Below are 143,142 nucleotides of genomic sequence, written 5' to 3'. Positions count from 1 at the left end.
GGAAAACGTTGCACCAAGACGAATTAGTTAACAAATAAAACAGCTTTTTCCGTGCTCCGTTCAGTAATGAAGCACTTAGGAAGCGCCGTAAGCACGAAAGAAGTGTAAGGAGAAGCACGAGCCGTGGGCGAGTGCTTCTCACACTTCTTGACTGCTTACGGCGCTTCCTAAACGCTTTATTACTGAACGGAGCACGTAAAAAGCTGTTTTATTCGTTTTATCATATAGTTACTAATTTTATTTGGGTATTGAATTTATTTACGCAAAAAGAAAGACGGTTACAGGATCTAGCAGCACTTCGCGCGCGCGGCTGGCGTCAGCACTGTGCTCCGTTCACTAATAAAGCACAGTTTTCGACCAATCAGCGCGAGCGTACTATCCCAACTATATAATAAATATATTAATATAATAAATGCGCCATAACTTGTACAACTGTTGCTACCCGCTTTTCAAATTAATCGATGTTTTGTGTTTGGTGGGGTGTTACGTTGTGGAAGTTGAACGAGCAAATTGATGGATTTCACCCAACTGTTAAAATGCGTCTGTTACAATTGTTGGTCAAACACCGTGAACTGCTGTCAATTTGTCAGAGAAATGGCTATAAAAAACAGCTCATTCAGCTAGATTATTTCTTTTTCTTGTGCTCATTCAGTTGCTGGGTGTTTGAGAAATGAATGATTAGTGACGTTTACAGTGCTGTACGCGGCTGCATATCATACATCAAATCCTTCCTACACCCTCTCCTTCTGTCCGTCCCACATTCAGATGTCAAAAATCACTTACGTCTTCCTGCCTGGATGTCGTGGAACCCTGGAACGCCCTTGATGGAGGGATCGGCTTTAGTGGCCTAAGCGACATCTTTTACAACCGGTCAGATTGCCCGTCTACCTTGTCATCGCTCACTAACACTGTGAAAGGCGCTTATCAGTTGGTAAAATAAAGCAGTCGATCACCCATACCGCATTGCGTTGCAAAGTTTACGCCCGTCTAGATCTATGCTAACCTGCGTAGCGGGCTAAATGGAATGTGGGTTGCAGGTCAGTCTACCCTGATGTAGTGTGGCTTGATAATAATGTCTGGCAACAGGCTGTGCGACAGAAAGGCGGGTCACTGACCTTGCTTGGAAAATCGCCTACGGGGTCATCTATACTGCGGCACGTCCAACTTTGGTTGGAATCACGTGGATTCGACCTGTTTCTGCGGTCCAACTCTTCTTTGGTTGTTCCCTGTCCCAGAGTACGCTAGGTTGTATGGTGATCCACCATTTCACGTGCATACCAAATTAATCTCACCCTTTCTCTCTCTTCAAGTGTCACATACCACAAAAGGTGTCAATATTACTTCATACACAAATCAAAAATATTTATCACTCCAATTGCAGACCATTTCTGTTTTGCTCCATTCTTTGTGTCGCACACTCGACACATATTCACGTCATTCTTACTTCATATAGAACATATCAAAATGATTAATCACTCCAAGTGTACGTAGACCAATACTGTTTCACCCCGTTTCATGCTTTATGTCCCACACGACAAGCATGCAGACGTCATTCTTAATTAATTAAAAAACCAAATCAATTAATCACTTCGATTGTAGACCAATAGACCAGTTTTGAATTCCAAATTACCGCTGTGTTTCTTGATCACAGACTCATTTGCACAGGGTTAGCCTCGTATCAGTGTTTAAATATTCACAAATACCAACGGTAAAGTAAAGAATGCACAACTTCAACAATACAAACACTTTGAAACTCGACGGACCTTGACTGGGACACGTGCACATTCTGCACAAACTCGAGGCTAACCCTGTGCAAATGAGTCTGTAATCAAGAAACACAGCGGTAATTTGGAATTCGAAACAGGTCTATTCTTCCTCACCCCCTTTCTTGTGTTCTACACTCGACACAAATTCAGACGTCATTCTTACTTCAAAAAGAAGAAAAAAATTGCCTCTCAAAACGCACGCAGACCAATTCTTTTTAACCCCATCTTTGTTTCCCAGACGCTACACATATTCAGACGTCATTCTTACTTCACAGAAAAAAATAAAATAATTTGCCACTCAAATTGCAGACGAATTCTTTTTCACTCCATTCTTTGGGTCCCAGACGCGACACTTGCGGACATGAATGACAGACATTTAAAAATTTTCAGCAATCGGTGTCTGTCCATGCTGTATATCGAAAAAACACATTTTAGCTTGTCCGACGTAGCAACGGATTCCTTACGTCACATACGCCACACTGATTCAGACGTCATTTTCTCACGTCACACACATAATCAAAATGCGGATTCGCCCATTCACCTTTTCGGCGCTAGCTTGGATTGTGTTACGGTCACCAAAAAGTTCGGACATTGTTCTCGGATTCCCATACAAATTCACTGACTTTAAACAGAAAATTTAGGTACAGACTTCTTTAGTTAGCTCTCTTAAGAGCAGTAAGAAAAGTTTCAATCAAGATAGAAAAATGATCTTTACTTGTATTTAGAGAACTAACTAAACAAACCAAGTAAATAGCTCATTTAAAGTCAGTACATTTGTACGGAAATTCGAGAACAATGTCCGAACTTATTGGTGACAGTAACACAATCTAAAATAATTTATACTCCGTGACGGCTAGCGCCGAAAAGGTGAATTCTTTCTCTTCCCCTTCTTTGTATTCCACACTCCGTACATGCATACTTCATTCTTACATATCACATACATAAAATCAAATTTATTCGTCACTCCAGTTGCAGACTATTTTTTCCCCACCCCATTACATTTTACGTGTCCCACACAACACACATATTCAGACGTCATCCTTACTTCATAGAAAAAATTAATTAAAATCGCCATATTTCCTCAATATTTATTTGCCTATATTGGTATAGTCTATATATTTGATTCTATTTGATTTTATTTACATCAGTGATCGATCAATCATTTCGTTTGATGGACTATTACTATAAAACTAACCATCAACCTTTGATATTTATATATTTACTGGATAAAATATACCGTCATATACACTACATTATTTGTTTATAAGCTAATGATTGAGTATAATACTTCTTAAGATTCCTACCACCTTTTGAATAGAGGCTTTGCACCATCACGTGATGGCAGCCATGACAGGGGGCAGGAACAATTAATAGCGCAGCGCGCTCATTCTAAAAATAGCTTAAAGATTCGGACAAACATTGCATTCTGTTTAACCGCTACGAGGATTATACGAACCGATTTTATTTTTTACACTTAAAGTTACAATAATAACCCATGTAAACTAAGATCAACTGCGATCGGCTGTGAAAATTATCTGCTGAAAGTAAACTTGTAAGTTTGTTTGTCCGAATTTCGCCTTTGTCTTCGTTTTTATGACGTCACGGCTGCGCTGCGCTATTCTGGTCTAATCTGCTTTACATGAGAAAGGATTCAGTTTCCCAGGAGAAAAATGCTCTATTATTATCCCCTCCCCTGTCATGGCTGCCATAACGTGATGGTGCAAAGCCTCTATACCCTTATTTGTAAAGGGAGAGGTTGTTCTATGTTGTTGCTGTTTTAAACGAAAGGCAAATATCTGAAAAGTCGTTCTCCTGTATGAGGATACTCAAAATCTATCTATTCCGAAGGGGGGAGAGGTAGTGTATGGTTTAGCTCCCCCCTTGGAATTACCTTTTTTAGCTTATCCAATAGGTTTTTAGGGGGTGTAGTAAGTGGAGGGGGTGCTTGAACCCCCACCCCCACCCCACTCCCCTCACAAATCAACGATCATTTCTAAGATTAAACAGCAAAGGTTTAAATAATTAGATTGAAATGTCCGCTCGATCCTATGCTGGTCTTTCTTCTTTTCTATTTGTGAGGCTTGCCATATTTTTTCCTAACCTATTATTTTTTCTTCTGAATTCAAATTCCTTTGTATTTTACCTTTATGGTTTGTCTCTAAGACCAAATAGATAAATGTTATCTATTGATATATTATATCTTTATAATATATATTCTAACTTTATAAAGTTGATTTCATTGAATCGAGTAATTGGAAGAGTCAGCCAATTGATAATTGACAAATGTCTATAGGTGTCACTCACGCGGTAGCCATGTTTATTCTCATGAGAATTAATTCCTTTGTTTAACCCGCATACACATAATAATTCTCAAGCACTTGAATGCAAACCTACCGCCTGTAATAATCTATTGTTTCCAACTATATAGTCAAGATGTCTGCCACGTGAGCGAGACCTGTAGTTGTTTTTAATATTGATCATCAGATTTCTCTCCCCTGTTAAACATAATTAATCAATCAATCCCAAGATCAATTGTCTTCTATTAATCTAAATTTCTCCTACATGTACTTATCTTTAAAAACTTGCAACTACAATGATAGAGTAAGGTATCTGTAAAGCGCCCAAATATACACATTCATGAGATTTCACGTCACCACCATCATCTACCTATAACGTCCTTTTCTAGTTACTGCACGTGTACATCATCTAGTGTGCAGTACGTCTCAGTGGTGTACGGTATCCTTTTCTAGTTACTGCACGTGTACATCATCTAGTGTGCAGTACGTCTCAGTTGTGGACAGTGTCCTTTTCTAGTTACTGCACGTGTTCATCATCTAGTGTGCAGTACGTCTCAGTTGTGTACAGTGTCCTTTTCTAGTTACTGCACGTGTTCATCATCTAGTGTGCAGTACGTCTCAGTTGTGTACGGTATCCTTTTTTAGTTACTGCACGTGTACATCATCTAGTGTGCAGTACGTCTCAGTTGTGTACAGTGTCCTTTTCTAGTTACTGCACGTGTACATCATCTAGTGTGCAGTACGTCTCAGTTGTGTACAGTGTCCTTTTCTAGTTACTACACGTGTTCATCATCTAGTGTGCAGTACGTCTCAGTTGTGTACAGTGTCCTTTTCTGGTCATTGCACGTGTCCATCATCTAGTGTGCAGTACGTCTCAGTTATCCTTATCAAAACAAATCAGCTGGAATACTTCATTCCATCTTCATTTCATGCGGAAGTGTCCACTTAATGATTGGCTTTTTCAAGCCCTATTAAGGCTATCCACAGCCCTTCACCCCCTGCATATATTCAGAAGGTTGGTCGTAGTTTTCTTGTCCTTTATGACACTTTATCGACATCTTTTTTTGCACTTTGGTAGAAACATAGCTGTTTAGGACATTTTGATCCTTTCTTGCACTATTTGGCGTCTTAACGCAACCTTTTTGCATCTCGTAGTGGGTTTTTTTTATTATTGCATCTGGCCTTGTAAGCAATTTTTGTACCACTTTTTACAAGTTCATGTCATGGATGAGTCGTAGCTGGCTTGGATCCTATGATCTTTTTTCTCACCATTATCCCAACAGTATTCAATGTTGCATCTTGCGTGAGGGTCATACTTAACAGCACGATTCGTAAACATGCCCTTGATCACAGCTCCCGCCCGGTTCTCCTTGTGTACGAGAAGAAGTTTCATAGGTATTTCTAACGTCTCCATAGTTATTCCCATTGATTTCTTTTCTTTCAAGAAAGTCCCTTTCTTCTTCTTTATTTTCTACATAAACCTTCCCATTTCCTCCGTTGACCTTAGACACGAGTGCCAACGGCTGCGACTGTGATTTATTGAACGTAGCCCTGCTGAAATGCGACCTCGGGTCATCTATGGAAGTATCACAGCCCAAATACTTGCCAACATTAACAGTCCCACAAGTTAGAATCCGAGCAAACTCCCGCCTGTAGTTCAAATTAAAAACAGCGTATATGATGGGGTTGAAGGAACTGTTGGCCGTGGTTAGCCAGAGAGCAAAACACATGGCGTAAAATGTAGGCTCATCTGAGTTTTTTAAGTCAATAGCAATGATCATGACGTGAAATGGTAGCCAACAAAGTGCAAATATTACGATCACCATAATGAGCATGCGCACGACGCTGACACGAGCACGGTGGGCACCTGTTGGTAAGAAAATCAAGAATAGGATAATATGAGACATTATCATATGACCCGTACGGCCCTGCTCGCGCGCTCTAATAAAACCATTGGAAAAAGTCACGTGATGGGGGCCGGACGGGTTGACGTAAGCGGGCCGGAAAAACCCGCCCGGCCCTGCTCGAATCCGCGCGCTTTCTTTTTTTTAATTATTTTTATTTTTGTGAGGGTCATATGATAAAATGCTTATTGACTGAGTTAGGTCGGGCCGTACAGGGAAAATATTTGGCTCTCGGTCATTTGTACGACATGACCTCGAGCCAAATATTTTCCCATACGGCCCTCCCACTCAGTCAATAAGTACATAATAATAACATTTCTATTTTTTTATACATGATTGGTAGCAGTGGTATTAGTAGTGGTGGTGTGGTGGTGGTGTGTGGTGGGTGGTGTGGTGGTGTGGTGGTGTGGTGGTGTGGTGGTGTGGTGGTGTGGTGGTGTGGTGGTGTGGTGGTGTGGTGTGGTGGTGTGGTGGTGGTGTTAATGATGGTAGTATTGTTAGTAATTGTATATATGGTTATATTTACTTCATTTCTGTTATTCGGATTACATGCTCGTATAACTTTTCAATCTCCTTTGTCGGAAAATCACGAAAGGCAAAAAAAAAAAACAACAACAACAAACAAACAAACAAAACAAAACAAAAAAAAAAAACCCAACATTTTACGGATCCTTATGTCCTTCATTAATTTATAACTAATTGATACATATCAGCCTTGTTATGACAAAAATAGCAGCACTATCTTCTAAATAAAACTTCACGATTTTTAAAACTATCTGTTAGCCTTTAAAAATCAAAATGGCACTTAAATAGATAACGACAAGAACGCCTATCAATCTTATAAACATGTCACAGAAGGTTACAAAATATATTGATCCTATGACTGACATTAATGATCACTGTTAAGTAGCCTGATACGCCAGAGACGCAATAATATGATGGTTAGGGCGGTCCTTGTCGAAGCCAAGGTGAATTATTACATCTTTATGGCTATCTAAAAATGATAAGATATATAGCTAAGACATCGACGACATTCCTTATCAAAGTGGCCATAAACAAATAATTATAATGAAAGTATTGGACGGAAGGAAGATTCGTGAAACGTGGCATTTATATGACCATGAGAATAGAATGATAAGTGTATATTAAATGACTTCAAGACCAACGCGATGAATTTGGTTAAAAGTATACATAGGTTGAATCGGTACATGTCGGTTATTTAACCGCTACAAATATGATATCGCGACTGTCTGAGGTCTGTAGTTAAGAATGAAATATTTAACAATGTATTTCGTCCTTTTTATTGACAAATATATAGAAATATATGATATTTTTCTCGCAAGGTGCTTAGTGGACCAACAGACCAACAGACTGACTTAATTAATGAAAAATATATAATTACTAAAGTCCACATTTGCTACAGAATTATTTGAAAAATACATAAATATATAGAGCGTTTCGAAATAAGAAAGAAGCAAAAGCGACAAATCACATGACGAAAAAATATATAAACAAAAAAACAAAAAACTACAAATAAATAAACAATCAAACCAACAATATATAAGCCGGAAACGAAACCAATAAATATGAATAAATAAAATAGAAAAAATAAAATAAAATAAAATAAAATAAAATAAAATAAAATAAAATAAAATAAAATAAAATAAAATAAAATAGTGAGCGTAATTTACGGATGTACTACACAGGATCCGGACTTCGAAATAACTTCTAGTGCTGGTATAAAGTTATGGTTTTTCATATTGCATTAACTTTGAGGTTTTTATTTAACGTATCATATCTATAATATAGAGCAGTTTTCGTATAACTGCGAACTCACGGCACGAACACGGTCGTGACACATATTGCTCGAGAATTTACTCTCCATCCAATCAAATATCCGGAACACGGCGTAAACACGGCACAGACAAGGTCACGTTAAGGTCACGGAACTGTCAAGCCAATCATATTGCATGAGAAAAAAATCAGCCAATTAAAATTCTAGAAAGCATGGCACGGCACGTTTACGGTACTGAGCTTTTCACAGTCATGAGAAAAGTGCTCTAACGAACGGAAGTTTTCTTTTTATAATTTCTTAAGTTCACATGTAGAGTAGGTCAAATGAGGTGAAAATTACGAGCTCGCGTACCATCGACCAATCAGAAAGCGCGCATGCGCAACGCGATATGAAGGAGGCAGCTTGTGCTTCTAGAAGTGCCTTTTAAACTGGCCATGACGTTCTGAACAAAGGGAGCACGGCAGAAATAAATTAGTTGATTGGTCTGACGGCTGCGCGAGGGGAAAACTAGTACTAATTTCCCCCCTCCATCACGCTGTCTTCGGTGACTGACTCTCTGTGAGCGCACGCGATTGAAAACACCAATAAGAAATATCCAAGTTTCGCCGAATATCTTTTACGTGGTTTTTTAAATATCTATGGCACATTGTGGTCTACAGCTACTGTCCCAAAAACACCATATTGGACATTTTGATTTTAACTTTGCTTCCAATAGACTATTGATATTGATTGATTGATTGATTATGGACTATGATGCACCATGTTCACGATCTCAAAACCCCACATACGCTATACTCTATAATATTTAATCTAAAAAGTGCATAGATATATAACTGATACTGTCGATCGATTATTGATATCCATCTCTGTGGCGTCGTCTGAAAGGACCTTGTGTAGATAAGTTTTGATTAAACGAAGCAAAAAAGGTTTCAAAACCCTTTATCATTATAACACATTTTTGATAAACGGTATTTGATGGACACCGTTGTACCGCTGCACTAATAGCTGTTGTAATCAGTCAGAAACACTTGAGCCCATATGCTTAGTTCATTTGCAATAAAGGCCAACGCAGATTAATTATTATATATATAATACATATGCATATACTAATATGTTAAGGTGTTAAATGCGAATTTTTGAAAATCAGCATTTTCTGGTATCTCTTAGGGTCTCGGAAAAGGAGAGAAGCGCGCATCGATATGGCTTATCCTAGGCGCTTTTTATATAAAATTTAATATTATTTGTTGTGGTATCTTTTAGGGGTTAAAAATCATTCAGCCACGCCCTTTTTAAAGACTTCCGGTATCTTTAAGGGGTCTTTCCGACGAGCATCCCCGGTACTGGTCCCCCCCCTCCCCCCACGGTTTTTTCTCCTCTCCTTAGCTTGGTAAGTTTAAGGCAGCTCGCAGGTGCAAGCGTGCTGGAAAACATGATGGCATGAAAATAGCATGTACGGGGCAGCAAGATGTCAATAGCCTGGGGAATTACCTAGGGGGTATTCATCTTAATTATCACGTTGTTAAAAGACTGATTTCAGGATTCACCACGTGTAGTGGAGCATAACTTGATAATGTCTTACCAGGTATTTTTCAAAGGGAAAAATTCACAGTACAGTTTCCGTTGTATATACTGATCTATTTTCCTTTCCTTTCCTTTCCTTTCCTTTCCTTTCCTTTCCTTTCCTTTCCTTTCCTTTCCTTTCCTTTCCTTTCCTATTCTTTCCTTTCCTTAGTTCCTTTCCTTCGCATTTCTTTTGTTTCGTTTCTTTTCCTCTATTCCCTTTCCAATTTCTTTCTTTGATAAAATCGGGTTTAATCAGGATAATCTGTTAATATAGCTGTTATTCATAACAACCACACATATTGACAGCCATTTGCCGCACTTCCAGTCGTCTTCAATTACCTTAATTGAGCACGAGCTTCAAATTTTACCACGTACAACCTGTATATATCGTCGCGCACACATGCATACACACACGTTCTGGCCACTACACACGAGCCTCTGTGACATTTATTTGTAATGCTTTGATCACGCATATCTACGTCCAATGAATGTCATTTGCATTTATTATCAAACCAAAGCTAGCTAGATGGTCCTTCAAGTAGTTCACCACAAGTAGATCAAGATACCTTATCTACGTACGATCAAACAGGTCCACAGAACGTGAGAAAGGATCGGAAATTCAAAGTCATTTTCAATTAGGATACGTATCTTGTTATTGAAAAAATACTTGGGTGTTGTACTTGGTCAACTCCTAGCAATGCCATCGAAAGTAATTAAAGATTGTAAACAAAACTGTAGACAACATGGGGAGCCAACAAGACGCTTCCACAATCGAGTTTCCTTGCCTGGTATCTCACATACATCAGGAATAGAACACGTAAAACTACAAGCAATCAAAGCAAAATAACGAAATGCTTTGTCCTTGAACCTATTCTAGATAGTCTGAATAATTGTCATTTTAAGGAGAATGTACTTGGTATCCTATACGTTATAGAAATAAACTCACATAGGTGGCTGATATAGTCGTGTAGAAACTTCTCACTCAACCACTTCCTCGCAACCTTCTTCCCTATTCCTATTTTTTGTTTTCATTATCTACTTTTCTCTCTTTCTTTCTTTCTTGCTCCATTACTTTCCTTCCATCTTTCTTCCCATTCAGTCATACATATTTCTAAAGGTTTTAAAAAAACTTTTCACAGTTTCCAATTTTATTTGTTTTCCATTGTTGCTTCTCTGCTTCGTTCTGTTCTTCTCTATTTTTTCCATTCCTTTTTCTTTTCTTCCTTTTTTCACTATTCCTTTCAACCCTCAGTCGTACATCTCTCTCTCTCTCTCTCTCTCTATTCTCTCACTGCCTTCTTCTACATTTTGTCCCTTTCGATCAATCAATTAATCAATATTACTCATTGCACATGGGCATTTCTCTTTGATCATTTTGGTATATTTTTCTATTCATTTATTTGCTTTACCATTAAGCTCCTATCATATTCATCTTTACTACTTCCTTACTTTCCGGTCATATTCTTTTCCCCTCCGGAAAAATAAAACCAATAACAAATATGTTATAATAATCAGTTCTAAAATCTCTTTCTATTACGATTCTTAGCAGGCCCTAGACACGACCAGATAAAATTAGAAAAATTCATCGTTCAAATACATAGTGATTGTATATCTCTCACTTATTCTAAGCTGAAACGACTTGCATTAATATTTTCTTGATGACCTCGATATTTCCTAGTCAGGTAGCAAAGAGTAAAATGACATCACAATACACTGAATACGATACAATTTTATTTGCTCACATTTCAAAATTTGTACCAAAATAGTCGAAGAAACGTATAAGTACAATTAGTAAGAAGAGGAAGAAAAAAATAAGTTTGAAAATAACATAATAATAATGAATAGTAGCCTAGGATCTAAATCGACCGTGGGGTTTTCGAGTTAGGCGAAAAGAAGTTGTAAGAAAATGTCGTGAAATTTTTTTTTTGACAACTGAAAATAATATGGAATAAGATTTTTTTTATGTTGACAAAGAATGCAGTCTGCGACATTGGAAGTACGACTAGCTAGAGGGCGTCGTTGTAGAGTCGGCTGCATGACAAAGGCCATCAAATGTCAAACTAGTTTCTTATTGGTCGATTAATCTATATTCATTGATATCTGACCTCTGTAGATCCAACGCGAAATTCAATCACAAAGGTTATCAGTTGGTAGTAAAAGATCAAAGCCGAAAGAAAAAAATATCTTAGAAGAAAATGTTAAATTTGTGGAGTGATACTTGCAGTTATTTTCAATATAAAAATATGCAATGTAATTTGTGGAGGAAATCTAGGAAAAATAACGACAGCTAATGATGCGGGAAAGTGTGCTAACGAACCAAAACTGCTTCAGTTTATTTTCTACTTTAATTTCCTAGGAAAAGGAGAATAAAAAACTAATGGAAGATCTCAAAAAGAAAATGAATTACTCGGCAAACAAAATTGACAAAAATTAAACTTAATCAACCACTTAAAGTCGTTCTTAATTCCTTTTAGTTACTTAAAAATTTTCCGACTGCATTTTCGTGTTTTTCTCTCTTTGTGGGAGTATGACTCTCCTTTACGCTATATATACAACGAATTCATGTATAAGTTAATCAAGATTGTAAAATCAAATTATCAAAAATAAATTAGGAAGGAAATAAATTTTCTCTGTTATAATTGAAATTACTAACGAGTTCTCTATCTGTCTCTCTGAAAAATAATTTGACTCAAAACCAAGTTAAAAATTTTTACACCAAAAGCAATGCGTTTTGAAAATTCTTATTATCGTTAAGTCGCTCTGGGATAAAACTTTTTAAGCCTTTATACATGCAGTTTTATCTACTCAGTCAAAGGTTTTCTCGAGTTCTTCCTCCACAAAAACCAACTTCCAAATTCCAAAATTTGATCAATAATTGAGGGTTAAATAGGAAACAGGTCTCCTCCGTGTTATCTGTTATACGCTCTTTAAAAAAGGGGTTTCAGTAATACCTTCTCAACAGGGAATTTTAAAAGTTCTCCATTGTAAAAGCAAACAAATTTTAGAGGAATATCGAAGAAAAGCTGTGTATGGAGCAGGTCAGAAACAATGGAAGAAGATGTTAAATAACAAGAATTAAATAGCACACTTAAGCTTAAAAAAAGATTGGATCTCACTAGCTATATGTAATACACTTTCGTATAGAGAATTACACGAGTCCTACAGTTTTTCTAAATTTTGCGTTGAACATATTTTCATCTTTTGCATCTTGTGACAGAAATTTCCATTTGTATTGCAGGTATTATTTAAGGTGGCTGCCTACTTTTGAGCGTTCGATTTGAGCCCGAGATGTGCGCGCGCTCAAAAACCGCTGAAAAATCTACAAGATTTTATTGATGAACCATACACGTTTTGTGCTTCATCAGGGCAAAACCCTCAAATTTTACCCAAGACTCTCTATTTCTTAATAAATTATTTGATTAAAATCCTAAAAATCTAGGTTACATCAACATTTTAGAAAAAGTTAAATATTCTAACAAATGAAAAAATAGATTTTGTAAGGAATTTTGTTCGACTTTATGAGATTTTTAAGAGCACCAAAACTATAAAATATGACAAATCAATGTATCTCTTTGTCTTTTTGTCAAAAATATCCACGTATAATTATAGAATGATTGACTAGCCTTCATTCGTGCAATTATAGAGTCTGCAAATAACTATTATCTTATGAATCTTAATTTTTTTCTAATCACTTCCGCTGGCGCAATTTTTGCTCGAAAAGCTCGCGCGTAGGCTTCCATTAAATGCTGATTATCTCGAAAACAAACTCGGGACACCCTATTTTTCTTTCTAGAATTGGAATCAGCATTAAATTTCAATTTGGAAAATCCAAGTTTTAAAAAAAGTTTAATATTTTTTCCAAAAGTAGGCAGTCACCTTAATCAGTATACGTACCGTACTACGCACGCGCAATACGCGACGAAAGACCAGTTTTGAACCCGTCATTTGACATCTGGTCAATTACAAATATCCCTAATGAGGCTATTTACTTCGAATTGAAAGAAAATCAAGTTCTCGAAAATGTTTCCTGTATTCATTCAAAGACTAGATAAATGGTTTGAGAATGCAGCAGACTGTAAATACTCGAGGTCAATGTCCTTTTCTTCTCCATCTTTTCTTCTCAGTCTTCTTTTTCTTTTCTTATCTTTTCTTCTCTACTCTACCCTACTCTTCTCTTCTCTTCTCTTCTCTTCTCTTCTCTTCTCTTCTCTTCTCTTCTTCTCTTCTCTTCTCTTCTCTTCTCTTCTCTTCTCTTCTTCCTTGATTCATTTTCTCTATCTATTGCCATTTATCATTAAAAAAAGAAGAAGAAGAAAAAAAACTATATAGAAGTATATATAACAACACACATATTTTTAAAATATAAATTGGTTTGTTTTTGGTATCTAAAATACATCTTTTCAAACAATCCGAGATCTGAAATGGGGATTTTTCAGTTTTCATGTTTCCTGACTAAAATGCGAAAAATCACATTTCTAACTCGACGAAGGTCATCTTCCGATTTAAAAGGAAACTACGTCAGTGTTGTGCTGTATTGAAACCGTTTGTCCCCGTTTGGAGCGTCGTACTTGGTCTCAGATTTCAGTTCTTCGACGACCGACAATAGTTTTTTGTATTAGGTGCGGCAGATTATAATAATAATAATAATAATGAATCATGTGGATAAAGATTTAATACCGATCGATGTGTTTGTGACACGTTCTTGCGACTTCATTGATTTTAAAGTACAGTTTATGACCAATGATAGCGATATTTATCAGTTCCTAATTGCCTTATTCTATAGTTTGTACTCGAAGCTTCGAGTTCTCTTTGTAATTTTTGAAATAGAAGTCATAAATAAAGCTCCGTTTAGTGATACGAGGAGAAAATACGAAGTTTCTATCAATGGACACAATAAAAAATGGCGTAGTAACGTACCAAATTTTCTAAATAAATAAATAAAAAGAAAAAATTATAATAATGTATATATATAAAGGGAAAAAAGTTAATAGTTTTTTTTTTGCCGGCCTAGCAGGAGAACAGAATTAGGTTTGGCAAATAAATAGATTTTTTACAATTGTCTTATCATCAAGTATCACTAATTCTGCTCCTTACAAATTTCAGCGGATTCAGTATCTCGGCTATAAGGAGGTAATTATCTTTTTTTCCCTTTCATTTGCTCTTACTTTATCGTATGAAACAAAAAACTACTTAAATCCTTCAAAAATAAATGAAACCAAAAATCCACTATTCTTTAGACAACACAATTTTAAAGAAAATTTCTGAACTTGTCAAAATCAATCCTTTTCGAGTGACAGTCCTTTTTCTTTTAGACTGTTGAATAAAGTTTCATAGTCTTATTTTTCTGGCGCGTTTGTTTAATTTGGTTCATTCTCCAAGGACTTAAAAGCCTTCGAAACAAACAGAATGTAGAAGGACACAAAAATGAACATGAATAAGCGATCAATGAAACGGAAACTACAAGACAGAAGGCAAAGTGCCTCTCGTTCAAATGACAACATAAAAAGCCCAAGTTATGGAAGTCAGTGATGTCGCTCTTAAAAACGACCGTTTGAAAGTTTCGAAGCAGCCATACTCTATTAACAAGCCTATCATATAACCACACTATATAGTTTTAAATAGACTTTCTGGTTGTAGAATTAAGTTTTGGTTTGTAAAGGAATTGCGTGAGTAGCGCGTGACTGTATCCTTCATGTCATATTCTCGAGAACTCTTTAAGTTGTTGTCTTTCTGTTTCCTTTGCTGTAGACTGCGAGTGGTTTTTATCATCGTTTTTTAACATATTTGTTCCGAAACCTTTGAAACTCTTAAATACGAAGACAAACAAAGCTGAAAGAAGAAAATACTATGCTAGAATAAAACGTGATCCGGAAAAAGAATAAAAGACAGACATAAGAGAAAGGAAAAAAGACTGTAATTTAACGTCAAATTAGTCAAAAGTCACTAATGATATACCAATACATTTATTTGCCCATTGAAAACTCGAATGGTTTTGAAATGAAAAGATTATATGTGTAGGACACATTCATTGTTTTTTTTTTACTAAGGACACAGCTGCTGCAACACACACTGAGAGATTAGTCCCTTCCACCGGTAATTGATATTTCTTTAGCAATTAGGAACTACATATTTCGAAGGGGGTAGACGTAAGGCTGATTGTCGCGCTTTCGCTCGTTTCCACGACTGAGCTGAGCAATCTTTGTGATTTCTGTTTTATGCTCACTTTCAAAAGTACCTATTCAATCAGAAATCCAAGGGCCATCATTCACGTCTTAAGTTCTATTGAGAGTGATAGTAGTAAAACATGACCCTTAGTACATAAGTGAATCGACTTTTTAAAGCAAGAGTCGAGTGTACTTTTCTTTCGTTGTGAGTGGCGGGCTCTTCAGTATAGCTTTGCATAGAATTATTTTGAGGGTTTGTAAGCGGTCTTACTTGCTATCATTTCTGGCAGCGATTCCAATCTTAATCCCCTTTAATTCTTTGTTATTTCAAGACCTTGTTTGCAGCTTTTAGAAGATCGGTGTTTATGGTGATTGAATTTCTTTCACGCTTTTAATAATTCAATGTGCAAAAGCTTTAAATTTTAGAGGATTATATCCACAGATTGAAGTTTGATTCACACGCGGCCGCCCGAAATAGAGGATGGCGTCCCATTTTCCCCGCAAGCACGCGTTTCCGAGTTTCTAATGAAACCTGTGCAATGATTAACCTAAAGGTGTGAAATTATAGGACGACAATTGCATAAAAAAGTCGGTTATTGAAATTTGCCAACGATAATGAATATGCATATAAACATGTTAGAAAAATAAAAAATAAACTATCGATAGCCGCTGAGAAAAGAAAAAATTGCGACAAAATCCAAAATGGCGGCTTTGAATTTAAACTATTTTTAACCAATATATTGATATTGGTTTGATGCCACCCAACATCAATGATGGGAAGCTAAGTCCTTCAAAAGCCAAATCCAAGCTAAATGCAGTCAGTACTTAGTAAGGAAACATTAGGTTTATGTGGCGAACATAAGAGCAAAATGCATTTCAATCCGGGGATATATAGTGCACTTTTTGAATCTTCAGTATTTGGTTTTCACAAGAAAAGCATTAGATGGTTATTATGAATTTCCGTTCAAAATGTAGCATAACTCACTTAGTGCATGTCCATTTGATAGCATAGCATGCTTTACGTTCTGCATTAAACATATGGTCAGTCATTTGTCCATCCACCTACCCACCCACCCACCCACCCATTCATCCATCCATCCATCCATCCATCCATCCATCCATCCATCCATCCATCCATCCATCCATCCATCCATCCATCCATCCATCCATCCATCCATCCATCCATCCATCCACTCACTTGCTCATTTCTGTTGTCGATTATTATGATTATAACTACCCAAGGCATGTCCAAGACAAGATCGTGTTTTGCAAACAAACTGGAGTGGCTAAAAAACATCATCAAAGTCTAATGAAAACATCTAATTTCCTTCAAAATGGAAAGCACTTAAATGTTTAAATTTTGTCAGTCATATTTGCTGAGAGATTTTTCCAAATCTGCTTTCCCGTGACGGAGAGATTATGTGTCTTCAAAGCTTCGTGAATAGTAACTTTTACTGATATGCACAACTATATACGTGCTAAACCTTTCCATCCAGATTAAACAGCTTAGCCGATTATCCCGACTTCAGATATTTTTCTACCCCGATAATTAATGCAAAGATTCTGGCAAAAATGTCTTGAGCTCACATCACTGGATTTATTTCTGTACTGGGGATATGTGGAGTTTTCCCCAATTTTGATGCTTTTATGTATTGCATGACCTGAAAGATCGAGCGTCAAGCTCCTTCAAAGTGATTCATAACTCCTCCCAATAAATATTAGATAAATTATTAACGTGTAATATCGTCAATATTAAAGTAATATAAATAATGTTTTTGTAAGGTGTGCATAATCGTTTGAAACAAATATACTGGGAAAAACAAAATGTTTGAATAAATAAGAAATATTGTAATGAAAATTTACACCAATGAACAAATATCAAAAATATCACGTCAATATTGGTAGTTTACCCAAACCACAGCTTTTCCCGCCAAAGGGTCTAACGTGATGTGATTGCAGTGAGTTTTGCATGCAAGGACCGTGAAAAGTCGTTTAACACTGCAGGAATAGTTTTAAGTTTAGTTTCTTGAAAACGTATATCGATACGATGCAATTCAACCACAAGTATAAATTATAAAACTGCATGATTTGCTACACTTCGAAGAATAGTGTGAACAGAACGTGTGTATTTTTATTTTTATATTGATATATATGAATAAATAATGCTTTATATATATTTCAAAAAAATGAATAAAGTTAAGATGAAAAAGCGAACTCAAAACAAGTAAAAAACGACGTGTTAAAACACGAAGAAGATACACAGGAAACTCGATATGAATAATAAAAAGGAAAAAAAAAAGGGTGAATGTAAACCGGCTCAATTTGTCGTTTGTTTTTCTAATATTGGCAACTAAGTATTACTCTGTTGATTTTTATTCAAGAGAAAATGTCAACTATCGAGGCAGCATTGTGTCAGGTTGACGAATGAGCCCTTGAAGCTCTTGCCAAAACGTGCAGAAATATCTCCAAACAAACACGGTGATTTATTGAATATTTTGAACGGTAAATTTGAATGAATGCAGTTTCAATAACATCTAAAATAAATGTTGAACTGTTTGGTAACCTAACAAAGGCTTTATTTGGTTATCTAACTTAATTTTTGTTTGTTTTTGTCCGGTTTTACAAAAAGTGGTTTATAAGTTTATTTCTAACTAAGACCAGATAGATTTAAATATGAATTTAGTTGAGCCTCTCGAGAATCTTAATTAAATTATCCTTTAAAAAATTCAGTACAAAGTCTCTAATATCACAGAGAGCCATAAAAACCAAGTTGTTCATCCGATTTGCCATGAAAGAACGTTTTTTGCCCGGCTTTCATTTTCATGAATAATAAATATTCTAGTCAACTTAGCAAATAAACTCATTAAGTGACTCTATTTGGTGAACTGTCAGAGAGAACCTCTTCTAATTTTGAAGCCATAAGATGAATGAAGACGAGCGCTAAAACCAAGCTGTATTATTTTGAAGTACGATTATACTATTATTGACCCAACAAATTTCCGCCGCAGTTAAAACACATTTGCTTAACGTATTTTCTTGTATCTTAAGGCACCATCCTCTAATTCTAATGGCCTTGTTTGACTTGGATTTTCGACATCATTCACTATTAAGAGGACTGTGAAAAAGCTTCAGTTTCGTGGGCTGAAATCGGACACACGATTCCTCAAGTCAATCCGCTAGCTAGTTTATTTCCGTTCATTCTTCAACTGTTAATCCTTAAGCGGAAAATGACTCTTCTTAGCAATAATTTTTTAAAAGCAAATATGTCGAATCAATGAGGAAACTTTAGAATTTAACCAAAAAACATGGAGTCGCTGATATAGCTTAAGTAGGTCGCTTTATGGCCTCATCAATTGTTCTATTTTCTTTGTGTTTTTTAACTATAATTCTACGCAGAACTTCCAATATCAAATCGAAACAGATTGTAAAAATCCATATTTTTTATGGAAATTACAGATTAGTTGAATATGAATTTTCATTCAGCAGTGTATATATAGAATAACAAAAACAGAAACCAATCAATTGTGTCGCTCAATGGGTTCTCATGTCTCATACACATGAAAATAAGAAACGAAAATAAAGCCAAAAAGCCGTACAATGTCGTCTGCCAGACAGACATAACTGAAAAAATAAACTACCAGGATATTCATAAGGTCAGTCGTTGGGTGATGAAGTTTTCAGCCAATTAAAAAATACGATTAAATTTCGCGCTTCAAATCGTCGATCACCTTCGCTTCGCCCTTTGATAAATTCTAAATTTATTTTCTTGAATTCTTAAAAATATATTTTCTAAAAGATATTTTTTATAAGCATTTTTTTCTCCTAAATTTGCGCATGAAGTGAAGAGATCTTCCGTGCCATAAAAAAGCCCTTTAAAGCATCAATTTGGTATTGAGCAAGCAAGTACAAATTACACATCATATATAGCTAGTGTATAGAAAAAATATTGAATAGAACGATAGCTGTTTAGCTAAGATTAAAGTAGCCACGAACTGTCTCATTTTCAAGGACATCTAAATTTGTCAATCTCTTGCGATGGCTTCATCAAAATAGGTCCGCAATATTTCAAAACCGCTTATGACTAGAAAACAACACAGTGCAGTCGAACATCTAAAATCTCGTTTCAAGCACAAAAGAAGAAAATGAAACTATGAATAATAAAAAAAATCGATAACCAAACAATAATTTGAAAATTAATTCATTACTTACTTTTTTGCAGTGGCTTTTTCTCCATGAGGTTAAGGTAGATCATTAAGTATAGGCCGCTCATAGTTCCTAGGGGTAGGACATACATGGTAACGAAGAGTAACACTGAATATACTTGCTGCCAATTCACAGTGCCGGACGGCCAGTCCTCGAGACACCCCTGGCTATTAACTTTAGAGAAGACTAACAAAGGAGTTGCTAAAGCTATTGCTGATATCCATATAGCTATGATGATGTAGAAAGCATGTCTTGTACGCATTCGTGGTTTGAGTGGATGTACTATAGCTCGATGGCGATCTACAGCGATGGCTATAAGAGAACCCACAGAGGCAGCCAATGTGATCGCAAGTAAAGATGTCACGATCTTGCATATAGCCCCACCAAACGGCCATGTTTCTAGTCCGGTTTTTAAGATGTTCATCGGCACGTTGATTAGAACGACGTTCAGGTCGGCAAATGCAAGATTTGCAATAAAGAGGTTAGTAACGGTCTTCATCCTCGGATTCCTGTACGCCAGTACAACCAATATATTGCCTAAAGCTCCGCAAACTATTACTAAAATGTTAAAAAATGCCCAAGGGATAAACTCAAAATGAAATGGATTCTGTGGTACTAAAGAACCTGTAGAATTATTGCCTGGGATTCCAGTCATGACTGGCTTGTGTACAAGAGTAAAATGTCAAGCACTGACCGTTCTTGCACTGAGAAATTCTACCCTTATCCAGTAGCTGAACAGCCGGCTCCTTGGGTCTTGACAAACCGTTTTGAGTTCAGTTTTATAATCTAGTGACTTCCGCGCTAAGATCTTGTCACCAAATACAAACAGTGATTATATCACCCAGTCACTCCGCACTTCTTTTTGCCAAACCTTAACCGAGCAACAAAATCTTGTGTTTATGGCTCCCTTACGGTTTAAGTAATCGACTTCCCAACGACGCAAAAATACGCGAGTTCTGACAAGAAAAAGACTGTGTGTTTCCGGGGCACGATACTATATATTCCAGGTGTATTATTTCTGCTGGTAAATCATTGGATAAGTAAATCAGAAAGTTCCAGATAAACAGTAGTATTAACGCCGTTATTTCTCCTCCAAAAAAATCTCAATTTTCCTCTTGTAAAAATAAGCCTTGGAGACCCAGAAGATTTTCTCTTCAAGTGTTCGCCCTCTTTTATTCTTCGGTTGCTTGGTTTGTAGATTTTGTTAACTGTGTTTTTCGTGTGTCGAGTAGCGTCCGTATTGTGCCAACATGGATGGGATGTTCAGTCCTTCTGTGAAAAAACAACCAAATCTAAATACTTTATGATTATGACCCAGTTGACGTTGACGTGAACAAAAACACCTTATTTTCTTTGGCCATAAATAGAAAAAAAGCCTTCTGACTCATTAATATTCATGTGACTTTAAATTTCGTGTCTTACCAAAACGGAAGTGCTCAAGGTTTGAATATGCGCGTTTGTGAAATAATAACTTAGCTTGTTTCATTGTGATAGCGAAGCCGTGTCAATTAAAGATATTTGACTGACATATTCTTTTTTACAGGGCTTGCTAGATTTGATTTTACACCTTTCCTACTCTACGGCCTTGGTCGAATGAGTAGCGAATTGATTTGGGCTTCAAAACAAGCTAAGGCAATTTAATATTGTGTGTTTGATCAAGGTACTAATAGATATGGTTGTTTTAGGAACACCTTCCGTTGTCCTCCAGAATTTAGTATTTCGCTTCTCGTACATAGAATATGTGCTAGCTCTTCTGCGAATTCTCGAAATTTCCCTTTCTTTGCAAGTATATAGAAGCGACCTTGATTCATAAAATGCCCAGTTGTTTGAACAGATATGTGTCACCAAAACGACGCCGAAGTAAAAAGAAAATGACTGGAATTCTTGATTTTCAAATGCAATAAATGAACCAAAAGCTTTTTTGAGAACCATGCACTCCTAATTTTCTTAAAGAAGACTTGTGTTTTAGCTAAAAAGATCAGGAGCAACTGAAAATATTTATTTGCTTTTATGACTCTCTCAACTGACAACAATCTCTGAGATTTTTCTTTCAGTTCAGTTAATCCTTTTCCATTCTCCACGACTTTCACATGAAATGTCAACCACGATAAGTGATAGAGTGTACTTACGTTATCCCGTGACAGATTCCTACTATCCCAAAAAATATTTCTCGACGTTTCTCAGAAGTATTTTATTGGTTATTTTTCGTGTTCGTAAATAAAAGACGTTATTTTAATCGATGGTTTGAACAGGTGAAACGTTGAAAGCAGGTTCTAGTTTTAGAGGTAAAGCAACAACCTCACTGTAATTGCGGAGGATGCTGCTTAATGTATGACTTGCCAAAGGCAAGAGAAAAAAAAATTCAAATTAGATTTGATGCAATTCTCAGTAACACGAATAAGGATTTATTTGTTTCGACAGGATTTTACTTGCTAAAAAAAATTATCTGAAATCCGGCCGGCATTGTGATATATATTTTCGCGGAGCAGGGATTATACTGCTAGACTATGTAATTCATTATGAAGTATCCCAGCTTGATGCTAAATGAACACAGCAATTTGGACAACGAATTTGAAGCATAAATCCCAATGCGACTTTCAACCTGAAGGGACTGGAAAATTTCAATGTGCCCTTAAGGATATAATCTGAACTGTTATACCAACATAACCAATGTTACTGCCTTTAAATCAGTAACATTTCGAAGCTGTGCTCGTGCAAGATAAAGATGATAATAATAAAGTGCATCAAATCCATCTCTTTTGTGAATGAAAAAAAAAAGCCATTCATATGAAATCGAAACATCCCCTTTTAACAACAACAGCAACGACAAAAAGAAAAACAATTTCTATTGACCAATGATTGGTGTATGGATGGTATCTCTAGCTATAGCTGTCCTTAAATACTTCAAGACGAGTTCACTGGAATAATGCCCAACTAATAGACAACCAAGCTCAGTTTTACAATCAACCCTTCACTTATGACTTGAATATGGAAGTGTGAATTAAGTATCTAGTAAGAATAATAGAGGACATTTGATTAATCTAAAACCGAGCCAAGCGCCTAGTTGTAATACGATGGACCGTTAAACGAATCCTGTTTGAATCATAATTGCCACAAGTCGGACACGACTTTTTCTGTTCTCTCAATCACTCCAACAGTAGAAAAAGCTTATCAAGCCTTAAGTAAATACAATAAAACCACGGGCAAACAGTGATGGGGGAAAATTCAATGAAAATTATCAAAGCAAGGGTTACCTAGGAAACAAAACTAGCGAAGCTGTTTCTAGTGTAAACACAGTTGACAGTGCTGCTGTTATGAAACACATTATTGGAATCTTGGCAAACGTAATTTCATTTCTTCCCTCCTGAATCTTTCTTGATACTTTCATTCTAATATAGCAATTGGCTTGGCTTACGAGTGAAAGCAAAGGAGATTGCATTTGTTAATTCAAATAAATAAAAAAATTATTTAAAAAAAACACAAAAAAAACACACACACAAAAAAAACGCCAAATGTTGGATGGCCAAGTTAATATTCTTTGTTTTCCAAAATTTCTTTAAATTGTCTTCAACCGCTCTTCTAGGACTAACGAAAGAGTCTGAGCAAAAGAACCGACGTTTATTTATTCACTTCCAATTAGAGAAAAAATTATTTGAAAGTACGGAGCTACCGGATAGACAGCACGTATTTCCACTATCTCCCTCAGCTGCTATAGGTCAGTAAGAAACATCCAGTTGTAGTACTGACTAGGGGTTCATGGCTATTAACACAGTCATTTTGTAATTCTCTACAATGCACGGAAATCGCCTTTTTTCAATTTGCTTTTAACTCTTGGGTTTGCATTTAAAAGCAGCTGACAAGCGGTGTTCTTCGTAGACCACTTTGAATTAGCATTCATAGAGCAAAGCTACCCCCTTGATTGTACGCCATGGAATAGCCGAGGCAAAAAAGATAGATTCCTGTAGACTAGTGGGGAAATTATTCGTACTAACATTGAATGCATTTTATTATACAAATATTAAACAAATATCAAACAAATTTTTTTAATCATTATTCATCAAATCAAATAGGGCAATATATGGGCAATAGGGCAATATAGAGAGAGAACTAAGAAATCTAGTAAAGGTGGAAAGAAGGGAGGTAAATAGAGGGTTGGGGGGGGGGGGGGGGGGAAGGGGTGTATGGATGTATTTGTTGGATGTATTAGGGAATAGAAATCGAGAGACAAGAAAAAAAAAAGAAAGAAAAAAGAAAAAATTTAAAGAAAAAAAGAAAGAAAGAAAAAAAAAGGGAGAAAGAAAGGGAGAAAGAAAGGGAGAAAGAAAGGGAGAAAGAAAGGGAGAAAGAAAGAAAGAAATATAAAAAAAGAATCTACTTTTGTACTGCTGTTTCAAATGAGAATGACAGCACTCACTATCAAAACACAGCCAAATACAAGCCATCTTGCTACCAAGCACAAACTTACATGTTCATATTTTCTAAACTAAGAAAGATAGAAAGAAAGAAAGAAAGAAAGAAAGAAAGAAAGAAGAAGAAGAAGAGCGAACAAAGCTGAGAAATATATTATGAATGAATGCAATTTAAATAGAGAAATAAGGCTAAATATATCCTCAGGCAAGATTTAACTAAGGTAAAAATGAAAATACTGAAATTAGGGAAACTAATTATTGATCATATTGATTTGCAATTCCCTCCCTAATAATATCATTTTAGGGTTTTATCACTTTATCACTGGCTGAAACCAGAACAAACCAAAACATCAGTTGAACTTACAATGTGTAAACGGCTTTTCCACTAAAAATGTGTCACGAGAAAAAGTGTTACGAGAAAACATAAAAATTAAAGATATAATAAAAAAAGGTGGATTACGAACACTTTAATTCATAACTTCGGCTGGCGGTTGGAAATGTAGGGTGGAAAGTGGTAGTGCACTCGCCTCTCGCCTCTCTCTAATATCTGCGAGTTAGCCGTTAAGTTAGTTGTTAACTTAGCTCAGGCCAGAGGTTCAGGATTCAAGGCATCGATATAAGTTTGAAGATTTTTATGAAGGTTTGTATTATCTCTAAGTTCTGAACCTAAGTGATCAAAAACCAAGCTGAATTATTGAACAGTTGAGTGAAAGCTCTTTTCAAAAAATGAAAAGGAAAAAACCCCTGGGTTTTCTAATTAGAAAGCTATTTCGTATAGTATAGGATCAACGTATAAAGTAAGCTGTATAAGAGTATCTCTATAGTATTCATAGGTATGAACTAGTCTTTTGTGTGTTAAGAGGATTAGTTTCTCTCGTTCATTGTGTCATAATTAATAGTCTTATCTTTTTCCTTCTTACACAACAGTCTTTCAACTTCTCTCTTCAATTTCATTATCCTAATTTCATTCTCTTTCGTCTTTTGATTTCTATTTTATTTGAAGAAGCCCTTAAAACCTAGGTTCTAGTCTGTGTCTGTGTGCGTGTGTCTGTTTGCATATCTGTAATTTTCTTTCTTTCTTTCTTTCTTTCTTTCTTTCTTTCTTTCTTTCTCTCTTTCTCTCTCTCTCTCTCTTTTTCTTTCTTTCTTTCATTCTCTCTCTCTCTCTCTCTCTCTCTTTCTTTCTTTCTTTCTTTCTTTCTTTCTTTCTTTCTCTCTCAATCGTTTTTTTGAAGGCAAATGAAGGATTCGAAATAAATAGCATTGAGCTAATTTCTGATTCTACCAATTGTTCAAAGCTGGAGGGCAAAACCCCCATACGAAAACCAATATATATTTTCTAAGGTGGGATATTTTTTTATTTCTAAGAGGCTTGTATGCACCTCTCGTTGTCTGAGAGATTCCGGTCAATTTCATTATTATTAATCATCTTTAATTTCCAATTTCAGTCTGGAATCCTGACTATAAAAATGAAATCATGCCAAACAAGTCGGTACTAATTAATACAAATGACTATTCACTTCGGTTTTTGAGTTAAAATAAACAAAAATCTTTTTTCCTCAGTCGAATTAAATTAGTACTTGAATGATACCAAACAAGCGAGCTCTAGTTGCCTAATTATTTCTGATCCCACTAACTTGAAGCCGTAATGAAACTGTATGAAAAATATAATCAATTTTGTCGCAATCGAAAGCTCTTAAGAGAATAAACACATATGGAAAGAATAGACGCATCATAGGAAGTCAGCAAGTACGTGTATTTCAGCTGCTCTCTTTCTCTTGTAGAACAAGTAGAGAAATTAATGAAATAACAAATGTTTTGGGATTGTACGTCGTTATACTCTTTGTTACCTTTAATTCTGGGCTCAGTTGTGAGAGAGGAAGAGTAAAGAATGTCTCAGGAAGGTGACTCAGTTAGACTTGAATAAAACAAGTACAATTGGTTAATTGTAAGCTGTTAATAGTGGTTGTAAGATGTTTGTGGGATGGTCTTGTGGGCAAAACAAACTTATTTTCGCACACCGGCTCACTCTAATGAAATAGTCAAGTGGGCTTGTATGTAACTGGAAAACAAAAGGAAAGTTCAATAGAATCAAAACGAAACTAAGATAATAAGACTACAAACAAGTTGAAAAGGAAACTAATGAAACGGAATGAGAAGATAATTCAGAGCTAAAGAACTCATTTTTTGATTATACGTGCCCAGAAAACAATGCAATGCGCAACATTACTTCTTCATAAAGATAGAAAAAAACAAAGATAATAAATTTCTGATTATATATACTCGATTATGACTTCTCAAGGTTATTCAAAAACTATTAAACGATTGAAATAGCAGGTACCTGATAGCTTGTGTATATATGTGCCAGCAATGGTGTAAGGAGAGCCGTCTGAAGACTTTGTGGGAAACGACTTCTCTAATGTCTCTCTAATAACACATTGTAGATCTAGTAGGCGTGCCTTGCATGGCAAGCATGAAAAATCACTGGGACTGACTATAGCTGTCAATTAAAGGTGTTAATGTATTTAGTCTTGGAGTGAATCTAATTTTTATTAGTCGAGGCAGAAGCCACTAAAACGCTGACTCAATATATATATTTATATCTTGTGAAAATCTTCTTTTAACTTAAATAGAGACTTAAGTTTCCTGGTTTTGTCTTAAATCATTAAATGACGTTAAACGCATGTAGACTAGATTTAATCTCAACTCTTTTGACAATGATTATCAAAGATGGTAGACAGTCTTAGCAAGGGCTTGAAGAATCGCTCAAAGAACTCGTCTTTCCAAACTAAAGTAAAGAAAACTTTATGCTTAGAAATACAGCTAAAAAATTAAAGAAATGTTTGTGAGAATAAGTTACAGTTGCTATGGCTTTTTTCAAATACATGATAATTTTTTTTACTCTTAAGATTTTAAGTTGAAATCGTGGTTTTGAATTCATTAATCTATCCAAAGCCATTGCACCTTAAAGGTGAGATCGCTTTTCACATGATGGTCAAAACAATTCTGTGAAATTATGATCAATTTGGCCATAATTGCTTCAGAGCCGTCAACGTGCTGGATCATGGTCTTACTGTTATTTGTTTTTCTCCTATATTTTGTCACGTTTTTATTGAAGCTTAGGAGATAATTACATGTGTTCCCCGACTACTAGACTGAAAAAGGTATTCAGAGAGATGCTATTATTAATTTTTTTGTCTTGTCTTGTCTTGTCTTTGTCCCTTCCTTTCCTTTCCTTTCCTTTCCTTTCCTTCCTTTCCTTCCTGTCTTTTTTTCGTGTTACTGAACTAATTAACAGCACATCTCGTTTTTCCTCACTACCATTCATCACAATAGCGTCTTTCAGGCTGTTTCTTGCGCCAAAAATATGATTGTTGTTGAGGCACTGTTATTTCTCTTGAATAATATTTGAAGTTTCTCATAATGTTTAATTAAGAAACGAGTACAGTAATCCCTATAATGTATAGCCAAATCCGATTAGGTCTGTAACCAGCAGACAGTATATTATTATATTCACATCGGTTTTTGATTTATTCATTAACTCATTTTCGTGGTTTAGATTCCAAGGAAGAGATCCCCAGCTTTGTCAAAATGTTAAGAAAAGCGGATCGGGATTATGGTACTAATCGAAAGAAATTAGATCAAATCAGATTGAATCAAATCAATAGGAATTAAGTTTGGCCTCCATACTTGAATCAGTAGATATATTGGCCGGATAAAGATAAGAGAGAATAGAAAAGGGCTGGGTCACAAATGAATAAAGTGGTAGAATTCGAAGGCAAATATAAATAAAAAGTTTGAGTTCGACTTTTTTCAAGTCCAATATCCTAAAACTCGCGTGTCCTGATTGGATGCTCAAATGGACGATATTTACTATCTCTGACCTTGTTCCAGTATCTTGGGATAACGGATTGTTAAACAAACACAACATTGCAATACATGATAAAAAGCCAGTGGGGAAAAAATATATTAATGAAAAATACAATGAAAATAAAAGGCGAAAAACCTTTGTCGTCAGCCTTGGAAAAGAAAGAAAGAAGGAAAGAAAGAAAGATAGAAAGATAGAAAGAAATATAAAAAAGAATCTACTTTTGTACTGCTGTTTCAAATGAGAATGACAGCACTCACTATCAAAACACAGCCAAATACAAGCCATCTTGCTACCAAACACTGACTGTACATGTTCATATTTTCTAAACTACCAATATACAGTAAGTAGTCAGTACTAATCCTCAACTGAATCCATCCAGCTCTACTAAAAATGATACAAAAAGTATTATCAACCCACTCTTTTCTAATCTTAAAAGATTTGGCTTTAACGATATGGGAATGGCAAGTAGTTCGTAATGGGAAAATATTTTTTTTCCGGTTGAAAATGTGGGATAAACTTTAATCTTATGTGAATAAAATGCCATCCTAATACATAATCAGATATTTCGGACACGTTCAAATGTGTACTATAAAAATATTTTGAAATTCCTTTATTGATGTGTTGAAATTGGACGCACTTGGAGTGGGGAAGGTGTGGGAGAATGTATCGTACATGCCAAGGCACGTCGATAAAAGGAACAAGTTTAAAGGCTTTAATATTCCAAGTTTGGGTTTGGATTTTAATCACTAATCTTAAACATAGCCAAAACGGTGTCGCCGTATTTTCGATAAGGTAAGCAACTCGTTATAAATACTTGTATAGTGTTGATTAAAACTAGACATGTATTTTATGATAGCGGTTTGAAATAGTCGACTTGTAGAATATATATTCTGCATGCGCACATAGATAAATGTCACAACAGAAAGAAATAACCAAACATAACTGTTATTTTGTTTGATCATGTAACAAAGTAAACCAAGGCAATAGTCAAGTTGGCTGCCTACTGTTAGGCATGACCAGGAGGAGTAAAAAAATTGGTCAAATTGGCATTGCAGTGCATTTTGGGACTGTTTATGGGGATGAAACAGACGTTATCTCAGAAGTGTGTCCCCTAATATATATATATACATATATAGATATATACAAATTGTAACTAAATGTAATTCAAAAGCTTTTTCAAGGCGAAATTTTCCTTATAGCCATTCGGAATTCCGAGTTTAATATAAGGGGCATTGCAATGCTATGTTATATATACATATACTTGATTGCAAAGGTTGTAGTATACATTTATAAATATATCTAATGATATATATAGCTTACAATATAACTTACTTGGTCCTAGGGACCGGTCATTTATTAGAGGGGGTAGGGCTGGTGCAAATGGGGAGGGGGACATACCTTTTTGTTCAACCAAAAATGAGGGGCTGCATGAAATTATGCAAACATTTTTGGGGGTCATGCGTTTTTAGTCAACTATTTCAGGTTTGACATAGTGTATAAAGCTATTTAGTTTACATTTTCATAGCAAATTTAAAGCATAGAATCTCGGAAGTGAATCCGAGATAGAATACTTTGGAAAACACAGGTATTCGGACCCAAGCAAGGGGAGAGGGGGAAGGGTTTTCGGTGGGTAAAATGTTAAGGAGTGCGTAAGAGTGTTTATAGAGCATGAGGGTATGGATGGGAATGAGTTCTTATGAGTATTGTAGATTGGAAGAGATATAGAAACATATGATTGTAAGGATTAATTTGAAGGTAACGCAGGGAATAGGGGAAATATGCTACATATGGCCATGGTACGAGTGGAGGGGGAAGTGTTGATATGATGTATCGAAAAACAATTTGCTTGTAAGTTTGTATGATGAGCTCGTGTGTAGGTAGAACCGAAAGTGTATGGATGTTAGACTTAGAGCCCTATCTTGGACCTATCGTCAGGGGTGAAGATGCGAGACAGTGAAGGAAATCAACGTGTTTCAAGACTCTTATGCCCAGGTTGGGTCTGAGTTGGGGGTGGGTCATGTTATTTTGTGTTCTCATTCTTGGGGCCACGTTACTTTATGCATTTAAAAGAACAGGGCCACAAGAAAATATGCCATGGAAAATGAAAATGCACCAGCCCACCCCCCTCTAACAAATGACCAGTCCCATATTTATTTGCTATTGTATCATAGACATTAAGTATTGCACAAAGTCAAGTTAAAAAAGTATTTTCCACAAAATGTAGTGGCTAAGCAATTGTATTTAAGCATGTTTTACGTTCTGCATCTCATTTGATATCTTGCATCTCATTTGGTATCTGTTGTATGTAGTATACATTTATACAAATACCTAATTTATTCAGTATATTTAATGATATGCAAAACGGAAAAATCGCTTTATTTATTGTTTGTTTCATTCAATGACAGTCAAAATATTTTTTTCTTTTCCATAAGATCGTACAGATTATAAATCAGTTGGTTTTAAGCGTTTGATATGGTTATTTTGTATTATGCATATCATTAGATATAGTGAATAAATTAGATATTTGTATAAATGTATACTACAACCTTTCTGCAATCGAGTGTATATATATATGTGTGTGTGTGTGTGTGTATATATACAAATATAACAGCTCAAAAATGCATTGCAATGCCCCTTAACCTCGGAATGGCAAGCAGGGAAAACTCGCTTTGAAAAAGTTTTTGAATTACAATTTGTTAAAATCAAATTTGACATATCAAACTTTCCACATAGAAAAGTTGTCGTTCCGCTCGAGCCGTTTCTTTTAGCATATGAGGATTGTACAAGTCAGCCATCTTGGTTTTGGCCGAAAAAGGACTGGGAATGTGTAGGGGAGGGGAGCGTGGTTTGTCATCACAGGAAGCCCGCGAACGACAACAATTGTTTGATATGATTTCAGAAAGATAAAAAAGGTGTCGTGAGTTCATTTTTGAGATATTCACGATTAAAAGCAAACGTATATACGTCTTAAAGTGCAAATGAACCCTTTGACAATACATTCAGTACTGATTCTACATGAAGTAAATAGTTGATTGGTAAAATATTTCTTGATTTGAGTGATGCGTCTCTAAGTTATGAAGGTTTATACTTCCAATATGTTGATGATGATGACGTCAGGTAAGGTATTTGAGTGTTTTTGTTGTAACTAGTAATACTAAATGCTGGCCATTTTGAAAATATAAAAGTTTTACATAGCTTTCATGCAAACCATGAGTAACATAATGATGCTTTTTAAATACTGTATCTATGAACCAGTTCGATTTTGTATAGTTAATTAAACCTTAATAGACGTCACACTTATTAGCATATTGGAAGTATAAACCTTCATAACTTAGAGACGCATCACTCAAATCAAGAAATATTTTACCATTCAACTATTTACTTCATGTAGAATCAGTACTGAAAGTATTGTTGAAGGGTTCATTTGCACTTTAAAGAAAAAGTAGCGAAAACAAACTTTTTACATTGTTCCTTTAAATGTGTTTCGCCAATTCTCGAAAATAAAGTTTAAAATAGATGTTTTGAAAAAAAAACAACAACAACAAACAAATAAACAAACAAACAAAAACAAAAAACAAAGAACAACGATAAACAAAATGAATAATTATAACCTTAATATTTCTCAAAAACTCTATCTTTATTATTTTGTTTTGTAACAATACCTCTAACGAGCCATTAACTTTACCTCTTTGCGTGTGCGACTAGCTCTTCGGAAAGCTATTACGGTCATGCTTAAATTTCAACCAACATAACCCTCTTAGTACGACCACATTATTATTCATGCCACCAACAAGATAAACCCTTTTAGTACGACCACATTATTATTCATGCCACCAACAAGATAAAACCTTTTAGTACGACCACATTATTATTCATGCGACCAACAAGATAAACCCTTTTAGCACGACCACATTACTATTCATGCGACCAACAAGATAAACCCTTTTAGCACGACCACATTATTATTTATGCGACCAACAAGATAAACCCTTTTAGTACGACCACATTACTATTCATGCCACCAACAAGATAAACCCTTTTAGTACGACCACATTATTATTTATGCGACCAATAAGATAAACCCTTTTAGTACGACCACATTACTATTCATGCGACCAACAAGATAAACCCTTTTAGTACGACCACATTATCATTTGTGTGGACAACAAGATAAACCCTTTTAGTACGACCACATTATTATTTATGCGGCCAACAAGATAAACCCTCTCAGTACGACCACATTATTATTTATGTGGCCAACAAGATAAACCCTTTTAGTGCGACCACATTATTATTCATGCCACCAATAAGATAAACCCTTTTAGTACGACCACATTATTATTCATGCCACCAATAAGATAAACCCTTTTAGTACGACCACATTATTATTTATGCGGCCAACAAGATAAACCCTCTCAGTACAACCACATTGTTATTTATGCGGCCAACAAGATAAGCCCTCTCATTACGACCACGTTATCATTCATGCGACCGAACACTTTTTCTATTTGTTATTAGGAGCAAGCCTCTTTAGTTCTAATTTGAATGATTTTCTTTATTCTAATTATTTATTCTAGTTATTTTGTCTTAAGTTCCTTTTTATCATTATTGTTTTTCCCCTCAAGACAAAACAGCTTTTGTCAATTCGGCAAAACTGGTGAATTTGGATATCAAACGATAGAATCATAATCTTAGGAGAAGATGTTATGGCTGGCTATAGGTGATTCCATATTTCACATCAGTTGCCATAAACATTCCCAATAAATCTATTCTACAGGTTCTAGGATCTACTTACCAACTGCAGTTATCCTGAAGCGTCTCGACCTTGATCAGTTCCTTGTAGTGAGACTTGAAATACGGACACAGAAGGCTCGCCTTTTAAAATTAATTAAAAATCAAGACAGAATCAATAACGTAGTCAGAGAGATGAAGATTAACACTACTTACTCAAAAGCTAAATTCTTTTAATTCACTAAGGCTATTCATTGGCTTAGAAACATAATACTTCACAACCAACCGTTTCCTTAATAATTTTTCCAATAACTAAATTTATTGCAGGATGTCGAGCAAAATTTCTCTTAAACGTATTAAATTCTCTGTATGAATTAAGTTGGAATCCACGATAAGAATGTCAATTTTCATTCATCCTTATTAGGCAGCTTTAATTCATGTTCCATTTGCTATATCTAGAAACTAAGACATGCGCAGCAAACTTGGATGTATGTTACGTTTGCCAGCACCAAGCCAAGGCTGACAACATTAACACCAAGAATGACATAGTTTAGTATTTCTCAGAGATATAGGTGCACTTTCTTTCAATCATAAATTGAATTTTTTTATCAGTTTACCCTCAGTGTTTTTCTTCTTTTCTGAAATCACTAATGATGCGTTCGGATATGAATTTTAGGTAGTATGGGCGATAACAAAAGCACTACTTCCATGCTTGCTTCATTATAACCTCCAAAATCGCTCATAATCATCTGCTATTAGATTGCTTGCGGCAGGATATAAAGCCTTCATTTTGATCTCCAACAGAGTCCAATTGTTTTACCAAGGCTATTTTTGATCAAGCCGGACCTTCTGTTAGCCCTTCATTTGAAGTTTGCGATTTCCATCTGCTTTTAAAAAGGCTTCCGATGAGTCAATTAACTTTTATCAAAATTTACATCAACTTACACTCATTTCTCAGGAGTTTTGATTTCTGACTGGTTTCGAGATTCTTCCTGTGTAACGTTGGTTCGAGAAAAAAACCTGCAAAAATAATAATAACCGTCTTAATATGCATCCTACGTACAACAATACCATTCAAATATTTATGAGTTTTTAATTCTAAATATTAAAATCTTAATTGCAAATTAGGTTCAAAAAGCCCTTCTGTCTGTCCGTCTGTCCGTCTGTCCGTCTGTCCGTCTGTCCGTCTGTCCGTCTGTCCGTCTGTCCGTCTGTCCGTCTGTCCGTCTGTCCGTCTGTCCGTCTGTCCGTCTGTCCGTCTGTCCGTCTGTCCGTCTGTCCGTCTGTCCGTCTGTCCGTCTCTGTCCGTCTGTCCGTCTGTCCGTCTGTCCGTCTGTCCGTCTGTCCGTCTGTCCGTCTGTCCGTCTGTCCGTCTGAGTACGCGTGCGTTTGTGTGTGCACTGCGCGTTTTTCTCTTTTCTCTTAGAACTAAATTGGGTAACTTAAAAAAGAATCAACAGAGATATCCAAAAAATAATACGGTCAACGATGTGAGAAAAGGACGTTTATGTTGGAATAACAAAATCTCCCGGTCTGACAATAGACCATAGGAAAAAAGTCTCGTATTTACCTATTTTTTTCCTAAGTTTCAAAATGAATACCCATGCACTTACATGTAGTCGTATTATAATGACTGAAACTAATACAGATAATAATTTAAAAAAAAAAAAGAAAAAGATAATAATAATAATAATAATGATAATAATGTGCCCCTAAAACAAGTAGAAAAACTCTCAAAGTACAAAGATCTAGAAATAGAAATTAAAAAAATGTGGGGTATGGAAACAAAAACCATACCTATTCTCATTGGGACACTGGGGTTAATTCACAAATGACTAGAACAATATGTCAACCATTTAAAAGGGGACATCTCTATCACAGAAATACAGAAGATTTCTCTCCTTGGAACTGCACACATCATTAGAAAAACTCTCATGATTACTTGATTCTTGATTTCTATTTTCCCTTTAAATTGATTTATTTTATTTTTTATCTTAATTACACCTCGTATTGTAAACATATTCTTATTTTCCCAAGGCCCATGGATTGGACTCGGTAAACTAAGGATTTCGTAAGCAAAATTGAAGCAAATTGTAAATAAAGATAATAATAATAATTATATTATTATTATGACTGAGACTATAAATATAGATGTTTAGTTCAAAGAGGAACCATACAGTTCAAGAGAAAAGGTTGTAGCGTGTGGCCGAGCAAAACACATATTTAAACAACGTACTAATCCAATTTATTGAATACCTGGCTGATTAATCTTTATCATGAGAGACCTACGAAAAAACCCATTGAAGCTCAGCATAGTGGGCTGATAAGCCTTCGTAATTATTTTCTACTTCATGTCGTTTTGTCATTTTCTAATCAAGTTGTCGCTAAAACTGACCATATTTCCATTTATGAGAGTCTATCTGACATTGAAGGCACTTGAAAATCTGACATTAAAGGCACTTGAAATTGGTCAAATATGTAGCACTTGAAAGCCTATTAGTTACGCTTTATCGTCTTTGAGGTTTTCTAGATTCTATGCCTCTAATATAAATGTTAATCTAAGCAATTAATAATTAAGAGGGCTTGCTAATCATGGATGAAAAATATCCTCTGTTGAACACCTGAGTATTAATATTGATTATTTGCTTACCGTTTACACAATCTCGTACCCAGCGCCCACGTTCCTCTTGGTCAGTACCGAGAAACGAGAGGCTCTGGTTGTAACCGATTTTTTGAGCAATTCTATTGGTCCGGGGGAAAACAATAGAAAAGAGTCGTTCCGGAAATAAAATGGCTAACAGACTCCAAAATATCAGGAAATAAGTGGATTTTTCAAGCACTAAATTGGCTTGGATCGAACTCAAAATTTGCTAGAATGTGGTACGATAATCAATCTTTCGCATACCCGAAGCAGATGAGGAGACTGGAATTTAAGCAAATTTTCACGAGGATTAGTGCGAGTCGAGTTGGCGGCCGATCGCTCTTACATTTGTCGGGATGATTTGAACTCAAAAAACGTTAAAAACTCACAAAATAGCACAAGCAATTAGTATTTAGTATTTACTAAATAAACTATAAGAAGGCAAAGAATAAATAATTTAACTACTATTTTCAAGCTAAAAAGGTCAAAAATTGATTACCGTTTGTTTGAAACAATTTGAATCCCTGAAGATCAAAGGTAACCAAACATCAGGTTACCTGTGATTAAGGCATGCGCAGTTGAAACTTCCGGATCGAAATTCACGGACCGGAAGCCAACTGAAAATCGGTTACAACCAGAGCCTCTCGTTTCTCGGTGCTGACCATGAGGAACGTGGGCTCTAGGTACGAGATTGACCTTTTACACTCAAGAATATACATCAAGAGAGAATTCTTTTCGTATTCAAGCAGCGAGTGCCAAAAACTATTTTCTTGCAGAAAGGCTGTTGTACAAGGCTAAAATCAGTCTTGTTATTCAGAAAGTTTAACTTGTTTGTAAGTGGAGATGACCGATGAAAGTGGAATCAAAGTGTTAACCCAAAGTAAACATTTTATTCGAAAATGAGGTTTAGGCCTTCATTTGCTTATTTCCAATATATTTTCTATGAAAAAGCCTGACAAAGCAACATTCTAACACAAATGCAACAAAACATCTTCGTACAATTGAAAATACCGCTTCAAACAGGCATTTTATCATGTACATCAATTTCTAACTGTTTAAAAAAGGTTTTGAGTGTTAACCCAAAACGAAAACTGGGATCAATACTCGTGCGAAAGTCTAGTTTTTGGCGCTTTTTGCCATTATTGCTCATTATTGAAAAAAAATTCCTCTTAATGCCTATGATCTTAGGTTTTATTGGCCAATGGGATCGTAGTCATATCTCCTACCCTATCTCAACACTTTTTTTCTTCAAATTTTCTGTTTATTTCTTTTTATGAAGAGGAAGTTACTCAGACATATTGAACTGCAAGTGGTCTACCAGAATTATAGCTTTGCACGCGGTATGTTTAAAACAGCACAAGTTACCACCATTGTGTGCAGGCTCTTTTAAAACCGGCATAACGCAGTTGTACAGCAAAGTACAAAGACTTGCTTACAAACACTGCTAACTGATTGGTTAATCTGAATTGAGGAATTTCTTATTTGATCGCCGATGCCCAATAATGATCTGTCCCTTAAACGTGCCACACATTCATCAAGCATCATTTTGTCGTATCTCAAAAAAGTTGGGGAAGGTTTTGATGTTGCCCGTTGCATGTTGCTTAACAAGCTTGATATGTTTATTTGTAAATAATGTCAACATAGGTAATATGACGTGCAGACAATCAAAGTACAGTTTGGAAAATGTTCATAAAGTTGTGACCATTCGCTGATCGTATTCACCAACATTAGAACTATGCAGTCAATAGCCTTGTTAGGTTTAGTTTAAATTGTGAATAGAAGAAGAAGAAGAAGGAGAAGAAAAAGAAGAAAAAGAAGAGATAAATAAATAAACAAACAAACAAACAAACAAACAAACAAATGAATGAATGAATGAATGAATGAATGGATGGATGGATGGATGAATAAATGAATAAATAAATAAATGAGGAATTTCTTATTTGATTGCTGATGCCCAATAATGATTTGTCCCTTAAACGCACCACATATTCATCAAGCCACTTTTTTCGTATCTCAAAAAAAGTTGGTGAAGATTTTGATGTTGCAAGTTGCATGTTACTTACCAACCTTGATATGTTTTATATTCATTTGTAAATAATGTCAACATAGACAAAATGTTGCCTGAAAAATATAATGGTGGAGACATCTCGTCTCTTCATTGTCAAAACACATGTAAGAAACATGTCTGCTAGAGATCATAATTTAGTAACAGGTTTCGTCTCTTCTTTGATTCGATAATGACGCGCTTTGCGTCAAAAGCTCGTATTTTTCTTACATTTTAAATAGTTTTACTTAGATTTACTTAGATTACATTTTGTTTGATTTTGTTTGATTAATATCATAATTTCAAATCATTTTAGATTTAAAATCTTCATAATATATCAAAATAAACATATTTCCTTTTATGCACCTCATCATTTTGTTATGTTTAGTTTAGTTTATTTACATTATTAGCGTCTATATGCTGTTACAAATATTTAAGACTTAATGCTAATAATTATTAATACATTACAATCACACACATATAAATTTACAATACATTTACAATATTTCATAAGTTATATCAAATTTTTAGAAAAAGAAGAAAATGTAATGTGTGTATATGAGGAATACTTAAGCACATCTTAATATAACGGTGGTTCTATTCTTTACATTGACTAGATATTCATTCAAATACTGTTATTTCTTTTGCTGAAACAATCATATATATATTTTGCTACTTTTTTTTGTATTGATTTCTTTGGATTTATAATAAAAACAGTTCTTTTCTTCGTTTTTCAACCAATTTTCTATTCGTAACGTATTCGTTATGTCAAGTTTTAAAACAATTAATTACTTTGGAGTTTTGAAATATCTGCAGAATTTTCTTTTCCTTTCAATATCAATGTTGAACTACACCTTCAAAAAACTAGTTCAAGTGAACTCCCTAGATGAGCTCGAATGAGAGCTCTTGGAGCAAACTTAAAGAATTTATATATTTAAATAATAATAATAATAATTAAAAAAAAAAAAAAACTTAGTTATTATTGGGAATTGCTTTTTTAAAACATTTTCATTCTGTTTTCTACATTTATATATTATTATTCTAGTTTGTACCAGCTAGCTTGTACTTTGGTTTGTCGTCCAATAAAAAATCCAGTTAGTTGCTTCCTATGTTAATCTTAAAATAAATTTTTCCTTTGAAAATATAAGGTATCTACCGACAAGGCAATTTAATTTCAATTTCTTCACACAGTATTTGTTGTGTCTTTGATATTGTTTCGTAAAGTTGTTATCGTTTGAAGGAAATTAATATCTATCTTGGTTTGTTTGAAACTCCGTAGATTAAATTTCAAGTCATATATATTGGAATTGGAGTTGGAATTGGATATTGGAAATTGGCTTTGGTTATTTTGAATGCAAAAAGATCAAAAGAAGGAAAAATGAACTTAAAAAAAAATGAGTGGAGAGGAGAGAAGGGAAAGGGGAGAAGAGAAGAGAAGAGAAGAGAAGAGAAGAGAAGAGAAGAGAAGAGAAGAGAAGAGAAGAAAAGAAAAAAAGCAAATAGAAAGAGTCAGTATTTTCCCTGTTTGTTGTATGCAATTGTGAAATTCCAATTCCTATATACCTCCATATTCGTTGATTGAGTATACTCTGATGTACCGCGCGCGTGCCTCAAGGCCTGCGCCACCTTGAAGCCGGCTTCTGTGTGTTCTAGTATTTTCGGCTCGCATGTTTTATGGTTATATAAGCGGGACTTTCTTTTACCTGTTGAAATGTGATCTCTACCTCAGTAGGGGATTTACAATGGCGTAGAGGAAGTTATTCTACTGAGTTATGTACTATATTGTACTTTACCGCAAGAATCATTAGTGATTTTATTTTTGTCTCATTTCAATATTGAAATCCATACGTTTCACAGTTTCTTTCGCAGTTTTTAATGTTGCCGTCCTTGCCTTTTTCTGCTGCTCTGCTCTGCTTTAGACAAAACTATCTATCTATCTATCTATCTATCTATCTATCTATCTATCTATCTATCTATCTATCTATCTATCTATCTATCTATCTATCTATCTATCTATCTATCTATCTATCTATCTATCTATCTATCTATCTATCTATCTATCTATCTATCTATCTATCTATCTATCTATCTATCTATCTATCTATCTATCTAATCTATCTATCTATCTATCTATCTATCTATCTATCTATCTATCTATCTATCTATCTATCTATCTATCTATCTATCTCATCACATTCCATACTCTTGTTTCTTTTGTTCTTTTTTTGTCATTTTTCTTCTCTGGTCCTCCTGTCTTCTTATCTTCTGGTTTTTGTTGTTGTCTGTCTTCAACTATTTTTCAGTTTTCATACCTTTTTTCTTCCTGGCTTTTCCCATGCCATACAATGTCGCTTATTTTTGAACTTAAACGCCTTATTACTCACGCATGTTTTTTTGGTTAAGAAACATTCTAACTTCATTCTACTCAAACAAAGTCTTACAGTAAGTCTAACACCTGTACCGGGTTGTCAAACATGATTATTACCAACTAGTTCAAAGATCTCTCGTTATTACTTACTGAAAAGTTCCATTTTTTTGCGTGTTGGATATGTTGAAAACCATTTCAGCCAAGGATATCAAGTAATATCAATTACCTTCAGCACTTTCCAAAAGTCTAGCACGTCCAAACATGTGCTTTCTTTACTTCTTTCTGATTTCGGAATTCATCAAATCGGCATTTTACCAAAACACTATAAAAGTGCATTTGTCTAAATGGGGCTAGCTTGCGGTTTCTTAGTGAGAATTTGCTTTCATCGGGACGTAAGTCAATATGTGGAGCTTGAAATTGTAACCGGAGGGCTGAAGATATGATCTTAACTCATACAAAATAATTAACGAAATATTTTTGAGGTTTTTGCCCTATTTTAAAATATAAAATGCTGTATGAATTAAGTACCTTCAAATGGAACCGCAAATCGACGATAAATAATGACAATAGCAGCAGTAGCAGCAACAGCAACCACAACTACCTACGGATATCGAACCTTATTTCAAAAATCCTTTAAATCTTGAAAATGGTGCACACGAGACAATCCAAGTAAAGAGTAAAAACCGCAGAGCGAAATGGTCTCAGGAATCTTACTTGGTATAAATCACCTTGTGTAATTTTACTTTAAGAAAAACGAGATTTAATTTGTTTTTAGTTTTTTGATAATTTTTTTTAAGACGGTGGACACACAAACAACATTGCATGTTATTCATTGAAATATGTCCACTATTTCTTTATCCCTTTGTGTTTTGTTTAAATTGAATTTTTATAAAACTAGCTTTACATACATCTCTTTCTCATTTGTACTTTTGGTTTCAGCGATATCCCATTTAAATAATCTTTAATTTTCCTAAAGTAGAACACCTCGTATCTTATGTCTGTCTCAGTCTTAGTAAATCTACTGGGCTGCTTTTGATCAAGTCTTTTTTTCCCATAATATGTTAGCTTGTTTTATGGTATTAGCGTTAAATATTTCTTAAAATAAGAACTGGAAATCCTCAAATCGTTTAGTAAAATTAAAATATTCTTTGCGAATCGATAAATCTCTCCATCTGAAAGATGAAAACTAAAACACAAAATCAAACCAATCGTATTTACTCACCAGATTATATATCCCAGATGTTCAAAGTGCTTATCAAAGTGCTCTTCGTATCTTTATCTTGTTTTTTGAAGAAAACGTGGTACATTACATCCCGGCTTACTCGCAAATGACTCACCTAGTTCGAACAGGCGGCGATCAAAGATTATCCGATAGTGTTTATATGCACTGCCGATATCAGGAGACAGTAATTACTAAATGTTTATAAATATACCTGAAGGAGATATAATATAGTGTTATGGCGATAACAGCAGCTTTTCTTGATTAGATTAACTTTTCGTCGGTTTTTAGTAGATTTGATGGTTTTTCATATACGTAAACACATTTTTTTGGTTCTGAGCGTGTTGTCTCTTATGCTAAGCAAATATAACTTATGTTTCAATGTTTGGTGAGTTAGTAATGTAATCACGCTGAAAGCGAGACCGATATGAGGACTTTTATTAAAGCATCTGTTCAATTTCGTTAAAGCATTTCCATGATAACATGATTTTAAAGAAAATATTTTTCCAACATCAATAAGTGGAAATTGTTTTCCAAAACCGTAGGAACGGAGTAGAGTAGTGGCCCTCTGTATCTAGTGGTCACCCTGTATCTAGTGATCACCCTGTATCTAGTGATCACCCTGTATCTAGTGGTCACCCTGTATCTAGTGGTCACCCTGTATCTAGTGGTCACCCTGTATCTAGTGGTCACCCTGTATCTAGTGGTCACTCTGTATCTAGTGGTCACCCTGTATCTAGTGGTCACCCTGTATCTAGTGGTCACCCTGTATCTAGTGGTCACCCTGTATCTAGTGGTCACCCTGTATCTAGTGGTCACCCTGTATCTAGTGGTCACCCTGTATCTAGTGGTCACCCTGTATCTAGTGGTCACCCTGTATCTAGTGGTCACCCTGTATCTAGTGGTCACCCTGTATCTAGTGGTCAGCCTGTATCTGGTGGTCACCCTGTATCCTCGCTCAAGCAAGGCGATAAGGTACTTTCAAAGGATTATTCAAATTTGAACGTAGCAACCCCGACTGAATGCTTTGTGTTTGACCAGTGAATCGACGTATGGAAATTGATGAATGGTCGGACCTTTATGGCGCAGGCGCCGTCATTTAATTTGTCATAAATCAAAAAGAAAAAAAAGTGATAAACAGCCTCTTTATCAGTGCTTCTTAACAAAATGATTGAGAGTAGTAGATTTATAGCAAGTAAATACTGTAAAAAGTTCTAATGAAACAAAAGTTTAATATCACAAACAACCGCATATTTAAGCCTGTCAAATTAAATTAAGATTTTATCTTGAATTCGACGCCAGGCTTACACTGTGTTGTTTGAAGTTGGAAGTGTTTTCTAACTCCCTCAGCGATGACCAAATTAAAAATCAATCATCGGCAGAAATATACGATATGTAATATCGCCTCAAAGCTTTAAGCTTCTATTGAAGAAAGTTAGTTTTATTACACAGCATCATCAATAAAACACTACAGTTGTAGAATAAAAGTCAAACCAATAAAACCTTATCATGGTTCAAAGCCTAGAGACTTTTGTTCAAGGACTTTTGTACATAATCGCAATCGAATTATAGTTTAAATCTTTCATTTAAGAGGCTATGTCTGTAAAAATCAAACATCTAGCGGCCAAGATGAAAAAATCGATTATTTTCATATTTGGTCCAAAGATGTAGAATACCATCCCAATAAACGTACTGATGTTCATTTTGAATAATTTCACTTTTATTTTGAGAAAATCGTGAAAATCGATTTTGGCCGTCGGTGCCCTCATTTCAGCCTAAATCCGAGGTGAAAATGGTAGGTCTGAGAAAGGCGCTCGCGTTTAAAAATGAAGCAAACTAGAGAAGATCTGTTTTTGGAATATGGTAAAGAAAAGATTAATGATTATTTTAAGCTAAAAAATGAATGGGGAAACGCGTTCTAATAAGCGAACAGGAACGTTTTGTAAACTACATTTTTCGGGTTCTCAAATATTTAAATTTCACCCTTAGTTTGCAAAGCGCATTTTCATGTGCACCGGGTGTTCGGATTTATCTGAAATTCCAGCCATAATACCTTCGAATGTTCAGCAAAATCATATGTAAAATTCAGCTTGGGTTATTCAATGAGCGCTTTATACGAAACTCTCGAATTCAGAGAAATTTGCGTTGCTTGAGCTCGGCATCCGACGAAACCTTTTCGAGGCAGACATAAATATATGCTTAATATATTTTCTTGGTGTTCAGTTCTGACATTTGTTTTGATATTATTATTTGTCGATTGAATATTGAGCAATAAATTGTATTTTTTTGCTCTTTTTCGACATTAGTTTAAAATGCTGTTATTTATTAAAAATTATAATTTGAAGCAAGCATGTAAACACACGCGTCGGCACGATCTATATGACACTTATAAACAAGCCCATATAACTTCAGAGTTCTAAAAAGACTTACATTTATGTCCAGATTTAGGACATTTAGACTAAAAAACACCGGGAGATCCTACCTAAAAAATAAATTGCTTGATTATTGTTCATACCTAGTACTGAATTTCGGCTTCTTTAGTTTTTGCTCGTCGTATGATACTTAGACAGTAATGCGTAATTTACCTTTAATCCAACTGGCATTTCAGCAGAGGCCGGGTGACTTCATTTTACGTACAGTTCCTTGCTGAGGAGTAGAAAAGAGTAAGAAGTTTAGAAGTAAATATTTGAGAACCCGAAAAATGTAGTTTACAAAACGTTCCTGTTCGCTTATTAGAACGCGTTTCCCCATTCATTTCTAGCTTAAAATAATCATTAATCTTTTCTTTACCATATTCCAAAAACAGATCTTCTCTAGTTTGCTTCATTTTTAAACGCGAGCGCCTTTCTCAGACCTACCATTTTCACCTCGGATTTAGGCTGAAATGAGGGCACCGACGGCCAAAATCGATTTTCACGATTTTCTCAAAATAAAAGTGAAATTATTCAAAATGAACATCAGTACGTTTATTGGGATGGTATTCTACATCTTTGGACCAAATATGAAAATAATCGATTTTTTCATCTTGGCCGCTAGATGTTTGATTTTTACAGACATAGCCTCTTAAGGGTTTAGCTCACTTTTTGTTAATATGTATACTCACCATAGAGCTTTTCTTTGAGTTTTCTTATCTGTATCGGGTTTAGTTCCTCTCCATATACGGATTTAGTAAAATTAATACCGCTCTCAGACAAAGGAGACTCAATGACCTCTCTCTTCTGGTTGTCTTTAAGGCTTGGGTTTTTTAAGGACTAGAAAATCTGCATATCCATATATCCATATATGTCGTAAAAGAGGCGCGGTTCCCAAGAAAAAGGAAAATCTATCTATTGTAATGCGCGCAATATTTCTCAGTACAACATATCTAGAAATAAAAATGTCGTTGAGCTCAGACGAGACTTATCTAGTAAATAGAAATATCTAGTAAAGACAAAGAAGCGACCAATGTTTGTCATGCGCGCGCTGTCGCCTTCAAGGCGCCTCACGCTCTTAGCACATCTTGAGTTTCGGTACGCCAACCTTGTAGACGGCGGCTTAAACAAGTCGCGCCATGTTCGTCACAAAACCTACCAAATAACGCTCTAAACAACAGCTGAAGGAAAACTTTACGCCAGTTAATGAGCGTGTAGGAATCGAATCTGTTAGTGACCACTAGTTACTAACCCCCTCTTATGTATAGAAAATTGTGCGCAAGTAACTAAATGAACGTTCAGTTATTTGTATTGGTATAGTTATACAAGAAGGTTTTGCGTAGAGCAATTATCACAACTTAATTGTTTCCTAATTATCCATAGCAAGTTTAAGACGTTCCTTTTTAATGGCTTACGAATTAAATACAACTGGCATAAATGCACAATCAAACTATACGGGGTCTAGAAGGGGTGGATCCCAAATCACGCGACAACATTCGAAATCGCATTCAACATATTCAAAGAGTTCAAAAAATATTATTTATTTGTTGATTCCAGACCTGACTTTGTGACTGTGTGTTTTTACTAAAACTTGATACGAAAATTTAAGGGAAAAATAGTGGCAGCATTTTAGTTTATTTTATCGGGCTTTCATAAATTGCTATCTTAGCGCTGAAGCTGACTTTAGAAAATCTTACCAAAATAGAATAGTAAAGTGAAGAAAGATAAGATAAAATAGCCTCAGTTTTCTAGATCCTATGGTCAAAAATTAGCTTTTTAGAGAGGCTTCTAGCATATGTAGCTTTAATTTGCGTCCCTGTAGTTTTTTGTTTGTCTTAAATGGTTGGTCGTCTTGGTTCTTGCTCTTTGTCAGCAATGCTACAAGGGACAGGGCACGATGCCTGTCGTCCAATAACAATCCTGGAATCTTGTAGTGCATACGCATGCGTACTACTAACCGAATAGTCACGCTTGCAGGAAAATTTAAGCATCTGAGTGAACTGACGTCGATAATTTGTGTTGAACACCGCGTACAAAATAGGATCGCAGGCGCTATTGGCGTAGACAAGCCACTGGGTAAAGAGAACCAATGATAGCATAGTGCTCGTCAGCTCTGCCATGGCGTAGTCCATATATAGAAATAGCACGTGATAGGGAAGCCAACAGAGTGCAAAGAAGAAGACGACTACATTAAACATACGGATTATGTGCTTTTGGGCTTTATGGGAGACTGGTGAAGAGAAAAGGAATTTATAAACAAACTTGGTTAAAACAGATGTTATCATTCAGTTCATTCATTCATGGGAATCTAGTTCCTCCCTGTCAACACCCTTTTAGCGCTAGTTCTATGTATATGTTTTGGCAAATAAAGTTGTTATGAAATACCCTGTCTTAGCTTTGATGACTTTGATGACAAAATCTGCTCTATAAGGATTTTGTTTTACTAACAAGAAGACAACGTATTGTTTCAGAGTCACAAGAATTCCCAACGTTTCTTCCTGTCTCAATAAAAGGAACAAGAAATGTGCTCAAGAGAATTACGACTAGGCACAGCACTCGTGATGATCACGTTACGGGATTGTAGGAACTAATGACCGTGGGCAACGTCACTGTTTATTCTATGTCCACGTTCTTACAAGTAAGTACCGCTATTAACCCCTGTTTTCACGGCCATATAAAATCCGCTCTATTAGTAACCCTGAAGCCCGTATTAAGCTTAGTGCGGATGAGATGCCACGTAGTTGCATATCATGATCCTTTTACTCCAAACAATGAATTGAGTCATAATATCTTACCTTTTTGGGCAGTTGGAAGATTCCTGAATGCTCGTGCAATGAGGCCATACAGTCCACATATGATAACCAATGGAATGAAGTACAAGAACAAAAATATCATAAGAGAAAAGACCCTTACTGCTGTGGGGTTGGGCCATATCTCGGTACACTTTGATCGCATTACACCATTAACAGGAGCTTGAATAGTTGTAGAGTAATACAAAAGAGGAGATGGAAGAACACATGATGCCAACCAAATAGCACCGATCCAAAACTTTGCCCGCATTAGAGTCAGCTTGGGCAACTCATAATGAACTATAACCTTGTATCGATCGGCTGCTATCGCCATCATGGTGCCAATGGATGCCGACAAGGAAACTCCTTGCAAAAATGGAAGAAGCTTGCACAAGAAGTTCCCAAATGGCCAGTACGATAGGTGAGCATGGAGTGCTACGAGTGGTACATTAACTAAAGAAACAACTCCATCCGCGATGGCCAGGTTTGTGATAAACAGATTCGGTACCGTCTTCATCCTTGGTTGTCGAAAGGCCAGAACAACCATCAGATTTCCTACCACTCCTGAAAGGAATAACATACCATAGGCAACAATGCGCAGCCATCGGACGACTTCGGGTTCTTTGAATTCCTGAGCAATGAAAGGAAAATTGGAAGAATTTGTACAATTTGCTTCATTGACAGCAATAAAAGTAAAGTTAGCAAGAGAGCAGTTGGCAAGAAGCTCCATCGCAAGTGAGAAATATCCTCACATTGTCACGATGCCACGTTTCAGCGATCATGACTCATAATGAATGACGTCATAATAGATGATTCGCTTTTTATCGATTCGAATAGCGCGCGCGATTTCAGCAAATTCTATGCATAAAAAATTCTTTGAATAACCAAAATAAATCAAAATAATGTTAGATCAGAAAAAAAAAAAAAAGTTCTGGTTTTAAGAAAAGTTTTGTTTACAAAGTGGAACAATATTTTCCCTGCGCGCGCATAAATTCAATGTAATATATAATCATTGATGAAGTATCTGTTTTATTTTCTCTTGTTTATTCGTAAGATATCACCTCCAACACTCGATGATAAAATCCGTATCTTAGCGCGACCATGAAATATCCTAATAATGCTTTCTTATCGCCTACGAAGGGTCAGTCCTGTTATGTCATTCTGATAGTAATTATGATAACAGGCTTATCTATTCACTTTTAACCTCTTGTTTAAAATTAGATAATGTTGTGTATCCGTACCGGTGTTTGGTTCGGGAAGAGGGGTGCCATGCTTGGATCTTGCAGATTGTTTCAGTGGAAAACCTGTCAAATTCATGATTGCTCTCGTTATAATAGTGAAACGTTAAACAGAGCATTAGAACAAAGAGCAAGTTTTATTCAAAATATGAGCGTGTTCAAAACGATGTCTTTTAGCATTGAACTAATTGTAACTCTGTGTTGCTTTGAAGATTCTTTGTTTTTAGGTAAGCCGCTGCGACATCATGAAAGATAAGTCATAGAGATTGAAAACAAATCGCGAAGTTGTGGGTTTTATTCTGTTTATTCTTCTTCCTGCTAAAAAAAATAGGAATCCTCTATTAGCTTATAATTGTAAAAGTACCAATAGGCCAAATAAATAAATAAATACAAACTACAAGCTTAAAATAATTCATTTTTGCGTTGTTTTGGTTTTCAAAACCGCTATTTTTCGCTGCTAGTGGTATATCACTAGTGGTAGACCACTAGTGGCTCAGTCAATCAGAGGGCAAGGTTTGCAATATACGGACTTGACTTGGCGGGTCTAATTTTTGATTAGGTATTTTTGAATACAGTTTCGTTGGATGGTTTTTCGAAAACGAAGAGAAAAGGTACCCACAGGTAATTGCATTCTGAAATGTCTAATAAGCTATTTATTATCATACGGATTGTTTTTAAAGGGAGCTTTAAAACGAATGATTTTTTCTTTGAAATAGTTTTCAAAAATTAACCGTTTATTAATGTACAAACTAACCTAACAACCTATAATCTAGTGGACATTGTGCTCGCTCCAGGCTTTCCCCTGCTGTATTTGCAGTCTAGGACTTTCGTACTCAGTGTACGAATTGTATAATAATGTTAATTACTAGAAAACATTTGTGGAAAGGGAAGAGAGGAAAGAGAAGTAAAAGGAAGGAAAAATGGAAGGAGACAATTAAATTATGAAGTACGGGAGGAAAAAGGAATGTCACTGGAGGAGGAAAGTCAAAGATATGACAGACTGAGAGGGTGAAGATGGGAGAGTACCGGGCACATATGCTGCCCAGTTAAGATAAAACTCCCAGAAGAAAATAAAATCTGGACAAATCTGGAATCTGAAAAATATGGGTTACAGGATAAGAAAAGTGTGCTGAATAACAAAGAAAACAAGAAAATCAAGCAAAATCGCAGGACAACATCTTTGTCCGCCTTTTTGTTCCTATATAATTTCCTTATTGTTTAATTTCAAGCCGAGAGAGGCTGGGACCTAGCTATTGTTTTTCCGGACGGAATTCATATGCATTACATGATTTTAGGCATTGGAACTGGTTAACATTATAACAGGTTAATCAAGAAATATAAATCTAACTTATAAATATAAGATTTAATACAGATAATTAAAAAACCTGAAAGACCTGACAAGCTGTCTAAGACAAAAAACGACGACATCAAAAGAGAAGATATCTCGGCCTGTCCATGTCCATTTTGTTGAAGTAATTCAAGCTTTTAAACAGGTCATTTCATAAAAGTGCCGTCCTACTTCTAGTTTAAACAATACTTTTATTAAGACATCAAAATCTTCGTAATAAGATGAGCCATATCTTTACGCAAGCTATGACATATTGTCTGTTCCATGGAATAAATCCTGCTTGCACCAACTGGTTCAACAGTGAATCTGTTTATTGCGTCTGAAAAACTTCCGCTTCGTTTTATGTATATAGATTACAAATAACATAAAAAAGCTAAACGATTCTCAGGCTTCTCAGTCAAAAACAAAATATTTTTGACTAAAAACTGGTATTTGACATTTTTTTACTCTTTTTAAAAAGTTCTTACGATTCTACGACATTCTCCTTAAGAATGGAAACATCAACGACGCCATCTTTATTTTCAGCTCCTACGACCAACGTTACTCATTTTTCTTCAGGAGACTCCCAAGAAGAAAGCATGACAACTAAGATCGTTCGAATAGTTGGATACTCGGTACTTTTCATTTTTGGTGTGTTTGGCAACTCCATGGTGATCTTAGCCGTGCGTAAACCACACATGAAAAAAGTCACGAATGTTCTAATCGCGAATCTCGGACTGGCTGATCTCTTGGTCGCAGTTTTTAACATTCCAAGTGTTGTTACTTATGCCCACTTGTGGCGATGGCCTTTTGGTGAGGTGCTTTGTAAAGTATTACCATTCCTTCAGGGGCTGACGCTCTGCGCTTCGGTGGGAACTTTACTTGGGATCGCTCTCGATAGATACTGGCACATCGTTCATTTTAAACGAAGAAAGATAACATTAAAAGAAGCCTACAAATTGATAGTATTAATCTGGGTGTCTTCAATCATCATTCCAATGCCGTTACTAATATTCTGTAAAATATTAATAGTTGCTCAAAATGGCACTGAGTACATACTATGCGAGGAGGTATGGCCAAACCTTGCCTCTAGACAAGCCTACACTATGATTTTATTTCTCGTGCTATACTTGTTTCCGTTGATGGCCATCTCGATTCTCTATTTTGTTATTGCGCAATCACTAAGTCGGATGCCGTCAATCTCAAGCTCGCTAGAAGGTAAGCAGTAAAAATAGTCACATCCGTAGCTAGCTTGATATTTTAACCCTTTGTTTCATTAGGTTTGTGGTCAGAATTTATATTTAAAGGCAAAATGAATAGCTTTTTCCTTGATTGTGAAATGAGTATCACAACTATCATCTAACATGATTTCATATCCGTCTGATTCAAAGCTCAAATTAGGAAATTTTGACAATCTAAATCTATTTTGATCTTGACAGCAATACCATAGGTAATAGAGGTATTACTGCAATCTCGCTAGATGATCTTAGTTCTTGGGGAGAGCAACGACAAAGAGAAAATGGTTGAATAGATAAATCAATAAAAAGAATAGGCATTTATACTGTAGTTTATCGATACTACTATATACATTCTAATATAATATTCATTTATCATTATCAGTTTCAACGGTTTTTTTAGCCTACAAGCAAGCAATTTAATTTTCTGCTTCATTTATGAGTCAAAATTTAATAAAAACGATATACAAGTAGTTTAAGTTTTACAAAGTGGTCCGTGATTCTGGTAATAATACGCTGAAGTAAAACAAGACCTCAAAGAGCGAGGCACGAAGAGCAAACAAGACTAGAACGTCACAGGATGTCGTGTCAATCTTTTATCTCATTTTTTGATGTGGGATTTTTAATAGCTTAGGCAAAGATAAAGAATAATCAAAGTAAACATTTTGTTTGATCCTTGGGGAAAAGTTCTAAATATAGACAACTGCATTTGTTTTGAAATAAAATGCAAAAAGTGTCCATCCACTTTTATATTGTTTTCTTTGGAAATTTGCTAAGAACTCGTTAGGAGGACTCGACTTGGTGTCAGGAATCTCTTGAATGAATATCGATTAAATCCGATTCAATAATGTATTTGACGTTTTTCATCTTATTTATCTTCTTTGTTTCAGAGTCAAGGCACCGCGCACAACAGCGGGTCATACGCATGCTCATCGTTGTCGTAATCCTGTTCGCATTTTGTTGGCTTCCGTATCACGTGACCTTCATCTACATCGATTACTTCAGCCCCATTCGTACCCAGGCCCTTGTGACGTCGATCCTGTTTTTTCAGTGGTTAGTATTCGCATCAAGCGCGTGTAATCCTGTGGTTTATGCCTTACTGAACCAAAACTACAGAAGAGAGTTCTTGAAAATGCTAGCCTTCCGTAGACAGCCCTCGATAAGACAAGGTCCCCCTCATCAAGAAAGGGATAATGTTAATCTTGTGGGGCAGTCGTCGAAGTCTACGACAAACAGCTATTTTTTTGTAACGAGTGTGTGAAGACAGGGATCCAAATACTTGATTATTGACTTAGAGGAGAATCGGAGTCCACATCTGACATATTTAGTCCCAAATCCCCAAAGTCCCTAAACAATGGTACCAAGGTTGGACTTGACTTTATTTTATCCAACATGAACTTGTAGCCAGTCGTGTATCGTACTCAAGGAAGGGTCACCTATGCCGGACAGGTCGATCCCACTGAAGTCCTCCAGGTTGGGGTTGGGCTGAGGGCTGGTAACCCCCTCCCATAATAAAGTTTATTACAAAAACCAGAAGTAGAGCAAATTCGCCATATAGGGGGGACGCCGTGGTACCACCTAATAAAAGAGACTTAAAAGGCCCCATGTGCCATGGGGCGCGGGGAGGATAGGTAACAGGTAACAGAAATTGGAGGTATTATTGCGTGGATACCCAAGAGAATTTGGTATATATGTACCGTAAATGACCTATTAGACGTCCAACCTCTCATAAACGCCCTCCCCTAATCGTTCATATATTTATTTAAACGCCCCTCTCTAATAGACGCCCCCCTCCAAAGGTTAGTCAAGTACAAGCATTAGAAAGACAAACGGTAACGGTAACGGTAATTAACATTAATTTATTCAGTTTCTTGCTTAAAGTGCTACTTGGACGAAAATCGCTCCAAAATTAAAACTCTTTCATTTGAGCTGAAACTTTGCTGAAATAATCTTTGATACATTATCAATCACTCACTGAAATATCTTTCTGATATTCAAAAGAAAAGTGCCGAAATTTTATGGTTGATTTTCGTCCGCCATTAATTTGTTTGTCTCACGGCCAAAGAATCTTTATGTACAGCGGTTTCTCTCTGTGACGTCATACATGCAACCCATTCAAGTTAGCGTCGCTTTAACCATACATTTCTTGTTCGATTACCTGAAGTTTATTTGATGTTTTATACGCATTATCGTGAAAAGAATGAACTCAGTAAACTTTTGTTAAAGCTTTGATACCTTTTCAAATGGTGGAAAGTCCTTTGGACGCTCTCTTTGTCAATCCTGAAGAGTTAGAACCAGTTGCTACCAACTAAGACGTTATCGTGTATAAGAGAGAAGATGAAGCCGAACTAGAAGAAGAAGCAATGCTTGCGTAATGGTTTTCCTAAGAATTCCTTACTTTCATTCCATGATTTGTATTTGCTACATACTGTCCATGATATAAAGATCTTAGATTTGAGGTTTCAATATAATCTAACAGCTGTTGATGTTCTGAAAAAATCTGATTGCCTTTTGAATTCTGCGTTGTGATATAAAGATTTGTGATAATTACTTAGATCTATGTGCCGAATAATTTAGAATGTGAGCTCGTAATTCTCCTGATTTGCTACAGAACGTTTATTATTTGCTCCAAAATGCTTATTATGCATTTGATAGGTAAAAACATACGATTATCTAATATCATCTTTGTAAAAAAAAACGTCAAAGGTTTCTTATTTATTACTCGCACGACAGCGGCGTCTGTAACTCAGCTCGTAGATTTTACTTTTGTGTCGGATGTCTCGCGGACCCAAATTGTGAGGTTGCTCTTTGCGCTTGTATGTAAATATACCTTGAAAAGTTGTTGTCCTTAGAATGATTCGAAAAAATCCCGAATCTCCCTGACACTTCGCGCGATAGAGCCGCTAGAATCTCTCCCATGCGTCCTGAACTTTGTTGTGATTCTTGTCGTGCCGAGATGTATTGAAATGTCCCAATTATGATCGTCAATATTATTGAAACTGAAAAAAAAATTCAGCGCCTAGACATTGTTTGGTCATATAGTAGTTAAGGAATCGAATGAAACATTATATATTTTCTGAATAAACCAAATAAACCGAGTTTTAAGAAAATGGTACATGCATTAGCCACCAATGTTTTGGTTTGGGTTGAATGTATGACGTCATACGTTACTCGTGCCAGTCTTCTTGAGCCGAATTCTTGTAACAAGAAATTAATGGCGGACGAAAATAAATCGTAAAATTTTGGCCCTTTCCTTTCGAATATCAGAAAGATATTTCAGTGAGTGGTTCTTAATGTATTCAAGATTATTTCAGAAAAGTTCCAGCTCGAATGAAAGAGTTTTAATTTTGGAACGATTTTCGTCCAAGTAGCACTTTAATCAATAATGGTTTTCTAATCATATCTTGCTCTATTTCGAGATCGAAGTACGAGTATCGCTCTTTGATAGCTTTTATCTCCCTGCTAAGAATGTCAGCAATCTTTCGCCGATTTGTCCTTGCATAATACTACCCAGGAACAACTGAGGATTGGAGCAACTCAAGATGCAGCTTTCTGTGATAGACGAACACAAACGCCCAGAACCTTTTAGTGACATTACAGACTCGGACATTGATAAGCAAATGAAGAGAATGAATGCTTGATTGACCAGGACGATTCCGATGTTCACATTGAATCAATTTTACTCGTTGACTGTGATCTGTTTTTGAACTTCTCGTTGCTGTACTTACATTTTGGGTATATCTGTGCATTGTTATTTTCAGTTTTTAAAGATTGAAATAAACGCCCCTCTCTAATAAACGCCTCTTATCTATTAAACGCCCCCCCCCCCTCCCCTTTGCGTGAGAGAGGCACAGGAATCCCAAATCACGAACTTGCAAGAATAACTGATCGATAGCAAAGGATAATTAAAACAATGAACAAAGCCGTTAGAAATGGCAGCTATGATGGGAATCAGCGGCTTGTATCAGCTTTATATTGTATTGACCCACTGGACTCGCTGTTGTAACTTCAATGACAAAAGAAGTGTTATGCCATGACGATCAGTACAATTCTTATAAGACGGAGCAATTTGTATAGGTAATAGGACTACATGCTGTCTAATTTGGAAGTAATTGGATGAAGAAAATTCCGAAGACTGACAAAATTCAATAAGCAAAGTCCAATTTGGCAGTCAGAGGAATGTTTTTAATTCAATTATTTCCAAATTAGACAGACATGTAGTCATATTGCAGATTATTTACGCTAAAAAGGTCTTTAAAAAGATCCCAATTTACAACTTCCTCCGCCATTTCCAAAAAATTTATAAGACAAAAAAATTAAGTAAACAAGGCCGGCCGGCAAGCGAAAGTCGCGCGCTGATTGGTTCAAAGTCAATTTTTATTGTTTCTCCTGAGTCTTGATTGGCTGATAAAAACTATCCAATTACTAAGTAAAAATGCGAATGGAAACTATCCAAATTAATCTTTAATAGACACTTTTCGAGTTCCAATTTACCGCTGTGTTCCTTGATTACAGACTCATTTACTCAGGCTTAGCCTCGATTTTGTGTTTATAGAGTGATGATACAATTAATGACGGTAAGAACTTCGTGTCGTGCAATTTTGGAACAAAATCATATTTGTGATTAACAAATTGCACTCTCGCGTATACCACTTAATCATATCCTTCTTGTAATCATACACAAGTAAAAAACACAATAAAGAGTGCAGAATAATCGATTTAATGTAGAAGAAGTAGTAAATCAATCAGATTTTTCCTGGTATAATAAACGATTTATCAGCATATCATTAAATATTCACAAATAATGCTAATCATTCTCTTCTTTGATTGGCTGAATAAAAGAATTCTGTTCTGTGATTGGTTCTTTCAAAAAGATGCGATTAAGAGCTCGGAAGGATTGTGTAAGGATGCGAGTTGGGGATTAATCGCACTCCTTTGAACCAATCAGATTGCAGGGTTTGGTAGTGATTACAAAAAGGATATGATTAATAAAAATATCGATTGGAGTCCAAATATATACATATCCCTTACCTGGAGTATCCTAAACTCAAGTAGAGCAATTTGAATGCTGAATCCATGCAGTAATTTATTTTCATGAAATGTCAATGGATAATAATAAGATAAAATTATTTTACTGAAGTTAGGTATCCAAAGAATTAGAATTAGAGAAAAAAACTTTATAAACAAATAAATTTTATATTTTATTATTAACTCTGAAATTTGTCTTGCTTTGTTAGGCGCACATTCAGTATTGGTTCTAATGTCAAGGACATACTTCAGATAAATAAATTTTGATATAGATATGTATTTTTTTATTTTAAGAACATGCAAAACCATCATTGGGAACTATCCTTAAATAAATTAGATTATTCAATTGAATTATTTTTTTACAGTGTATTTTTTTTTGATACTATTATTTATCCATTACATTTTATGAAATTTTTTCAGACGGAAAATACCATAAGCTGCTTAAGCACGATTGGCATTTAAATCTTTAAATAAAGATTAATATTAAACATTTAATATATTGAATATTGAATATTTAAAATGGCATCAAGCCATTTCCACCAATAGAAGTGTTTTTTTTCCTCGTTAATTCTTTAAAAACAGGTGGTATTTCAGAATGATAGCACATCTACAAAACAAACATTGATTATTATATATAAATCTGCAAAAAATTTAAGGTATCATTCAAACCGTTCGTACAATATTAATAGACCCGTTTCGAGTTCCAAATTACCGCTGTGTTTTTTGATTACAGACTTATTTGCACAGGGTTAGCCTCGAGTTAGTGCAGAATATTCACATGTTCCAGTCAAGGTCCGTGGAGTTTCAAAGTGTTTGTATTGTTGAAGTTGTGCATTCTTTACTTTTCTGTTGGTATTTGTGAATATTTAAACACTGATACGAGGCTAACCCTGTGCAAATGAGTCTGTAATCAAGGAACACAGCGGTAATTTGGAACTCGAAACTGGTCTATTGCACAGATTAAGAAAAAAACATTGGCAGCCAATCGACCAATTGGAAACAAGTTTTCTTTTGCAGATGTGTTATTAGACGATAAAATGCGCATCCCGGGGAGTGCAGATGGACGCAAACGTCATACTTGGTCTGGAGTTTTTTCCCGCCAGCTGAATAGACTAGGTGGGCGTATCCGCCAATAAATAAATAAAGGTTTTTGAAGATTTGGGTCACTTTGCACTTTCTTTTACGCACCCTAGGCATCATTCCTTAGTCACGGTCATACGAAATCCGCTCGATCAACTTTACAGTGCGCACACTCGCTAACGGGAAACCACTTGAACAAAATTTGAGACAAGAAAGCTTTAGCCAATCAGGAGATAGCAAGGTCCTTATGATATTAACTTTAAGAAAATCACAGTCTCGCATTTCTCGTATTAAGTTTTTCTGAGATATCTAGGCTTCATTTCATACTCCTGTTTGGTTCAAGTTTGACTTAAGGTGGCTGCCTACTTTTGAACGTTCGATTTCAGCCCACGATGTGCGCGCCCTCAAAACCAAAAGTCTTGGTTACATCAACATTTTTTGTATGGATTTGTGTTCGACTTTATAAGATTTTTTAAGAGCACCGAAACTACAAGATATGACAAATTATCTGTTTGTCTTTTTGTCGAAAATATCCATTATTGTAGAATGATTGACTAGCCTTCATTTGTGTAATCATAGAGTCTGCAAATAACTATTATCTTATGAATCCTATTTTTTTGTAATCGCTTCCGGCGGCGCAATTTTTGCTCCCAAAACTCGCCCGTAGGCTTCTATTAAATGCTGATTATCTCATAAACAAGCTCGGGACACCCATTTTTTCTTTCCAGATTTGGAATCAGCATTAAATTTCAATTCTGAAAATCGAAGTTTTAGAAAAAGTTTAAATTGTTTTCCAAAAGTTTGATTCCTTTGTTTTCACTCTATGTCGTGATTGGTCAACTTTCTTCAGTGGTCCCAACTAGTTTGTCAGTACAGTACAGCCATTAGTGAAGTTCAAAATATCCTTTTTGTATGATCTTTTGATTGGTCTAATATTTTTTGAATCGATGGCTTTCACGGCGCCAATGTTGGAGGAACTTAACAAAATAATTGTCAGTGAATTCTTTTGTTATATCCTCCAACATGGCCGCCGTTTCATTTGTTATCTAATTCTCTTGGGAATAGTTGAAAACCATCAATAGAGCCTTCCTTTAAAAACTAGGGTTTAAAACCGCACAAAAAGATGCAAAATATACCACAATGGTGGGAGACCGTACAAGACCGTAGATGATTCTTTATTGACAGTCTGAAGCAAGGATCCAATCAATAGTAGAAGAAAAATGCAAAATATACCATCAGGAAGACGCCATAACTGAACGGGAAGAAGAATCTGGAGTACTTATCAATTTTGTTCTCTCCTTCGCCAGGGCTAAAAGGTTTCCTGAAGAAATGTGTTATACAAGTTTTCTTGCCATCTTTCTTAGAATACCGACGCAGGATTGGTCTAGAGTGGTCACATGTCTTGACAGGCATTCGAGGTGACGAACGGTACATTTCTCCATGGCAATTGTTTGTCTTTTTGTTTCCGTCCGAGGCTAGGTCACTTAGTGAGTCCAAAAATGTGTAAGCCGTTTTGCCGATCTGGATTTTGACTTCCATCATCTTTTTGTCTTCAACCTTCAAAAATACAGGAAAATCCATTTTAGCCTACTTTATGATTATTTTATTTGCTATATAGAACGTTATTATTTGCTATGGAAGCCAGGTGATTTGGAATCTAGGCGCTCAATGTATTGTTTGTCAAATCGAAGTATTTCCCATCAACAACGACAAATTATGGTATTGCTAGAAAATATTTGGCGAATCTTTAAACGGTAAGCTTTATTTTCTTTATTTTTGAGTAAAAGCTGTTGTTTATCGAGAAGAAAACCTGAAATTAGGAAATATTGAGCTACGAAATTTTTTTTTCTCGCTGAATGGCTACTTCATTCTGGCTGAGCACAGCTCAGGTCAATATTTACTATAGAAGGTTACACAGAGCCAGCCTACTAAAATTTTTACGTGGTATTATATTCTTTTGAGTTTTTGTTCATTTCCTGTGTAATTAAGGTATAATGCCAAACGTCTAAATATCGGTTTCGTATATACACCTTTTGTTAGTCATCAACGCAAAATATTCACTCATTCGTGCCTAGCGTTGGTTCAATAAAATCACTGTACATTCATTAATGCCATACTAAACTTCATTAGCGCTGAGTAAACTTACAATAACGTGTTTAACATATGCATGAACATTAAATAGTATCAAGGAACAATCTGTAGTGCCTTTGGATATTGGTGCGCACGCTTTATTGTAAGTTTAATCAGCGCTAATGAAGATTAGTATGGCGTTAATGAATGTACAGGGATTTTATTGAACCAACGCTCGGCACAAATGAGTAAATATTTTGCGTTAATGACAAACAAGAGGTGTACTTAATCCAATAACATTAGTCACCAAAAACCTACAAGGCTGACAACGCTGAGGATCATGGGAAACATCATATCCAAAGAGTAAAACTTTTAATACGAATTGCAAACTGGGAAAAGATATCAGTTCCACCAATTGTTATCAAGCGCTTGAAACATGGAAAATTTAATTACCCATATACGTGCCGCTCTCAGCTTTGTAGCTTTGTGCGACTTTTCTACTTTATTGAAATGAGCATATAACACATCTGAGGTCTTGAGTTTGGTTCCTGGACTGGACGTTGGCACATGTGATTAGAGTTTGATAGAAGGTTAGAAAGGACAAGTTCTTTTGCCAGACCGAGAAAGCGCTCAACACTCGCCTATGCGATTCCCCTCCCAAAGAACCCCTCTGATGCGAAAATGTCTCTGCTAAATTCCATCTAATTTGAAAATGAAATGTAAAATTCTAGGATAATTTTCGTTATTCTACGCTATCTGATTCCCTTCTTCAAACTTAAAATGCTTAGGGTTCGTTTGTTTTATATTTATATATATTACTTACCAATTCATCCTCGGACAGCTCAATCTTATGCGGCGAAAAGCTACCCGAATACTTCTTTCTTCGTGTGTACTTCAAAACCACGACATATTCAATCAAAGTCAAAAATATAAAACTAAAAGACAATAGCAGAAAGTAGTCAATAGCTTTGAGATAAGAAACCCGAGGAAGGTTGGTGTTGACCGAGCCAAGCATGTAGCAAATTGTTAATACTGTGGTGATACTCAGTCCTACTCTTGCTGGTACCGCCTCTGCATCCACCCAGAAACTGACCCATGAGAGAGCAACGATGCAAATACATGGAATGTACATCTGAAATATGTAGTACATTGTACGACGCTGGAATTCGAATGTTACGGTCAGGCCGGAAAAACTTCCTGAAAAAAAGAAAAGAAAGGGCTGATAGATCAAATGTGTACTTGCTAAGTGTGTGTGATGCCAAGTGTGTCATGCGAGGTATCTCATTTGAATTGTGTCCTGTGAAGTGTATGTCACGCAATGTGCGTCCTGTGACGTGTATGTCACGTGATGTATTCCGCGTGATTGGGTGTTTTCCAGATCGTTGTACTTACGCGAGTGATATAATGGATGTTTCAAACCTCTTGTTACGTTGACCACAGTGAACTGCGCCATTTCTGAGTCATATATGAAAACCTTGCTACCAAGTTTCTTCTTCCACTTATACATCAAGTCGGACTCGTCAAAGGAAACTAAAATAAATGAAAAATTGTTGATTGGTGAATACGTTAGTCAATGACATACATCTTCACTAAAGTTGTTCATTTCTATAGTCTTCAAATGTCATACCAGTATTACTGATCGACTTTATGGATGCGTGCAACATTTCCTTACACGACAAAAGGTAGTTGGCACTTTGTTTAACGTTTGTACTCACAGCTTTCGAGTGCCAGGTGACAAGTCTGGATATCCATCGGGTACTTCCTCAGATCCATTTTACAAGTTGCCGTGGATTTCAATCTGTAGATTATACGCACAATCCTTCAACTTGAATTGTATTTGTATATCAATAGTTTTATCTTTTAAAAAAAAAATCGATATGATTAAGAACAATAGGCCCAGGTACGTAGGGACCCAACATTATCAGTTTATCATTGTGGTAATGTCTTGCATCAAGAGAAAATAAACCAAGAGAATGATTTTTGTGATTCTCACTTGTAACCATCATAGGCACCGTTTGACATCCTATTTTTAGAATCACATTTGCTATCGTTTGCTTTTCTGCACGGGCATACTGCGCGCGCTTTACGCTGTTAGCTCACACTTTTATTGAAAAACACATGATTTAAATAGCGTAGAGCGTACGTTTTCAAATGGCATCAAAGATTCTAAAATTAGTCAAATGAAGACATCAAAAGAGTAATCATACCTTGCACTTAGCATAATATGGCCTTTATCAAGACTGATCCAGAGCTTTTTATTTGGAGATATCATATGATGGATCTCCGTGTTCACCGAGTTTACGAAGAAGGTGTCGGGAACCCAGAAATTGTCAACGTAGTTCCCGCCAAAACTTATACTGTTGTTAAAACCGTAAGCGAATCGAGGGTCCTGCCAGAACTGTCCAAGGTATATATCCGTTGTAAATACCTGGAAAAAAGATTACCATGTACGATGAATTCAATGCATGAAGCATACTTTTGGTTTCATGTTTCGTTCTCAGGTTTTCATCGCTCCGCCACAAAACAATAGAGCGTTTTCACTCACGTGAGAAGGCAGCCATATTGGTGTACCAAACGATATAAACTTTCTGCACAGTTTTTGCATAAAAATAACTTCAATTCCCGGAGGATAGAAAATGTATTGTTTTGGTACACCAACATGGCCGCTGTGACGTCACGTGAAAACTCTCTATACTACTAGTCGAGGTTTCCGAAGAAACAAAAAATAATAACGATGATATTATTGTTTCCCCAAAGTCTCGACTCGAAATGTTTTGTACTTGACGACTCAACCAGAATAACGAAAGTTGGCTATTGAGTCATAGAACGAGGTTTTTAAAACAACAATTTTTCGCCACTAGTAGTCTATTACAAATAGACCACAAGTAGCTCAGCCAGTCAGGGTGCAGGATTTGTGATATACCATTAGTAAGTTATACTAATGTCCGGTTAATGTTTCGGTGTACATACTCACCATATCAGCTTCTTTGAGTTCTCCAAATGAAAGTATCAGCATATCTAACTGGACATCTATGGGCTTCACTGCATGAAAGAATCGAAAACGATTTTCTTTACAAAATGGAAAGGAAAATGGAATGAAGATTCAATTGATCAGTCTAATTAATATAAACTCAATTACAAAAATATTACTGGGTTTAAAACATAGGAGACAGAAGCTGAAACCGAAAGGTATTCTGGCAGGGCCGTAGCCACTAAGAGGCAAGCAAGTCAGTTGACTGGGTAAATTGTCACAAATGCACCTCAATACTCTATAAAATCGCATTTCCTTGGTTCTAAATTCCAAACTTTCTCGGGAGGGGAATGCCGAACCTCCCGAAACCCTCTAATCCCCCCTTTCGCTGCTCCGTCGCCTCGGTAAACAATTTGGTCTGGCTATGGCCCTGCTTGGGAAATAATATTATTATCTTCTGATGTATTAATTTGAGATACACATTCCATATTAGAAAAGCGTCCATGCTCTCTGCTAGTGCCATAATTTTAATATTTAAAAAAAATTATGACAGTCCACGAGTTGCGTTGCATCTCTCTATACATCTAATATCATTTTACTTTCCATATACTATTTCGTCTACAGCTTCTACAGGTATATTCTTTGTATCAGTACCCAACAAGGATTTAGCATTTGAGTGTATGTATTTTACTTACCTTCGTAATACGGACGAACATTCTTGTCATAGTTTTTCATGATGTGTTTGATAATCAGAGACATATTGTTTCCTGCAGCGGTAAGGCGTTCATCGCTTACTTTAAGATTAGCAGGGGTAAGCTTTCTGTATTAGATAAGAATCAAAAACGAACTTAGAATAATAGCGTTTTCCAGAATTGGCTTGAATTGCTGGCTTTCACTACACTTCATTTCCTGTCTCGGAATGTTCATCAGCTGAATCGCAAGTTTTCAATAGGATTCTTTCTGGTTGACAGCACATGGTGTTCAGTGTTTGACCACCATGTGGAGCAGATAATGAGATTCAAAAAATTTTATCTGCTGAGTGAAAGCCAGCAACAACCAGGAAACAATGGCTCCCGGCCGAGGCGGCTGAAAAGCTAGTTATGCATTTGCAATGGTTCCTCTAGTTTACTACAATTAACGGGTGTGGTGTTCTAAGGAATCTCAAAATACGGGAAAACTTCTTGCATTCCTTGGGTAATTAAGTAGCCTCCTACAGTACGCAGTTATCTTAATAGGTCTCTTTAGCTTGGGCGTAATGTTTCCCCATTTTAGACCATGGTCATTCCCTAGAAAATAAGATTCTTTGTTTGAGTTGTATGCATATTCATTTGTCTTATTATGTGCAACCTTTAAACAAAGAAAGTTACTCTTGGGAATGGCACGTGATCTGAAATAAGAATGCATTATTACGCTCAAGCTAATTATTAAAATTTTTTAAGAATATTGTTGCGTAACAATTTTTTTCGTTTATGCTCATTACAAAGTTTTATAAGTATGTCACGTGACGGTTACGCGAAAAAGGTGTATTTACAGTAGAACCTCTATAATACGGACACCGAAGGGTCAGAAAAAGATGTCTGCAATATAGAAGTGTCTTTATATTGAGGTCGGGTCTATGAAACAGGGAATGAATGCTGATTTCGCAAGAACTAAAAATCTGTCCGTAATATATAGGTTTCCGTAAGGAGAGGTTCCATTATATTGATATAAGAATTGGTAATCTTACAATGAGTTAGTGGTAGAAGCGGTGCTCAGTAGCTCTGTCAAGCCAAAGATGATGGCTAATAGTGAGATCAGCATCTTGAAGGCATCTGCAAGAAAACAAGCCATGCTTGAATACTGCAACAACCTTTGTCACACAGCTTATCACATCACTGAAATCTTTTCTTAAAGAAATTTAAATGTTACCGGTTTTAAGCTCTAAAACTTTGAAGCACTTCTATTAAAGATTAAAGCCTGATTAGTTTGCTTCTTGGTTATGCTACTCAAATGTTTTTTTTTACTTCAGTTGTCCTATAGTTTAGCACAATTATATGGTTATAGTCTTGTTATCTATTTAGAAGAATTACATTTTTCAACAGGCTGTTTCATTTTAATTTTCCCACTAATGCCCCACCCCTACTGGGACAAATCAAGCGTAGTATGGTGTAAACTAGATCACTATCATGCAAATCTGTTACTGAGCATCTCGATATTATCCCCACAGTTTCTTTGTTTTCCTTTTCAGTTCAGTTCATACTGCTCTAAATAAAACTTTAGCTTTGTGCAGAATAAATAAAACATTCTGTTGTAATATACAGAAAAACTCTTATCAGCATGACTCTGATCATATGTAGTGTTTTTACTTATTCCGCAAACTAGCAGACTAGCGGTACTCTTTAACAACAAGTCCCCGCCATATAGCATTAATAGAGAGTTATAGATTGACTTTTTTTTCTCCTCGCAAACGGCAAACGTGACCACGTTTTCAAAGTTTTCGTGTATTTTACATATTTAGTATTTTTACACAAGTGAATATAAAGTGTTAAAGGACAACTGACCCCAAAAATTGCCGTTTTTCATATAAAACTACAACGTACATAGATCACATAAATTCAACTTTGAACTCTGATACAGCTTCTATGTCGCCGAAAAGAAATAATCAATTCGCGAAAAATAGCAATAGAAGAGCGCCATATTTGAGCCCGCAATAAATTACCGCATTAATGCCGTGACGTCACAACGTGAAGCTTGCATTCCAAACTTGTTGAGTTTGTATATTTCGAGTGCTAGTCGATCTTTTAATAGTCTAAGTTAGAGTAAGTTTCTTAATCCAGATGGTCCATTGTTGTGTGCCAGAATGCACCAACCATTCTTCCAAAACTGAGTCTGTTAGCTACCACAAAATTCCTAACAAAATAGCTCTTCAGAAGGCATGGATAGCGCGGATAAAGAGAGAGAACCTGCCGCCTTTGAAGAACTGCTACGTTTGCAGCGATCACTTCGAGGATTCATGCTTTGAAGTGGATCTGATGGAGCAGTTAACCGGGATGAAAAGGAAGAGGAGATTAAAGAGCGATGCTGTTCCGTCAGTATTCAATTTTTGCAAGCCAGCTAAAAGAAGAGCTACATCAGAGAACCGGCTCAAACGCAAACAAAACGAAGAGGTGAGATAACATGTCATTTATACATAACATAGTTTACATTGTTTTTCGAAATAATCACTCATGAAAAAGACTTATTAATGCATACCGAAGCGAGTCATCAATCATTAGCTATTTATGCTTTCATAGATGAAATGTTGCTTAAAATCATAAGTATAGCTAGTAATATTTGATCGATACTTGAAATTTTCAAAATGGTTATTTGCACGTGTTTAGTTTACATTTGATATTTATTCGTAAACCATAACAATGTTGCCGTAATATTCCAAATTTGCTTGGATAAATGACCACGGAAGAATAATTTATAGCATTGTTGGTTAATATGTTTATTTTGTATTATTTAAGGTAAAGTAGGCCTCGAAGAATGGTTTATAGTATTGTTGAAAACATTGTTTATTTTTGTATTTTCAAAGAATGTGGAGCAGCTATGTGCCACAATAAATCCCTCGTGTGAAGATCCACCAAGTATGGAAACACCAGAGTTCTCTCCTGAACCACTTTGTAAGGAGATTGGTGTTCAGTGTTGCCTTGGTTGTAGATATGTTGTAACATCCACTGCATCAACTCAGACAGAGCCTGGATACTATAAAGATGCCGACACAACAACAGTTTACAATCCCTCCCCTTCACCAAACATCAGTAGAGATGAAATACTCAGTGTGAGCTTCCACGACCACAGCTACAGTACTAGCTATCACCCCTCACCAGTAAAGTCAATGCCAACAGTGTCTCCACAAAAGTCAGAAAAGTCTTTGTTTTCAGAGGAAGAGGGACTCCCACTAAGTGACGATGATGATGGTTTCATTGTTTCATCGCAAGAGACAGTTTCAACAACGGACAGTGAATTAGAGCCAGAAATCAAAAAGACTGCAATAAAACTCTTGAAAACCATATCAAAGAACCTAAATATTTGGTATTTAACTCTTGTTTGCAGCAGTTATTCAAGTTTTGTAGAAGCTGTGGAGCACCTATCGCTGATGTCAACTTTGTATGTCAAGGCAGCCTACTTATTGTGACAACTATATGTATGAAACATCATGCTTTGACATGGTACTCACAGCCAATGTTAAATCGCTTAGCTATTGGGAACTTGTTGATTTCCTCATCAATATTATTTACTGGTAATACTTTTACCAGACTTCAAAACTTTGCATCCTGTCTTGACCTAAAATTTCTGAGTGAGAGGGTCTTTTACAGACATCAGGAACGTTACCTATTTCCTGTTGTTAATGATGCTTGGAAGAGAGAGGAGGCTGCTGTAATTGAAGAGCTGTCAAATAAGGACATAGTAAATCTCAATGGTGATGGCCGAAGTGACAGTCCTGGCCATAGTGCTAAATATGGCACATATACTATGATGGAGACAAGCACAGGGAAAATTGCCACCTTCAGCATTGTTCAAGTCTCTGAAGTAACCAGCTCCAATGCTATGGAGAAAGAGGGGTTTCTAAGGTGTTTGAACACTTTAGAAGACACGGTCAGTATAAAATGTATCACAACTGACAGACACACATCCATCACCAGCACTATGGCAAAAGATTTTAGCCACATCAAACACCAGTATGATGTGTGGCATCTTTCCAAGTCAATTGTAAAAAAGCTGAACAAGAAAGCAAAATTGAAGAAAAACCAAGAGCTGGCACCCTGGATACAATCCATTTCAAACCATCTTTGGTGGTGTGCTGCTACATGTAATGGGGATGTACAACTTTTGAGAGAGAAGTGGAAATCTGTTGTTCACCATTGCGTGAACAAGCATTCCTGGAAGGATGCAGAGGTATTCAAAAAGTGTGCCCATCCTCCCCTAACCCGCAGACAAGTGCGCACCACACACTGGATCAAGCCGGGGTCACCAGCTCATGTGGCCCTAGAAGAGGTTGTCCTTCAACCAAAGTTACTTAATGACTTGGCAAGATTGACCGACTTTTGTCACACAGGAGGGCTTGAAGTTTATCATTCGATGATGCTGAAGTATTGCTCAAAAAGAGAGCACTTCTCTTACAAGGGAATGGTTGCTCGTACTCAACTTGCTGCCATTGACAACAATTTCAATACAGCTAGAATTCAAGCAATTGTTCAAAAAGGCCCAAGGAGTGGAGAAGCTCGTTATCATGAGTGCTTCCCTAAGATGCACAAGCGCTGGGTTGTTAAGCCAGTCTTACAAAGAAAAAGCTATGCTTTCCTCCCTGAGCTACAACTGAAAGTACTTGAAATTTGTGAGGGTGGCATGGAGGCTGCAGGGGTTGACCCAATTGAAGAGGTTGAATTACCAAGAAACATTGCTAGTGTTCCTGCCCCAGACAAACAGGAATTGATTGAACGACACCGGTCAAGATTTTCTAGGTAATTAATTTAAATGGAATGTAGTAGAGACTAAAAACACTGAAATGTGTAGTGTTAAGTGATGCTAATTCTAACCATTTCCTATTTTTAATTAACACTATTTAGTAGAAAATAATGCAAAGCATCATTGGCACTCTTTTAGTGATTGGACTCTAGTGAATAGCTGTTTTGAAAGAACTGTCAAGTAAGCCTGTCGTCCCAATCCCCCTCATCTTTGAACAGTTGTGTTCATTACTGGTAATAATTACAATGCTTCTACAAATGGGAAGGTACATGACAGACCCAAGTAAAACTGCTATAAACAAAATATGTAATTAATGTGAAGGGGACCTGATTAAAGTGGTAGATAAGTTTGCAGTTTTTAGATGTTCAGATGAAAATTGTATTAAAATATCATTACCACTTAGGAAACGATTGACTTTTAAATGAAATCTTAAAAGAGGTCTTTTCTTTAACTATCTACGCTCCATTATATATGGGGTCTCTCCCAGTATGAATGTAGTATAGAAAAAATTCCAGCTGAATAGTGACTTTTGCTTTCACTCATGGGAATCAAGATGTTCATTCATTTGCTCTCAGTGAATTAATCAGCACATGATTACTGAGCTGCAAAGGGCCTATTTGCCTGGAAAAAAAATATATGAGCCATAAATGGCTGACAAGCCTGGATGCCAAGATTTCCTAGTGCCAATTTGTCTGATAATGAGACTAGTCAGTACCGAGATTCTAAGATGGGGTGGGATTCTATCACCAAGAGAATATTTTTTTCATTTAGCACAATTTTTGAATCCATTATAGCATGCTACTTCAAGGCAAATTCTTTATAAACAATACTGACTAGCCTTGTTTTCAGACAAATTGGTGCCCAGGAAATATTGGTTATCCATGTCTAGTATAACTGCAAAATTTGCTTGGTTAGCTCATGATTTTGTCCACTAGTGCTTTGTACACTAGGTTCTCTATTCAGCTGGATATTTTGTCTAGGTGTAGTTGTTTTTAAATAATAAAATATGCAAAACCTAGAAAACATTTATATAAACAACTTTCTATATGTACTTCATCTAAAAATAAATTCATGACTACTCCTATACATTTTGGTCTCAGCCTTTCCATGTTTTCCTTTTCAACTTATCAATTCAGAAATCCTGATAGAAAAAAATCCACTCTGTGTATATGAAATGAAGTAAGGAATAAATAAAATGTATATACTAACTCCATGTAACTTTAGGCCAAGCTAATCATCTGCATAGTGAAAACCTTCAAATTCAAAGTCCTCCTCTAGTCCAGGGGGAGGGAAGTGTGCTCTGATGCACATGACAGCACAAGAGGGCAGAACAACCCGAACTTCCTTTCCAAGAACTCCCCAGCACCATCTTGCTAGTTGCCTATATGCAATGTGTCTGTACTGCTTGTGCTCTGGGCCTTCATACGCATTACTGTACTGCTGTTTGTACTGAGCCCATGCGGTTCGAAGAACATACTTATTGGCACAAACAGGTAAGAATCCAGGATGTTGAGTAATGCATGGTGGTGGTTCATCAGCATCTCCATCTTCAACAACAGACTGGCATGTTGCAACCACTTTTTCGATTTCTTGGCAACAAATGCATTCAGATATTGAATCCATAATTTGGCAGCTACCACAGGTACACCTATTTAACAGAAATAAAACAATTCTTGGTATCTTTGAACATTATCAACGATTGTCCCAAGTGAGAATATACATACACAACTTGTGACACAACTATATCCCTGTATCTATATCCTGCAGTATATAACTTATTGACTATCAAGCGATGTTTTTAAACATGTTTTTAATTAAAATTGTGAAAGTTGGTATTGCTTTTGGTCGCAAACTGGATTCATGCATACCAATATCTAAAGAACAGATTGCAAGAACACGAGTGGCAAGATACGATTTTATATAAAATGGATATGTAGTTCAGTTTTGTGATAAGACAGAGGTACGACTTACCAATCTGAATTTGTAAGTCGATTGTTCTCTTGTTCATCGTCTTCAATAATGTCACTGTCAGATCCTTCTCTGAACTCTTCATCTGAGGAGATTTCTATTTCTGGTTCAAACTGATATGGCCGTAAACCAAATTCGTCGTCCATTCCGAAAAATTCTTGAGCGAAATCGTCTCCCGAGCTGTCCGAGCCTTCGGAAGAAGAATTAGATTCTGACATGCCTTTAATTTGATGACCAAGTTGTATTTTTTCGCAAAATATTGAGTAAAAAGTATAAGAAACTGAGGAAGAAGTCAGGCAAACAACTGGAAGCTTGAACTCTTGTGACGTTGTGACGTCATTACGCTATTTTTCTGAGCCCGCGATAAAAGCGCAAGATGGCGGCCACCAGAGCGATATATGCGATGTTTTCAAAAAATTGTTTTAGAAAAATGGATGCTCTATCCCCTTTAAAAACTGGATTTTTGGACTTCTCAAATGATGTAGTTCCTCTTAAAAATGGGTCATTTTGGAGGGTCAGTTGTCCTTTAACAATGCTCAAACAATTTATTCGCCTCATGATCAGGCTTAGTGATGAATATCGGGGAATATTTACCTGGCCGCTCGAAGACTTTTGTCTCGGTAAATATTCCCTGATATTCACTTCGCCTTCGGTGAATAATTGTTAAATATACGGCATTTCAATTTCAAAAAACGTTGCCGCCTATGCGACTGAACCGAAAAGGACCCTAGGTAGAAGTCACTGAAGCAGTTGACTGCATTATTATATTGGATTAGTTATGGCTCGTATCGGGTTTACAGGACGAACCTTCCTAGGCGAGCGGGAAGTGTTGAAAGAAACGTTTTTTTAAAGCTAACATATTTTTCGAAATTGTGAACTGAATCATAACTACTTCGCTTTTCTTTCCCTAAACCTATTAAAGACATGCAATTACTAGGTTATTGCTCGCTGTTATTTTATTACTATTACAGCGAATAATTTCCCGCTTCAGTGATTATTACCCAAACCACTTTCGGTTCAGTTGCGTAGGCTTGAGCCGGTCGACGGCAACGTTTTTTTAATCGACTGTAAACAAAATCTCAACGATACGTTGAACACAATACGAGGTTCATGGATAATATAAAAGTCGATCTTGTGGGCGTAATGTTTTCCCAATTCAGATCACGTGTCATTCCCAAGAGTATCATTTTTCGCTTTGTTTAACCGTTGCCCATGAGAAGACACATGAATATATAATCTTCAAAGGAAGAATCTTATTCTCAAGGGAATTACATGGGGTGTGTTATGGTAAATATAGCGCCAAGCTAAAATAGTCTATTGTGTATCTGCTGATGACTTGTGGCAGACATAAGCAGTTTGTTTTGATAAAATTTCCAATCAGTAAAAGCAGAAATTCCCCAGTTAAGGTTTTCTAACGAATAGAAATATTATCTTTAATTGCTGGTTTTTTGATCAATGGTAAAACAAATTTGTTTCCACATTAGATTGCACACGAGAATCTCATGTTGTTGTTGTACTCGTATCTGAAAAATTGATTGAACGAATGAATGAATAGTACAATCTTGCTTTGTTTCTTTCTTACTTATTGTTTTTCTTTCTTTCTTTCCGTATTCCTTTCGTCCCTCTATTGTTCCTTCCTTCTGTTATCCTATTCCTCTTTTCAAATTTTTCTTCCATTTTTTTCTTTCCATCATGGAGTAATTAAAATGCCTGTCACTAAATCCGTTCTTTTTCAGTGCACACGTACACAAGATGGAAGATTTCATCTCCCACACGCTACAACACGACGTCTGAGCAACATTCATGCGCTAAATCCTTAACCGAAAGTCGGTCACTGAATCAGGAAAGTCAGTTGATAACAATCTGATGGAATGGAATGTAAGACACTTTGTAGTTATTTTTTCTTCTTTACACTAGACATCAGATTAGTTATTCATTTGTTACTTCTCAGACAAGTTAATAATAATTATGATTCAGTATTTAATCGAATTTTATCAAAACTTGCCGAATTAAGGTACCCTGTTCTTTGGCCGGAACTGATTTTGACTTCACTTATTTGGTCAGAAAACTCATCGTTTTCGACGTCGACCGACTAACGCTACATATTGACCTTAGGTGAACGAAAAGCATCGCCAACATGAAGTACTTTACTTAAAATAAGTGGGAGAAGTAAGAAGTGATAACGGCTTATCTCCGATAGGCGACATAGTCCTTGAGCAAGATAGAGCGAAAATGGATTATATATTGGCAAAGACCACTAGTCGAGATTATTATTATTTTTCGCTTTAACTTATAAATTTAACTCCTATATAAGGACGTTACTAATTCATTTACAAAATTCTAAATGTTTCGCTCTCTTAAAGCCTTCAAACAACAACAGTTTTAAACTTTTAAGAGTCAAGTTAATATAAATAATTTTTTTGGCAAAATTTCTATTCAAATACTTTGAGGAAGTTACGAATTAGAGTGAGTCGTAAAAAAATAAAGATAACTGATTTCAAAAGGAATCGTGAAAAAGATACCTAGAAATTTTGTGTTAATTAAGAGAGAGATTCGCAAGAAAGCATCCCTGAAAGAGATTTAAGACCAGCTGTCGATCAGCGTAACAAAATTATACATTCTTGTTACACATCGCCCTTCGTGGAGTGGGTTTATAGTAAATATTGATATTTCAGGTTTACCTTACCTATTAAGAACTTGCCCCAAAAGAAATTTTATAGCTTCATGTCTGTGAACGGCTGTGAGAATCGATGGACTCGATGTAGCCAGTGCTATGCTTGTCAATCCTATTCAAAACAATTTTTGTCCTTGAGTCAATGAAGTAATTAAGGATTATAAACTTTAAATGACTTAACATCAAAGCATACAATTTCAAAGCATAAAACCCGAGATAAGTGTTCCATAATCATGCATCTGTGATCGTGAGTGAAATCATTTCTGATAAGTGTATAATGGCAATTACTACTTCGCTGTTTGGATTGACAATAAGATCCCACTCGATCCCACTATGAATCCCTCCGCATCCATCTCATGCCTAGTTTTCATTGGTCTGTCTTGGTATTGTCATTTTAGGCCAATTCAAAACACCATCTTGTATAATAACGTCACAAAGTATCAATAGGGAGTCCCATTTCAAGAATTCTGTTTTAATTCACTTCGATATATTCAAATGTTCACCGCGTCAATGAAACAACTTATAATATTATTCTCAAAGCCAAAGTTCAAAAAGTAGCATTAAAATCAATCAAATCAATTCTAATTGTGAAAAAAACCGAGATGAATGCCAAAAGAAAACTGGTATAATTTATGTGTATTTATACATGTAATTGGCGTTAAAAAATGCCCTTATTTTTCAATTCTTAGATTTTATTATATTTTCCATTTCCTCATCATGGTCGTCCTCCTTTTAAACAGGCTGAACAGGTATCCATTAATGTTTTTTTCGAAGACAGCTATATTACATTAATACTAAAGAGACAACCTTTATTGTACACGTTTGCCGTTAAGATTGCATGAATGCCATGTTTTTTCGGTCATCCATTGGGGAATTGTAAACATACAACTTGACGCTGCAGAATATATTAAAAAAAATATAGGATGTACCGTCGAGTAAAACTGGGCTCTTTTCATTCTACGATTAGTCGGTTCTCGAGTAGACTAGGAATCGATACGCCTCCTCGTGTGGAGAGCCTTGAGTAAGTCAGTGTGAGTGAGCAGAGCTGCTCGCTAGGATCTGAGCCAGTTGTGTTTGTCAGTTGCAGCAGCGTTTTTTGATAACCCACCAGCTAGCTATAAATAACTGAACGAAGAATGACAAAACTACATGTGGTTAATTGAACCTGTGGATATTTTAATTTAACAGTTTGAAATTACTTGGATGATTTATAGTTTATGCGTCCAAAACTTCTCATTCTCAGCCTTTCCGACCATTTATCAAAAATGTCATCAGAAGCGAGCGAGCCCAAGGGATTAAACTAACGAATTTCTGCAAATTCTTAAACTTAATTCTATAGACTACAATATAATATTTCTTTATTTAGAGTAAAAGTGCACTGATTCTATCAAAGGTGAGAAGGTGCTTGAAATTTATCTAACTGGTACTCGACGCTATCGTTTGGATAACTGCCTGATTATAGTAAACATCAGAAGTGTTTTGTTTTTTTCCTAGTAAAAATAAAATCAGTATAGGTATTGTGTACCTGTGAAGGAAACAGCGCCTTCTGTCAGTCACAAAAATATTTATCAAGATGCGAATAAATATTTCAAAAATTACAGTATAGTGATATTATTGGTGAGTTCTCGAGACTTGAAGGTATTATCAGTTTTCTCAGTTGAGATTGAGACGTCAAGCTGACAAAACCAAAAGTTTTTGAATGTATTTTTTGAATGTGTTATTACTAGCCCAATCTTGAGAGGTAACTAGCCAATCAGCGCGAAGTGAACACACACAAATTGCTGTTAGCGTTACCCCGTGGGGAAAAAATAGAGCCTCAAAGCTGGCCTGACAGGGGTAGTGTACTGCCTATGTTTTTTCTATCCAAAGAAAATCAAATAATATGTGGAGCAAGTCTTTAATAATTTGACATTTAACATGCATGATATAAAATAGTGATGCCTAAAGTATATATTCTTCTACTGAAAAACTTCGAGGCTCAAAACACTATGTAACTGAAATTTTCATTGAGGCCCTTCAAATCGAATATTTCCGTATTCTTGCCTAGAAGCATTTTTCATATTACGATTATATAGTATATATCAGTTTCCAGAAAGTCATAGTGATAGAGAACTAAGTATTTCTCATCAGCTTTTTTCATACTTAGAAGAAGACCAACATGGTACCCGTTTCATTGTCATCTATATCTCAAGTCAAGTCAAGTGGTTGCACCGATGTATACTGGTTTCCAATATTTGGCGCACCGTCACTCACACACCACTACATTAAATATTCTATAGATATTAAGACTGACAAACAAATTATGATGCGATTTCTAAGAGGTTTGAAATAGAAAATGTGTCCATTGAAACAGATCTTCTAAAAAAGCACTGAATTGAACTTTCGCCACCTAGTATGACTTCGATATATTCGAAAGAAATTTTTTGTATTAACTTTTAATTTTGTTTTGATCCAAAATAGTTTAATTTTTAGGTATCATGAAAATTTTCTTGCAAAATATTCGAGTTTTCAAAGCAAATGTAAAATAAAAAAAAGAAAAAAAAAAAAAAAGAAAAGAAAGATATGGCAGCAACAACAGTACAATCAGAAGTAATACTCACTTTGGTATGTAACTGCACAATGCTAAAGTGTAGCGATTTTTGTTATGTCTGCAGTTGCTAGTACCTGCTGTTGAAGTTGATGAATTTTATTATCAAATTTACTTTTGATTTATGTCAACGAACCAAAAAAATTGTTATCAGATCTCATGATACGATATTCTAAACCTTTAAAATAATCTTTTACGCATCAAAAATCAAGATTCGTTCAACATTCGTTAGTATGCTAACTTGAAGACATGTTTGGGTGTCGTGACCGATGGCGTGTGTTCAATAGCACTATGTTTAAATCAATCTTTCTGTATACGATTGGATATAGTGGAAGAGGGTTACTCTGACCCTACTTTCATCCTCAACTTATCTTATCATTCTTCCCTTCCGGATATCATCTTTAGGTATTTTCCATACCCAACCGGGATGGAGATATATAGGCACCCTAGAATCCTTCGTCTACACCCCCACGTACCTATAATACACGATGGGTCAACGAAATTAAATTTATGGCATTAGAACTCTCATATATGAATTTTAAAGATAAGCTGAGAAGGCTTGAAAATACTTTTTTAAACATATATTTTACTTCGTTATTTTCTGAATTTGATGTCTGACGCCTTTCTTTTGTTCAAAAGTGATTTAAGGTATTACTTGGCGCTCTCAGGGAGAGACAGAGCGTCACACATTTTCTCTAAGAAGAAAACAATAAAGTTGTAAAGGTGTGAAATATTAATCACCCAAGTATCTTTTATGTGCACCTTGAGCGGGAGTCCTGAAAGGAGGGGGGTTCAAATTTCGATTCCGTTCCGATCTTTTTAAATAGTTTTTTTGTACATCACATTTTATTTTCCCAGTCCCAAAAAGACGAATCCTTGCTCCCATTGTACCTATTCATATGAGGACCCTCATGAGCCAATTCTCTATATACGGAAAACTCTGCAGCTTTGCAGGCAGGGATGCCATGACTAAATAAAATGACAAAAGGTTTAGTTTCACACCCACTCCAAGATTGTTTGTTCCCTAAAACGAAATATTCTATCATAATATAAAATTAAACATTTAGATTATCTGATTGCAGAACAATAATAATAATTGCTTGGTTATGCCTATGTGATGGCTATCACTTGGTTCTGTACAATCATTACTGAAGTATAAGACAATTTTAACTATACATCTTTTTCATAATCGATATATATATACTCCTTCGCTAAGTGGTAACGAGCAAACCTATCTATACTCAGTACTATCTAATAAAAAAGATTGCGCTAGCTTTATTTTTTTGTAATCTAAATATTTTATCCATTCAAAACGTTCAAAGCTTACCTCAACAATACAGTAATAATATGGGGTGAATTTTATAAAGATTATTCAACTGGTCGTCTGCGTCAAGCTCGATTATTTTTTTCCTTGTGAATTTTTCCGGAATTTGCATAAGCATCGTTTTTATCTTTATTTGTCTGGTGTTTTAGTATGCATGCGGTTAAGCTCAGTGATTCGTAGGACAGCTCACTGTCGGGGGTCAACACAATATAATGTAGACTAGTGATCCTGTGCCAAGGATACTGAAATATAGATGGACGTCTTTAAGCAAAACATCCCCAAAATATACAGAATTCAAATGTAATCTGCCAGCAGTGGCCTGGAGGCTATGCCAGGATGCTTAATTTCAAATTTCAAATTGATAATTTAACTTCAAAACGTTTAGCACCCTTAGTGTTCCTTATGTCTAGATTTCGTAAAAGAATCATGAAATTTTAATTTGGTTTGAACTAAATTTCATAAAGGTTCAACCTTGAAATTGATAACTTAATAAAGATAAAAGCCACAGTAAAAACTTTATTCACACATAATTTATTCGATGGAAAACATTCAAAAACCTATTGAACGCCAAGCCTAGTTTTAACCTGCCAGATCGGCGGCATCCTCTTGGACGTCTCTGTAGGAGGATAGATCGGCGGGGGATTATAATATTGTCCATACTTATGAAGTTACAGGTACAGGTAAGTTATTATAATTGTTGTTATTATTAGATCTCGCCTTAAAATTTAGTTGACGCACTTTTTAACAAATTTGTATTTCATGCCAGATCGTACAACTAGGTCTATAACTGCATGATTTGATTTTGCTGCAAAATTCTTTGTTTTTCAACCTCATTTTCTTTGTCTTCTTCCTCACAAGGGAGGTAGAGCTAAGGAGGCGATCTATAATCTGGCGCACAAAGCATGATTTCCTGATCGCAAAAAGAAACAATCCCATCAACCACCGCACTCTCAATGCACTTCAGATTCGCAGCGGCTATCTTGAAAATATACTTAATATGTACGACTTTCTCGTCAATAAATCTTTCCTCGTTGAAAATAAGACATTCTAAATGACAAAAGTGAAGATTCTTAATGACAAAAGTGAGGATTCTTAATGACAAAAGTGAGGATTCTTAATGACAAAAGTGAGGATTTTACGTGAAAATGCTTAGGACCCTTGGAAACATCGTGGAAATGCTAAAGAGCAGCGGAAGATGCGAAAGTTTTAGTTAAAATTATGAATGCCGAATCGAAAAAGCTTTATGGTAGCCTTGTCCGCCATTTAGCACTTATTGACTGGGACCGAGGGAAATGCAGTGTGTCTTGTAGCGATGCTTACAAAGGTAAAGTCTAGGGAAAACATCGACGTCGAGGGAGCACAAAATACACTTTTTTTTGCGAGGTCCTAGTCAACTGATCTATGTTTTGTTCATACCAACTGTTAAAGAACACAAAGCAATACTTCGATTTTTTTTATTTATTTCGGAAAACCTAGAGAAACTTAAATTTCCGGGTGAAATCATTACAGGCATTGCTATTCCCATGGAGTGTAAACGTAATGTTGCCCGTTCCAAAAGGAAGTTATAACCATCACCTGACCTTGCACTCAGTTTACCTGAATAGAAGAGGAGAAGAATGGACTTTGATATTTGATATAATAACAGTTTGTTTCGCTTTGCTTTTACACCTAAATCCAAAATGGCGCACGGCCGTATGAAAACGAGGCATCCAGGGCCAAATTTACAAATTTACAGTATTTTCTCATAATTTGATGCTGCAAAATTGTCGCGTTCCTGAATGTAAGAAGAAAAGAAAGACAGAACAAGCGAACAAGTGTACACTTTGCGTTGACACCATATTATTTCTTTGCATTTTGACCTGGATACCTCGTTTTCATGTAACACACTCGGCCGTGTGCCATTTTGGACTCAGGCGTATACCCTTACTCATCAACAACTGGGAACGCAAAGATAGAATTTTTTTTGAAAAGTGATTCGCAATCTGATTGGCTAATTAGTTTTCCTCAGATTTGTACCGGGAATGCAAACTTGGTAATCAACTTTGGGAAACTTTGATCTAATTGCGAAGAAGGAAGTAATCCTCATATATTACTGATGAGAATATGTGGACCGCGTAGCACTTATGAAATACATGAAGATATAGAAATATGGATAAGTTATAGTGCTTGGGAACGAGGTTATTCCGGGCGAAAGACCCTTGGAATTAAATTCGGAAAAAATAATTTCCGACCTCGCTTATATATTACTGACTATACTTTGTATCGCATGACCAGATTTGATAGATGATGGACATTAGGTACAAGTTTAAAGTAAACCATGCATCTCATAAGTTTTAGTTTGATTTACTTTTTGATAAGTTGACACGATGTTATTTCCTGGCAAAGGCTAGGTCACATACACCGAAAGGACCTTCGAGTGTCAAGTTATAGAACGTGTGTCATGCATTATTGCCTCGTTCTATTGTTTTAATCCAATAGCTCCTTTCAGTCTATGTGAACTTATACTTTATCATTTCCCCCAGCTTCCTGTGCCAGAGGTTATTATTGTACAGTTTCTTACCGTTTTATCAATGTTTTTTTCTTAAAACTTTCAATGATTAAAACTGACTTTTTATCTTTAGTCTCAACATAATTCCCTTCATTTCGTTATCAACATTCAATATTCGAAGCTAATTTTTCACGATTGTCTGTTTTACATCTTTACGACTAAACCTTCGAGTAAGTCATGCCACATGTACCCCACAAAATGGTATTAGGTCCGTTGGTACTCGTTCCTTTGCTTGAACATCACCGTTTTCAATTTCCTAGGGAAACCCATATAGCATCTGCTTATTCAAAATCATACGCAGTTACTTCACTTTGAGAATAAGTAATCTTGGGGTCCCTGTGGCTTTATTCAAATTCCACTTAGGATTTGTAATCAATATGATAAATTTAGCAAGTTATGTGAAAACCGTTACGATTCCGAGGATAAATTACTCTTAAACGAGCGAAAATTATTAAATTATTAGAGAGGAAAGACTTCATTATCGATAAAATGCTTGTTTCAGTCTTGACTTTGATGATCTCACCAAGCCTCCATTAAGAGTCAATATCAGCGAGTTGGTGTTTGTTAACGTATATTTCCGCTTCTTGAAGTACAGAGAAAGATTACTCCATGAAAAAATAAATGACCTAGTTTTATTACCAAATTAAGCTTTTAATCAAATTTGTGAAACATATCTGGGTTTGTTATGACAGCACCAAATATATTTCTTCTTTATTTGTTTCATTCTATTGACAAATCGGCGAGAAGACGGAATAAAGACAAGCTTCTCTATTATAGATCAACTAAAAGTACACTTTTACCAAGAAAGGGTGAAGGATCTATGATTTCATTTTGGAAACCTCTTCAGAAATGAAATATATGGAAGAAAAGCGAGAGTTTGGCGGTCTGATAATTCTGGGTTTAGATAAATCTTATTTGACATTTCGATGATAATGTCTCAGTTAGTATTAAAAAAATCATAACTTGTGTGATTAAAAAAGAATAAAATCAAAACAATTAAAGGGATATTTATCTGATTTGAAATTCTCAGGAAACCACAGGAGGCTTGCCATTAATATACAAAGTAACAAAGTTTTTTTTTTCTCGATAGACATCTAGAATTTCGCTGTCTAAAATGGATTTAAAGATCGTTGGGAATAAGCACGCATAGAACATTCATAATATACATCTATTCTAATAAAAAAGACTCAGTACATGTTTAAAAAAAGAAGAAGAAAAGAGAAGTGAAAGCGAGAGAATTGGAGAAAAAAACAACAAAAAACAAACAAATAAACAAAAGAAAAACAAAAAACAAAGCAAAACAGAAGAGGAATAAGAGGAAAAAAAGGAATTAAATGAAACTTTGGGATGAAAATGCACTGTGAAAATGATATGGCGAGAATGTATACGTACATTTGCACGCCGTGCATCCTCACATTTGCCTCATCAAAAATAGCGACAAATAAACATATCTCAAGAACATTAAATTACTGCCATCGAGAATCATGTACACACTAAATACAATATGCGATTATGAATAATAAGGTCTATGTTCGGCATCTATACTATACCGTCTAGCTTCACTATTAATAAATGTTCTAATTTCAACAAATGTATTCTATTAATACTCTTTTAGATTGCTTGCACTTATTTGGAAAAAATGTGCGACATTACACCTGCACATGACTGGAATTTCCCTTAAAGATTCTGAACTCAATCTGTCCGGCACCTTGGCTTATCTAAGGAGGTCATAAAGGAGGACACAGGTGTTTGTTTGCAAATGTTTTTTTTCACTTCGACTGTCAAATCTTGCCTTCATTAAGGATATATGTTTGCTTACTATCCTGTGGCTCTGCGTGATGGTAGGTTTATTATTTTCTCTTGTCTGTGCTGGAATAATTACAGTGTTATTGACGTGACAAAAGAAAGTATTTGCTGAACATTTGATTGATGACTTTGGATTTTGAAGAAGGAGAAGAAGAAAACGACTTCAATCTCAACTACAAGAGAGATTTGAAGTGCATATCGACCTGTCTCTTGAAAAAAAAGTTTAATTAAGAAACATTTTCTAAACGAAAACAAACCATTCGTTGAATTTGCATCTTCTGTTGCTCGCAACAAGAGACAACACTAGTTCGTTGTCGCGTTTCTAACTGTACCGTGAATATTCAAATTAAGAGAAGTAACGTATTGTAAACTTTCTTATGGAGCATTTGGGGAGAAATTGGTCGGAAAATGGAACGGTTCTTTCAGATTTGTCTTCGCTGTTTGAAGAGGAAGCCAGCGTTCTGAAAAACTTGAGGATTATGTCGTATGCTGTGATATGTATTATTGGCACGCTTGGAAACGTGCTTGTTTTACTGACTACCCGAAAAAGACGCATGAGGACAGTCACTAATCTATTTATTGCAAATCTTGCATTGGCTGATTTAGCAGTTTGTATTCTTGCCATTCCAATATCTGTGGCATACTCGAGTCTGGGATACTGGCCATTTGGTACAATGCTTTGCAAAACAATGCCATATCTACAAGGAATAACGGTGTCAGCCTCAATAGGCACACTAGTGGCCATCGCCTGCGATCGTTTCATCGTTATCGTGTATCCCACCATCAAAAAACTCAGAGTCTCTCAAACGTGGATCGCTATCGCAGTTATCTGGGTCCTCTCGGCACTAGTGTCCATCCCCGTAAACCTGCATAGCGAAGTGGTGAGCGATGATATTGATGGTGTGAAAATGGCGTTTTGCATGGAAGTGTGGTCATCCCATGTGGCAAGGAATACATACTCCCTTATTGTGTTCTTAGTTTTGTTCCTTCTACCAATTGGCGTCATGTCAGCCATGTATCTGGGAATCATAATTAAATTTAAAAAGCTCCAGCCAACCCAAGAAGGTAATCAAATTTAATTCCAACTCGATTAGGAGTTTTATTTTTCTTAATTTAATATTCTTCGATAATTTGTTTTCAAAAATATGCGAAAATATATTCTATTTTCCATTAGAAATATGGATGGCGATTATTTTTCTTTTTAGCAATATAACTCTATAGGAAACGATTAAAATTTTTAGGTCATGCTGTTTAACTTTATTTTCAAAACCTGTTCTTCGCATGTGTATCAAAAACCTTGATGAATATTAAAAAGCTCACTTTTACAGTCTATAAAAGTGTTGACCCTATTATAGAGTCACAGTCTTAATTGTTCAATTCGATCCAAGAATGATCGCCGATATGACTATCCATAGCTAATTCTCTGCCAGAGCCAAATGCCCTCAATTTAGTCTATCAATAAAGCTTACCGACCAAAAAAGCATCATTCGAAATACAAAGATAATCCTAGTCTATTCTTAAGTTACGTCCTCAAATTAGCCTAAGGTGTTGAAAATCATAAAAGCATACACTTCCATTTTCACCCTTTGTATTGGCGTGAAAAAAAGGTAGCTGGAAACCATGCTTAAAGGTTCTTTATTCATGATATTTCACGTTAAAGGTTGCATTATACATAATTGAATAGTATTGGGCATAAATCGCACTTTGTCTATAATACTAAGATCGTGCGGCAAGTTCAAAAAGAGATCAAAGTAATTTATAAAGGAATCTATTCTTGAAAAGCCCTTAAGAGGTATTGTTTTGTTGTATTTGAATGAGATGTCTGCCCCGCGGGTTTATATTTTAGGTGTATTACTCAATAATACTCGGAGAAGGTACTTCGAACTTTGTAAGAGATGCTAAGATATGCTCCTTGCTTTCGTGTTTGTGCCGCTCGTAAAAGGAAATTCTATCGATAAAATGGAAGCAACGAAATAAATAATTCATCAGTGAGGAAGTGTAAATGACACATTTGAGATAGAAGGTAAAAGAGATGACAGATTCGAATTCTTGATATTTATTTTGTAGTAGAAATTCAATCAAGGTTGAATAGATTAATAGTGTCGAGTCTATAAATGTCCACCCCGTCCGGAATCTTTAGACAAATAACACGCAAAACGCTCAAACAAATATATTATTCCAATGTAATAAAGACGTTTGCAATATTTGAGCCATTTCAAACGCCCCTTTTGGAAATATTCGAAAAATATACATTATACATTCTGAAAGGAAATTAATTTTTTGGCAATTCAAGATGTTTTGGAGTATTTTAGTAGATGTCGGATAACAAACGTTGCCGGAATATATTTTTGATGAACGAACGCTAGAGACCAAACAGTCTAGAAATTTCTATATCCGGGATTTTCTTAAACCGACTTTGTCAAGACTCAATATCAGTTGAATAGTTGGCAGAATTTGGCAATCTTAGTTTTAAATTATAGCAGCCGGCTTGTATTCAGTTTTTCTAGTTAAACGTTCAGAGCGCTTGTCAGTGTTTTCAGCTAACAGTTTGACTAGCTATAGGATCCTGTATATGATCATGACATGTCTAGCCAGTAATGAATACAATAGAAGTTGATGTACTCAAATAGACTCTTCCTTGACATTTTCTGCGGCGTTTCCAAAATTACAAGTTTGGCTAAAACATTCTTACCAGCTTCTAGGCTTATCTACATACATTGAATTTATATTTAAAATTAAGACACCAAATTCTACCAAACTTTGCCTAGTGCGGCCAGCTTTCTGAAAGGTCCTTTTCCGGGAGATTCAATTAAATCAGAAAACCCAAAACATTAAAATTCAATTTGATATGTGAGTAACCCCTCCAGTGCTCCAGGTCTTGGATAAACCGGATTCGATAGAATTGTCGTTTGATTTCGGTTTTTGCTTCGAGTGTGAAATGCAAGGGTAAAATAGATTTTATTCTTCGTAGCCAGCTAGTTCGAATGCAAATCATTTTCTTTCCAACCGCTTCAATACAATAAATACAAACATCGAGCTAGGACATTTCAATCATTCTCTATGTTACAGTCTCACCGTCTACATATACCTTTATTACAAATGCATTTGCATGATCGTGTTATAATTATATGATAATAACTTAATGGCTCCTTCTACACAATCTCAATGTTCTAGACTTTTCAGTAATGCGAGACTGATATGCTGTCTTGACGAGCCTAGATACCTCACGTTTACATCTTTTGGCTATTATCCATTTCTTCTCACTTCAATATCAGTGCACCTTTGATAAAAGTTGAAAATCAATCAAAAGATAATCTTATAATCCCAACAAACGTATTCAGACCGGCTCCGGTCAAGCAATAGGCCCTTTGCAGCTAGTGGTCACGTGCTTGGATACCGCTTAGCAACACAAAACTGGAGAGCAAGCCTTCCAGTAAACAAAAGTTGTAATAGGTCAAGCACGCGTGGTTTTATACGATAGTTTCATCGTTCAAAACGCTTAATCCTTTTGCCCTATCTACAAACACAGTAAGATAATCTTAAATTCTCTCCTTTGGACTCGATTTTTGGTTCGAAGTAACGATATTCTTCGCGTTATCGCGAAAAAATTGTCACCGCCGGCCCGCTCGACGGCTGAAAAACATGGCGACTTCGCAAGGTATGTACTTCAAAACTCTCCTTTTTTTTGGTTTCTTTTCAATTATTGGACTTCTAAAATCTCTAAAATAACAGTTTAGATTGTGAATGGTGATCGATTGTAATTGGACGGCATTTTAATGGACGATTTGTTTATTTTTTGTGAGAGTGATTCCACGTCTAAAGTCAAGACTAACCCATGTTTACATATATTCGCTGTAGATGTTAGAACTCCCGACGAGCCATCACATACCAAGAAAAATTCTTCGTACCATTGTTGTGTTCCCTTGTGTAACGGAGATTCTCGATATCATCCTGATTTAAAGTTTCACCGCTTACCAGGCCGTGCAAGGGATGAGCAATTGAAAAAGGAATGGCTGGTGAAGATACGAAGAGATGTGGGCCCACACTTCAAGGTATATAGGAATCTAACAATATCAATGCACAATACGAATTGCCTGTGGATCTTTAAAAAACTGTAATGAAGATAAAAATAGTTGAATACAGTTACATTGTTATTAAAAGGCCATTTGATTTATAATAGGTTAACAAAAGTACCAGAGTGTGCTCAAAACACTTCACTGAGGAAGATTACAATCCTCCCACTGATTCTGGACGTCAGTTGCTAAAAAGAGAAGCTGTACCATCAATCTTTGACTGGTCAACCAAATCCAAAGCAAGAAGAAAGATAATTCGACAAGTAGATAGGTAATGAATATCACATATTTCTACTTCAATACATTTCATTTAGACTTGACTGATGGAATTGTACTTGATGTTTATTTTGGTTTAAACCAAAATAATTTTATAATTTTAATAATTTAGTCTTTTATAATTTTTTATTTAGTGTGAACTGAGTGTGAACTGAGTGTCATCATAATTTCAAAACCTTTTTACAGAGACACTCAGACAGATGAAAGTGATGACAATGAAGATAATAGTCCCAGCACTTCTACAACCTTCAGCATGGATGACCTACAAGCACAAGTCCAGTCACTCAGAGCACAGTTCCAAGATGCACAAAAGCAACTTGAACAAAGTAGAAATGAAACTGCAGCTGCCCTCACTGAAATAAAAAGGGTTAAAGTTGAAGCTGCAAAAGAAATTGAGGACATTAAGAGGCAAGCTGCAGAACAATTAGCACTTAATAAATTTGGGCTTGAGAGATTTGGCTTGAGAGATTAGATAATCTTTAATGCAGGTTGGTTTATCATGTGTCTTGGATTGCTTTTTGTAACTATTTCAATTTGTTTGTAAATGAAAACTCAAAAAAAACAACTAATGAACAAACACAAAATCTAAATAGCACAAATAAATATAATACTAATATGATATAAATATAATAAAAAATAAATTAAGATTATGAATTGATTTGTCATTAATAAAAATAATATAATATTTGTTATCATAAGAAATCTGGCCATGGTTTGAGAACAACAACAAAAATCTTAGTGTATTAATGTAAATAGTAATTGAAGAAAAAACTATCAACTTTGTCCTTTGCTTGCTGGAAAAACACTGAATCAAAATTAATTCTAGAGCAAACAAACAAATTTTCGTCAATGTAACTGAAAAAATCACACCATTCTAATCCTGTGAGTCCAAGCTGGCACTGGATCTGGTAATAATAAATGTCTGTTGTTTTCAGTTTGTACTGGTTAGTGTTCTGGTCCTTGGTGAGATACCTCACATTGTCAAATGATGTTTCCCCCTCTTTAACGACCTTTATTTCTAACAAGCCAAAGGGATTCTGACCATTATTTACGGCATCAAGGTCATAAACTTTCCTGTCTGGGCTACAACCTAGCCATGGGCACTTTGGGTGGACAATCAGCCCAGATGGGAAGAGGTTTACTCTTCCACCCTTTGCATTGCTAGCATAGACCATGGCAGCATGTGGTTCAAGTTCAATGCCTCTTCTCATTGCTGCAGTTTGTACAAATCTGGTGGGGTTTAGCTGATTGACAAGGGTGTCAAAATGTGACACCCGGCGAGCGACAATGCCAAATTTGCTTGCTGTTACCCTTTTTTTTCTGAGCAGGTGCCATACATCACTCTGACTTTGAGTGACTGTTTGCTGCTGCACTCTCAGTGATGACTCTGTTGTCACAGACAATGTTCCAAATATAGATTGTTGACGACTGTCAAGACAGATTGACACATTGTTATTAAATCTGTCCTCTGCACTTGAGAGGGGAAGCTCTGGGAAAGAAGTGCAAGTAAAATCATTTATGATGTAGTCAGTTGACATCTTTTGTTGATATGACAGGACACAGCCTTTTGGGACATTTCCAAACTTGCTCTGTACAAATGGGATATTGCCAATGTTCCAATATCGTGTTGGTTGGTTACTTCTAGCAGGAGTAATCACACATGTGTATAGCAGTACACGAGCTTTAATCAAGACTCAGTAATGACTAACAAAGGTTACTTTGATAACCGGATATATGCATACGTCATATGTGTACATATAAGATTACATAATGCAACATCCCCCCTTTTTTTTATATAAAGTGAAAGGTTACAGGGACACTAAACAAAACTAAAATATTTCTTCAAATGTCTAATGGTACCTAATAATATATGATAATCAAAAAATATAAAAAATCATCATCTGTTTTCTGATGAACATGTAATCATTGTTCAGTTCATAATTGATTGATAATCTGTATTGAATCATTTTAATGTTTATTGGATATAGTCCTTTAAATATGTGGGTGGTTTTCTTGCTCTTTGCGGGCGCGAGGGTATTATGGGCTCATCATTGGGCGCGGTAGGTGGGTTGACAGGGTCTGTCTGTGGTGCAGGTGTGATATCTGCAGGGCGTGTTGATGGTATCTCAATTGGCCTCCCTGTCATCGCTGGATGCGGTGTTTCTTTCTCCGCTGTCTTCTTCAGGTGACACCTGTTTCTGCGGTAGGTATCTCCTTCTGGTGTCTCCAAAGTGTATGGACGCTCATCCAGCCGTTCCTTTACTGTTGCCTTTTTCCAAGTCTTTTTACCGAGTTGGAAAGGTTTCATCCTCACCGTATCACCTTCTTCCAGTGGTTGCAAATCTTTCGCGTTTCGGTTATAATATTTGGCCTGTTGTTGTTGGCGTCGCTTCAGATCTTTGATTTCGGCTTCTGGAAATACCACTCGTGGTTGGAGTAGTTGCTTAGTCATAGGCAGCAATGTCCTCGTCCGTCTGTTTAAGAGTCTTTGCGCTGGACTTGATTCCATCCCTTGGGTCGGAGTGTTTCTGTAGTCAAGAAACGCAAGGTAGGGATCAGATTTAGCGTCGATTGCTTTACGCAGAAGCTTCTTTGCGGTCTTAACGCCTGATTCTGCTTTTCCGTTTGCTTTGCTGTTGCCCGGACTGCTTGTCCTGTGGACAAAGTCCCACTGTTTTGCAAAGTCTGCAAACTCCTCAGAGTAGAACTGAGGTCCGTTGTCGCTAATCACCCGTTCAGGACATCCATATCGCGCGAAGTGGTTTTTTAGCTTTAGAATGACTGTTGAAGCTCGACTGTTTGGAAGCCGATCGATTTCGAAAAAGTTACTATAGTAATCTGAGGTTACTAAGTACTCTTTTCCATCTATCGTGAATAGGTCTGCACAAACTTGCTCCCATGGTCTCGTCGTCACTTCGTGTGACATGAGTGTTTCTTTCTGTGGTGTCGTTTCGTAGTTTCGACAGATTTCGCATGAGGTAATCAGTTCCTTTATCTCTGCAGACATGCCAGGCCAGAACAAGGCTTCACGGGCTCTGCGCAGACAAGATCCAATACCTAGGTGCGAGGAGTGTATTTTTTGCTTCATATCTTGTCGTAAGCTTTGTGGAATGACAACTCTCTGTCCTCTGAATATAAGACCATCTTGTACCGTTAGTTCATCTCGAGTGCTAAAAAACGGCTTAGCTTGTTCAGGGAGGTCCTTTCTTTCTTCTGGCCACCCTTGTAAAACAACTTGTTTTAGGATCTGCAGGGTTTCGTCTCTCTCTGTGGCTGTTCGGATTTCCTGAATCCTTTCGCTGGACATCGGTAGCCAACTCGCGTTGTTTACTACCTCAAACTCTGTACCAGATGGGTGTTCTGTCGAGGCTAAGTAGGCTCGGGAGAGAGTGTCTGCAAGGTACATGTATTTTCCTTGCTTGTAGTTGACTTCAAAGTCATACTTCTGCAGTCTCATCATCATACGTTGTAGTCGTGGTGATGCACAGGTTATGGACTTTTTAAGGATGCTTTCCAGTGGCTTGTGGTCGCTGCGTACTGTGACGTGTCGACCGTAGGTGTAATGGTTAAACTTTTCTAATGCAAAGATGACTGCGAGCATCTCTTTCTCTATCGTAGCATAGCGTTGTTCCGTCTCTGTTAGGGCTCGACTTGCGTACGCTATGGGCTTTCCTTTCTGTAGTAGAGCTGCTCCTAAGCCTTTGTTGCTTGCATCACATTGCACCTCAAGCTCATCTTCCGGGTTGTAGTAGCTCAATACAGGTGCAACAGTCACTAGTCGCTTTACCTCTTGAAAGGCGTTCTCCTGTTGTTGAGTCCACTCCCACGGCGTGTCGCTACGGGTTAGCTTACGGATGGGCTCCATGCAGTCGGCAATCTTTGGTAGAAACTTTGCCAGGTAGTTGACAAAGCCATTCAGACGCTGTACAGCCTCGACGTCGGTAGGTCTCGGCATTTCTTGTACTGCGGTTACTTTGTCTGGGTCGATCTTTAACCCTTCGTTGGAGAATACATGTCCCATGTACTTCACTTCATCTCGCCTCAGCTTTACTTTGTCTGGGTTGAGTGCAACGCCGTACTTTTTACATCTGTTCAGCAGGTTTAACAGTTTACGGTCGTGGTCCTCGTTTGCCTCTTTGTCGGTTGTTCCTACGCCGTATATGAGTACGTCGTCTGTGATGTCGAGGATTCCGTCTAGTCGGTCAAGGACTTGGTCAACTCGCTTCTGGAATATCTCCGACGAGACAGTAAGGCCAAAGGGAAGTCTGCGCCACCGGTATCTTCCGTGTGGGGTAGAGAACGTCGTCAGCAGGCTGGACTGTTCGTCTAGAATACAGTGCCAGTATCCTGAACGGAAGTCTACAGTCGAGAAAACCTTCGCTTTCGAGAGTTCTGGTAGTAGATCATCAAGCACAGGTAGCTGATATCGTTCTCTCTTGAGTGCTTCATTCAGTGGTTTTGGGTCGATGCATATTCTCAATGCTCCGGATTTCTTCGTAGCCACGACAACGCTGCTGACCCATGGTGTTGGCTCGTCGACTTTCGCTATCACTCCAAGATTCTCGAGTCGGTCGAGTTCCTCTTTGAACTTCTCTTTGAGTGCTACTGGTATTCTTCTTGTAGGAGCTACCACTGGCGTGAAGTTTTCGTCTACTTCTAGGTGTACTTCGCCGGGAAAACTTCCAAGTTCCGTTTTGAAGACTTTAGGGAAATCTTCCACAATCCTCTCAACTGTCAGAAGCTGATTGATGCTTTCACCAGGTGTTGACTGACGTGTGGTCGGTTCAAAGTTTTCCTTGTTGATAGTTATCAGGCGCATTTGTTGTGCTGCTTTAGCGCCTAGCAGTGGAGTGAGGTTTTCTCGCACTATGATGAACTCTACTGAAAACTTCTTTCCGGTCTTTGGATTCTTTATGACGACTCTCGCAGTTCCACGCGGTTTTACCTCGGTTTTGTTCCACATAACCAGGGTCTTGTTAGATGGCTTCACTTCATGGCCGTCAATAAATATTTCGGGTAGAATATTAATCGACGCACCACAGTCTATCTGAAACTTTACCGGTTTCTTGTTGACCATCATTTTAGCGTGGATCTCTCGTGGGTATTCTGTGTCATCCACTGTACAAATATTTACACACACATTTCCGATCATCTCGATCTCGCTATCTGAGTCGCTATGGTTGTTTACGCTGTTGACTTTCTCTGTCTTTTTACAGCATTTTGCGTAGTGGTTTCGACCTCCGCATTTTCGGCAGTTCTGTCCCCAGGCCGGACACTTCTCCTTCTGTAATGGATGATTTCCAGCGCAGAATTTACATTTTGATGTTAGTACATGTTGGGTAGGGACATTCCGATCATTCTTTGGTTTCCGCACAGCACGTTGCCTTGGCTTGGATTTGTGACTCAAAACATGAACTTCTTCTACTTTTCTATCTGCCATAGCTTTAAGTTGTGTAGAAGTTGACTCTGTGCTGCGACATATGTCTATGCAAGCGTTCAAAGTTAACTTTCGTTGCTGAAGGAGCTTTTTTCTCGTTGCTGTGTTGTTTACGCCGAACACGATGCGGTCGCGTATCAGCGTGTCTCTCATGCATTCGCAGAAGTTACATGACTGAGCTAATGTGCGTAGATGCGTTACGTACGCGTCGATCGATTCATTAGGCTTTTGATTTCGACTATTAAATACATAGCGTTCGTATGTTTCGTTCATCTCTCCGATCGTGAACTGGTTGAACTTCGCAATAATATTAGTTAACGTACCCTTCTCTTCCGGAGTCTCGAACGGTAGGCCATTATAGATCTTCACTGCTTCTGTTCCAATGCAGTGGAGGAACAGAGCGACTTTGTAAGCTTCAGGCTGCTTGTCGATGTTCATTATCACTGAGTAGTTCTCCCATGATTGTTTAAACGTCTTCCAGTTCTCGGCGATGTTTTGCTTTGTGTCTAATTGTGCTGGCGGGTGAATGCCATGAATATTCGGTATTCCAGGCAGACTTGATGTCGAAGAAGTCGAAGGTTGATCGTCTTTTCCCATGTTCTTTTCCTTAGGCTGCCACCATGTTCCAATATCGTGTTGGTTGGTTACTTCTAGCAGGAGTAATCACACATGTGTATAGCAGTACACGAGCTTTAATCAAGACTCAGTAATGACTAACAAAGGTTACTTTGATAACCGGATATATGCATACGTCATATGTGTACATATAAGATTACATAATGCAACAGCCAAGTTGATCTTGATTGGGCAGAATGGTTGTAAAGAGAGGATAAGGTGGTTGGAAGCCATTAAAGTGCTCTTTTGTGAGGGTAGGATACTGGGTAGATGGGGAATGAGAGATGTCTTGAGTTTCTACTTCATCTAAAACAAAAATAAATATAAAAATATCAGTACGAAGAATTTTTCTTGGTATGTGATGGCTCGTCGGGAGTTCTAACATCTACAGCGAATATATGTAAACATGGGTTAGTCTTGACTTTAGACGTGGAATCACTCTCACAAAAAATAAACAAATCGTCCATTAAAATGCCGTCCAATTACAATCGATCACCATTCACAATCTAAACTGTTATTTTAGAGATTTTAGAAGTCCAATAATTGAAAAGAAACCAAAAAAAAGGAGAGTTTTGAAGTACATACCTTGCGAAGTCGCCATGTTTTTCAGCCGTCGAGCGGGCCGGCGGTGACAATTTTTTCGCGATAACGCGAAGAATATCGTTACTTCGAACCAAAAATCGAGTCCAAAGGAGAGAATTTAAGATTATCTTACTGTGTTTGTAGATAGGGCAAAAGGATTAAGCGTTTTGAACGATGAAACTATCGTATAAAACCACGCGTGCTTGACCTATTACAACTTTTGTTTACTGGAAGGCTTGCTCTCCAGTTTTGTGTTGCTAAGCGGTATCCAAGCACGTGACCACTAGCTGCAAAGGGCCTATACCAATTGAATAAAATACTTTATTTTTATTTATTCCTAAGCTGAATTACAGTGTGTATGCTGGTAAAAGCGGCATTACCATATTTTCTGAGCGTAGACTTTTTTTCTTTATTTTTTTGATATTACATCATAGACTTATAATTCTTTTTACGCCAACCACTTTGAATTGCTAAGTAACGTATTGACCGTATTAACATATTCAAGTGAGGCTAAACTTTCAAAGACTTTACAATTACTTCTCATACTCATTAATACTCATGAGGGAACCAGCCAATCAATGGGCTATTTTTTGGGTCAAATGATGTTACTTGAAACCTGGTAAAGTCCTGTGTAAGGACTGAATTAATTTTGTTCCAGTCCTTGGACTGGATCAAAATTAATTCAGTTCAGGGACATATCTGTCCCTTAAGTCTTTCAATCCTAAACAAATAACCTCCAGAATTATAAATGAGTATGAGAAGTCATTTCAAAGCCTCCAAATCGGACTGGACGGGATTTCAAGTCCTTGCAATTAGTTCCAGTTCTCTGCTGCGGAATGGAACTAAAAATTGCGCGGACTTGAAATCCCGTCCAGTCCTCATTGTCGGCTTTGAAACATTACTTAATTGTTATCAAATGTTACAGTTTATTTTCATGTTTATAGTCACTCATAAAAAATTCTACCAGGAGAGATTTTTGTGCGCGCGAGTGAGTTCTAAACGCGAGGTAGTTATTTACAACATATGTTATAATGCAAACAATAGCTTCTATTCTTATGTTTGCCCAACTCAGCAAGTTTTTAGACTGGTTTGTACAATATTGACGCATATCAAGCTTTACTCTCTATGATAGTGTCGAAGTTGGAGTAAAGAAAGCTCACTCCATATATGGTATGATCAATTCCATATTTGGCTTATACAGAAAAGCGGCAAACAAAGAGGTCATCGTTTTGTAACGAATTCGACATTAACATTTTTGAAGAAGAAAGAAAAGAAAAGAAAAGAAAAAAAAAATACAAGTAAAAAAAGAAAAATTTTGGAAACGGGGACGATGCTAACTCATGGACAATCGACGACACTCAATGTTTGATATGCTAACAAATACAGCAACAAGGCAGATACGACCATGAATTGACGTCTCTTCAAACTTCAGTGTATGCTGGCTTAGCCTCGATTCCAGGAGTCGCTTGTTTTGTTTTCTGATTTCTGCATTTTCTTCTATCTTAGGAGTGAGGCTAAACCCAAATGTCTGGAGTTTCAAGAGTCGTCAATATGCAGCATATAAATACCATACTTACTTACTTACAACGGTTTTATTTTGAACTCTGCATGGGGGAATGTTTCAGGATACGCTCAGCAAATACTTAGATACAATCTCACCACAAGTCCAAGGATGTGAAATATATTGTTTTTATCTCCATAGCAACTATACGGACCCACAAAAAAGTCATAAACATGCTCGTCATTGTCATCGTGATATTTGCAGTTTGTTGGATTCCTTATCACGTGCTATTTCTATATTTGGACGAGGCTGGCTTCACGACAACCAAGTAACAAACTATTCTAGCTCTTTTCTTCCAGTGGCTAATGTACGCAAACAGCGCCTGCAATCCCATTGTGTACGCGGTCTGTAACTTGAATTACAGGCGCGAGTTTCTGGACATGATCAAGTGCATCGGGGAAAGTTGATTCACGAAAGTTATGTTTATTGGGAAAAGAGTATTTTTAAACATTTTATGCCTTGCTGATGCTGATAGCCCTAATTATGGAACTAATCGATCAAAATATGAGCATTATAAATAGTCAAAGCCATAGTTGCTTAAAACATAAGTAATAACACAATGCAGGTATGACAACTCTTAACTCTTTACAAGCCTAAATGTTTGATACCAATAAGTATATATTGATCTTGGAATAGAACGGTGCATTATCAATGAAAAAAGAGAATGATATGAAGTAATTTATCTGCATCATTTGTTTGAAACAATTTAAAAGACGACATCAAAAACATGACTTCTTATTCATCATCATTTTGATCAACATCATTAACAACTACAATATACCATCATCACCATCATAATTGTTTAAAACAACATAGAAGGCGACGTCAAAACAGCATAACATCTTCGTCATCATCACTTTCATCAATATCATTAACAACTACAATATACCATCATCACCATCATAATCGTTTAAAACAACATAGAAGGCGACGTCAAAACAACATAACATCTTCGTAATAATTATCATCATTACGAACATCATAATTAATTCATCAACATGATTAACAACGACTATATACCATCATCATCAACATCATCATCATCATAATCGTTTAGTAAAACAATATATAAAGCGAGGTCAAAAAACCTAAAATCTTTCTAATAATCATCATCATTACGATAATGATTATCATTATTACCATTATTTTAGACCCTGACAGCATTGGCCAGACCAACATTCAGACCTTAAAATATCTGAGTAGAAGGTGCTGCCTTTGCTCTGGAAAATGGTTAGACCTTTACTGTGACCGTATGATTACGCAAAATTGCGGTCCCGTCTTATTTAGAGAAATTAAACGTAGATGGTCACAAGTTAATCAGTGCTAAGTTGGCAACTGTCTCGTGCCACCCTCTCTAAATCAGATAAAAAATCGAGGTCGATTATCATTTTCATCGACATCGTTAACAGCAACATCAATAAAAAAATCAACAAACGAATACTAATATATTGATAGTAACAAATATGCTCAGAAAAAAATATAAAATTATTTTTATTACATAGTTTTAAAAGAGAGTCTAATCCTTCCTTTATTAGATAAAGTGATGATATATGTATATGACAAATCAGTATGAGTACTATTTCCCAGAGAACCTATATTGAGTGATGTGACTTTCAGCTATCTCCATGTATTTCCTTAGATGTATTTGATTATCAGGATATAATTAATACCATTATTGTAAGTAGCAGTTTTCATAGTATTTGGCCTACGAAACCTCTCATTAATGACTAATGTAATCTTTTAGATTAATTCAAAAAATAATCCCAATATTCAGTTATTAAATACTTATTAGTTAGTATAATTTTAGACCTGAATATAGAGTTTCGCGCAGGTGATTAGTCGAGCGACCAGTGATTATTAGACGATATTCATTTTACTTTCAGTGAATAATCCTTAATTGATATTTTATGTTATTTACTCGTTTAGCTCACCAAAGGCGATGATTTTAAGACTGATCCATCACATGACGGCGGCCATGCTGGATGACAGGAATATTAGAATCACTAGCCTGGGATTAAAATTTGATGGTTTTTTCATTAATCATGGCTGCCAGTTATCGACGTTTTTGATTGTGTTCGCATATCTTAGGTTATTACTGCGGTTTTCGATATTCTGTGAACACAAAGACTTCAACCGCACCTTGTTGTGAAATTGGTTTTTACTACCGCCAGTCGAGAACATAAATGGTACCGACTGAGTAAGTTTGGCAGAATATCGAAAATCGCAGTAAAGCGTTGGACAAATCATATTCAATGATCAGGATAAATAAAGTACTAAAAATAACATAAATAATGTTTCTTGCAATCCAGAGAAACGTTGATTAAATCTATGGAACCCAACGAAAGCATATTTTATTTCCTATCATCGTAAGCTTTAGTATAATAAACAAAATAAACTGTCAAGAACAAGGTGTACGTCAGAGGAAAAAGAAAACGGGAATACTGGTCGAGACGGTGAGGGCCATTAGGAGGTTTTGGGATCAAGGATGTAACATCGCTGTCATTTTCTTTCCGTGGTTGGCAACTGTCAATTTTCCCCCTGAATGAGAGAGGATTGGTGCGATTAAAAACTTGAAGCTTACTGGATCTTTCTTTGAGAGGGATTCCATTGCCGTTCTCCAAGTCTTGAATGGAGCTCTTGAAGTTATAGCTCTTATTTCCCATCGAAACAGTTACTAGCATTGGTTGTTTTTCCTAGAAAAAAAAGTCAGAAAAATTAATCCTCGAATAATGTGCGCTTGCTTTAGTTTCTTCGTATGATGTGCGCCCGCAATCGTAGTAGAACCTTTTGCATGGCTTTCTCTTTTAGTACCTTACTTCTAGAGCTGCCGAGTACATCCATAGGTCAGCAAAAAAGTAAAACCGTCAAGTGTACTTTGTTTACTTTACGACTTTTTTAAAGGTCATGTCGATCAATGCGTCAACAAGATAGCCGCCATTATCCTTTTTGTTGTTTTTGAATTGCAAGTTGTACGCAATAATTGTTACTCACCATTTCGTCGTCTGATGATAACAATGAGTTTTTCTTGACGAGATCCTTTGCCTTTTGAGAATACTTCAAAACCAGTACATATTCAATAAGAGTGAAAAATATAAATACAAATGAAACCAACAGAAAATAGTCGATGCTCTTGAGGTACGACACTCGAGGCATGTTCGCATTCACAGATCCCCGCATGTAGCTAATAGTCAAAACAGTTGTGATGCTGAGGCCCACTCGTGCTGGGATTGCTTCATGGTTAATCCAAAAACTAACCCATGACAAGGCAGTTATACAAACACAGGGGATATACATTTGGAATATGTAGTAAGACGCACGACGCTTGAAGACGATGGTTGCCGTCAAACCAGAAAACATATCTGACAACATAAAAAGGAATAAGTCATCTCCAAGAGAGTAAATGTTACTAAAGCAAAGGACATTATGACCAAAACGTAGGCTATGAGAAACCAAAATATAAAATTTTACAGTACATCTTCTGTAATCGGGATCATTTACACAGTTAGCCAATCAAAATGTAGAATGAAAACACACTTTGGGTAGTGGAAACAATCAGAAACCTAGGCTGTACGGAATGGTAATTTGACCCTGATTTTACGTGTAAACTACTAGATATAGCCATCTTCGTTTTTTTCTCGTGTCAATAAAAAAAGATATGTTGAAATTAAGGCTACTGTTTTCTGTTGGTTTCTGATTGGCTCCACGGTCCAAAGTTGGAATGCATCATTCTAAATTTCGACTGGTTCCGTTTTCTTAGTAGCCCAGTTTCAGTAGTCGCACTGTAATAGAGCTTTTGCAGCCATAGTGTGCGTGAAGTGAGTGGCACCATATTACATGCTGCCGAAGGTTATTTTTAGATTAATTGTTTCTTGATTTTACTTCTTGCATGATATTTTTAATAACTTGGACACCGGTAGAGCATAGGCCAATCATAGAGGACACGATGCGTACTGGCGGCAAAAGGTTTGAATTCATGACCACAGCTGTGATGTCAGACTGAGCATTACAAGAGCATCAGCAGCCCACACCACTCATGATTATCATGATTTATATTTATCCTGACATCTTTAAAATATCTTACTACGTTGTTTTCACAAGTAAATTTTACCTGAGTGATACACTTCGTGTTTGAGGTATCGCTTTGCGCTGATGATATCAAACTGGGCCATTTCTCTGTCGTACACCCCAATATCACTGCCAACAGACTGATTTCTCCAGCTATATTTGAGATCCTTTTCTGAATAAGAAACTAAAAAGAAATATAAAATAAGAGTCAAATCCAACTCAGAGTGGTCTATCATCAATGCTGCGTTCTGACTGGATGAGCGACTTCTAGACTATCACTGGGCTATTGGCTATAGCCTATTTGGGCTTGAGTACTAATTATTAAATAGTATAACTAGTCAAGTCACTAATAATATAAATTTAGGCACGGTCTAACATCGGAGCTCCCATTGTTTTAGATGCAATTAAAATAAAATTTAATGGCGAAAATAAAATCGGGAAAATTATTTAACTATTTTTATTCTTCCAGATAAAGATAATGTCTCCCATAATGAGAGCAGTAAAAAAATCCAATCAAAATGCCCAACATCCTTTTCTTTGCGAGTCTTTATTTTCACCTTAGTCCTCTCCCAGTTTAGAAGCTTTGACAAGTGTATTCTTTGATAAACATCATTTGAAATAATTCTTCGATAACGTTTTCCGTGGAAGACATATTCAGGCTTTAAATTGATGGCTAGTTTTACTCGAAAAACGAAAGATAGCTTCAGCTGATGTAACACAGTATTGAGTTCAATGAAATTTACCTAGAATGCATATGTGTTTCATTCAAATCCGAAATTTGGAGACTGCCAAACTTCTTGCAGGACAAAACAACATTAAACAGACTTGAAAACTGGTAAAAAAGTACTGAGCAAAATATAAGTCGGCTGCTACTTCTTTTACATATAACACTGCTTGGGCTTCTCGAATATGAAAAGGTTCTGAAAAAGTCGCTCCATCATGGTCTCATGAAGGTCACATCCAGTAAAAGGACCTTATTTAAGTCTCCGAATCTTTTTTATTTATATATTTTTGTGTTGATATTACCAAATTATTGTGCATTTGCAAGAAGTTTGGGTTTGAAATCAACCGGGAATGGGAATTCTGTGGTGTGTACAAGGACGTACGTAGGGACGGAAGTGATCTATTCAAGCCTTGAAAAATCAACTCGATGGGTTACCTTTTTTTCTTAAGTATGGTGCTCCGTTGTAACATGTATCGACGACGAAGTTAATTTAGTTCAGTAAATACTCTTGTCCGATGAAGATGAAGATTGCTTAACTGCTTTAAAACGCTGAATGTTAAGAACAAAGACATCCTTTCAAACATGGCGCCTCATTTGCATACGCTCGTAATCACTGAAGCACGCGGGAAGTTTGAAAATTTTGACTCCATTTACAAAAGAATGAGTCAATTTTGCGACAGACACGTTAATACAAGACCACTTTTCTTGGACTTGCGTTAACAAAACACCGGGCTTGCGGCTTGAAAACTAAAGTTGAATTGTCAAAGTAATACTTCGCAGTTAAAAAACAGAGATTAGAACGACATAAATAGTATCCATTTGCCTTCGAAAACCGGTAATTATAACTATAAGATACCGTATTCGAGTATGAGTTTACTCTTACTAGATCTATGAATCACTGGAATCATGAGTGTTATTCGGATTGTTTATAGTTTTTCCCCTTGGCAAAGAATAAACTATAAGATGCCGTATTCGATACGTATTCGTATTAAGATACCCTATGCCGTAAAAGTACAAGAATCTTGTCAATCATGAGATGATTGACAAGATACTAAATATTCTGTTTGAGTCATATGCAGTTCACGTGACGGCAATAACCAATAACAATGCGCCATTGGGATGCTTTTATTTCAGCGCGCCTATTTTGAATATGTCCTTAAAACAATAGGCATTCTGCGCCATGAGAAAAAAAAAGGGTCCTCATTTTCTTGAATTAATTAAAGTCTTTTATAAAAAAATAATAAATAAAATATTAAGAAATATGTAACGATATAGTAAACAAAGAAAAAGAACAAAGTACTCTTAATACGGTGAGAATCGAACCCGCGTCCACTAACTTTAATTAGATAATTAATTCCAAAATTCAGAAGAAAAAAACAGTGCCTTCATGCCATACCCCTAGACATCCGCTGGGTCATCGTATGGACTTCGGACTTGACGGCGATTAAGTCCCTCTGCCCTTGGGTGTACGGATTACGCAGATTGTGTTCTAGCAGAAGCATCAGGGGAGAGACTAGCCGGCCCCCAGACCATATCTACAGCTAATCCCTTGCACTCTGCCACGCACTGGCACGTTGATTTGAAGTGGAAAATAACCTAGTCTATCTGGTGCATTGTTTTCATGGATATTGGTGTGTTAATTTCCTAAAATCGTAGCCCAGTGGAAAAAAGTTGGGCTTCCAAGACACTGGGTCAAGCACGTTTGAGTGAGATTAGTACGTGGATGGGTGACCTGAACTTTATAGTAACCCAAAACTGTTTTTGAAATTAGTTTTTATCTTATTTTATTTTACTTTATTTTTTATCTTAAGATAATTTTATTTATGTTTTTTGTAAGATACTTGAATAGATATAAACCTTATAAATGTTATTTTCCACTTTTGATTTTACTAATTTTATTAATTTATTTAAGTCGATATTTATACAGGAACTTCAAGTTTTGGTTTTGTCAGTTTTCAATGTTTTTATTAGGTATTTTCTGTGCATAAGAACTGATTCCATTAAGCTAATGGTATTTAAAGGTTGAAAGTCCCGGGTTGAAAGAAAAACAAGTTCAATAGGAACCAAATTTTTTTAGTCGACAAACTAGGAGCTAAAGTTTCAGAAAAATGTAAGCCTGCATTCAGAGCTCATTTCGTCTAATCATGCCGGCTGGAAAAGGTACATAAATGGAGAATACTTGGTGTAATATGTATTCCTTTTTATATTTCATTCAACATTTGAATACATTGTCTATTAAAATATTAGAACTATTGAAAGAAAGACTAATTTGATTTGCCGATAGGAACGAAACACTTGAAAAAAGAAACACTTTAAGATTAGAACACTTCTTGATCCACCTTTGACTACATAAATGTTTTTTATACTGCTTTTCTTCGTCCAAAATTTGTTCCAAGGCGATGTATATATATATAGGTTTTTGTGCATTAGCGAGTGTTAAATGGAAATCAAGCGGCGAAAGTCCTGTGGTGTATACACATACAAATACGGAAGTGACGTATTAATCAAGTCATGAAAAATCAGTTGGATGGTTCCAATTTTTCTTAAGTATGGTGCTCCGCTCGCGCGAGCCTTCGGCCCGCGTGGGAGCTCCGCTATTTAAAGAAATAATCACTTACAACTTTCGAAAGCAAGATGGCATGTCTGCTCGTCCAATGGATAATTCCTCAAGTCGAACTTACAAGAATTTCTGCTGACCAACCTGCAATGAATTAAACGAGAAAATCAAAACATGTACCGATGTGGAGATTTTAATTGTTTTTAAATTTAGTTTTTTTTTACTTGAGCTTTCTCACTTTTTGATATAAACCAAATTCAAAAATCATTGACAGGTTCAAAAAGGTTAAACCATAAAAGCTAGTAACGCCGGGTGTTCAGGGTAAACGGGTAATGAATATAGTATTATAAAGGACGCTGTTTGTAGCATTTTTATTTCCTGTCGAAGAAGTCAACCACGTTGAGGGCAGCGCGCAGACGGAAAAAAAAAGCGCTGCGCCGTCGTCTCAGTTGACGTTCGCTTCTTCATGTTAAATCGATCTCTCTATTGGTTTAAACGTTACCCAAGAAAGCATTTTATCACTCTTCATGCATGTGTCCTTGGGCAAACGCACTCTAAATGTCCAGGATATCGACTACCCAGGATACCTCTCGGTCTTAGCTTCGAAGATTTATTTTTTTCCATCCTTCCATCCGACAACGATTTTTGAATTTAGGGTAGTGCTTCTGGGATCCAGAAAGCACCGGTAGAACAAACACCCATTTCTATAAGGTCTTTTTACGTACAGAGTTGAAACGTACCTTGCACTCAGCATCATGGTGCCGTTCTTCAAGTTTATCCAGACCTTCTTATTAGTAAACATCATAGTCTGTATCTTGCTTTCAATGGAATTCACAAAGAAAGTGTCAGGAACCCAAAGCTTTTCAAATGCTTCTCCTCCGAGAATGATGATCCTGTCCAGACCAAATGCGAGCCGAGGGTCCTGCCAGAACTGACCCAGGTACATGTCTACGCTGTACTCCTGAGGGATAAAATGGAGTACCTCTCCGTTTGATGTGACTTCTATTGTCTGTATATAGTGAAATGTATGAAGGTGGATGGTATTTTTGATACCATCCATACTGACGCATGCGTAGAAACATATAATGATATACATTTATATAGCGCAGATATATGAAGGTATCTCTGCACTTTAAAATAATAGTAAGAAGAAGAAGAAGAAGAAGAAGAAAAAAAAATAAAAAATCAATAAATAAATAAATCACATAATGGATTTAATCATGAAACACCTTGTAGCAATATGTAATTTGCAGGAATACTCCCATTTCGAATTGGCATTTGCTCAGTCTTAGCAACAATTGTGTTCTTTTTACCGCGATCCCTGTGGTATTAAATCGGCCATAAAATACCTTTGTTTTTGTATTTTTCCCTTACTGATTCCTATGCGACAAAATGAAAAAAATGCGCAATAGTACTCAGGAGTCTTCGGTAACTTACCCAGGAGACCTTTGCGGGCTTTCGCTATAGGGTTCCAGTTAGGGCTGTCCACAAGTTGCTACGAAAACTCAAAAAGTTGCTCAAAACTCTAAAATTTGCTTAAAAATTGCCAGAACACTGTTCACAAAATCTTCAATTTTTTACTATAAATTGATAAATTTACCTATAAAAGGATTGTCTTTTTCAGCTTTAATAACTTCAATAACTTTTTAAACTTGAACGTACAATATTTTCTTGTCTTTTTCAAAACTCAATGCTAAAAGGTCAATATTACTTGACTACTGTTGTGTACTGTTAACTATCGAAGCATCTGTTATGCATCTTCTTCTTCCGAATCAGCCGATGCATCCGCTATTTTGTTTTAACAGTAAAGCCGCTGACTTTCTGATCGCATGCATAGATTACCACAGGCAACCTATGTTTAAATTGTACAAATTAGCTACTTTTGAAACTTTGAACGACAAGAAAACAACTTATATTCTGTTATTGAGCCTGATAATTTGCTATAACTCGAGATAAATTACAAACAAGAGTAATATTTGCTCAATATTAAAAAAAGTTGCTTATAAGGAAAAAAGTTTCCATTAATTGAAAAAGTTGCTCGAAATCGTAAAAGTTGTTCAAAAGTTGCCGAGCAACTTGTGCACAGCCCTAGTTCCAATCTATAGTCCAATCAATTAGCTTGTATTCAGCTGTCATTCAATGTCACTATGTTGCCAAGTGATAATGAAATGGCGGAGCAAACAGATCACGTGACAGAAATTTATGTCTACGCATGCTCTATTTCTTTGACTGCTGTAATTCAAGACAGCCGAACTAGAAATATTAATTAACCATCGTAATCGTAAACAACGAATTTTGTTTTCCTATCGTAAAACCCGAAGACTTTAGGGATTTTTTACTACCCATAGTCTCTCTCGGTCTAGTCCCAAAGGTATCGCCTGGTCGATGACATAAAAAAAAAAAAGAAATGAAAATATATGTAACCAAATTAACATGTACTTAGCTTTATCATACGAATGGAAGCACAACGAAAAATGTTGCAAAATGACTTACCATACTCGCCTCTCGGAGCTCTCCAAATGATAAAATAAGAATATCGAGCCCAACTGATAGAGGTTTAACTAAACAAAAAAACAAAAAGAAAAACAGAGAAAATTTTTAAGCGCCAATAGTTGTATCATTAAATGTCTATTTTCAAAAGTCGCATCGATGGTATAGTGGTTAGCATAGCTGCCTTCCAAGCAGTTGACCCGGGTTCGATTCCCGGTCGATGCATTACCGTTTGACCTACCCCGTTCACCTCTTCTTTTTAAATCTCACCTTCATGTTGCCGGTGTAAAACCATTAGGAGATATTTATTTTCCTTTATAATATTAATATTAATATTTCATAATAACTATAATTTGCCTCGTCTCATTGTCAAAGTAGTGTGGATCCACGAGGCGTGGCACAGGCGTAGACTCAAAAAAAAACAAACAAACGAAAAAAAACAAAAAAACAACAACAACAACAAAAAAACCTAACGTAAGTTTGTCTTTTACAATAACAAAAATAATAAGAAAAACAATAAAAACTTTTCGATTTTTTGTCATAATTAAATTGTCTAAAGTAGGATTAATAATAATTATTTATTCTATTTTTAGTGTATTCCATCTGAAACAAATATACCAACTGCATGTAGATAGTTAATTGCTGTATATTTACTTTTTATTTCAAATTAATGAGATACGCAATGCCCTTTAGTCTTACTATTCAGCATGCAGTATTCAGCATTCAACTTTTCTTGAAATAGTTGTAAATGATAAAAGAACAATATTGCTATATGGTAATGTGTCATTGCTTCAAGAAATTATTTCGTAAAACTTATATTCAAGTCGCATCGGTGGTATAGTGGTTAGCATAGCTGCCTTCCAAGCAGTTGACCCGGGTTCGATTCCCGGTCGATGCATTCATTTTGACCGGCCCGTCAATTTTTAATATCGCGCGCACCATGTAAATTCCGTTTGGCCTATTCTTAGAAACCGGATTTCGGTTAAATTTTGTCTTACCCTACTCCCTGGCATCGAATAGCTCGCGCGCGTGCTCTTCCCGTTTGTGTTTTGATAACTAAAAACAAGATCGAAATAACAAATGGAAAGAGCCAAAAAACCATTCAATTTATTTGTCAATATTTAAGAGACGTAAAATAACCTCTGAGTACTTAAAGAAACCCTTGCATGGATACTGGTCAACGAGCGCGCGCGGTTTCCTTTCGATTGTCTTGATAACTAAAAGCGAGAGGTTTTTTATCGTTTTTCTTATTATTTTTGTTATTGTAAAAGACGACTCGCCTAAAGGTTTGCCAGAATACTCCTTGACTCGTAAAAATACACAGCCATATCAGATGCTTAGCCCAATGATAACCTCTATATATCAAGCAGTGTCAAAGCTTGAACAATATAATTCATAAAATACAAAGTTAAAGTCGCATCATCTTTAATATTAACTATGATCTATTAGCAATGTTTGCATCGATGGTATAGTGGTTAGCATAGCTGCCTTCCAAGCAGTTGACCCGGGTTCGATTCCCGGTCGATGCATTCCTTTTGACCTACCCCTTTCATCTCTTCTTTTTAATATTCACCTCCAATTTTTTTTTCACGTAAAAAAAACCACTGAGGACGTAAATGTTCGTTTTCTCAACAACATGAGAGGCAAAATGAAATAATAGACCAGTTTCGAGTTCCATAGGGCATGTTTGAAAGTCACATTTACATATTTTTTACAATAGCATGAAGATGTTTCGACTAATTTGCATACGGACTTAGAGAATGCGGTGCCTGTTTTCAATCGTGTCGTTCTCATGTTTGTAAAAATTGCATAAAAAGCAATCTGAAAATGATTCGCAACTCATTGCGAGGCGTCTTTTATTATAATCAAATATCGAAAAATCACTATCGTTGTTATCATTATTTTTAGATTAAGAAAATCAAAAACATTTAAGATTTATTGATATTGTCATTAGCTGACCTTCATAAAATGGTCTTATTCTCTTGTCGTACTGTGCGAACACTGCATCCAGTAACTTTGACACATTTCTTCCGGGTTCGACGTACTGCTCGTACTTCATTTTAAACTCTCTGTTCGACCTTCAAAACAAAAATGGAATAACTGTTTATGCATGCCATAAGTTATCAAAACACTAAATCTAACAATAAAAACGCTTTTGATTTACTAACTTTTCATTACATGAACTATCTAAGGAAATTATTTTTCTCAAAGATCAGTGTTTTCTTTTACTGAGACTTGAAAAGTCTCGGCATTTTTGAAATTTCCATTCCGTTTAAGATTTTAAAGTTAACTCTTTGTAGAGAGCTCATTCTTTGAATTAACAGTTGATAACCCTAGATACGATGTTGCTCTTATCAATGTTTGGAGAATGCTTTTTTTTGGTTTTAATTTGTTTGTTTGTTTATGAAACTTACGTATTTTTTTCTGCTTCATCAATATTTGTTGTTGGAGAAAATGTAGTTGGTGTTTCTGTCGTCATGTGATGAGACAGCCAAATTGTTTTTAGGTTTCTGCAAAAAATACAAAAAAAAAAAAAAGTCAACAAAGGTGTTGGAAGTACATGTGACATCATGTCACCGCTATGGTGGGTGACGTAATAACATCATTTCTTTTATTATGTCAACCAAAATGGTCGCAACCTCTTTTCTTCCTCTTTTTATGGAAGGGTTTATCTATTGGCTATACTATTGTTTAACTGCAATGAGAAAATACAGAGAACGCAAAAAGTACTTAGAATGTAACCTCTGGCATAAATAGAGCATGCATATTGTATATTGTATGCACACAATGTATTGCAGCAACAGGTAATATTTCGGGATGCAAGTGATGATCCTGAGATTCCCGGTACTGAATCGGCGAGGGTACGTCAGATTAAAAAATATATATATTTCACACGCGCTGAAAAGGGAATGTTAAAAAAGTCAGAGTCCCTGATAGGAATCGAGCACATGACTTTTCAGATACCAGTCAGGTGCTCTAGCCACTAAGCTACAGGAAAGACTTGTGATGAGCGATCAATATAGCTTTTTACCATAACTTGGAAATTTCTCGCGCGCTGATTGGCTCAAGACCATTGTCGATTAGAGGCTAGACCTGCAGGCTTGTGCTTACGACATCCGTCACGCGCACTGCGCGAGTGGATGAAAGATTTTTCAAACTATTTACTTGTCTTATTGTTCATTTTTTTCGACTTTGTTGTGGAAAAAAACAAATCAAAGTCAGTTTTCTATGGGTCTGTATTGTAATCAAACATGAAATGACGTCAAAAATTATCCAAACTTTGCAGTGAAACCACTTGCTGCGTTCGTGGTCCCACTTGAGCTTGGATCATTCTTGACGCCATTTCATGTTTAATTACAGTACAGACCCATAGGAAACTGACTTCGATTTGTTAAGTCACGCTCATTTATCTATAGAGCATAGCCACAAATGCATGGGACATTAAATTAGCTTGGTCAGTTTTTACAGTACATCTGCATGATATAACTAGGGATACTCATAAACTAAGATTCCACATGGGTACTATTTGCAAACCGCGTCAGTTTGCAAAACAAATCAGTTTATTTACCCCTGCCTTTCTATTAACAATTCCAAGATTTAGGAACTACCTTAGTCGAGCTGGCATGGCAGTCAGTCATTGTGTGGCTGTTTACAGACAGTCATATACAAGGGGACATTTCCAAGGTGGCGTCTACATCGTCCCTCAAAACAGTAAAACAATGCACTGCCATGCGTATTCGACCTAGGTGTTTTCTCCACTCCTCGGAATGGCTACTATGTTCAAAGATTGTACAAAACAATTGCTTACTCCTCGGTCTTGGCTGTGGGAATAGTTTGACTTCCATTGGAAGGAACTGTAGGGTTTGATTTGATATTCGTATCAGTGCTTGGTTCGGTCGTTTGATTCCTGCATAAAAAAGATATTGTTTTAATAGGTCAATCAGTATCAGCATGGGCGTCAGGGGTACCCACATTTCAAACTAAGCGTCATTCCATTCAGTATTGTTTCTTTGTTTAACGCTTGAAAAGATAGATTAATAACATGCAAGCCAAACTGCATTGAGTCGTATTCCTAAGGGAAATACATTTGCTTTGAATTAAGCAAACTTTAAGTTGATTGAATTTAATATAGAATGAGAACATTTTTATGAGCCGGGAATCCTTAAGTATTCGTCTCGTGCCCTAAAACTTTTGCTAGGGTCATTCGTAAATCGATAAAAAGCAATAAACTTTAAAACTATACACAAGAGAATATGAACTAATATACATGATTATATTCAAATCCATCGGCCTCGTGTGCTCAGTAATCATTAAGTCTGTTATTCTTTCGGTGCAGAGCAGTTAAAAGTAGCTAAGGAAGGACACCGATTGAGGAAGATAGGGTGCCTGTTTTAAATGTGTTTTGGCTATATACTGGGGTAATTGCAATATGGTTAATTTGTATTAGTGGTTTTCAGCTGCAGTATTTGAATAACAAAAACGAAAAAAAATCAGGTTCGTTCAGGTCTTTTCACGGACTTAGAAAATATGATTTAGTTTATAATTTAGTCTGCTTTGTTGTGGTTTTAGGTTCACTCGAAGTGAAGGTATCTACTTAGGCTTTCGGAAAACTGTTTGCCTGTTTGTTGAAAATTTGAATATTTCAAATAATCTTTGTCAATGTAAATTATACTCAAAGTTTCGAAACCAAAGTTCAGGAAAAAGGCAAATAATTCATTCATAGCGACGGAAATCGGAAAGTTTTTGCAAGCAAAAAAAAAAAAACAATATAATATTTAGCTGCGCTTGGTACTGAACTTAAGCCCAACTGTAGGGCTGACCCCATAAATACAAATCATTGGGTTTTGCTTATGTTCGATCAAAAAGATTCAGAAAAATGCTCATCAAAAAGATTCAGAAAAATGCTCAGGAATACAATGCTTCTAAAACAATGAAGACCAATGCATCACTAATGGTGTATATTGGTTTTCACAACATTGTAATAGCGTTACTTACCTTGGAATATAGATAGAATCGACGAAGCAAATGTTCCATATCAATACCAAACCAAGGATTCGCTTCATCGGAAAAGGGAACTATGGAGAAAGAGAACCAAATTTGACCAGGTATTCAAGCAAGCAACTTGTCGGCATATCGTCAGCGAATTGAAAATCAAAGTACTTTTGGATTATAAAACAAAATGTATTTCTAATCCTGTCGTTGATATGTGACTTCCTCAGAAGAACTATGGACAGAAGGCAAATACAGGAGCATCATTGCTCAGAGCGAAAGATTATTTTCTGATGTACATGTAGTTTCATTCTAAACAAGGCTATATTTAATTAAGGGAGAACAATAGCCTCGGAATTAAGCTTAAAAAGTTAATTAATCATAACGTAACTCGCGCATTTTCTGTCCACAATGTATAGTTGTCTGTGGTTGGTCATTTGTGAAGCAGTCAAGAATATTGAAAGGGACTAAAACTTGAAGCAAGGTTCAAAGCACACAAAATGAAAATAAGAACTTTTATCAAAAATTAAACTAGCAAATACCATGGTCATAATATGAACATAAATAGACAGAAATTATTCAATCAAAAACACTATAATATTATTTAGTATCATGCCGCTTGCTCATGGTTTTTTCAGTGATAGTTTGCACACAAACGATAAAAACCACGAGGTTTCGATGTTTTTTTTGTCCTCTATTAAACGCAGAAACTACATCGTACCTTATAACCTACCACAATTTCTCAAACTTCAGCGATTTTGAACGAAGCATATACATATCGGTTTTGAACAGATAACTGAAACCAGGATTAAGTGATATGCCGCAGCAATCATCCATATGTATATATATGATCAGTTTTTATAGAACTTTTAGTCACCTGAGTGAAAAGGTCCCAAGTAAGACTGCCATGCATTAGATAAATTTTAAGATGTCCAACCGTTAGATGTGATGAACATGAAATATTTTACCAGTTATAGTTTCACTTTCTGTTAACATCCACATACACTTCGTTGTAGAAGAAGGTTTCAGCTGCTTAATTATCATTGTATCCGTTATGTATCACCTCGTACGTGCTTTAGTTAAATAAATAATGCGGGGATTAACAGTGGATTCCACAGAGTGGCTCTTCTTCCACTGGATTCCAATTGGAACTTAGAAGTTGATTTTTTGCGGAGGGAGGAAAGCCGGACAACCTGGAAAACCCTCGAAGAACAGGAGAGAATTAACAAGCACCTCTACTCACATACGACGCCGAGCTCAGCAGGACTCGAACCCGAGTCCCATTGGTGAGAGGCGAGCGCTCTCACCGCTACGCCACCCGTGCTCAGTTCCCATTTTCCATAGTTGCCTCTGTAGATCATGCTATGAATAGTACTTCTAAGAACCTACTTCGACATAGATGATATACTTTCATGTGAATAATTCACTGTTGAAGTGTATATTGCTCAATATAGCTGAAGATGGATGTTGGACATGTCAAAGTTTAAAAGAGTTATTGTTTTTTCATTTACTATGGAACTTGAGGCACGTTAATTATTTTTTCCTAATCTGAAAGGGATAACTGAAGATGTTACAGATTTATTATTTAGCGGCCAGGCCGATAAGTATTGAGTATTGTAGTACTGCTTCCTGCTTAAAGACCTTATCAAAGAAAGACATGTCCAAATCTATATGAAAATTCAATTTAATTGTTACTGAAAAGATAAACCGCGCAGCTTTTGTTGAAAATATTTTCTTTCCGTTTCTTTTTAATCTAGCATGGTTTAAGCACTTATTTTCATGGGACGACATGAGCTAGCCAATCAAGAAGAAGACGAAGAAAAAATGGATGAAATGATTGTATTTTTGTTCGGAAGGAATGCAGCGTATAGGAAGCATTACTTCACGTGTGCTGTTATGCTGTCCGTCAAGTCTGACTCATCAATACGAAAAACGAAAACAAAGCGTATGGAGCCGCTGAGAGAGAAAGAGATAGATGTAAAAGAAAATAGAAAGTGGCAGAGAAAGGAAGAAATAAGGAAAAAAATAGAGAATAGAAGGACTGAAGACGGGAAGAAGTATTGAAGGAGTGCATGAATGAGCGAAGGAAAGTAACAAACAAACAACAACACCAACTACAAAAAAGAAAAGAAAATAAAAAAATAAAAAAATAATCGATCAATAAGAGATACTTTCTGCATGGCTATGCCTGCTTTACTTTTTGTTCAAAATGAAGCATCATCAACAATCCATTTTTGACATGCTCGAAATAAAAGCTAGATACAAATTTTCTTCGCGATACTGACATTTTTATTTATTTAGATACGTTTTTCAATAAGTATAGGAAATCGCACGATCTCGAGTACAATTCGGAAATTATAGGTACGAGTGATGTTTTGAAAGTTTTGAGAGCTTTTAAAGCATTTCGAGTATCTATAAATTCAAAATTGTACGAGAAGAAAAATTAAGCAACTTACGAGAACAAAATTAAGTAACTTAATTGGGATTCTACAGAGTACACTTAATTGTGCTCCTCTTGTCGAATCAGAATCGAGTAACTTTGTTGAGTGTATTATAAATTTAAAAAGTGCAAATGAATTTAAGGTGTTTGAAGCTTTTGAAAACAAATAGAACTAAATATTAGAAGGAAACTCTGAAGACTGTTTTTTGTCTACGCAAATCTATACTGAAGTGACTTAAGACACCTTGTAAGGTGTTGATGAAGATATTAGTACAGGTAGGGCAAGCTTACAACATGCAATCAAGCAATGTTCTACTAGAAACAGCTAGTTTAAGGCGTATTATTGTAAATTGGTTTTGACGGTCAGCTCTCTTTACTTCGAAAATGCATGATAATAGACGGTTTTGCACTATAATGAAGTCCTTATAAATGATTTATGTTTTTTTGGGAATTACTAATCAAAGGCTTATCACCGAACATCTGTAACCACTATGTAAGATCGAATTTAAAACGCTTGGTTCTCGAGTGTTGAGTCTCATGTATAGAACTATTTTTTTTTTACATTTTTGCTCATGCTTTCTTTGGGCAAGAAAGAAAGAAAGAAAAAAAGAAAGAAAAGAAAAATGAAGGAGAGAAATCAATCAATTGTCACAAAGGGAAAATCTGTTTTGCACTTTTGCGAATAAAAATATAAATAGCTGTAGTGAACAAAACACAAATGTTACTGCAAATATTACTTACGGTCGAAAAAATATCTGTTTTATTGGAAACAACTTAATTTGAACTTCATTATAGGCTCTTGTGTTTTTATGTGATCTCTCTGCTGTGAGATAGTGACGGATATAACGTCTGTAGAAATATAGAGTAAGATACTAATAGCGTAGAAAATAATAGCTGGACACATTTGGATCATTAGACGGCCCTGCCAACCTGTATCTAAGAGGGATGATGCGGTTGTTTAACTAGAAACCTTTTGAAACCAATTCGCTGATCATAGAAAATAATTAAATTCTGACTTTGAAAGAAAGAAAAAATTCCCACAAGGAACGAAAGAGATTAAACTGTACAGCTACTACCGGATATTGCAACAGAAAAATGTTTTTACTGATTCAGTTATTACATTAAAAAATACTGGTTTATTTAAGCGTTTTTATGACCCTCTTGCTAATAAAGATGATAATGAAGATGTATGTGAAAATGGTATAGTGAATATATTTGTAATATTATTACTTAGCTATCTTTCAAATTTTCACTCAATTGTCTAGGCTCGAGCTGTTTTATCAGATTTCTTACATATGTATATACCTTTTTGGCAGTTAGTTTTCTATTTTTATGACGTCCAGAAAATACGAAAAACGAAATTGAATGAACTAATAGAGAGTTGTAATATGAAGTGGCAATCCTGAGTGAAGATAAACGAGTATGTTGTCACAGGATCTTTTAGCATTAAAATTTATTTTATTCAATTATAAGCAAATACTCTCGAAAAACTATAATTATTTGTACTTCTCGTTTTGGATAACTTAAAGTAAAAAGTACTATGTAATTATCGCACTAGGATATATATCTGGCCAAGAAATAATAAAAAGATATATAATAAAAATGTTAATTAAAGAAAGCCATAGGAAGATGAGAAAATGTATCTAGTCTTTTTTTTCCTCGACTAGTCAGTTTTTAAATTTTATTTTCGATTTTGTTGTCAACATAGCGAGCGGATATCTTAGAGGTCTGTTGAAGTTATAAAGCTATTTTTTCTCAACTTACCTTGTTGACAAGGAACCTTCTTCCAGTAAACAAGCCGGCCGACCACTAGGTCTTTATGCATACCGAAGTGAAAACTTGCTAGATCAATGAACACTTTCATTCAGTGTCATTGTAAACTCGTTATTTATTTATATGGGAGCGAAGTGCATTTGAAAGCTGTTTTTAATATTGTCTGATTGATGTGCAAAACAAAAAAGGTTAACAGGGACCGTGCATAGCATTAATTTACGGTGGGGGAGGAGGAGAGTGGGCTGTGGCCTTACTAGGAGTGAGAGGGATAGGGTTATATTGGTTATATTGGGATTTAGTTTTTCTTTAGGACAAAAAAGATTCAAAAATTCGAAGTTTAGGTCAAATTCTCCCCTACCCTCCTTCCTCTGAACAAAGGCACTGATTGCGTTGGCTCCTAGTGCTGGGTTCGAACCTTGGCGGTTTGGGTGTCGCATGTAAATAGAGTTGTTTGTTGGTTCTCTCCTGTGCTTCGAGGGTTTTTCCTCCGGGTTCTCTGGTTCAGTTTCGTAGGTCCACAAAGATTAACTTCTAAATTCTAATTCGATCTACCGGCTGCCTTGTCATTTGGATTGCAAAACCTGTTAGAATCAAGCCGTCCATCGGCCTAGTAGCGTTAATTGCATTAGAACTGTCTTTCCTTATTATTCCGTTTGAATAAGGAAATAAATATCAATAGTCACTAGTGAGCAAAACACCCACTCGAGTCAATTAGTTAGTCATAATTGGAACCGAGAATTAGCTAGGTTAAGTGTGTCTAGACTTGATGTTTAAGCTTTTTATGAAATCAATATTTAATATAGACGCAAGTTAAGTAATAATATTGTGACGAGCTTACTTTTCGAAAGTGCCTAATTGAGTCATACGAAGAAGAAAAACTGGAAAACAATTTAAAGGACATATTCTTATGGTGTCCGAAAAGTCTATTGAACTTTACTTTGGAAGACAGTTTGTAGCTCTGTAAAATATTCAATTATAATAATAAACTTATATTTTACTACCATCAGTCCCCACTATGCTTTACCACTTTATTCTAAAAGACACACAACAATCCAATCACATGTTGATTCATACTAAAAGTCACGACTAATAGTGATGATAAAACTCTTCAGCACCTAAAACAAAACCCGTGCACCAGGTTCCTTTAAATGAGACTATTAAACCAAAGATTAAGCAGCCCAATAAATTGACTTTGAGAGGCGTTTTTCGATTATTTTTTAAAGGGGTACGTAGCACTAGGGCTCTAATTGCTTACGTTACTATGAGCAACTCTGTACGTTTATTTAAATAACCCTGTACTTTGCAGTGGTGATTAGCGATGACAAGTTTTGTTTGTTTGTTATACCAGTAAAGATCATATTTGGCGGCGAAAAAATCCGTTTCAACAAAAAAGAAAGAGACTATACTGACAAAAAAAGTAAAATCGTACAGGGCAGAAGTTGTTAGCGAGCTCTATCTATGTTTGTGTGCAAGTGCCTAGGGCGCAGCTTACACCTTTGCAAGTATGATGAGAATTCTCATTGTAAATGGCTTAAAGGCTTTATGGTAAGTTAATTACGATGCTTTTTTGAATGCTATGAAAAGTCCTATTCATGTAGACAAATTCCTGTTTTAAAGATCTGTAATTAAGAATGTCTGTGGTAAATACAATTTCAAAAGAAAAAAAGAAAAAAAGAAAAAAAAAAGAAAGAAAGAAAGAAAGAAAGAAAGAAAGAAAGAAAGAAAGAAAGAAAGAAAGAAAGAAAAGCAAAAAGAAATAAAGGAAAAACAGCATCGAGAATGTATGAGGTGAAAAGTGGCCGAACGAATAATAAACAGTGTGAAATTCTGAGAGGGTTTCGCTTTCTTTTGTCAAAGATATATGCTGATTCAGCCAGTCTCCAAGTATGGAATGAAAAAACAAAAAACAAAAAAAAAAACTTATTTTAACGCAAAAAGACACCAAAAATGTCTCAAAATGAAAGATTTATTATTACAGAATTTTTTAAAACGTAATCCTTTTTTGCCCTCTGGGCCACGTTTTAATATCCATTGGAAGTTTTGGCAATAAAATTAAACCAAAAAGGCATTAACTTTACAAAAATCTTATTGTCTTATCCCTTCTCAGCGTCCTATTATTAAGCTGCAATCCAAAAATCAAAAAAAAAAAAAAAAAAAGAAGAGAGAAAAAAAAAATTAAATAGATAAATGAATAAATAAAAAGTAAAAATAACTTGTTAGTCCTGTACTCCCATGTTGATGAATGGAAAAAATTGTAAATTTTCAAAACCTAGAGTGTCATAGTAAAACACACCGAATTCGTGGATATTGGTTTTTACGGGACAAGTTTGAAACAATTCCTGTGAGAATTAGAGGCTATGCCGAATGATTGAGAATTTTTTCCTATGATTGTGTCGATCGCAAAATTCATTTCCTCTGAGTTGTCCTCCGTTAAAATTAACATACGAGTTTCCAGCGAGAGCTGTACACATAAATGTGGTTTCAGTATGCGTGTGAGAAGAGTTCGGAACCAGTATATTTATATTGAGAGACTTTGGACCTACCGATATTGATGATAGCCGGTAGAATGAAGAACGAGCTATTGAGGATACATTTAATGTTTTGTACAAGGAATTCATTTTTAATGAGCTTCTTGCATTTATCGGTTTGCCAATGAATGGAAAAAAGCTCTTGATGCGTAGTTCTCGATACTGCTTATAATCAACACCAATAAGGTGTCAATTCTCTAATATGGCTTGACAAACAAATACATTCTCTATAGTTAAAACCATAGATGATAAGAGGAGGAACTAAAAACTTGTCCGACACTAACAAAAATATCTTATAATTTATTAATACTTTAAGATGATTTGTATAAGAAATCACCAACGTTCGGGAATAATTTATGAAAAATACTACTCGTATTGATGTGCAGGTGCTTAATATACTACGAGTGAGTAGCCAGTTTTGTACTTAATGCGGCTTACTCTAACATTTTGCACGGGTCACTATATATGTTTTTGAATCCCCCACCCCCAAAAGTAAAAAGCAATCTTTTGCAAAGTTTGAAAAAAAGACAATTACATTTACGTGCGTTTGCGTTTATTTATTATTATTAATTATTATTATATATATTTTTTGTCGTCGTATCGTTTGAGAACCATTTTCCGGTTCATTAAGCGAACAAAATGATGAATTTTTGAGCTTATTTTTAAGCATTTCTTTAATATTTGTGTTTAATAATCATTCCGAGAAAATTTTTTCCACCTTATTTTTAGCTTTTTTTTTTTAAAGTATGAATTATTCTGTGCGAAGCTTGGTTTCCGCCATTATTTGCATTATTTGTCGAAAACTTGTCAAGATGGTAGTATTTAACTGAAATCCCACAATTTGGAACACTCTATTTTTTTTTCCTTTTTGGACCCAACCTTCACTTTTGTGTAAGAAAGCTGTTCTAGCTTTCATCAAATACAAGTGATTTTTTTCAATAATTCTTCTCAAACTAAGGTGGTAATTTAGATTAATAAGCGATTATAATAATGAGGAATTTTTGGAATGGATGTCAAACTTTGGAATCGAAAACAAGCTTTTTTTCGTGGATGAGTTTGATCATCGTGCTTGACAATAAAATAGCAACTGCATCAAATTGTGTTACTTATTACTGAACTATATTTCAAAATGTTGGGTACCTTCATTTGTTAGCCAAGGAAATCTTTATATTTAGCTCACAGTTTGCTGGATGCACTGATCGCGAAGTTTCTTCAACTGTCACTGGAAATTTGCACTTCAGCTTTTGTAGCTTGCGCGGTGCCTACACTGTGTTCATTATTGTTCTATAAATAAATCATTATTTTTGGAATTGCGTTAAGCAAGTTGGAGATCGTAATGGTTGAGTTAAAAATGCTTGCTACTGAGATTATTTTTTCCAGCTAAAATGCTTAATGACACTATAATTACAAACTTCAACGATGGTGTTGGTCGGCAACTGTGAAAGCTTTTATTACTAATATTGATGGCCTTTCTAGAAAAAGAGAAGGGAAAAAAGAACAGACATTTTAATGGTTTGTCTAAGATTTTTCTTTTCCGTTTCAAAAATTAAATGTTCAAAATTGACAAAAAAATATAAATAAAATAAACAAATAAACAAACTTAGACTTGAAGAATAATGAAGTTATCCTTCAGTAGCCATGAATCGTGAAATGTGTAGATATTAATCAAGTGAGGCCCTACACTGAGTATAATCTTTTTATTTGACTTAGCTTTCGACGGTCACCGTCATCATCAGAGGCTAAAAATACCCATCTTAGAATTGTCTTGAATGCGAGTCTAATATGAAAATTCAAAAAGAAATGCTACAAATTTCATCGAGAAGTAGTGTGATTTCCTTGTATTTCCATGTTATATTAGCCTCGTATCTACGATATTTTTGAGAAGGGTCCCCTAACTAAACCATTAATTATGGAAAACATTCATATGTTTTGGGGTGCATGGGGTGTTGAAGCGCAACTCTCGGATATTATTCGGATTATCGGATATTATCCGCTAGAATTAGAAGACAGTATTATAAGTCCATCCAAGTCTATACGCCTATCACACTCAAGCCATACTCCATCTCCGTCTTTAGGACAGGTGCACCCTGGCTAGCTTCTTTCGTTCTGGTTAATGGAACACCGTTAAAAAGCAACTGATCTTAGAGTTTTTTTTAAACCAAGCTCAAACTTCTGCTCAGAGGACGTTTCCCGGAGCAGTTGTACCCTAAGGCCAAGGACGGGCCGAGAGGGAAAACCTGATGATGATGATATAGAAGTGGAGTTTTCACCTCAGCAAACAATTAACTTTTGGCAAAATCTCGTTAAATTCCTTTGGGGCAATGCTTTTCAAAGCGAAATAGATTTTTCGCTTCTCACACCATTCAAGTATAAATCATTATAAGTGTATTTGTTGTTGTTTCAGTTTCTTGCTTGAGCTTTTTGCTAAGTTTCGTACAGTTGCTCCTTGTCTTATCTAAATTCTGGTTGCTGTTTAGCAAGTCAAAACTTGGACCTTCTACCGTGTTTTCAAAATTCAAAACAAAACCGGCGTTACGAAACTCGCGTTTTGGAATTGTATTCTTAAATCATCTGATTGGTCAACAGCAGTCCCACGCTTCTTTCTTAGCCAATTAAAAGAAGAGCAGCAAATGCACTTGCAGCCATGGCCGCTCGTTTGGTGTTTGAACAGCTCAGTAGTTTGAAAGTTTTACTAAGGGCAGGTTAATATTTTATCTTGTGTATTGACGATCCTGAATTATTGTTCCTTTCCAGATTAAAAGTTTAAGTGAGAAAATGAATAGTCCAACAATTTATCGCCAGTAGTTAATATAAGCCTTTTTTCCATTACAATGTCTCATTTTTTTATCAAAACGCAATTCAAAATTCAGTTCTTTGTCAAGTAATAAGAATATTTAGCATAACTGTCTTTTTGCTTATGAGACGTTTAGCATTGTTAGTCTCAAAGTAAGCGAATCGACTCGAAAACCTCGCAGTTAACTCTACAAACAACTAGTAAGCCGTCTTTGCGTTAGCGTTGTATCAAAGCAAGCTTCACACGCACATACATCAGCCACTGGAGATACCTCCGGCGTTGAACGTTTGCCTTGATTCAGCTTTGATAACAAGTTTGATTTCAAATACTTTTTCCTTTTTCCTCGAAGTTAAAAAATCAGGACATTTTTTCCCTTACCTTGTTTGAAGACAACTGAAAGCTTAAAGTGGCGGCGTTGAAGTTTTAAAACTACTTACGCATCGAGAAAGAACTAATGAAATAAGCAGAAAGGAAAGATTTCTCCCAATTTATAAGGAACGAACTTATCTATTCTCACGCTCTTTCAATAAAATTTTGCCGCAAACCCGTTATGATAAACTTTAATATCAATCAGAATGATCACAACAAGGACGTTTACAGCTGATAATAACTGGATGTCCATGAATAATTGAAAAAAAGACAAATTTTCTAGAAGCCTACAACTTACTTACTCGAATCACGTACATGACACTATAGCACACTAGAGCAAGGCAATGTTTGACTTGACTTTTGCCTCTGTTACCAAATACGCATACTGCCTCAGTAGATCTTATCTCACTCAAAGCCATTAAATAAGGATATTTCTCTCATGTGAAACGATGAATTTATATATAATAACGATTGTAATACCATTCAATATAATATTTGAAGTATTAATTGGATTACTTGTCCAAATATCAGTGGCGCGAAATAGCACGATTTTCCAATTGACAAAAACACGAATCAATTATTTTTGTTAACGATCCTACACCAAGTGCACGCACGGATATTGCTTCATAATATATTATCGAGAAAGCGCATCGAAATCTAAGCATACCGTCCGTCTAACAAAGGCAATAAATCTGAACAGCACAAAACTAGCGAAGGCTATCCCTAGCATCGATTATACAGTTACGAATGACAAACAAATAGAGAAACATCCTTAATCCCCTCAGACTTCAAACGAAGGAACACCGTCTGCAGGTGTTTATCACAAATCTATCCCTCAGTAAATTAGAGTTTTGAGAACTGTTTTGTCTAACTGTTTGATTTATTATTACATTCGTATTTCTAGGATTATTGGTGTAACGGAACTATACCGGATTAATAATCGTAATATAAAAACAACTAAAGATATAATGGCTATGCATTTATTCTTATTCTGTGGTAATCATGATCGTGTTTGGTCTATGGTTTTCAGAACAGTCTCAGAAAACAGTTATTATCAAGGAGGATGCATGATCAGATTAGAATTGGAAAATGAATAGATATCCTAATAAATCAGTGTATAAATGTCATTCTAATAAGAAAATATGTAAGCAGATTTTCGTGTTTAATTTTTTTTTATTCTCTACTTTCACAACCCCATAATGCCTTACATCTTTGGGGGGTAACCAATCAAAAAAAACTGTCCCAAATCGAAAGGTTTCTTAATTGAATTTATACTATACTATGCTTTTATCTGTACAATACTGATTATCAGTTTATTCCAAGTTATTTTTGATTATACAGATCATCAAGAGTTTTGGTCTTAAAGAAAATGTATTGACAAATGTTTAAAATTTACCTTAAACGTCTTCAAGCTTCTATTTTTTTCTGTTTTTTTCTTTTTTTAATTCTTCATTTTACTTTTGGAAACCAAACAAGGTATAGTCAACATTGTCTGATCAACCTTCAGCAAAATGAGTGGGTTTTTACCCTCTGGTTGCCCCCCAAAGACGCAAAGTATTATGGGGATATAAAAGTAGAGAATACAGACAACCTTCTTTCACGGATTGCTGCCATGACAACGAAGATGCCGTCTAAAATTGTGCTTTCTCGTACTTATGCACACATCCCTTTATGCCATATATGGTGTCGTTTGCACCAAAGCTAGATCCTAATAAAACTCGTTTGTTGAAAAAAATGCAACCGAAATTTTCAAAATGAATAATATAAACTGGCTTTATAACTACTTGGCCGGTAGCATCTGTCAGACCCTGATCAAGCTATTCAACATAGTAGTCCTTTAGTCGATCAATCCTTAAATAGAGATTTTTTCATCGTGATCACAACTAATTTCATGAGTTTTTTATTTTTTGAATTTACTTAAATTTTTGCATCCTAGATTTATATACAGAACTTCAGTTGTAATTATTAGCTAGTTGGTAATGAAGCTTAAAGTTAAAATGTACAGTGGTTTTGAGAATCCTTGAAGTTACTAAAAAACTGAAAAAGAGGGGGTTTAGGGTGATAGGGTGGTAGGGAGAAAAAAAGCTAAGAAAACATAAAACTGAAAACAAAGTTTCCATGGCTATTTTACGTAAAAGAGAAGAATATGTCAATTCAGTTATACTCACCAAACAACTTCTCACTGGCAGCTTTGATAGTTAACTAGCTTGCGAGCGTAACACCTTGAAGCTAGGTTATTAGCCTTTCTTTGAAAAGCAATTAACCCGTGCAGCAATAAAGAAGCAACTTATACCAAAACCAGGTGATTAAAAAAGCGATAGTTCACAAGGGCCAGCAGGTATTTAGTCCAGATTTCTTGAATTGCGTTGGAGTACGTTCATCAGTCTGTATTAATTTGTTTCTGGTGTCGGCTGTTTGTTTAGTACTACAGCGTTTTGGTAAGAATGTTTTCCAGACAAAAAGACAAGGATTACTGGAGAGCTCAGTGTATGTTTACATTTCAGCGTAATTTAATCAAATTGAGATTAAGGTTTGCAGTTGGTATGCAATGATTTTATCCATGGCGATTTGTGAGTCGGGTCAGAATCATTCAAAATCATAAACGTAGTGCGAATTGTTAAACTGGATTTCATATCCCTGATACATTATGCATTTTATATCATGTCCCAACGAGTTCCCATATGGAGAAAATTCGGCAAAAATAATATATCTTTTTCATGCTCGTTTGTATTATTGTCTTTGTACTATTAAGTTTGATTGCCCCGTTCCAGGGGAGCATGAAATGTCAGTACTTAATTTACCAGCCAGACCATGCGAGTCTGAGAGTACGCACGCCCTATGACTGCTGTTTTGTTGTATCAATATCGTAATCAAACTTTTAGTAAGACTCACATAAGAATTCAAGATCTCACTGCTATATGATACATCTTGTTTCCGTTGGGGTCAAAAAACAACTACGCTATAAGTTTAAGAAATATAATGATATTGAAATAATTCAACAGGAATCACAAAAACAAATGTAAATCTTAATACGACGCCAGTGTTACAAATATTGATAACAATAGTAGACACGTCTATATGATGTTCATCTTGAATATATTGCAGTCATGTAAAAAAGTATGATGGCAGGCTAACGAGTGAGTGAGCTTTTGACCCTTTTTATTTAAAGGATAAATGAAACAACGAACGAAAGAACATAACAAAGCGAGCGACGTAAAAAAAAAAAAAAAAAAAAAAAAAAAAAAAAGATAAAAGGTGAGTGTATGCCGCGTATACAGAGTAGCTTTCATATATTTTTATCTCTGCTGGCCGCAAAACTCGCATTGCTACAGTATTAATTCTCCTTTGCCACTTTCCTTTTCAGTTATTCAATCAATTTCAGGACTTTAATTAAAAAACTACGAAAACATCTATCATTTGATTCACTGAATTCGCATGGAAGTTATATCTTATCTTAATTTTTCATTTTGTGGTTAGTAATGAAATTGACTTCAAACGATTACCTCTCATGTATGCATAATGCACGTTTGGGGAAAAAACCTTCCTTGGAAAAACGAGGTTTTTATTTGGCCATAACGACAAGAATTGTATTAAGACTATTTGAATGGCATAAAACAAAAGATTGAACAATGAAAATATTATTTAAAACCAAGTTGGCTTTAATTTCAGTACTGAATTTTATTTTCTTATTAGTTCATTTGCATAGATGGAACGTTAAACATCTATCCATAGCATACTATTCTCTAGTGAGCTCTTACCTTTAGCATTCAATCTTTCACAGTCTTTTGGGAGAAACCTCTTGACATCCTTCTCGAAACAAGTTTATTCATTCTTTGCTTCTTCGAGAATGTTTTTCAGCTAGTCGTTATCAAGTATGTTAGGAGACGCGTATTAATGGAAAGTAATGGACAGATCACTCCAGTAATAGAGCTTTAAAATCAAAGGAAATCGCAGTACAAAGAAACATCTGATAAGTCTTCGAGTAGATAATTGGTGCAGATTTTACCTCCTCTTGAGATTTTGAATTTATTTTGACCGAATCTTAATTTGCACAACGGGACAAGCGATTCAACTTTAATAAGATAAATTTGATCCAATAGCCAAGTGGATTTCAAAAACCATTGCATTTAGCTCAAGATGTGATGAAAACGTATTAAACTGATCAACAAATCATCGACTCTAATTAACATCTCACTACGTATGTAAAATTAAATTCCATCAAGATCTTACTAGACTAACTGCCGTTTTTCTAGTTATAATGCTAAGGATCCTTTTCACCTTTTCGACTTTATTTGGAAAATAATGAATTTTTGAATCCGCTTGTGATGGTGTAGTGCTTGATACTGACACACGTTGTGCGGTAAGGAAACTCTGCTTAAGTACAGCAGTGTAATATGAACAATGAAAGCTTTTGAGGTTGGACAAAAGCTTGAAAGAAGCATGAAAAAAGGACAGTTGGTCATTTGCACTGCAGAGTCTTCTAGAAGCTCTTAATGCTCTTGAATATTTTGAAAACTTTGCGGGAATATCGTCGTTCTTTTGTTCTACACAGCCAATCGGAGGACTCGTTATGCATTTTGTCTGAGGTGCTGAATATTTGGCCGAATCTATGGCAGAAATTCGCAGTTGCTTTAAGAACTAAAGAGAGGATATTCCAGTTCAGTTTTTCAATCCTTCATTTCAAAATCCTCTTATCTTAAATAATCTAAGCCCTGTACTTAAAGTTTGAAAATATGGTGTTCGAAAGAAATGTGGTCTATCATTTATTAATAGCTAAATAATATTATAATGAAACGTATTTCTGGATGACATCCACTGCAGATATATTGTTTCAAAACACTTCACGAGGCAGCCACTTTTACGTTTTGCACTTTAAATCAGTACCGTTAAACCATGAGATGTGAGCATTTTTTGATGTAGATCAGAAGCATTTTTTCTACGATGTTGATTAAGGAGACGTGAAATTGAAATACTGTTTTTACATAGATTTTTAGAGATTTGAAATATGGTAGGTGTTGAGTAGATGACGTCAATGCATGACTGCTATAAAAATTCGTAAAAATCGAAACTTTAATCAGAAATTGATCCTTAAAACTTATCCTAGACAGTAAAGTTTTAGCTAAGTAAAATTTCGGACAGTTTCCACACTAGTCCACTTTGAAAATATTAAAATAGTTGCATTGAACATTGCATTTTGAAGTAAAAAGCGGCTTTTTTTTTCGACTAAAGATCATCTGTCATCTTTACATGTTTTCATATTTGACCAAATCACCATCTTTTGTCATTTCTACCAATTCTGCTATAATATTCACACGGATTTAAAACGGCAACTAATCAAAAAAAAAAAAAAAAAAAAAAAGGAAGACTGAGCTACAAAGGTGCTGTAATTCCTAACAATATATTTGCATGCCATATATTACGATAATATTTCTATACATTCCAAGGAATTGAAATTTATAGGCTGGACGTGTCCAAAAGGTTTGGATTTTAATTTCTGATTTCGAATGTTTTCCCAAAAATATTTTCTTGACTTGCAATTAGTTTTTATAAGGCTATAGCAAGAAATTAGAAATTTTATAATGTACATTAAAAAAAAAAAAAACACGTATTTTTAATGCACTGCAATTTAAAAGGGTTTGCAGGCCGCATGGGTATGTTCTTCAATACCTCCAGAAACGGAAAAGTGAGTGTAAAAGTTACATTAAGAAAAAAAAAGTAAGAGGGTGGATGAGAATTGAAAAGGAAAGGCAAAGGTCTTACTTCTCGTGTACTGTTTTACGTACTGTAATGAAGGCACGCGGCATGTTCGCTAGGTGTTAAAATAGAGCCTCTAGAGCTGATGCATATCGGTACTATCAAAGCAGTCTTAACTATCACGATGGGAGCTGTTTTAAGCTCCAAACACCTGCTTGTAAAATTCCAGAATCTTCCACTCGCGTATCAGTATTAAGATGTAAAAAGTCATTTTTAGAGCGAACTTAAAACTAAGCGTGCGTGATTTTTTAAAATAATTTGTTTCGTCAAGGCAATGGAAAAAAACCCCGCAATAACTGAGCCATTCTTACCTTCAGGAATTTAGGGTCTGTTTAAGAACTGTACTTCAACCTCGCGCATCTGGTCGAACTGTCTCCAGTTTATCTAAATCTCGCTAGCCCTTGAAATTTATATTTAATCGGCGAGCTGTTTTCATTCTTATACGAACCAAAACAATTAATTGTGAGACTGATGATGTTATGAAAATTGCAAGGGGATGTTCCGTTGATGAGTGACTCCCCGTGGCTGGGGACACAAGACAGTGTTTATTTTTAAAATTGTTTTGCTCGATCATCCAATAATGATGCATCATGTATCTTCTACTTAGACCTCATTAGAGCATAATTATAAAAACTTATAAGGCATTAGAGAATTTAAAGAGCTTGATTAAAATAATCTTGATAAAATATTATATTTCGATTAGAAAGAAATCACGAAACATGACTTTGAACTTTAACTGGAATATGCTTTAAATATGCCTTGTAACCTCATTGCCTCTTATTATCAAGAAGATATGATTTGAAATTATTTATACTTCACGAGTTCGAATAAACCATTCTCACAATTATCTTGAGTGCGAGGCTAACATGAGAGTACAAAAGAAATACCACAAATTCCATCGAGAAAAAAGTTGTACTTTTTGTATTTTCATCTTAATCCATGCACATTTAAATGTATACGTGTAAAGATACGTATTACTGTTTTATTATATAACTTCGACTCGAAATGATCAAAACTTACACCTTAAAATTCGCAATCAGAGCAGGAAGGCCGTGTATCTCACGTTATGAGGTCTATACAGTTATTCTTATTTACTTACAAAGCCAAGTGCGTTATTTTATAAAGATTTTATATGAATAGCAGATATCGGAGTTACATTCTGTTGCCTTCAAACAATAGACCTATCCCGAATTCGCTTGACTGGTCACGAAACAATGGTTTCAAGTCGAGGTTGAACTTGATGAATAAAAGAATCAAGTTCAGTCTCGACTTCAAACCATTGTTTCGTGGTCAGTCAAGCGAATTCGTGATAGGTCTATTGTTTCAAGTCGAGGCATTTTGGTCAATACAATAAAATGTATAGAAACTGACCCCAATGTAACAATTGTCTGAAGGCAATAGAGTGTAACTCTGATATCTGCTATTCATGCTCCGGCCGTTCTCTCACCCATTAACTTCGATCATTCGTTTGTTTTAGTGAAATTTCAAACTAAAAGTTGTAGAGTTCTTTCATAGTCATGAACAATAGAACAATAGTCATGAAGGGAATCTTCTTTTTCTTCAGTAAAGCTGGAGTGTCAAAAACTTTATTATTATGATATTACTACCTTTGGGAAGTGTTTGCCTATGTTATAAAATAAACTAGAAAATGAATCAAAATCAAAATCAAAAATAAAATAAGAAAAAAGATAAAAAATCTGACATTTGTTTCGCGCTAGGCTAAAAAAATATTGAAGAAAATTCACCTGATCATTTGCAAAACATTTGTTATTATTAATGCAAAACATTTACTATTTCCCCTATCCAAATCGTTGTCTTATTGGCCACAAGTGCATGTTTCTTATTTATTTAGTTAAGTGCTTGATGCCAGCCTATTTGAGAATCATAAAACTTTTATCGGCAAAAGTAAATAAATCTTCGTAATTACACAACAAGCTAAACGACTAAAAAATTAAATGTTTTGAGATGTTTATCTAATGAGAGATTTCAAAGATTATGATTAAGCTTGAAACGATCTTAGCTGAGCACTAGAGAGACGTTATATTTGCTATTCAATATACTCGATTTTGGACATTTCTGGAGCAGACTAATATTCTGAGGCTAACCCTGAACAACAGAAAAGCCTTTTGGAATTTCATTCTTTCATTGTCGCATTAGTGCATTCTTCACTTTGCATTTGGCATTGAATATGTGGTATGTGGATATTTTAACACCCAAATGAAACTTAGCCTGGGTAAATGAGTCAGTAATCAATGAACACAGCGGTACAATATGAAATGAGTTTGTTTGGTGTGTTATTCTCTCCTATGCTATAAGGGATTTCTCATGGTTCTCCGTTTTCCCCCTCCGTAAAAATCAACATGTGAGTTGTGCGTTGTGTGCAAAGAACATTGAATGTATGGTGGAATTTCATATGAGTGAAATGTGTCCCCAATTAATTAGTTCGAAAGTGCTAGAATGACTAGACATTTAAGATATTTATTTAGTTCTTTTATTTATTTTAGTGTTTATTTTCATTTGATCGATAATTCTGGTTCATTATGTATTTGCCTCCTGTCAAACCCCAACCTTTGCATATCGATAACACAATACCCTAATTGTACACTGGAATCCACAGGTTTGCATGAATCCATGCAGTGCACAAATAATGAATTATTTTAAAATTCATTTAACTAGTCTATAGCATAGCACTATATATATCAGCATTCAAAAAATGTCTGTAATTTATCATTCGAAAAAACGAAACATAGATTATGCGAGCCATGTCATATATAGAATCTAGAGCTTGGATTTCTGTTTTTATTTTATTTCATTTTATTTACCATTTACCTCACATCAAATCATAGTTTAAAAAAATGAAAAATATAAACAAATTACAGGCAGATGAGAGGTAAGGGATACCGTCACAGGTATCTCCAATTAAGACAGTCCCTTGAATAAAATATTGACATTAAATTATTGAACATTAACTTAATTGCAGGAGAAAAATTTTTTTTGCTAATGAGAGCCTTGCGTCCCTTGCTTCATTTGATGCAGACAGTTTACTGCAGTCATCAAGGTTGTAGGTTTCTCGTAGAGCTGTTTGGTAGTAGTTAAAATACAAAAAAAATCACATTTCTAGCTCAAAGATCAGAGTATATCGATCTTCTCACAAATGAAAATGGATTGCACATGTTAAAAAGGTTACGACGATAGGAAAATTCCACGCCCACACTGATACCTTACAAAAAGCTTTACTTGTACTGTCTTTGTTATCGCCACATTCTTTTGAAGAACACTATTTATTCCTCTCAAGCATCATTTCAAACTCGCGACTTTCCATATTAAATTCCTTGCACGTTGTGAGGTTAGTAGGTGGAGGAGGTAGACTTGCATGGGATTCAATCAATATTAGGGACATCCTTTCCACATTGTGTAGCAACTAATGACAGTATAAGAACCGGTAACCTGGAATATCACTCTTAAACCTTATCACCACGTAATATTGAAGAAGCAGTTTTATGTCGTCTACTTTGTATATTATAAGTAGTTTTCGCAACGTGTGGAGATATTTGTGGACATCAGACCTTGACATTCTCTACCTCGTCAATAAATGTCAAACAAGGCTCAAGAGGTTTGTGTGTTGGGCACGAGAGGAAAGTTCTACTAGCCAAACAAAAACACCAGCGTATAGGGTTTTAACACTGTCTTTCATTTTTATCACAAATACAAACTAGTTTGCCAAGACGTTGGAGAAAACTAAATAACACTTTCAATCGCCTAATACATGAGGCCCTGGCTCGTGAAGATTTGGCAACCACACCCCATGGTTTTGAAATAACTTTCCACCCTTTTACTAGATGATGATTATGTTCCTCATTTTTACAAGGTTAGCATTATCAACCCACTGTACGAAATGACCAGGACAGCAACTCAGTCAAGCGAAGGCATGTTTTCTTTAACTGATACGATTTATGGAAAGCAATAGTTGCGCCCGATAGAAAATATATTGGACAACGCCTCAGAAATGCGTCTTTTTTTCCCCACAGACGTATCAATTACGTCATCAATACATACGCTTATATTACTATATATAATGTATATCATATACTGATTTATCATGATATATCATGACACATCTAAAGTAATTCAAGTTTGCTTACTCAAGTTTGTTTTTATGAATATTCTAAACACTATAACAAATCCAATATACGATGTTGAACAAAATAAAAGACAATGGAAAAGCTAATTTTGAAATTTTATCTATAGGAGTAGAATCCACGGAAATGATATTCCTAATGAAATCTACCGCTTTAGCATTATTTCGAACTCTTATGGAGCCTGAAGATGAAGACTGCTTTGACGCCTTGCTGGTTGAATTCCTCCTCGACGAAAATGTTCCCACCAGCTACAATGATAAAAAAGAAGAAAATATGTAAAAAAAAGTCTGGTTCGTGTGCTAAAACCAGTAAATAATGAAAAAAGTTACGCAACGGATGTTATGATAATGAGAGGAAAAAGAGGTTGGAAAAGGAGGAAGAAGAAAAAAAGGATAAGCCGTGAGAAGAACTCAGAAGAAGACGAAAACGAAAAAAAAAGGTGGCTTACGGACCACACCAAAAACGAAAAGGAAGAAAAAAGGACGAGGGGCAAGGACAGGTACGGCGACAAGGACGGCGACAAGGACGGCGACAAGGACGGCCACAAGGACGGCGACAAGGACGGCCGCAAGGACGGCGGCAACGACGGCGGCAAGGACGGCGACAAGGACGGCGACAAGGACGGCGACAAGGACGGCGACAAGGACGGCGACAAGGACGGCGACAAGGACGGCGACAAGGACGGCGACAAGGACGGCGACAAGGACGGCGACAAGGACGGCGACAAGGACGGCGACAAGGACGGCGACAAGGACGGCGACAAGGACGGCGACAAGGACGGCGACAAGGACGGCGACAAGGACGGCGACAAGGACGGCGACAAGGACGGCGACAAGGACGGCGACAAGGACGGCGACAAGGACGGCGACAAGGACGGCGACAAGGACGGCGACAAGGACGGCGACAAGGACGGCGACAAGCACAAGCACAAGCACAAGCACAAGCACAAGCACAAGCACAAGCACAAGCACAAGCACAAGCACAAGCACAAGCACAAGCACGAGCACAAGCACGAGCACAAGCACGAGCACGAGCACGAGCCGAGCACGAGCACGAGCACGAGCACGAGCACGAGCACGAGCACGAGCACGAGCACGAGCACGAGCACGAGCACGAGCACGAGCACGAGCACGAGCACGAGCACGAGCACGAGCACGAGCACGAGCACGAGCACGAGCACGAGCACGAGCACGAGCACGAGCACGAGCACGCACGAGCACGAGCACGAGCACGAGCACGAGCACGAGCACGAGCACGAGCCGAGCACGAGCACGAGCACGAGCACGAGCACGAGCACGAGCACCACGAGCACGAGCACGAGCAACGAGCACGAGCACGAGCACGAGCACGAGCACGAGCACTAGCACGAGCACGAGCACGAGCACGAGCACGAGCACGAGCACGAGCACGAGCACGAGCACGAGCACGAGCACGAGCACGAGCACGAGCACGAGCACGAGCACGAGCACGAGCACGAGCACGAGCACGAGCACGAGCACGAGCACGAGCACGAGCACGAGCACGAGCACGAGCACGAGCACGAGCACGAGCACGAGCACGAGCACGAGACGAGCACGAGCACGAGCACGAGCACGAGCACGAGCACGAGCACGAGCACGAGCACGAGCACGAGCACGAGCACGAGCACGAGCACGAGCACGAGCACGAGCACGAGCACGAGCACGAGCACGAGCACGAGCACGAGCACGAGCACGAGCACGAGCACGAGCACGAGCACGAGCACGAGCACGAGCACGAGCACGAGCACGAGCACGAGCACGAGCACGAGCACGAGCACGAGCACGAGCACGAGCACGAGCACGAGCACGAGCAAGAGCACGAGCACGAGCACGAGCACGAGCACGAGCACGAGCACGAGCACGAGCACGAGCACGAGCACGAGCACGAGCACGAGCACGAGCACGAGCACGAGCACGAGCACGAGCACGAGCACGAGCACGAGCACGAGCACGAGCACGAGCACGAGCACGAGCACGAGCACGAGCACGAGCACGAGCACGAGCACGAGCACGAGCACGAGCACGAGCACGAGCACGAGCACGAGCACGAGCACGAGCACGAGCACAAGCACAAGCACAAGCACAAGCACAAGCACAAGCACAAGCACAAGCACAGCGACATCGACAACAGCCCATAAAAATTATCATCGACAATAACATTTAGACTTTGCAAAACTAACCTCTATGTCTTGATCCGCATTCTCCTTATTTACTTCTTGTATTTCTTGGTCCTCTTTTTTATCGTTTTTAACTTTGGATTGAAAACCATAATCGTGATGCAAAAGTACTGCAATGTATTCCAAAACAGCTCCAAATACGAAGAAAAGGGATACAATCAAATATAAATCCAGAGCTTTGATGTAAGAGACCTGGAACAAAAAATTACTAAATCGAGCAATCAAGCAAATTAACCAAATGATCAGATATAACTGAAGTGCTTTGACGTAAGACACATGTATTCTGACAAAAGATAGCTATGTTGCACTTAATCTCTACAGTCTTGTACGGAAACGTAGGTATTTAAAAGTCCTTTCGTATCAACTAGGCTGCTGTTTCATAGTAGCATAGATAAAAGTACAGAGGAGTGCTTTCCATATATTCGCTAAAGACAATTTACGCTGGCAAATAGGTAAGGGTGGCAGTGGCATGAAGATGGTGGCCGTGCGCTAGTCATCATTATAAGCCATCCTTTAAGTTTAGGAATTTATATGCATTTTGAATGACAACGGGGTGGATTTGGCAACTCACAATGAAGACAAAATGAATGATCAAGAGCACTGAGAAGTGCACACTGTACAGTAACTCAGTGCAAGTGGCAGTTGCAATTGGAATGGCAATATAATAGCTGTGATCAAGAAATGAACTAAGAAAATGATTTCCAATTAAGAGCACTCTATTATGATATTTTTAGAATCATTAATGCCATAATCAGAGATGTTATTTGGTCGATTTTATTTTATTTTTTATTTTTTGCTCTTGCGTTGTGCTCGCTATACCTTGTTTGCCTGCAGGTATTTTGTAAGTGTGTACTAGTTTTTCAAGAAAACGTTTGCAAAGAGAGCGTAGAGTGCGCGAAGTATGCGTATGCAAAAATAAACGGATGGCAAAAAATGATTCTAAGACGTAATAGCTTCAAACTGTGCCAATGATGGTTAAAAGCATGAATATCACATATTGTTTGATCATTTTAGTTCACTTTCTCTTGCTGTGGTTGCAATCACGGCTACACCTTTAATGCGATGCACAGTTGCAATGAAAGTTGCAGAGACAGCTAGCTGCGAAACAAAAATCAACGACAGTACTGAGTATCATTTTTACCTTTGGTACAGTGCTCCTATATGATCCATTAAGAGTAACGATGGTCAGCACCGTAGTGACTCCCAGAGCTATTCTTGCAGCGACGGCATTCTTCGAGATCCAGAATGACAGCCAAGAAAGTGTTACGACGAGGAACGTGGGAGCGTAGATTTGAAGCAGTGAATATCCCAGACGTCGTCGAAATTCAAACGAAGCCACAAGCTCTGAAAAATGTACTGAAAAAAGATAAAAATGAGTTAATAATAGAGATTCGGATGAAAGACAATATGAACGATCTGGTGATTGCGAGATACCTCATTTCACAAGGTTTTTCCTATTGGGAGAGTGTTATTTATGTAGCGTACGGTGAAGTTGTAGATGTTCTTAGGAAGGTTAGATTGTGCGCATGACCATAAGCCATTTAGTTTTGACAAGGAAAAATTGATTACGTTATTGAAGAAGAAACCTTGGGATAGCAAAACGTTGTCTAGTTTATGTTCTTGTTCTGTATGAAACGTTTTGATTATCTCTTTTGTCATTTTTTGAAAATGTCATATTGGATGTTGGTGTGGTGATATCAATGATAATAATAATAATAATAATAATAATAATAATAATAATGATAATAATTATAATAACAATAATAATAAATTTATAAAGCGCTTATTCAGGTCTGTTCTAAGCGCTATAAACAATGATAAGATGATATAATGAAAAAGTTATTAAAAGTTAGTTTAAAAAGATTCTAAGATTCTAAGTTCTAAGATGTTTTTTTAAGTTAATGTGATTTAAGAAGTTGGATTTTTAAGAAGTTGGATTTAAACAGCAAATGATAAATATATATTTATGATAATCGAAGCCATATCAGAAGCGGCCGAATCTTGAATATAGTAGCAACTGATCATTTTTGCGAGATAACATTTCTACATTTACATTCCATCCGCGGATAGCAAACCAAGGCATCTCGATCCAAACTACCCCACATTGCTTCTCTCTCAGTATTCTCAGCTGCCATGCGCTTGCCCTGTACACATCTATATTAGCGGAGCTCCCGCGCGGGCCAAAGGCCCGCGCGAGCGGAAAACCATAGGTATAGAATATGGTAAACTATGCAACTCAGTTTTCGTGGTCATTGCATGGGAACCCTGTGCGTAACGCTAAAAGTGTCGCCTGCCAGGTGTACATCGCGTTTCTGATTGGTCGAGCTTTCAAATCACACGTACGTCACTTGGAAAATGACGACTTTTTTTATGAGCTTTTTAACTATCAAACTACAATATTTGTAAATATTGTAAAGATGAAACAAAGAATTATTGAAGAAATCATGGAAAAAAAGAATTCGCCACAGTGTGAAGATAGAGGTTAGGACATTTTCTATTTTGTTTTATTTAGTGTAGATAACATAAATACAATATTACCGGAAAACGAGCAACAAACTAGCATGTCGAACGAGCGAAAAAAGTACTCGTTTTGTTCTTATGGTAAGTGTAGTTCATACATGATATAAAATAATCATTTGAAAAAACACTTTTTGCATTCCACAATTAAACAATTCCAAGAGATTTTTGACAAAGTTTAAAGCTAAATAGCATTCCTAAAATTACCGGCAAACGAGCAACTAGAATGACAAGCGTGCGAAAAAAGTGTACCTGTTTTGTTATTATGGTAAGAGTACTTTCATTTTGAATTTCATTCAATAATTTTATATCTTTCTACAGATAATTTATCTTAATATTGAATGAGTTTTAAAATTACACCAAATATTCAACTGTTTATTGAGCTTTTCGGCCTAGTACATGATTATAAAAATGAGCTTAAATTTGTGTTGTTGTGAGATATGTTATTGTATAAAGAACGGTATCTTGTCTTTCACTTTCAAAAGCTAAGAAAATATTAAAAAACATTTCCAAATGCCAATTTACTGACAAAGAAAATTTTATTTTGTATTTGCATTGCATTTTGCGTTATTTTCTTTTTTGCCTCAGTTGTTCTTGTCAAGTGAAAATGAATGTAAACTTATTAGCTTTTCAAAAACTTTTGTCGTTAACAATATGAAAACTGGTAAAATTGAATTTTCAAAATTTAGTAAGCTTATGTTTTCAGTTTCTCGAAAAACAGTTAGGACTTTTATGAATGAAAATACGGTTCTTGTAAAAACATAAAACTTTTGATGTGGATAATTAACCAAACATCGTTACTAGTGTAAAAGAAGTAAAAGTAAGCTTATGTATTTTGGTCACCTTTTTTTTTACCAGTTTTCAAGTCTGGTTCATAGTCTTGATTTGCCCATAAAAGTTCGGAAATCTCCAAAATTTCGATTTCAATGAAAGACATCCGAGGTAAATTTCACAGTAAACCTGATATTGTATTGGATTATATGTAGTTATCTTTCTTTTTTTTTAAGTAAAAGAGATTCAAAGTCTAAAACAGTCAGCCTTAGAAAACTATGTCGAAGAATCTTCCAAGAAAAAAACTCGCCCCTGGGGGGTTGGTGGTGAGTTGTGTACAAAATTCATATATGTTGGAGAGTATTCTCGCGTAAAGAAAACGATGTAGTGCATTTTGATTCGTTTTCAGTGCGTGTTTTTTATTGTGGGAGACATTATCTTAATATTGATTTTAATTTTATCTTCCACATTCATTCAAATTGGGCTCCCTGTGACTTGCGTATCGGGAGCCCCGCTTTTAGGCAGTGCCTAAATATATTCAATAATATTTACAAGACAAGGAATAAGTGCCTAAATATATTTAATAATATTTACAAGACAAGGAATAAGCAGGGTAATGTACCTTCTCTGAATACTGCGGTGGTTTTCATTCTTTGTATATCGGTTACTATCAGCTGCGCCATCTGATCATTCATGACGGCGATGTCTGTTTTGGCGTCACCGTTCCACTGATATTCTATTTCGTCTTTTTTGTAAGCATCTTTTAAAAAAATATATTAAGAAATTAATAGGGAACTTTGTAATAAGCCATCTGAAGATCAGAAATAAAGTTTGGATAATGTAAAAAAACAAAAACGAAGAAATTATAGGTGGACACAATGTTTATAATTGTTAGCAATGATGTTAATTAATGTCTCAACACTATAGTTACTTGCTTTGCATTATTGTCCAATAGGTTTCACCAACAGTTTATCAATTAAAATTACAATTTTCAATTTATCGCGCACTGATTGGCTAATAGTCATGTTAGATAAGAGGACAAAGATGACGTTATAGTAACGCAAAACGAGTCGATCGATAAACGCAAGTTACGACAAGAAACGCATACCTATCATTAGAAGCGTTCACACGAAAAAAAGATAGGAGGAAATGGTGCTTATTTGGTGCGATAAGTAAATGTTTATATTGGTAGAGAGTAACAATAAACCTAGCTTAGTCAACTCTTCTTTAAGTCGGCTAATACGATAAATGATGTATGATTAAGTTCGTCGTCTACTTACAACTCATAATTCGAAGTTTACAAATCTGCGAGTCAAGAGGATATCGATGCAGGTCGATTTCACATCCCGCCGACAAAGTTACCCTACAAGTAGAATTATGCAGTGGCTTCAGTTAAGTGGGTTTATCAGGTTTCGCGCGCTGTGATTGGTCCGGTGACCAGTGATTATGAGAGGCACTGCTCGAGCGGTGCCCTTATGAGATTGCCAAATTTTGTCATGAATGTAGTCATCCATATGTCCTTTTATCCCTCTTTCCATCCATCCATCGATCCATCCATCCATCCATCTATCCATCCATCCATCCATCCATCCATCCATCCATTCATCCATCCATCCATCCATCCATCCATCCATCCATTCATCCATCCATCCATTTATGCATACAGCTATTTCATTAAAGGTTGTTGAAGGTTTTGCTACATGTTGCACACGCTGCATCTCGTATGCTGTATGTTGCTTACTATGCATGAAATGTTATATATTTATATGAAAACATTGTCAGCACAGACGAAATTATGCAAGTAAGATGGGCAGAGAAAGTTTAGGAAAACTTCATATTGTTGTGAGCTTTTGCTCACTGATATATCGTACTAACATCAACCAGTGTGCAGTTAAAGCTTGGTATACAACATACAACAAAACCTTCACTACATTTTTTGAAATAGCTGTATATGGGGTAACGGTATTTTTTTGTTTCATTCCTGTACCTCTCACTGTACTTCACCTCCCCATTTTGTTGTATCTTAATGGAACTAGCACTCGAGGGCACGTCATGTTTCTTCACAGTCCTGACATTGATGAAAAAAGTATCAGGAAGCCAAATAAGGTTCGTGTGAATCCCAGTTAAAACGACTGGACCTGTGTTGTTGTGCTTTAATCTTGGATCTATCCAGGTTTGGCGAAAGAATATATCTAAAGAGAATTCCTGACGAGAGATTATAAAATATTATTGATATTAATTGATTAGTTAAAGCTCTCACTACTATGAAGTTGCTAAGTCTAGGTGTACAGAGACCGATTTAAGTTTATTACTTACTCCTTCAATTTCATTAATTTCACCAAAGGAAAGTATTGTCATTCCAACTGTTATATTCAGAGTACTTTCTAGAAACAAAAGTAAAAGAAACCTATTTATTGTCACAAGTTTAAAAGATTCACACTTTATTGCTACTCTTCCCCAAATTGGCAGATAAATACATTGGGGGAAAAAACATGGCAGTCATGCCAAATGACCTAAATTCAATATGCTTTTCAGTGCTTGCGTCCAATATCTACAAGATAAAAGGAAGCTATATTTTAGGTGACAGAAGAACAGAGCCTTTTTTATTTTAACCGATTCTTTTCCTCCAACATGGTTAATTTCTTTCGAAGTTTTCTCCAAGTGGAAGCAGCCATGTTGGATGGCAAAAAGACCAAAAAATATTCTTAAATATTTCTTAAATATAGGTGATCCTATCCTTCAAAATGGCACATTTTGTTTGTTGTCTTCCACTTTACCTACCCCTGTGATAAGGCCGCAGCCGCTTGTCATACTTTGAATCATCTTTAAGAGAATTAATGAACATCGAGCTCTCTTGAAGACTAAAATCAAATAATAATGATATATATAATAATAATAGAATAATAATAATAATATCAATAATAAATATTTTTTACTCTTAATCTTATGGGTTTAGGACTTTTCTTCCCCTTTTACAAAAGGATTTTCATCCTTTCTGCTATTATCTTCATTTCTGTCCATTTCAAACAGCCAGTCATTCAGTCAGTTAGTCGGTCGGTCGGTCGGTCGGTCAGTCAGTCAGACAGTCGGTCGGTCAGTCAGTCGGTTGGTCGGTCGGTCGGTCGGTCGGTCGGTCAGTGTCTCAAGTAAGTGTCTCAAGCTTATTCACACGCAATGAATACAATTACAAATTATAATTCACAAAATTAACTTACATAATGTTTTTTTATGCTTGATAAATAAGTACTCAAAGATATCATATGTGTGTTTGGCTGTTGAAGTAGTATAAACTTTCGAGTCCACAGCCTTTATCTCAAACAGTTAACTTACAACTACACTGAACAAGGGGACAATTTATTATTTTATAGATACAAAATTGATATTCAATGTTAATATATAACGCTATATGTATGTAAATGAATATAGATAATATATAATGTGAATCTATAGATAACTCAATTGAGATAATATCTGAGATTCAACTTGTAGATTATTCCTAAACAACATTAACGAGTTCATGTTTTTTATATACACCTAATTGAAAAAACGTAGTCGGGTTCGAGAAAGTCATATCATGTCAAGTCATATATTTGTAAATAATTTTGTCAACGCATAGTAAAGAAATCATTGAAAGGATATGATTAATACTGATTGCTATGTCTAAAAATGGTTTGATTTTTAAAAGGGCCTTTTCTTCAGGCAAACTCGACGTATTTATGTATTTATTTCTCGCTGGTCATAATTTTTTGTTAACTATCATTAAAGTTTAGATATTCGTATTCATAATTGACTCTATTTATAGGTCTGGCAATATACTGAGTATAGAGTATTATACAGCGTACATATACGGATAAAGGGTTTTGGACTAGTTTGCATTCGTCTAGTCAAACTGAACCAAAACACTATTAAAACAGAAACGGAATGTATGGACAGGTTAAATGAAATTGAAATCCGGTAATTTGAAGTTGAAAATAATACGGCTGGCTAATGAGCCTTCAAAACGGAAACGTCAACGGTTGCAAAATAAAACTGTCATCTGGCATAAATCATAAATTGTAATCCATACGTTTATGCAAATATATGTATTTTTCAATGCATGATTAATTATAGTTGTGTTTCAAACCAGTGCCGGGCAGTTGAAAATAACAAGAAGGCATAGCTTTTAATGTACCAAATACAAAGAAAATAATAATTTATCTTGAATTTTAAAGGCTTATGGACTCAATTGCAGATATCAAAGATGGCGGATTTTTATTGGATGGTTTTATATGAACTAGATAAATTTATTTTGAAACAGAACTTACTCTAAAATTTCTAGGCACTATAATTACTAAGAAAAAATAAATAAACAAACAAACTTAAACGAACATTATATTTAAATCTAAATTCTATGGTATAAGTCTGGTGTCGTTATTTAATTTGGATCTTCACGAATGATTTGAAAATTTATCTTGCATTTCAAAATGCAAATTAAAAATGGTTTGAAGAGTCGAGCCTACTTGGCTTAAGGAGGCTGTGGGTAGTTTTGGTCTGGCACCTTCATATCAAAAACTCCATAACGTCAGAAAGAAAGTCACAATTCGATTCATACTCAATAAGGACAGTGTCTATGTCCGTAGCTATATTCTAGCTACTAAAAATATTGAATCCACTAAATTAAAGTCTCGATTTTGAGGGAATAAAGTTGACACGCTGGAAATAATAGTAAAAGTCCATGAAAATATTCATCGCGTAATATTTGGAAAACGCTCTCATACATTTTTTTCATATTGCAATATGTTGGGTGCCTTGATAAATACTATCGACTGGTGCAAGTCGCTTTGAAAGTTTAGGTCTAGTTTTCGAGAAAATAAGCGGTAAACGATTTCTATGATGTCACCATTACGTCATAACAAAAAGGCCGCTTTAAACTTATTTATCGTTATTGAAACCTTTAATCCTTTCCTTACATTGAGTGAAAAGCGCTTGCAGATCGAGTTTTTCAAGACGAAGTTGTAGCCGTTTCAATGCGGCTAGGTGTGCCAGACCAAAACTACCCACAGCCTCCTTAAGATGTGTTTGGAAAACAATTTTTTTGAAGAGGTTATTAAGCTTTAATAATAAGCGAGGACTGACTTTGTTAGTAAGTAAAAATATAATCTCCTTCTGTTACTTTGTAAACATATGATATAAATATATGTTGCACTAAATATTGAAGTTATGAGGACCCAAATGATAATCCAACTGCGTTTTACAGTTTCAGCTGTGTTTTTGCTTTACTGTAGTCTTCAAACTGAGACTCGGATGCTCTCTTTTAATTTCTATCATTGAGTACTTACCGAGAAGCTCTTGCCATAGCGATAAACATCGTAATCAACACAAAAAGAGCCATCACCTGACCATAAACCATAGAAAGTTCTACTATTTACTTGATGACTTCTCGAGGAGCTGAATTAGTGTCTCGAGCTCTGCCATCTACATAACAAACCAATAAGTGAAAGTTTTCACTTTCATATCTATGTATACATTAGTTTTCTATTTCATTTGCACGGTCAAATCCGCAAAATTACGGCAATTAATGGCTTGATAGATGTTCGTGTGTCCAGTATAACAAGTAACATGTGCTTTCAATAATGAATGTTGAATATTTAAATATACTGATGTGTGGTATTAGACATTAATTTAAATTCCAAATGAGAGATAAAAACTGAATAATTTATAGGTATACACGTATCTGGCTTCATCCCTCAGTTTATCATTGAATTTGCTTTGTCTCATTTTCTTCTTTTGCTATAATGTTTCTTAAAGAAATATTTCAAACACTATTCAACCCTTGATTAACGAAAACATTGTTTTATTGGCTCCCGACAACCGTGGCATGGGTTAGATGGTCATGGTCACAGGCTATACTTAAAACCGTTGTATTTGTCCATCCTTATATAAAAAATATAAGAATAACTCTTGGGTTAAAAATTATATCCCTGAAAAATGGCATCCCCTTTTTTAGCTTTACTTAAAACACTAATCGAAATTATAAAGATGATGATGGAGATGATGATGAAATTAAAATAATTTGGAGGAATAAAACAAAGACTGCAACTAAGTGGGTAAGCAATGCTTTGATGAATATTCATCTTATCTATTTTTTTTATGGGTATGCCTTTAGCTAAGTCTGATTAGCCTTTGGTCTTCCGCGTCATACCAAGCCATGCTTCCTATCATTCGAGGAATTGATGGCTGGATTGGAGTTTTTCAGTTACATGTGAATTGTACTGGCTCGCTTTAGACATTATTTGTTTTATCAGTTTGCTTCAATTGTTATAAAAAAGAGAGAAACTAGATTTGAAATTCATTTATGGTATCAACAGCTGACAGCTTTTAACGTTTACTTTTATTCTGCTATTTCAAAAACCCATCCACTGTCACTATTGTACTGATTAAGATTCTCGTCTAGGTTTGCCGTGTCAGCTTGGAGGGAATCACTTTCATTCTGTCAGAATTTGCATTAAATTTTAAAATGTAGACAGTTTTTGGAAGCTCCTAAATGTAGAATAAGAAAATGTACATTTGAATTTGCTATCAAACTTCGCCAATGATTTTTTAATCGTACCTTTATTTTTTTTCTCTTTTAATTTTCGTTTGTCTTGGACCTTTCCCACTGTCTTTTGAAGGTACTTTACAGCCTCCACTGGAAAGCGTAATCTCTAATGTCTATTGGTAGATTATTCCAGAAAACAGCCCCTCTATAACGATAGGAACAAGAACATTTTGCGAGATGTCCAGGTTTCTACACCTCATTGTTCACGAGATGATAACGTTTTAGACGTGTGCTGTCATTTTTCTCTTTCGTCTTCATATTTTCAAATTTAGATATTTATGGCATAAAGGTAGGCTACCAGAGACTTTTTATTCTTTTTTGCAATATACAAGTGATTCATCACTATAATACGTGAAAGCATGCGAAGATGCTCTTTTTGCTAATACGATCTTTGACGCTTTAGAGACTTGTTTTATGTTTCAAATCTTTTTTAAAGGACCTTTTTTTAGGAATTCACTGTCTTCCCTACTTTCTTGAAGAGAAGCTTTTGCTAACAGACATTTTTAGGACTCTTCCACCCAGATTACTCGGCAGTTTCTTCATCAATAGGCCCGCGATAGATGTCCTTTGTTTTGAATTAGACAATGATTTTGCAGTGAGTGTATTTTAGGTTATATTCAGACTTCGGAATATTAATAGGAACAAGTTATTGGTCGATTCTTGTGGATTGTTTCAACAAATCATTACTTGCCTTCTTCAAAAGAAGAAGGCAACTGAACTAATGGTTGCCGAAACATCGTTGGAGTATCTTTCTACATACAGTATGCTGGATTTTCATCATTCTTCTTTATGTTGTTTAATTTCATTTACCCAGTCAGATCTCATATCTGTTGTTCGTGGCGTTTAACAATTTAACAATTTAATTTAACAATTATTTCTCATTGTCACATTAACATAAAACTAAAGTGGTATACTACCTGGAAAAACAGATCACGTGATTAAATGGGACCAAACAACGCATGGCGTAAAAGTATTTCGCAAGTCATCGAGTGTTCGGAAGTTATCGAGTGTTCGGAAGTTATCGAGTGTTCGGAAGTCGTAAGCAGAAGTCGTTCAAAAATTGATTCTTAAATTGTTACAGTAATTGTTACTGTATTCGAGACGGAAGTGGGTTTCAAGTGCGGGAAAAACAGTGCGTGACATCATACGGCAGTTTACGGATGTGAAACGAGAGGCTTAGCGGGTTTAAAACTCTGCACGAGCCGGTCAACGTTTTTCGTAAGTCAACTCACAAAGAAGTTAACAGATAGACATAAGCTTTTTATGAGTCTCTCCTCTTATTGACGATAAATTGCGTCATCACATTGTCAAAGTAATGTGGATCCACGAGGCGTGTTGTTGTTGTTGTTGTTTTTCTATTGACAATAAGAGGACAGACACATAAAAAAACTGATGTCTATTTGTTTTTTACAATAACAAAAACGATAAAAACTTTTCATTTTTAGTGATCAAACCAACCAACGGAAAGAATGCGCGCTCGCTGACGTCAGCTTTATCTGTCTGTCCTCTTATTGTTGATAAAAAATAACCAATCAGCGCGCGAGAAATTTGTAAGTTGTTGTAAAAAGTGTGTTTTCAAAAGTAGTAATGCATAAAGAGATTTTCCGTAGTCATCTCACAAAGAACAGGTGTGTTTTCAAAGGTTTTAATGCATAAAAAGATTGTTTTTCAAAAATCAAATGGTATAAGTGACACATATATAATTTTGTCCTCTGAAACGCGCCATAGAAACGTGCATAACTACTTCTAACTACTCGCTCTTCAGCTTTGGATGCTGCAATAGTGACGCATCTTACAATCTTACAAATACCTATAGAGAAACAAATATCGCTCTGGGATCCTTACGAATATACCGTATTTCATATTCCGGCTGCGTTACCAGCATGGTTGGTCCTTGTAGTGTAGTGGTTAACACATCGGACTTGAATACCGAGTGGGTTCGATTCCGGCATTTGATATTTTTCTCTTATTCTCTCTATTTCATTACACACACTGAACGCATAATTTTTGTTATGTCTACTCGGTATTTACAGCTAAGGAGTTAAGAAAAAGTATCACTTATGCTGAAAACAATATCCAATAAGGTTTTCAGGAGAAGGATGCAAAAGAATAATACATCCAGTATACAACATTAAAAAGCAAATAAGCCAACGGAAAAGCGACCCTAGACACTCGGTCCACTACATGGGCGTCGTGCTCGAAGAGTACAAATCGTACCAGGTTCTTAGTTTTTTCGATTGTTCTTCCTGGCATTCCCATTCTTTGCGAAGCTTGTCGTTGGTTTTCACATGACGATTGTTCCTGGCCATTCTGGGAAACTTCGATGCCTTCTTCTGTCGGGATTTCTCTGGCATTCACTCGAGTTTTATTGAAGGAAGAACTTTTCTGTTTGAAATAGAAATAAGACTGAAAACGCTTTGCATATTGAAAAGAGAGTACTGCTTTACGGTGAAAAATCGTCAAACTTTGGAGCGCGAGTACTACATTCCAAAACGCGTTTATGAGCAAAAGATCGTCAGTTTTTTATGTTTTGCATGATGACAGTACATCATAGAAAACGTCATTTTAGCAAATACAAAAAATTAAGTCACCGGCTTTGTTTAGCTACCAAATTGCGTGGACGTTCACCTTTTATTTGGTAAAAACGCGCGAACAAGACAAACATGAAAACCTGTCAAAAACAAGCCATTTTTACCGAAAGAAATAAATTTATTATTTGTCTCTCTTTAATTGTTCATGGAACTCTCGAAAATGACCCAAAAAATATTGCTTAGCTTTTAAAACTTATACTGAAAGTTAGACATATTAAGCTATTTTGCTACAAGTGTGGACTTGCATTTGTTGCCTTAAGCCTGTATGGCATTCCCGATATATCGATGCTTGGGATAAATAGCTGGTGATTAATGCGGTAGTCATGTAGCCATCAGCCTGGGAGGCACTTGTAATGTAAAACCGGAACGGCGAAAATCTAGCAAGTTTTCAATATTGTTCCACCAATCCAGTAATTTGCTGTCAACATCGCAGGTAGACGACCGATTATGTTCCTATATTAATAATACGTCGCAGGCAAGTCGGGAACAATCAGCTACACCAACGATATGTCAATAAACGTCCTTAAGTCTTACCGCATATTCTTTTCTCATTTCCTGCGCAAGATGCTTATGTCTGCCTTCTCTCTCTTTCTCTGCTTTTTCCTCCATGGCACATTTCACTAGCACCAGTATATACTCCATAATGGTACCAAACACGAACAGAAAAGAGACAATGAAGAATAGATCGATGGCCTTGACATATGATACCTGAGCACACGAAAAAGGAAAAGCCTCATTAATAAATTCATCATTCTTGTAGAAAATGTTTGACAATTACAGGGGGGACAGGGAAGAGGATATTAAAAAGCCGTATTTAAAAGGCAATCAGTCATATCTACTTTGAACCATATTTGAGACATTTTGATCGATCGCTGGTTGGTTCTCTCCTGTGCTTCTAGGATTATCCAGGTTCTCCTGTTCCTCCCTCCGAAAAAATCAACTCCAAAATTCCTATTGGAATTAAAGTGGATGAAGAGCCACTCCTAAGAAATGTCACTGCTAAATCCTATTTATTTTTATTTTATTTTATTTTATTTTATTTCATTTCATTTCATTTCATTTCATTTCATTTCATTTCATTTCATTTCATTTCATTTCATTTCATTTCATTTCATTTCATTTCATTTCATTTCATTTCATTTCATTTCATTTCATTTCATTTCATTTCATTTCATTTCATTTCATTTCATTTCATTTCATTTCATTTCATTTCATTTCGTTTCGTTTCGTTTCGTTTCGTTTCGTTTCGTTTCGTTTCGTTCGTTTCGTTTCGTTTCGTTTCGTTTCGTTTCGTTTCGTTTCGTTTCGTTTCGTTTCGTTTCGTTTCGTTTCGTTTCGTTTCGTTTCGTTTCGTTTCGTTTCGTTTCGTTTCGTTTCGTTTCGTTTCGTTTCGTTTCGTTTCGTTTCGTTTCGTTTCGTTTCGTTTCGTTTCGTTTCGTTTCGTTTTATTTTATTTTATTTTATTTTATGCTATCCTGTCCTGTCCTGTCCTGTCCTGTCCTGTCCTGTGCTGTCCTGTCCTGTCCTGTCCTGTCCTGTCCTGTCCTGTCCTGTCCTGTCCTGTCCTGTCCTGTCCTGTCCTATTTTATTTTATTTTATTTTATTTTACTTTATTTTATTGTTGTTATATACCTCTTCAATGGCAACGAGCATTAGGCAGTTTTATCTATAAATTATAAGACGATTACCTTTGGAAATTCGCTCCTTAATGATCCCATCAGTGTGACTATAGTTAACACAGTAGTGATGCCTAGAGCTATCCTTGCTGGAGCAGCATCTTTTGAGATCCAGAAAGACAGCCA

General features: G+C 36.1%; 11 protein-coding genes and 3 non-coding genes across 24 annotated transcripts in view; 7 read left to right on the top strand and 7 right to left on the bottom strand.

Moving 5' to 3' along the window:
- Window positions 1-2,858: 2,858 nt before the first annotated feature.
- Window positions 2,859-41,039, bottom strand: LOC116298092 (neuropeptide FF receptor 2). Of its 2 annotated transcripts, XM_031706456.2 has the most exons (5): window positions 40,979-41,039; window positions 33,649-33,723; window positions 32,768-32,847; window positions 19,699-20,964; window positions 2,859-5,930 (listed from the first exon to the last, which is right to left on the bottom strand). In XM_031706456.2, the coding sequence occupies exons 4-5, from the start codon at window positions 20,345-20,347 to the stop codon at window positions 5,380-5,382; spliced, it is 1,200 nt and encodes a 399-aa protein (XP_031562316.2). In that variant the 5' UTR covers window positions 20,348-20,964; window positions 32,768-32,847; window positions 33,649-33,723; window positions 40,979-41,039; the 3' UTR covers window positions 2,859-5,379. The 2 variants fall into 2 exon arrangements, with proteins under 2 accessions (XP_031562316.2, XP_031562318.2); XM_031706458.2 differs by lacking the exons at window positions 32,768-32,847; window positions 33,649-33,723; window positions 40,979-41,039 and adding an exon at window positions 26,443-26,491.
- A 4,182-nt stretch (window positions 41,040-45,221) lies between these two features.
- On the bottom strand, window positions 45,222-46,905 carry LOC116298108 (galanin receptor type 1-like). The gene is made up of 2 exons (XM_031706478.1): window positions 46,182-46,905; window positions 45,222-45,616 (listed from the first exon to the last, which is right to left on the bottom strand). The coding sequence occupies exons 1-2, from the start codon at window positions 46,903-46,905 to the stop codon at window positions 45,222-45,224; spliced, it is 1,119 nt and encodes a 372-aa protein (XP_031562338.1).
- Window positions 46,906-49,200: 2,295 nt separating this feature from the next.
- On the top strand, window positions 49,201-51,454 carry LOC116298094 (neuropeptide FF receptor 2). Its single transcript, XM_031706462.2, has 2 exons — window positions 49,201-49,958; window positions 50,866-51,454. Exons 1-2 carry the CDS (start codon window positions 49,253-49,255, stop codon window positions 51,234-51,236), a joined length of 1,077 nt encoding a protein of 358 aa, XP_031562322.2. The 5' UTR covers window positions 49,201-49,252; the 3' UTR covers window positions 51,237-51,454.
- Window positions 51,455-54,424: 2,970 nt separating this feature from the next.
- Window positions 54,425-71,571, bottom strand: LOC116298088 (glycine receptor subunit alphaZ1). Its single transcript, XM_031706450.2, has 10 exons — window positions 71,450-71,571; window positions 71,269-71,368; window positions 62,851-62,935; window positions 61,820-61,944; window positions 61,128-61,195; window positions 60,361-60,581; window positions 59,869-59,951; window positions 59,546-59,683; window positions 58,977-59,350; window positions 54,425-57,640 (listed from the first exon to the last, which is right to left on the bottom strand). Exons 3-10 carry the CDS (start codon window positions 62,922-62,924, stop codon window positions 57,287-57,289), a joined length of 1,437 nt encoding a protein of 478 aa, XP_031562310.1. The 5' UTR covers window positions 62,925-62,935; window positions 71,269-71,368; window positions 71,450-71,571; the 3' UTR covers window positions 54,425-57,286.
- Window positions 63,653-65,424, top strand: LOC148910561 (uncharacterized). The gene is made up of 2 exons (XM_089031281.1): window positions 63,653-64,270; window positions 64,681-65,424. Exons 1-2 carry the CDS (start codon window positions 63,941-63,943, stop codon window positions 65,281-65,283), a joined length of 933 nt encoding a protein of 310 aa, XP_088887407.1. The 5' UTR covers window positions 63,653-63,940; the 3' UTR covers window positions 65,284-65,424.
- Window positions 66,679-69,032, bottom strand: LOC148910560 (uncharacterized). Its single transcript, XM_089031282.1, has 2 exons — window positions 68,586-69,032; window positions 66,679-68,262 (listed from the first exon to the last, which is right to left on the bottom strand). Exons 1-2 carry the CDS (start codon window positions 68,798-68,800, stop codon window positions 67,845-67,847), a joined length of 633 nt encoding a protein of 210 aa, XP_088887408.1. The 5' UTR covers window positions 68,801-69,032; the 3' UTR covers window positions 66,679-67,844.
- A 5,072-nt stretch (window positions 71,572-76,643) lies between the features above and the next one.
- LOC116298084 (gamma-aminobutyric acid receptor subunit beta-3) lies at window positions 76,644-122,933 on the bottom strand. Of its 5 annotated transcripts, none has more exons than XR_004197303.1 (12): window positions 120,553-120,691; window positions 106,897-106,976; window positions 105,710-105,808; window positions 104,316-104,411; window positions 103,861-103,979; window positions 101,905-101,972; window positions 100,152-100,372; window positions 99,473-99,555; window positions 96,174-96,314; window positions 95,057-95,424; window positions 93,997-94,758; window positions 76,644-76,763 (listed from the first exon to the last, which is right to left on the bottom strand). XR_004197303.1 is itself a non-coding variant. In XM_031706443.2 (12 exons), exons 1-12 carry the CDS (start codon window positions 120,559-120,561, stop codon window positions 94,069-94,071), a joined length of 1,401 nt encoding a protein of 466 aa, XP_031562303.1. In that variant the 5' UTR covers window positions 120,562-120,691; the 3' UTR covers window positions 93,576-94,068. The 5 variants fall into 5 exon arrangements, 4 of the variants coding, with proteins under 4 accessions (XP_031562303.1, XP_031562301.1, XP_031562299.1 ...); XM_031706443.2 differs by lacking the exon at window positions 76,644-76,763 and having other exon boundaries at window positions 93,576-94,073; window positions 94,647-94,758; XM_031706441.2 differs by lacking the exons at window positions 76,644-76,763; window positions 120,553-120,691 and adding an exon at window positions 122,860-122,933 and having other exon boundaries at window positions 93,576-94,758.
- On the top strand, window positions 79,335-92,471 carry LOC116298095 (neuropeptide Y receptor type 2). 2 transcript variants are annotated; one of them, XM_031706464.2, is made up of 2 exons: window positions 79,335-80,586; window positions 92,207-92,471. In XM_031706464.2, the coding sequence occupies exons 1-2, from the start codon at window positions 79,899-79,901 to the stop codon at window positions 92,335-92,337; spliced, it is 819 nt and encodes a 272-aa protein (XP_031562324.2). In that variant the 5' UTR covers window positions 79,335-79,898; the 3' UTR covers window positions 92,338-92,471. The 2 variants fall into 2 exon arrangements, 1 of the variants encoding a protein (XP_031562324.2); XR_016119934.1 differs by lacking the exon at window positions 79,335-80,586 and adding an exon at window positions 81,394-81,544 and having other exon boundaries at window positions 92,207-92,290.
- LOC148910559 (uncharacterized) lies at window positions 82,884-84,804 on the top strand. Of its 2 annotated transcripts, XM_089030963.1 has the most exons (4): window positions 82,884-83,179; window positions 83,380-83,573; window positions 83,702-83,865; window positions 84,057-84,804. In XM_089030963.1, the coding sequence occupies exons 1-4, from the start codon at window positions 83,164-83,166 to the stop codon at window positions 84,340-84,342; spliced, it is 660 nt and encodes a 219-aa protein (XP_088887089.1). In that variant the 5' UTR covers window positions 82,884-83,163; the 3' UTR covers window positions 84,343-84,804. The 2 variants fall into 2 exon arrangements, with proteins under 2 accessions (XP_088887089.1, XP_088887088.1); XM_089030962.1 differs by having other exon boundaries at window positions 82,884-83,573.
- Trnag-ucc (transfer RNA glycine (anticodon UCC)) lies at window positions 102,055-102,126 on the top strand. The gene has a single exon. It is a non-coding gene; the product is annotated as a tRNA-Gly (tRNA).
- Window positions 102,728-102,799, top strand: Trnag-ucc (transfer RNA glycine (anticodon UCC)). The gene has a single exon. It is a non-coding gene; the product is annotated as a tRNA-Gly (tRNA).
- Trnag-ucc (transfer RNA glycine (anticodon UCC)) lies at window positions 103,359-103,430 on the top strand. Its single transcript has one exon. It is a non-coding gene; the product is annotated as a tRNA-Gly (tRNA).
- A 3,285-nt stretch (window positions 122,934-126,218) lies between the features above and the next one.
- Window positions 126,219-137,775, bottom strand: LOC116298091 (gamma-aminobutyric acid receptor subunit beta-1). Of its 2 annotated transcripts, XM_031706455.2 has the most exons (9): window positions 137,491-137,775; window positions 134,954-135,033; window positions 134,489-134,556; window positions 134,160-134,377; window positions 133,453-133,535; window positions 132,795-132,932; window positions 130,026-130,240; window positions 128,888-129,076; window positions 126,219-126,935 (listed from the first exon to the last, which is right to left on the bottom strand). In XM_031706455.2, exons 1-9 carry the CDS (start codon window positions 137,559-137,561, stop codon window positions 126,714-126,716), a joined length of 1,284 nt encoding a protein of 427 aa, XP_031562315.1. In that variant the 5' UTR covers window positions 137,562-137,775; the 3' UTR covers window positions 126,219-126,713. The 2 variants fall into 2 exon arrangements, with proteins under 2 accessions (XP_031562315.1, XP_088887142.1); XM_089031016.1 differs by lacking the exon at window positions 134,954-135,033.
- Window positions 137,776-140,378: 2,603 nt separating this feature from the next.
- LOC116298085 (glycine receptor subunit alphaZ1) overlaps window positions 140,379-143,142 on the bottom strand; it is a 15,563-nt gene continuing 12,799 nt past the window's right edge. For all 3 annotated transcript variants that reach the window (XM_031706445.2, XM_031706446.2, XM_089031015.1), the window contains 3 exons: window positions 143,029-143,142; window positions 141,875-142,048; window positions 140,379-141,134 (listed from right to left, as the gene is read on the bottom strand). The exon at window positions 143,029-143,142 is cut by the window's right edge and continues 101 nt beyond it. In XM_031706445.2, coding sequence (XP_031562305.1) covers window positions 140,838-141,134; window positions 141,875-142,048; window positions 143,029-143,142 — 585 coding nt within the window. In that variant the 3' untranslated portion in view covers window positions 140,379-140,837. The remainder of the gene's footprint in view (window positions 141,135-141,874; window positions 142,049-143,028) is intronic.

This window comes from Actinia tenebrosa, unplaced genomic scaffold, assembly GCF_029948245.1.
Source record: "Actinia tenebrosa isolate PJP-AT-01 unplaced genomic scaffold, QUT_ActTen_1.0 PGA_scaffold16__25_contigs__length_10494907, whole genome shotgun sequence".
NCBI classification, from domain to species: domain Eukaryota; kingdom Metazoa; phylum Cnidaria; class Anthozoa; order Actiniaria; family Actiniidae; genus Actinia; species Actinia tenebrosa.
This window is presented reverse-complemented; position numbering and strand designations above follow the sequence as displayed.

What these genes read in the sequence shown, in the direction of transcription:
- LOC116298092 (XM_031706456.2), bottom strand. Translation starts at nt 20,347, where the DNA reads ATGACTGGAATCCCAGGCAATAATTCTACAGGTTCTTTAGTACCACAG. An exon ending in GAAAAAGCCACTGCAAAAAA is followed by an intron (nt 5,931 to 19,698) that starts GTAAGTAATGAA and finishes TCTTACCAACAG; the next exon opens with GTGCCCACCGTGCTCGTGTC.
- LOC116298095 (XM_031706464.2), top strand. Translation starts at nt 79,899, where the DNA reads ATGGAGCATTTGGGGAGAAATTGGTCGGAAAATGGAACGGTTCTTTCA. An exon ending in GCTCCAGCCAACCCAAGAAG is followed by an intron (nt 80,587 to 92,206) that starts GTAATCAAATTT and finishes TTATCTCCATAG; the next exon opens with CAACTATACGGACCCACAAA.
- LOC148910561 (XM_089031281.1), top strand. Translation starts at nt 63,941, where the DNA reads ATGGTCCATTGTTGTGTGCCAGAATGCACCAACCATTCTTCCAAAACT. An exon ending in AACGCAAACAAAACGAAGAG is followed by an intron (nt 64,271 to 64,680) that starts GTGAGATAACAT and finishes GTATTTTCAAAG; the next exon opens with AATGTGGAGCAGCTATGTGC.
- LOC116298084 (XM_031706439.2), bottom strand. An exon ending in AATAAGACCATTTTATGAAG is followed by an intron (nt 101,973 to 103,860) that starts GTCAGCTAATGA and finishes TTTTTTGTTTAG; the next exon opens with TTAAACCTCTATCAGTTGGG. An exon ending in TATCATCAGACGACGAAATG is followed by an intron (nt 94,759 to 95,056) that starts GTGAGTAACAAT and finishes TTTTTTTTCTAG; the next exon opens with GAAAAACAACCAATGCTAGT.
- LOC116298088 (XM_031706450.2), bottom strand. Translation starts at nt 62,924, where the DNA reads ATGCTGATCTCACTATTAGCCATCATCTTTGGCTTGACAGAGCTACTG. An exon ending in TCACCTGGCACTCGAAAGCT is followed by an intron (nt 59,684 to 59,868) that starts GTGAGTACAAAC and finishes CATTTATTTTAG; the next exon opens with TTTCCTTTGACGAGTCCGAC. An exon ending in AGCTGTCCGAGGATGAATTG is followed by an intron (nt 57,641 to 58,976) that starts GTAAGTAATATA and finishes GTATTTTTGAAG; the next exon opens with GTTGAAGACAAAAAGATGAT.
- LOC116298094 (XM_031706462.2), top strand. Translation starts at nt 49,253, where the DNA reads ATGGAAACATCAACGACGCCATCTTTATTTTCAGCTCCTACGACCAAC. An exon ending in AATCTCAAGCTCGCTAGAAG is followed by an intron (nt 49,959 to 50,865) that starts GTAAGCAGTAAA and finishes TCTTTGTTTCAG; the next exon opens with AGTCAAGGCACCGCGCACAA.
- LOC116298108 (XM_031706478.1), bottom strand. Translation starts at nt 46,905, where the DNA reads ATGGAGCTTCTTGCCAACTGCTCTCTTGCTAACTTTACTTTTATTGCT. An exon ending in TCTTCCAACTGCCCAAAAAG is followed by an intron (nt 45,617 to 46,181) that starts GTAAGATATTAT and finishes TCTCTTCACCAG; the next exon opens with TCTCCCATAAAGCCCAAAAG.
- LOC148910560 (XM_089031282.1), bottom strand. Translation starts at nt 68,800, where the DNA reads ATGTCAGAATCTAATTCTTCTTCCGAAGGCTCGGACAGCTCGGGAGAC. An exon ending in CGACTTACAAATTCAGATTG is followed by an intron (nt 68,263 to 68,585) that starts GTAAGTCGTACC and finishes TCTGTTAAATAG; the next exon opens with GTGTACCTGTGGTAGCTGCC.
- LOC148910559 (XM_089030962.1), top strand. Translation starts at nt 83,298, where the DNA reads ATGGACGATTTGTTTATTTTTTGTGAGAGTGATTCCACGTCTAAAGTC. An exon ending in ATGTGGGCCCACACTTCAAG is followed by an intron (nt 83,574 to 83,701) that starts GTATATAGGAAT and finishes GATTTATAATAG; the next exon opens with GTTAACAAAAGTACCAGAGT. An exon ending in ATAATTCGACAAGTAGATAG is followed by an intron (nt 83,866 to 84,056) that starts GTAATGAATATC and finishes ACCTTTTTACAG; the next exon opens with AGACACTCAGACAGATGAAA.
- LOC116298091 (XM_031706455.2), bottom strand. Translation starts at nt 137,561, where the DNA reads ATGGTTTATGGTCAGGTGATGGCTCTTTTTGTGTTGATTACGATGTTT. An exon ending in GCTATGGCAAGAGCTTCTCG is followed by an intron (nt 135,034 to 137,490) that starts GTAAGTACTCAA and finishes ATTTGATTTTAG; the next exon opens with TCTTCAAGAGAGCTCGATGT. An exon ending in GAGGTGAAGTACAGTGAGAG is followed by an intron (nt 133,536 to 134,159) that starts GTACAGGAATGA and finishes TTCTACTTGTAG; the next exon opens with GGTAACTTTGTCGGCGGGAT.